General features: G+C 42.4%; 1 protein-coding gene across 1 annotated transcript; it reads right to left on the bottom strand.

Annotated features, from left to right (window-relative positions):
• Window positions 1-29,682: 29,682 nt before the first annotated feature.
• PARM1 (prostate androgen-regulated mucin-like protein 1) lies at window positions 29,683-132,864 on the bottom strand. Its single transcript, XM_057729427.1, has 4 exons — window positions 132,546-132,864; window positions 66,703-67,404; window positions 42,503-42,581; window positions 29,683-31,625 (listed from the first exon to the last, which is right to left on the bottom strand). Exons 1-4 carry the CDS (start codon window positions 132,586-132,588, stop codon window positions 31,541-31,543), a joined length of 909 nt encoding a protein of 302 aa, XP_057585410.1. The 5' UTR covers window positions 132,589-132,864; the 3' UTR covers window positions 29,683-31,540.
• Between the last annotated feature and the right edge of the window lie 11,315 nt (window positions 132,865-144,179).

Genomic DNA, 144,179 nt, shown 5'->3' with positions numbered 1-144,179 from the left:
GAACCAGAAGAAAGAAACTGCTTAGAGGTCACATGGCCAAGGAGACCCACTTGTAGCTGGGAGAAAAGGGACTCACCAATCTCTGCCTTGCTCTAGCCATTGTGTGATCCAATATTACTGCTATTTTAAAGAAGAAATATTGGTCTCCATAAAGCTTATCACTGGACTTCTTAGGATTAAAGAACTTTGCTTATTTCTATTAGTTTTTTAGTGAGGTTCATTGGGAAATGTCTGATTCAGGGAAAGGGGGAAAGGAGACAAAGGATTTGTTGCAAAGGGCCCTAATAACAAGCATGCCAGATACTTCTCATTGAGAAGGACAGGAGGAGAAGGAGAGAAGCAGAAGGAGAAGGGCCGGATGAAATCAAACCATGTTTTCTCCAGGAAGCCTGACCTCAGTGAAAGTCCAAAAGCAGAGGCTCCTGAGGAGTCCTTCTGCTCCTAGGAGACAGTGCAGATTAGATTGGTCTTATGCTTAGCAGACAGGCCTTGATGTTAATTTCTCTTGACCTTCTCATGTGATTCTTGTCAGCCTGGCCCTCATTTGTTAAGCTGGCTTTAATTATGTGCATAATGGCTCATTATTTTTTATAAAGGAAACAGCAAAGGAAACGATTATGCAAATGAATGAGGTTTGTTGTTTACTGTAGAGTTGTGAGCTAATTGGGCACTGGTACAAAAACACCAGCGCCAAACTCAGTGCCAGAAAGAATCCCACTAATCTCTACCTCTGAGATCTCTTTCAGCACATCAGCACCTACGAGACAAACTTATTGTCCAAGAACAAAGGTAAGATACCAGAAGAACTCATCTAGTGTAGGCAGATAGGTTAAGGGGTCCCCAGAAAAAGAGAACAAGGCATGGCTTTCTTGACGTAAGAGAAGCCATTTGGCCTAGGCCATTTGGGGATCTAAGCCTGGCTAAAGTGCCTACCCTTGAATAGGTCTCAGTAATTAATGATCTTGGGGAACAAAGGATTGCAGGAACAGAGAAAAGGCAGTCAAACAAAAGTGCAGGGATAAAGCAGAGTCCTAGTTCCTCCTCAAGGGATATAGATGATAATGAAATGATGCTGTTGACCCTTCTGACTTCAATCAACTAAAGCTTGGACTCTATTGACCTTTGTCCTAATTCTATGCTGAATTATCCTCTGCTCAAGCCCCTTCATGAATATGCATGTTCCCTTAGCCTAGACTTCCTCAATTTTGCTGTTCGGGGAGACACTGCTTTGAGAAAGATCCCTGGTGTTCTTCTTACTTGCTGCAAATGATATAAATCCTTTCTTCTCCTGATGTTTGGCTTCGTTGTGTCTATTGGCCTGACACTCACCAAGAGGCAAACCCAATTTTAGGGTAACACTAGGGCAGGGGCTTTGATCAGAACAGCTACTGTTCCTTGCTAAGGTTGAAGGCTTACCAAGGTGTCCAAGATCATGCCTCTTCAGGTAGTACCTCTTCTTTGGTTTGGTCTTCAATTGTTGTCAGACGGAAAAGATTTCTGTGTTTGGACCTAGTGTTCTTTCTTCTGGTCTCTGCTTTGGAATGTCTTATTTACTTGTTCATTCATTTGTTCATTTGTTTTGCCTGCTTTAGTTCCATCTGGTTAAATCTTTGCCTAAAGCCCCATGAAATTGGCTCCTTCTTGTCTTAACCAATGTCACCTCTTCTTGACACAGCTCACTCATCACAAGTGGCCTTCTTTTGGCCTTAAATATTCCAACCTTCCTTGATCTTTTGTCTTTTACCTACAATGGATTAATTTCCCTCCATCCTCATGTATCTAATCCTTCAGAATCTAACTGATTTATTAGATTAGACCAGGGACAGACGTCATATGCTTCCAAGCTACCCTATATTTCTCCCCTAGGGCATTTATAACATTTGAAATTAAATGCTGTTGTAAAATGACCTAAGCTAACTTGATCATTTATAATTACTACATTTTCTCTAGAACTCACAACCAGCAGGGATATTACACTGAAGGCAAATCTCCAAATGGATTCTGCACAACAAACATCATCAAGCAGGCACAAAATGCATCACATGGCCTGTTCTGTAAGCTCAGTGAAATCCTAGCACTCTGTCTTTTCATGCACCCAGACAAGCTCTTAAAGGGTTCATTTGAGGTGAATGTGAAAATATTCTAGCAGCAGGACTCAGCTAAAGTTCTAATCAGTATCAAATACTGCCTAAATGGTAGGATATGGAACCAGAAGAAATACCGATGCCTAGGGCATCATTTCAAAAGATATAAGGCTACTAGATTTGCTAGGTTCCTAGATTTTTTAATGTAATGGTGGCAGAGGCTATATGATATTCTTAGTCATTTCTTAAAACTGGAAGATCATTTATCTCACCAAAGAAAAATTATCTCCAATATCCATTATACCAAGTTACATATTTTCTGCTGTTGATCAAATATTAAGGCAACTGTAGCTTTATGGTAGCTGTCCCCGGAGGGTGGGTTTTTATTAGAGTCTTTCAAATACCACCCTGGACTGTGTATTTCTGATTCGAGTTGTTTAGGTATTAACCAACCACCTCCAGGATATAAATTAGAATGTCCATCTATATATCACACAGTATAAGTAATTTAAAATCAATTGCAGACAATATAGCAATTGTTAAATTTGCAGGTTCATGTCTGGTTTGCTTACTGGAGTATAAGTTCCATGGCGGTGGTGGGAGGGACTTAACTCGTATCATATACCCAGAGACTGTGCAGTTCCAGACGCAGAGCAGGTGACCAAGAATTGTGGTTGGGCTAAATGGAGCTCATTTGCCAAATTCTCCCCATTTCCTCCCAATTCAGCCTTTTTACTTTTCATTTTCTTCTATCATTCTCCTTCCCTCCCTTCCTCCCTCCCTCCCTTCCTCCCTCCTTTCCTTCCTTCCTTCCACCCTCCCTTTCTCATTTCCTTATCTCTTTCCCATTCTTTCTTCTTCTCTGTTTTTTTTTTCTCCCTTTGTGTCTCTCTCTTGTCATCTTCCTCTCTCACTTTCTCTTTTTATTTGTGTGGGAAAGTCATGTGGCTTCTTCAGAATTCTGACTAAATATCCTCCCATTGAAGAACTAGAGTGTTTGAAGACTTGCATTAGCTTGATTTAGTTGCTTTGAAGCTTTGTACTTTCTTTGTCTCCTAATCTGTAAAAGAATAGCAGTGATATCTCCCTCAGGAGGTTTTTGTGAGAATTTGTGGAGTATTGCCAGCACTCTTGATTCTCCCCCATTCCCCACCTTTAATTTAGCCTTAGCTCCAGTTTCATTAGTGATTATATTACTTTAATTTCCTTAGCCATGATGTCATTCATTTATTTCCCCAACTGGTCTTGAGAAGGTGAAAGTGTACCATCTTCTCTGCCACTTGTATTTGTGTGCGTGAGGCGTGTGGGGCGGGGGCTGGCAGTCGAGGAGAAATGCTTTGCTCCACTCTTCTCTCTTTCCAAGCTGAGTTCTCTTAGATGAGCCGGTTAACCCCTCTCAGTTTCTGTTTTCCTGCCTGTGAGAGGGAGTCACGGTGCCGATCTCACATAGATGTCATGAGGATAGAGTGAGATTAGTATATGTGAAGGCAGCTGGCCCAGACGGATGCTTGACAAAGGTGAATGGAATTGAAACAATCCTTTCTAACTGATTGTAACATCAGAGTTCAACCAGGAAGCTGACCTCTCTGAGCTGTGGATGAGGAACAACTACATGAAGCGGACACCATGCAATTGTGGGAGGCTGGGGAAGTGAAGGTGTGCAGGGTGAGTTGGAGGATCACGGAAGATATCAGTCAGTCGACCTGAAAGCCAGGCATGTACACCTGCCAAAGTGGGACTGAAAGGGGAGATGATGGCAGGGCTGTGGGCAACTGTTGCCTGTCTGGGTCCACAAGCACACACCTGTTGAGGAACCTGGGGTCTCTGTTAAACGGTAGGGTGAGCAGCCAGGTGGAAGCGCTTGACCTTGAGTGGAGGAGAGTGACAACAATGTGGAGCCTGCTGGCACCTGCATCAGTCTGTCACTCATGTCTAAACCAGATGCACTTAGAGATAATGGCTGATGCTCTATTTCCATCTTCCAAATTTCATGCAAATTCCAATTTTGACCAACTCTAACTCTGTATAATACCCAGAATTCTGGGAAATGCAATTTCAGTTTTACCAAGTTGACCTGGAAAAAACACCATACCAATGTTTTCCATTTTACAGCTAACTCCTTTTGACTTTGATGTAAATTACTTTTTTTTTTCCAAGAAATGCTAAAAGTACTCCTTAATCATGCTCTTAAGTTTGTGGAGTTACATAAAGTAGTATTATAATTGGGTCAGGCCCTCTCCTTTGCACTTGAAATGCAATGTCACATAGGAGAAGCATTTTTAATGTAACCTTACAAATGGGAAAGGGAGATTTTTATTGAATGTAATTTGGGTTTAAATTTCAAATATACACTAGCAATGACCATATCTAGGCTCTGTGTAGTTTATTTATTTGTTTGTTATTTGTTTCCACCTCTAGATCTGAAGTTTCATTGTCTGTCTTGCTGGCTCTTCTCTGAGCCTCTTGGGACTATGACATGAGAAACCTAGGCTCTTTCAAACCTGTTCTTTTATATCTCCAGTGGGCTCAGAACACTTGCATGTAATGACTAAAATAATAAGTACCATCTCCAATTTGTTGAAGAGAAATAATTGTTAAGCTTCTTAAGTACTTAAGGTTAGGTCCTTAAAATTTTCTTAATATAATTTTCTTCCCTTTCTTGAGGCTAATAGCACACCTGTGAGGCTGCTTACTTCAGGAGTTCAATGTAGTTTAAAGCATGAATCATCTTCCTTGTTAAGCAATGGAGAATGGAAAGATGAATAAGATGCTGGCACTGTCTCAAGGGATTTAAAATCTAGTGTATTTGGGGGAAGGGGAGCAAAAATAGTAAGGTGACTTTACAAGTGAGGTACCCTGGAGGAAAACATGGCCCTTCTTAGCGAGGAGAGGGCAGAAATCAGGGACAACAAACAAGTTGTCACCCCTCTAAGATTTCATTAAGCATTAGGCACATTAAAGAAAGTAGGCAGGGTGTTTATTCCCAGTAGAGGAAACTCAAGGAGAGCTGAACATTTAATTAATCTTTTAACAGTCCTGATTGAGTGAACTCAGAAGTTTCATTCTTATTTTAACAAATTAAAGTCTGACAAGAATGGATATGGTAAAAGAGAGAGAGTAAGCAAAATAGAATGAGTTTGTGATTGCAAAGGTCAATGGTTAAGGGGATGAAGTTTATTTTTAGCATCACCATTTATCCTCTGGGGCCCCCCAACCCCCTTTGCACTGGGGTCTTGGTGACCTTCTACTGTATCTGGTCACTCCCCCTGCCTTGATGACATTCCTTGACTCACCAGGATTCTTTGTGCCAGTAAACCTTGCCTTTCCTTACCTTAATTGTCTTTGCCTTATTCTTTTGAGGCTGTGTTTATTAGAGTACCTCTTTACCAGGCTCTCACCATCATCATCCAAATACCTTATGTTTGTAGAGGTCCTTAAAGTTTGCTAAGTGTTTTTAAGTATACTGCCTCATTTAATCAACTTATTTCAATGGATTAATATATTAATGAATTCATCTCTCTAGGTAACATATTGATATGTTAACGGGGGCTACTGGAAAGAGTATCATACTTCCCCAAGTCCCTTAGATTTGCATAGTTTTTTATACTTTGTAGAGTCTTTTTACATCTGTTTTTTTTAAGCTCTTTATTGGAATTTAATTGCTTTACACTGTTGTGCCAGTTTTTGCTATACAACAAAGTGAATCAGCTTTATTTATACATATATCTCCATACCCCCTTCTTCCTGTGATTCCTTCCCACTCTCCCTATCCCAATCCTTTAAGTCATCACCCATCATCGAGTTCATCTGCCTGTGTTATGAAGCAGCTTCCCACTAGCTAGCTATTTTACATTTGGTAGTGTATATATGTTAATGTTACTCTTTTTTTTCTTTAAGAACTTTTATTGAGATACAGTTAACAGACAATAAACAGCATATATTTAGAGTGTACAATTTGGTATCCCAATCTCCCAATTCATTCCCCCAACCTTCCCCGCTTTCCCCACTTGGTGTCCATGTGTTTGTTCTCTACATCTGTGTCTCTATTTCTGCCTTGCATTTCCTCTTTCACAGTTGTTAGCATTTGCCTTGTGTATTTAGGTGCGCCTATATTGGGTGCATATATATTTATAATTGTTATCTCCTCTTCTTGAATGGATCCCTTGGTCTTTATGTAATGTCCTTTCTTGTCTCTTGTAACATTTTTTATTTTAAAGTCTATTTTATCTGATGTGACTATTGCTACTCCAGCTTTCTTTTGATTTTCATTTGCATGGAATATCTTTTTCCATCCCCTCACTTTCAGTCTGTATGTGTCCCTAGGTCTGAAGTGGGTCTCTTGTAGACAGCATATATATGGGTCTTGTTTTTGTGTCCATTCAGCCAGTCTGTGTCTTTTGGTTGGTGCATTTAGTCCATTTACATTCAAGGTAATTATCGATATGTATGTTCCTATTACCATTTTCTTAATTGTTTTGTTTTTGTTTTTGTAGATCATTTTCTTCTCTTATGTTTCCCACTTAGAGAAGTTCCTTTAGCATTTGTTGTAGGGCTGGTTTGGTGGTGCTGAATTCTCTTAGCTGTTGCTTGTCTGTAAAGCTTTTGATTTCTCTTTCGAATCTGAATGAGATCCTTGCTGGGTAGAGTATTCTTGGTTGTAGGTTCTTCCCTTTCATCACTTGAAATATATCATGCCACTCCCTTCTGGCTTGCAGAGTTTCTGCTGAGAAATCAGCTGTTACCCTTATGGGAGTTCCCTTGTATGTTATTTGTCATGTTTCCCTTGTTGCTTTTAATAACGTTTCTCTGTCTTTAATTTTTGTCAATTTGACTACTATATGTCTTGGCGTGTTTCTCCTTGGGTTTATCCTGCCTGGGACTCTCTGCGCTTCCTGCACTTGGGTAGCTATTTCCTTTCCCATGTTAGGGAAGTTTTCAACTATAATCTCTTCCAGTATTTTCTCAGGTCCTTTCTCTCTTCTCCTTCTGGGACCCCTATAATGCGAATGTTGGCACGTTTAACATTGTCCCAGAGGTCTCTTAGGCTGTCTTCAGTTCTTTTCATTCTTTTTTCCTTATTCTTTTCTGCATCAGTGATTATTACCATTCTGTCTTCCAGGTCACTTATTCGCCCTTCTGCCTCAGTTAATCTGCTATTGGTTCCTTCTAGTGTATTTTTCATTTCTGTTATTGTGTTGCATATCTCTGTTTGTTTGCTCTTTAATTCTTCTAGGTCTTTGGTAAACTTTTTGATCTTTGCATCCAGTCTTTTTTCAAAGTCCTGGATCATCTTCACCATCATTATTCTGAATTCTTTTTCTGGAAGGGTGCCTATCTCCTCTTCATTTAGTTGTTTGTCTGGGGTTTTATCCTGTCCCTTCTTCTGGTACAAAGTTCTCTCCTTTTTCATTTTCTCTATCTTTCTCTGACTGTAGTTTTCAGTTCCACAAAACGAAATACTGCTGATACTGCTTGATATTGCTGTCTGCCCTCTTGTGGAGGAAGCTATCTAGGAGGCTTGTGCGTGCTTCCTGATGGGAGGGACTCAATGTTAGTCTTTCATGCCATCCCCGCTTCCTCTTCCCACCCCCATGCCCATGTCCTCAAGTCCGTTCTCTACATCTGTATCTTCATTCTTGCCCTGTCAGTGGGTTCATCAGTACCTTTTTTAAGATTCCATATATATGAATTAGCATACGGTATTTGTTTTTCTCTTTCTGGCTTACTTCACTCTGTATAACAGACTCTAGGTCCATCCAGCTCACTCCAGATAACTCAATTTCATTCCTTTTTATGGCTGAGTAATATTCCATTGTATATATGTGCCACATCTTCTTTATCCATTCATCTGTTGATGGGCATTTAGGTTGCTTCCATGTCCTGGCTATTGTAAATAGTGCTGCAATGAACATTGTGGTACACATATCTTTTTGGATTATGGTACACATATCTTTTTGGATTATGGTATTCTCAGTGTACATGCCCAGTAGTAGTGGGATTGCTGTGTCATATGGTAGTTCCATTTTTAGTTTTTTAAGGAACCTCCAAACTGTTTTCCATAGCAGCTGTACCAATTTACATTCCTACCAACAGTGCAGGAGGTTCCCTTTTCTCCACATCCTCTCCAACATTTATTGTTTTTAGATTTTTTGGTGATGGCCATTCTGACCGGTGTGAGGTGATACCTCATTGTGACTTTGATCTGAATTTCTCTAATGATTAGTGACGTTGAGCATCTTTTCATGTGTTCATTAGCCATCTGCATGTCTTCTTTGAAGAAATGTCTGTTTAGGTCTTCTGCCCATTTGTGGATTGGGTTATTTGTTTTTTTTTGATACTGAGCTGTATGAGCTGCTTATATATTTTGGAGATTAATCCTTTGTCAGTTGCTTCATTAGCAAATATTTTCTCCCATTCTGAGGGTTGTCTTCTTGTCTTGTTTTTGGTTTCTTTTGCTGTGCAAAAGCTTTTAAGTTTCATCAGGTCCCCTTTGTATATTTTTGTTTTTATTTCCATTATTTTAGGAGGTGGGTCAAAAAGGATCTTGCTTTGATGTATGTCATAGAGTATTCTGCCTATGTTTTCCTCTAAAAGTTTTATAGTGTCTGGCCTTACATTTAGCCCTGTAATCCATTTTGAGTTTATTTTTATGTATGGTGTTAGGAAGTGTTCTAATTTCATTCTTTTACATGTAGCTGTCCAGTTTTCCCAGCACCACTTATTGAAGAGGCCGTCTTTCTCCATTGTATATTCTTGCCTCCTTTGTCAAAGATAAGGTGCCCATATGTGCGTGGGTTTATCTCTGGGCTCTCTATTCTGTTCCATTGATCTTCCTTTCTATTTTTGTGCCAGTACCATACTGTGTTGATCACTGTGGCCTTGTAGTATAGTTTGAAGTCAGGGAGTCTGATTCCTCTAGCTCCATCTTTCCTTCTCAAGATTGCTTTGGCTATTCGGGGTCTTTTGTATTTCCATACAAGTCGTAAAATTTCTTATTCTAGTTCTGTGAAAAATGCCATTGGTAATTTGATAGGGATTGCCTGAATCTGTAAATTGCTTTGGGTAGTGTAGTCATTGTCACAGTGTTGATTCTTCCAATCCAAGAACATGGTATGTCCCTCCATCTGTTTGTATGGTCTTTGATTTCTTTCATCGGTGTCTTATAGTTTTCTGCATACAGGTCTTTTGCCTCCTTAGGTAGGCTTATTCCTAGGTATTTTACTCTTTTTGTTGCAATGGTAAATGGGAGTGTTTCCTTAATTTCTAAGAGAAGGTATCTTAAGGCAGAAGGTCCTTTGGGGCCAGACCCACTGCACTGCACAGCCCCAAGGGGTGCCGTTGACACTATTGACCCTGGGATGGCACCTCTGCAGCTGTATATGGGACTGCCTGTGAGTAGTGACACCTCTGTTTGTGGTCTTCAATTCACTCTCCTGGTGCCTCTGCCCATGCCGAAGATGATGGCTTATACTGGTAATGACTAGGAAGGGGATGGATGGAGGGACTCCTAACCCTACACTTCCTAGAGTGGAATAACTAAAACCCCTACAGCACGCCATTCATCCTCAAGTCCAGGGGCAGTCATAAAACTATGCTTGACAGAGACATTTTTCTCTCAATGCTCATAGTAAACCTTCCTGGAGTTATGATCAGAGCAGAGGCCAGAGATATAAATCCATATATAGCACAACAGGATTTTTTCCTCTTAAAGTATAATTCCTTCTCCTAGGTGGCTGTTGTTTACAACCCAGTTGCTATACTCATGTTGCCAAGGACCTGCACACAGGCTGCTGCAATTTTCAGTTTTCCCAGTGAATTCAGATGTTGCCCTAGTTTTTGAACTAGTTTGTTTGAGTGCTGTGCACTGGCTGTCAGAGCCCCTTCTTATCAATGTTTTACACCAAAGTTTTATTTCCAGAGTTTCTTGTAATTCTTCCACTGTAAACTTACTCTCTCACTGTGATATTTCTGCTTCATAGGGTCGGGGGATCTGAATGGGCTTCCCAGACCACTGGTTGGCCCAGCAGTTTACCAAGAAGCCTTTAGAAAGTGTGACACATTTACAGGAAAAAGCAATGAACCTTTTTTTCCATATCTATTTCACATATTTGCAATGTAAGATTAATTATATGCTTCAGAGAAATCCTGTTATATTCCCAGCAAACCAAAATATTCTAAAAGTGTTGCCTGTGTCAAAAGGTCATGTGAGTCAGCTGTACCTGCTAACATTTGGTTCATCTTCATTACTGTGTTTGTGCTGGGTGTAAATTTCAAAAAGTGTGCAATCACTACTTCATACACAGACAGATCTTGCTCCAGACTACATAAGGACCAAAAATGAATGGCATAAGCAAGAGTTCTTTTTATACATTTAGGCATCCCCTCCTTCTCACACCTCTCTTTACCCAGGTAGGGGATGCAGAGGCGTGTGACCTTTTCTTAATCTAGGCTGGAAGCATGGAGACTCATAGAGATAATGTTCTACAGTTATGAGGGGCTGGATGCACCAGATGCTCTTCACAAATACTTAAGTGGAAAGTGTCCATAATGTCGCTTGATTTGAGGATGGTTTTGACACTTTGAAGGGAGAAGGGTCTGGGGGTTGTAGGAGCCTGACCTGTAGTCCCAGCTGCCATAGCCTTGCCAGAATGGAGATTCCATCCTCCTCTATCTGTTCACAACTGTTTTCTTCGGGCTGTACTCTAATACGATTCAATTCCTGCCAACACTTAAATGGATTTTACTTAATATTACAGATTGAAAAGTATATAGATGTTATCTTATCGATCAATTTCTGATCAATGTTCTAATTAATGTCATTCTTTGTCATCATCTTAGGTAGTTTATGGAGGTGAGCTTATATTACACACACGCATACCTTTGTGCCCTCATACCAAGAACGTCTTACTTTACGCTTGTCAAACAAGCTCTCTACCCACCTCACACCTAAATTGGACGGAAGACCATTACAAACTATTGTGCATAGAAAACCTGGCAAGTTGAATGTTTTTCCCCAACCCCTCTTTACAGTTGCATTTTATTTGGTGTTATTGTTCATGTTTGTTATTTTCGATTTTGGCTGTTGCATGATATTTTGGTTTGACCAAAATAATTCAAAGGCTTAAAAGGATTTATCAAAGTATAAATATAATGATAACAGTGGCCACATCGATGCTGTAACTCAGAGTATATGAACAGATCTTCTCAATAGAAAATGTGAATATTATGAACATACACTGTGAACTTCTATCAACCAGGACAAGAAAATCCATGGGAACGATGAATTTTCACATGCACAAAAAGATATTGTTTGAAAGCATAACAATAATTATCTGAAATTTGAGTGTTACTGGACTGACAACTTAATTTCCCCTAGTACGTAGTGTATTATATATCAAAAAACATCAAATAGAGGCACGAAGACATAGTACCCTTTGCATCTTTTTAAAACAAAGTATAATAATATATCCACTACAAATGATTCCAGCTGGATTTAAGAAATTAACCCCCAAATAACAGTGGCTCGAACAAAGAGAGATTAATTTCTTTTTCTCAAAGAAGTCTGGGGGCAAGCAGTCTGGGGTTGCTATAGCAAGCACATTGGATCATCAGAGTCCCAGGCTCTTTTCTCTTTATTCTACCGTCTGAGTCCTAGCTTCTGTTCTTATAGTTACTTAATGGTCAAAGATGGCTGTTGGAATTCCAGACATCACAATCCTACTCTAGCCAGCAAAAAGAAGTAAGGATAGGCACACCCATTCCTTTTCAAGGAGACTTCCCAAAAGTCCTACACAAACACATCTATTTATATTTCACTGACTGGAACTTAGTCACATGACCATCCTAGCTGCAAGGAAGGTGGGTGGGTAGTCCTCCATCTAAGCAGCATAGCGTCTATCTAGAATGTGAGGTTCTGATTCTAAGGAGGAAGGGGAAAATTGGCATTGTATAGCAGTTTCTTCCACAAATGACCTCCAAAGCCAACGAATACATTTTCCAAGGATAAGCACACAATGATGCTCTCTAGTATAATATCAATAAATTTTGCTGCTAAAGGCAAAGAAGAGACCAAAAAAGAAGAATAATTAAAGTAGTACTACTCACGATAAAAATGAGCATCTCTTGTATAAATCACAGGAATTTGTAAAACTAGTCACAAAGTTAATGATAAATGTTATGTTTGAGGGTGATTGGTAAAATTTCTTTATGACATGCTTCTGTTGTGTATTACTCATTATCAATGAAGTGTAATGTGAAGGGGCAATTACTATCACCAGTGCATAATAATAGTAAATATTTTGCTTTGCTGCTTTATAAAACCACTGATTTTAGAGTTTTAAAAAGCTCCTGACATGTGTCACATTAAGGGACAAATGAGAGAGAATTGCTTGACAAGCTTTTGTTCTCTTTATTCCTGAAAACCCATGATGTAGGAGGATTTTGTTCCTTTAGTTAATAATAACTTTGTGAGTCATGATGTAGATAGGAAAATATACATTGAGATTCGTTCTGAAGGAGGACCAGTTATGTTTATAGCTAGTAAAAGAGGTGCCTTTGAAAAGTGAAATCACTTTCTGTTTTATTCACATGGAATAGTTGGCCGTGAAGTAGGCCACAGGTTTTAATTTTAGAGAGTAAAGTTGTAAACACAAATAGTGTCCACTTAGTGCATTAAGTTCAATGTATTACTCAAAACATTGGGCAGCAAGTAAAACCTACTGATAGTAGTCAGAACACAGAGAGCCTGTTGCACGTGGTGGCAGTGGAATTGTTTTATGAGTTAACAGTGGTGACCTGGGATGCTCCGTAGCTGACACCATGATTTTGGCCTTGTGAGACCCCAAGCAGAGAATCCAGTTGGGTCTGCCTAGTCTTCCAACCTATAGAACTGGATGTTGTTTTAAGCTGTTAAATTTATGGTAATTTTTTGCAACAATAGAAAACAAATACAAATGAATACAATTTGTTGCAGAGGGTGGGAAATAAACCCTAAGGAGATTCAGGAGGCAACAGCATTAACGTAATTTTGTAATTCTAATGATCTGAAGCAAGGGTCTCCGACCCCAGGCCACAGACCAGTACGGGTCCGGAGGCCTGTTTGGAACCAGGCTGCACTGCAGGAGGTGAGTGGCAGGCAAGTGAGGGAAGCCTCATCTGCTGTTCCCCATTGCTCCGCATCGCCCACATTACTGCCTTAACCATGTACCCCTCCCCACCATCTGTGGGAAAATCGTCTTCCACGAAACTGGTCCCTGGTGTCAGAAAGGTTGGGGACCGCTGGTCTGAAGCACTGTGGAACATTCTCTCTAGTTGTGGGTAGATTATTGCATCTTGCACTTCCCATGACCAGGAAAGAAGACAATGCCTGTTAGGTGTCTCTGATATCTGGGGGCAGCACCCTGGGAATGCTGATTCAATCCATTTACAGGGTGATGTGGAAGATCACCAGCCCTGTGTGGGTCTCAGAGCAGAAAAGGGATCTGCAGTAGGTCCAGGTGGATGGACGCTTCCACACTGGGTTTGGCAGCTATTCCAAATACAGGTTTGCCTTTTCTGCTTGTAGGGCCTCGGCCAGTACCACTGACCGAGGCTTAGAAAGCGCTTGATCCGTAAACACGAGATCCCACATAAAATTGCATTGGATTAAGAGACCAACATCTAGCAAAGGAAATAAGCGATGGGTACATGACCATGGTGTCTGTAGTCCCAACACATACCCCACCCCCCACAGGCTGCTGGACTGACAGAGCTCGGGCAGTGTCTGTTGCAGGTCCTGCTGAGGTGCCATCTTGGAGTGAACACTGGGCAGATGGAACGCTATCCTCTAAGATGGAGCAGACACCTCGAGTTATTACGTATTACATGATGCTGTGTTTACAACATGTGGAAGGTACGGATCCTGGAAGCAAAAGGTGAAAGTAGTAGTGACTCTGCTAACATCAGCCCCAGTGGCCCCTTTGCGGGGTTTGTGCTTCTCTTCTCTGCAACTTTGGATTCTAACATTTCATAGTGTTGGTTTTTAAAGGGGTAGTGGATCTACCAAGGAACACAGTAGGATCCTATTAAGGTAATTAATAGGATTAAGCTCCTGCTCAGTTACTTTAAAGACCTTTCTCCGAGAGACCAGAGGGCAAAGAGAGTAGTCACCATACTGGCAGGAGTAATTGACCCTGACCATCCGGCAGAGGTAGGGCAGCTAGGGGCAGGAAGAATGTATCTGACACTCAGAAGATAAACTTGGGATGCTCTTGTAACCATTTTCCCAGTTTTGATGATAAATGTGGCAGCAAACACAGCCTGGGAAGGTCATGGTGACCCGTGGCCCATGGCCACTCTCTTTTTAAAAAATGTATCTTATTGAAGTATAGTTGAATTGCAATGTTGTGTTAATTTCTGCTGTACAGCAAAGTGATTAAGTTATACGTATATATCATTCTTTTTCATAGTCTTTTCCATTATGGTTTATCACAGGATATTGAATATAGCTCCCTGTGCTATACAGTAGGACCTTGTTGTTCATCCATCGTATATATAATAGTTTGTATCTGCTAATTCCAAAATCTCAATTCATCCCTTCCTGCCCCCAGCCCCAGGCAACCACAAGTCTGTTCTCTATATCTGTGAGTCTGTTTCTGTTTTGTACATAAGTTCATTTGTGTCGTATTTTAGATTCCATATGTAAGTGATATCATATGGTATTTCTTTCTCCTTCTGACTTACTTTACTTAGTATGATAATCTCTAAATCCATCCATATTGCTGCAAATGGCATTATTTCATTCTTTTTTAATGGCTGAGTAGTACTCCACTGTATGTATGTACAAAACATCTTCTTTATCCATTCCTTTGTCGATGGACATTTAGGTTGTTCCCATGTCTTGGCTATTGTGAATAGTGCTGCTATGAACATAGGGGAGCGTGTACATTTTTGAATTACAGTTTTGTATGGATATATGCCAAAGATCTGTATTGCTGGATCATATGGCAACTCTATTTTTAGTTTTTTGAGGAACCTCCATACTGTTCTCATAGTACTGTAGCTGCACCAATTTACATTCCCACCAACAGTGTAGGAGGACTCCGTTTTCTCCATACCCTCTCCAGCATTTGCTATTTGTAGATTTTTTAATGGTGGCTATTCTGACTGGTGTGAGGAGGTACATCATTGTAGTTTTGATTTGCATTTCTCTAATAATCAGTGATATTGAGCATATTTTCATGTGCCTCTTGGCCATGGCCACTGTTATTCAGAGATAAGTGTCTGCATCATCTCAGTAACCTAGCCACCTAGACCAGCATAAGTGCTAGTTGAGGGCAGAGAGATTCTAGAACAGATGGTGGAGGACAGGCAGAACAAGTGTCTGTTACTGCCTATTCAATGGCAGGGATGGTAGTTTTTCTTACTAACCTTCCCCTTGTAAGATTCTCCCAGGAAAAGAAACCAAACAGAATCCTGGGAGATCTTCTCCCACAATTTATTACATGAAGCAAGTGGATCCAAAGGCACCAAGGAGTTGTCTACGCAGGGTCCACAGTGTGCCCCCCAGATCCCCCTCTGGCTTGTTTCATTCATTCCCCCAGCTGGTGAGAGTGTTGGTGGCAGGTAGCTCTCAGATGAGTTCCCTTTCTGGGACTTTCTATAGGATGGAGAGAGCTGCCTTGCCCAAAGTTATGAAAAGGAGAGCCTGTAATTAATACCCCCGTTTGAGACAACTTTGGAGGATGGCCTCAGCCGCAGAACTTCCTGAGGGATATACCGAGCCCTTTGCTGCAATGGTATTGCAATTTCAATTTATCTTCTCCCCATCCCCAGATCACTCCCCAACAAGCCTCCCACACACAAATCTCTGTCCTGGAGTATGATTCTTGGACATCTGACCTTGGATTTCTGAAGGTTTGTGTCAATTTACATCCCACTAGAAATACATGAAATGATAGTTCATCACAGAATTTCTGGTATTGGATACCTTGGGTTTTTAAAGTTGAGAATTTTTTATTGTGGTTATCTAAATTTGCACTAGTTTTATTTAGAATTTTAAAAAATACTAGCGATGTTGAAAATATTCTTACATGTTCATTTGTAAAACATCTGTAGGCATGACTGCTGTTGGACCTGGTCTTTATATGTCATCTGGGTCAAAGGCCATTTCTTTGTCACTTTCCTCCTTTCACGTGGTGCACAGCAGATGATTTTGGAGTGTGCTGGTCTTGTTTATCATCAAATAAGACACTACTCTTTCCTTCAATTTCCCAAATTCCTAGAAGGGCCAATTCATGAAATTGGGTTGGAAATAGGCTCAATATAAATAGGCTCTTTATTAAAGGACTGTAAACATACCACATGGCTTCTCTTTGTATGTTTAAGCTTCTCAAGCTTGTGACTTCAACTTTTCCGAGGTGAGGCTATTTTCTCTGGATGCAGGGCTACATATTTTAGGACTAAGTGTGCAGCCATTTCACTCAGCACTCATGGCTCTGTATCAGGATCCCCTTCAGATTGACAAAAACTTCAGCTTTTATCTAACTTCATTAGGAAAGATTAAACAATCTTAGGATATTTAGAAGCCTTTTCAAAAGTCAGAAATACTTTAATAACCTTCCAAACCGCTCCTGACATTTAAAAACTTGATTATGCAAAGAATTTCATCTATGGGACATGGGATTACTGACTGCCAAAAATAATTCAGTTGAGACCTGGAATCTTTTTTCTAGCTCCAAGAGAAGTACTATTAGTAGGATTAGTTAACAGACCTGTATCCCCATTTTGAGAAAAGACATCATATGTGATTAATGAAATATTTGGAAACAGACACCATATGACTTAGGATGGCTTAACTTGAGAAGTTCAAATCTTTATAGGCTTATCATAAATAGCACTTTAACCATAATGAACTAACTTTGTATTTATGAATATTTCATAGCTGAAGCTGATGTGCTTTTCAAATAGACTTAAGTCAATGCAAATAATCAGTGACGAGACGGTGTGTTGATTTGAAATGTGAAAAAACTTTTGATTATATGAATTCAGGTTGTCTAGAGAGCATGCATGCTCAGAACTAAGCTATAAATCCTTAGCTTATCAATAAGGCACTGATTGTCACTTTTAAAAACTCCTATGAGCAGAGCTTGGGAAACCATCAGAAAAAGGTGATAAGTGGAGTAAAGGCTGGGTTAGTCGTTCAGAAAGATATCTGGCTGGCAAATTTCAGATTTCAGGGGAAGCTGAATGGGTTGATATAAAGACAGGGAAGGCTTCACTGGAGAAGGGAGCTGATATCATCAAAGATGAAGGCTACTGTTAAGATAGGTGCTTCATGCTTTTGAGAAGGGAGCAGGATGAATGAGAAATCACGTTTGAAACTCCTCCCTTAGAACTGACCATTCACACATATTCACTCATCAATTGGGAAAATTTTTCCCCACGTGAACCAAATATTGAACATTTCCAGGGTCCTTAGAGCAATGAAAACTGCTGATTCTGATTACTAAGAAAATTACCAGGAAAAGACAACATCTTCAGTCCAATTTTCAGGAACCAAACAGCCTCTGCCCACCACCACCCTTTAGATATTTTATTTAATTTATTTTTTTAAAGCTCTTTATTGGAATATAATTGCTTTATACTCCTGTGCCAGTTTTTGTAGTACACCAAAGTGAATCAGCTGTATTTATACATATATCCCCATAGCCCCTCCCTCCCGCGACTCCCTCCCACCCTCCCTGTCCTGGCCCTCTAAGGCATCACCCATCATCGAGTTTATCTCCCTGTGTTATGCAGCAACTTCCCACTAGCTATCTATTTTACATTTGGTAGTGTATATATGTCAAAGCTACTCTCTCACTTCATCCCAGCTTCCCCATTGCCACCCCCCCCACCAGCCCTGTGTCCTCAAGTCTGTTCTCTGCATCTGCATCCTTATTCTTGTCCTGTCACTGGGTTCATCAGTACCATTTTGTTTTTTTTAGATACCATATATATGAGTTAGCATATGGTATTTGTTTTTCTCTTTCTGGCATACTTTGCTCTTTATGACAGGCTCTAGGTCTATTCACCTCATTAGAAATAACCCGATTTCATTCTTTTTTATGGCTGAGTAATATTCTGTTGTATATATGTGCCATGTTTTCTTTATCCATTCGTCTGTTGATGGGCATTTAGGTTGCTTCCATGTCCTGGCTATTGTAAATAATGCTGCAATGAACACTATGGTACATGTATCTTTTTGATTTATGGTTTTCTCCAGGTATATGCCCAGTAGTGGGATAGCTGAATCATATGGTAGTTCCATTTTTAGTTTTTTAAGGAACCTCCAAACTGTTTTCCATAGTGGCTGTACCAGCTTACATTCCCACCAACAGTGCAGGAGGGTTCCCTTTTCTCTGCACCCTCTCTAGCATTTATTGTTTTTAGATTTTTTGATGGTGGCCATTCTGACCGATGTGAGGTGATACCTCATTGTGGCTTTGATTTGAATTTCTCTAATGATTAGTGATGTTGAGCATCTTTTCATGTGTTTGTTGGCCATCTGCATGTCTTTGGAGAAGTGTCTATGTAGGTCTTCTGCCCATTTGTGGATTGGGTTATTTGCTTTTTTGGTATTAAGCTGCATGAGCTGCTTCTATATTTTGGAGATTAATCCTTTGTCTGTTGCTTCATTGGCAAGTATTTTCTCCCATTCTGAGGGTTGTCTTCTTGTCTTGTTTATGGTTTCTTTTGCTGTGTAAAAGCTTTTAAGTTTCATTAGGTCCCATTTGTTTATTTGTGATTTTATTTCCATTATTCTAGGAGGTGGGTCAAAAAGGATCTTGCTTTGGTTTGTGAGATTTTTTAAAATATAGACTTGTTATGTGTTTGTTTTTACATATGAAATATATTTGTCAAAGTGTGTATCCAAAGCGAGGGTTTTTTCATGATTATTTGATATTTTAATTATATGAAATGGATGTTATGGAGTGAAACTCCCATTCAGGAGTCAACTCTGGTACTCATTTAGCTGTCATCCAGAAACTTTATTGTAAACCATGTGTCAATAATATCTACATTTCTAATTCCAGTTTGTCATTTCTTCTGAGGCACAGAGAAAGGAAAAGAAGAAATAAGGGTTAGCAGCCATTGAGCAGTGCTCAGTATGCAGACAGTAGGCATAAAGGATCTTATTTAGTCTTTATAAACTCCATTGCCAAGTAAGTATTAGCATCGTCTACATTTTTTTTAGGTGAGGAATCTGAGGCTCAGAGAGATTAAGTAGTGTGCCCAGGGTACTGCAGGTTTATTTTTGGATTCTGCTTTTACCAATAATCTACTCTATAAGAAGATAAACATATGGCATTACATTATTAATTTGAAAGTGACCTTTGTGACTTTTACTTCTTTTTATCCAAAATATGCCTAGCTCAGTGCCAGGCACACAGTAGAAGACCAAGAGGGGTAGGTGAGGAAATGGATGAAACATGACATTTGGAACTGTAGTTCTCATGCTCCAAAGCCAACCCCCGGGCTCAATTCCTGGATTCACCACTAAACAAATACGTACCCTCTGGCAAGTCAGTTTATTCATATGGCAAAATGGGGGTAATAATACTTATCTTTTAGGGTGGTTATAAGGAATAATTGAGTCGATGCTACTAAATTACTTAAAATATATCTGGTACATAATCAATTCTCAGTGAATATTAGTTTTTATTATGATTGATCATATAGATTCTGCCAGATTGTAGGTGTGTGAACTTGGGTAAGACTCAGTTTCCTCATCCTTAAAATATGGAAAAATAATTTATCTTACATGGCTATTTTATTTAGCAAGCATAGCTTTTGTCTGTGTTCTGCAGGTATTAATTCATTTAACTTTTATAGCAGCCTAAAGAGGCAAGTACCCTTCTGATCCCCATTTCACAGACAAAGAAACTGAGGCACTGAGAGGGTAAATATTTTTTTCAAGGTAATATAACTGGTAATTAGTTGAGTTGAGATTCAAACCCAGACACTCCAGCTCAGAGTTTCAGTCTGTGAGGACAACTCCACCCTACATATGCAATGAAGTAATATTTGTAAAGCATCTGCCCAGTTCCTGGCATGTAGCAGAAGCTTCGTAGATATCAGCTCCTCTCCCATCTTCTCAATAAGTATCTTCTGAAATTCTCGTGGAATGCAAAATGATGTGAGTTTATCAGGGGGCCTACTTGCCTTCCTAACACGTCCAAGTCTGTGTGATAGCAGCATTCCTGTGCTCTTCGGGGGTGCCCAGAAACATGCGAACATACCTCTCTCTGATTAGGCCCATCTTGGATCATCTTTTCTGTTGACGTGTTGGAGTACCAGGAAGCAAGATATCAACATGCACTCACGCATGTGCGGTGATATCCTGGAGAGCAGCTGCTAGTGATGACAGTTTGCAGCAGAACAGCTGGAGGGCAAAGCTGATGTTTCTAATGACTGATAACAAGTAACGGAGATAAGGCAGCCAAAGAGATGGTGTCTGACAGCAGGGTCCCCCCCCACCACCGCTTCCCCCGCCCCACCCCCCCACCCCGCGCGCTGGGGTTTGGAGTCCCCTGATGAAGAAGCGCTTGTAAGAATTTCAGGTGGGGTAACTCTGTGCTGTGCAGGACTGTCCTTAGAAAATCAACCTGGATTATTTCATACGTTGCCGGATTTGTAGCATCCTTGAAGCTCAGATACGAAATGCCAGTAACTCCATTGTCATAGCAACAACTAAAAATCAGAACTAATCTATGCTTCCACACATTGCTTCCCTGGGGTTAAGTGGTGGTGGGTCACCTCTGTTGAAAACTGCTTCTGGTCAGGCCCATGGGGCTTACCTGGGATTATGAGCAGAAGGCTTCATTTTGTACTACCTTGCTGCTTACAATCAAGGGGCAGCCTGGAACCCTTAGCAGCAGCACCACCTGGGAGCTTATTACAGATGCAGACGTTAGGCCTCACCCTCTATGGGGTGACTCAACCTATGACTCAAAATCTGCATTTTAGCAAGATCCTCTGTGATTTGCATGCACATTCACATCTGAGAAGTATTATCATACTAAATAGAAGATGGGCTTTGGAGTAGGAAGGACCGAGTTGAAATCGAGACTGCTTCTTATAGCTTTGTGATCGTGGGAGGGTCACTTAACCTTTCTGAGCCTCAGCTTCCTGGTCTCTAAACAGGTCTTAATACCTTCGTCATGGTGCAGGCACATAACCCGTACGCAACCCTGTCGTTCCCCTTCTCCTGTCTCCCTTCCTTCAGAGAGCACAGTCAGGAAAAGCGGTTTGGCTCTTTGGCAATCATAATAAAATTGTGGCAAGATGAAGGAAGGATGAATTTCTCTCTCTCCCTCCCTCCCTCTCTCCTCATTCTCCTGCTTTCTTTCCGCAGTTAGAGACACAATACTAATCAGGTTCCAGCTGGGGCATTGCTGGGACATGATGAAGGATAGAAGAGGGAGCCGACCTGGGTGTGACCAGGATCTGAGAGGCCAGGACTCCTGGTTCAAATGGATCAGTCAGGAGGAACAAAGCAAATTTCCAAGATAAAATCTGGGACTGATGGCAAAGGGTGGATCTGCACAGAAAGTTGCCCAGGGGCAAGTTCATGTTCAGGGAATTGATTAGGCAGACAGGGGGGAATGAAGGTCAGAGAGCCGTCTGGGTAGAAGAAAGGTGAAAATAAACCTGTCAGGACATTTTCCATCCCTTCACTATGCCCTCTTCTGTGCTCCCACCGTCCCCTGCCCACTACTCTACCAAGGCACCCCCTGCTCTGAATGGAATCACAGATGTGACACTGTGATTAGATGGAAGGCATTCTGAGGATGAATATTATCCTAGGGATTATGTCTTGTTTCACTGGTTTCTGGAATGTAGAAGTGATTACTGTTTGCTGAATGGTGAATAAATGAATGAAATTGTTGCTTCCAATGCTATAGTTCCATCACAGTCTGTTCCTTAGGGGAATCACGGGGCCTTTCACAAGGCAAGCGCGAGGCTCTCCCTGAGCCAGTGCATCACGGTTGGTCTCCAATCCCGCATGCCTCCATCAGGCAGCAGCCAGGGTTTCCCACTGCCCCTCTCGTTTTACAGCTGATGTCTGAAGCTGATGTGGAGAAGGACCAACGCGGGAAGGGTGGGAAGCTGGCAGAATCTCTACGCTTCCAGTTTTCCCTTTGCTCATGGTTTTGACGATGGTTGGTTTGACATTCTGTTACTTTCCAGGGAATGAGCTACCAAGCACAAAGAGGCTTTGAGAGGATGACGGTGCCTTTCCTTACTGAAGAGCTACCTGTTAGCCCCCTGTGATGACTCGGGAGGTCAGTCCCTCAGGCACCAGCTCAGGAATGTAGCCGAACTCTGATGGGGGTGTTGAACCTGGCCTACGGGAGACAGGCAGAGAGTCCAGCCTCTCCATTGTGGAGGAGAAGAGGCCAACAGCCAGGTGATGCTGGGAGCCCTTGAAAGGCAACAGAAGTCTCAAAACTGTGCCCCCATGAGGAGGGCTGCTCAGGGCGCTTGCCTGCTTTCCAGACATGGATGTTCAGGAGGAGACAGCACAACCGCTCAAATAGCCCCCGGGCCTCAGGACCTGAGATTTAATCACCACTGGGGGTTACTTATCCTGTATTTCACTTTATCACGTACCAGCTCCAGAGCCTGTGTTTTCGTCTCAGCAAACCCATCTTCAGCCTGGAGTTTCCTCACCAGAAGGAGGGCGGTTTGGTGGGATGCGGAGGGCGATATGGCTGTTGGAACGTCCATGTTGAAAGTGAATAAATGAAAGGAAACTCTGCTCTTACTCTCCCCTGCTCATCCCAGCAGGTCTTTTTATCATGCTGCAGCTTCCTGAAGCCTGCATCCTTCTCCTCAGAAGATGCCAAACAGAGGTGGGGAGCTGGGAGGCACTGGAGGGTGGATGGGGCGGGATGACCATGGCTCTGCCTGCAGCAAGCAAAGTGCTGAGACAGACTTTGAACACTTTCTCTGTCTTCTCCCCTAAACTTTTTTTTTTTTTTTTTCTATTTTCTGGGAGTGGATGAGGTGGACTGGAGGGCTAGTGGGAGGAGAGAGGGAAGGGCAATGGAAGTGGGGGGGGAGAGTATTTGGCACATTATATGCAATGTGAGCTGTTTCTCTCTCTCTCTCTCTCTCTCTCGTGTTCATTTAAAATTTAGGTCAAAATAAAAATATATGCATTTTGTGGTTTCATACAACTTCATTTGCCATGACTTTAAAGGAAACAGAAGTAAAAACAGTAATATATAAAAGGAATGATTTAATGACTATAAGCAAGACAAAGCAATAGCATTATAAAAAGCGTCCAGTTCAGTAGCTCCCTTTCTTTTTTCCAGTCCCCAAGTTGTACTCGCATTTCGACAGAACATTTGCATCATCCTGCACGTAAAGAACCAAAACCAGAGGAGATGTTGGCTGAGGACCAAAGGAGCCTGCGATGGCGGGTGGGAGAAGAAAGCGATGGAGAGCAACGTGTCACATGACTAGCTGCAGAAAGGAAGTTTTTCATAACTATGTAGTCTCCTTCTTGCTTTGCTAGGTATATAGGTACACATATTAATCAGTTCCTTTCTCTCTTCCTCATCCCCCCTCTATCCAATATAAAGCAGTTAACCCTATAATTGGGCATTTAAGTCACAGAAAAGTCAAAGGAATATTGCGTCTGAACTAGGAGTGAATATTCTGGGCGATAAAGTGACATGTGGGAGGCAGTGTCTTTCTCTTTCAGGGGCAGGTGAGCGCATCCTCAGTTGTGTATGGGACAGTTGCATCACAGTAGAGATAACATGATGTTATGTCTTCTGGGGGAAGTTCTAATCTGGGGTAAGGCAAATGCACTGTACACTCTATGTTCAGCCCAGCATCGTGACTAGCTTGTGCTCTGCAACACAGAGAAGGCGAGAACCATGTTTCTTGCAACCCCTCTTCCCGTAAGGTTCTGACTACAGCTCATCCACAACTCAGGCACAGTATGGAAAAGGCAAAGCCATCCTCCAGAAACCATTGCTCTCAGGTATGTAGGCAGCTGTGGCTTCCCCGTGAGCTCTCGAGAGCCACCTGCCTCACTGCTGCAGCCTGAGACGTCGCAGCCTCCCAGAGACCTAAGAGTGTCAGCAGCTACCTGGCACAGCTTCCCTAACCTTTTCTCTTCCTGCTCTCACCAAGCTTGTGTAAGACTCACTTCTATCTGAAATCCGTAATGTCATATTAAGATTTTAAAATACATCCCAGAAATTCAAGGAAAAGTGGTTTTTGTTTTTGTTTTTCCCTGATTGCACCCCCATTACGGGGCTGAATGTCCTGGCACCGGGGCAGAGCTGTGGGCGTTTGTCTCTCACACCATCTGACAACACCTGGCTTCTGACCGACTGGAACTTCTCAACGCTCTGCCCAGCAGTGTTTGTTGCAGTGACTTCTGTTCAAGTGCCAAGGGAGACACAGTCAGTGGGAGAACAAGGGGGAGGTCTGGACCGTCTCACCGTAGCTGCTGCGTGGTCTGGTGACAGGGAAGGCTCAGCCTGGAGTGCCCTGCTGTTGATCAGAGTGCTTGTCAGCTGGGTGACCTTGGCTGGCAGTGCCAGAATCTACATAGAGGCAGGCCAGAGTCTGGTCAGCCGGGTGCCCTAAGCACGGACCCCTCCACCTACTCTAGAAACCTTCCTACAGGTAAGGGTCTTGCCTCTGCAGTGGGAGCCCAGCCTTGGCCTCAGGCTGCCCCACTGGGTCCACTGGGATGGCTGGCCCAGTGCATGTGCACAGAGTGAGGGCTCTGTGGAAGTGGCCGAGAGCATGGACTCTGGAGGTCTACGGGTGACCTTTGGATTCTGTCCCACACTTACCTGCTGCACGACCTGGGGCAAATTTCTAGACCTTTTGGCCCTTAGTTTTCTCATCTGTACAAAGGAGAACATTAACAATATCTACCTCACAGGGATGTTAATCCATGTAAAATGCTTAGAACAGTAGCTTCCTCACAGTAAGGCTATGTGAGGATAGCATCATTATGACGACACCAAGGAAGGACAAGTTAGTGCAATGATGGAGCCTGGGACAAGAGCAGGCAGTGACTCCAAGGGCAGCATCCCTAGTCCAGGCTGCTGTGGACTCACACTCGACTCTTGCGGAGAGCTGGGAGGCCGCAAGTGGACAATAAGAGAGAGGTTTTCACTAAAACTCTGGGTGACAGTGGGGACCTATGCCCTTGCAGAATGAGGGGAAGGGGAGGCAGTTTCCCCCTTGGCAGAGCACGTAGCCCAGCAGGGCAGCAGGAGTCAGCAGAAAGGTGACGGTGCCTGGCAGGGGGACATGTGCTCAGGAGCTGACTGCGCTTGCTCTGGGCTGCATGCCAGGCACCCTCGAGATTGTCCAAAATAGCTGAGGGGGCCTTTGCAAGGGGTGCGAGAGTCTTAAGACCTGGGCTGTATTTATATCAGATACCAGTCCCTTGGGTGGAAAGGGCTCTGGTGACAGACAGACCTGGGTTGAATTCCACCTCTGCCACTTACTCAATTGTGAATACTTGGAGAGTGGGGGCATCTTATTCATTATGGAGCACACCGAAGGATTCAGTCCATGCATGAATGAATTTAATATCCCGGAACCTCAGCTTCCCCATCTGCAAGATGGTGAGAGTGCAATGACCGCTAAAGCTGATGCAAGAATTACATTAGACAACCACCCACAGGCACCTAAAATTCCTATGAATATAGGTTACTTCTTTCTTTTTTTTATAGTAAATATTCAGCATCTTGCTTAAATAGAAACACATTTGTTGACTAGAACCAATTAATGCTATTTTAGTGCAGAAAATGCAGTCCATTCTACACTTGCCAAAGACTACATCCTTTAAGAGATCATACCTCTTATAGGTGTTTTCCCAATTTGATCAGTGTTTTTTTAAATTAATTAATTAATTAATTTTTATTGGCTGAGTCTTCGTTGGGTCTTTGTTGCTGTACACGAGCTTTCTCTAGCTGCAATGGGCATGGGCTACTCTTCATTGCAGTGCGTGGGCTCCTTATTGTGGTGGCTTCTCTTGTTGTGGAGCAAGGGCTCTAGGCATGCAGACTCAGTAGTTGCAGCATATGGGCTCAGTAGTTGTGGCTCACAGGCTCTTGAGTGCAGGCTCATTAGTTGTGCCGCATGGGCTTAGTTGTTCTGTGGCATGTGGGATGTTCCCGGACCAGGGATTAAACCCGTGTCCCCTGCATTGGCGGGCAGATTCTTAACCACTAGGAAGTCCCTGATCAGTGTTTTTAAGTGTCATTCATGACTCAATCCTTTCTGACAAAAATCAAAATATAGCTGCTAGCTATTGGTGCATAGTATTGAATATTAGGAGAGTAAAAGGTTGAAGATAGGTTACTCAGTAATTGAAAGAGATTATGACCTGACTTGGAAAAGCTATGATACAGAGAAAAAAATTGATCTGGACCCAATAATTCATAATATGTACACACTATGCATTATTATTAGGCTTCTTCTTTTTTCTTTTTTAAAAAATTGTATTTGTTTATTTTATTTTTTAAAAATTTATTGGCTGTGTTGGGTCTTCGTTACTGCGTGTGGGCTTTCTCTAGTTGCGGCAAGCAGGGGCTACTCTTCGTTGTGGTGCGCAGGCTTCTCATTGCGGTGGCTTCTCTTGTTGCAGAGCATGGGCTCTAGAGTGCAGGCTTCAGTGGTGCATGGGCTTTGTTGTTCCGTGGCATGTGGGATCTTCCCCAACTGGGGATTGAACCTTTGTCCCCTGCATCGGCAGGCGAATTCTTAACCACTGTGCTACCAGGGAAGCCCTAGGCTTTTTCTTTCTATGTACACTTAGTGTGCTTTCTGACCAATCCTGTTAGGCAAGCTTGGAATAATGGAGTTGTTACTTGCTGTCGTGCCCATGGCATGTCCTCGAGAAATGACCAAATGATCAATGGGGAAGGGCCTGTTTCATGTCTGGTTCTCTTTGTCCAACTTGAGTCCTCCCCATCAGTCCTCCGTGTTGTGCCACTAGAAGCCAGGTACCTAAACATATTAAATCTGACCTCAATTTTAAATCCATCATCAAATCAACTTGCTCTAGTTTGCAGGTGGATCCACTGCTCTCCTATGTTGCAAGATGCATGGGCTTTGCTATTGCTTTCTTCTTCAGAATCAGAATAGTCTTTGGTTGGCTTCTGGGGGTGAAAATGATATTCTGGATGATTGAAATTGCTTGCTATTTAACTGTCAGATGGGTGGGTATGCCAAATTTTTGGAAGGGGAACAGAGCAAGTATCAAATGTACCGCTACTGCCTTAATATGACTTATTATGTATCACTACCTATTTATTGAATCAAAGTGTTTATTTATTTATAACTATTTTATAAGGCATGGTATATAGTTAAGAGTAAAATCATTGCTTGGAAAGTTTCTTCATTTCTGACATCCTTCAATTCTGTTTCAAGATCAGAGAGAACTTCCCACTCCGCAGAAAGTATCGTTTATTGATGTGGGATAAATTTTCTCTAAGAACAAGCCAGGACTACTTAATACAAGCAGTACTGAACATAGCAACTGAATGGCTTGAATAACAAAACATATCAAAATGTGAATCACCACTGTCAGATGCAAGCTTTTAAGAACTTTAATTGAAATAATTATCATTAGTATGCAATGTCTTACAACAAGTGTAGATACAATGAGATCAAATATCAAAGAAGTTGCACATTTTTCCATCTTTAAATGATGTCAGCTAACTCACCCCAAGAAAGCAATCTGGCATTGGTCTCTTGGTTAGCACTATTACCAATATCAACCAGCACTTTAAAATCAAAGTTGAAATGGTACATTCATTTGCCAAAAAGAGGTAAAAGGCAAAAAAGGTGAATCAACGTGCAAATTAGCATCTGGCCCAGTTGCAAAATTCATTTCCCAGACGCAAGGGATTGAACCATGCACGCTTGCAAACAAGATAAAGGGCAAACAGGTGAGTAAACCAAAATCAACTCCACAAAGAAGAACTCAGAAGACTTTGGGATGGTAAAGGTCAGGTCTACTGCTATTAGTGCTCAGGTATCCATATGTGTTACCCTAACTCAACAGTCTGTGAGACCTATGTCCTGGGCCATCCTTTCATTCAGGGATGGAAACCACCCTTCATGGTCCCAGGAAGTCAGGCAGTGGCATTGGGGGTTAGCTCAGAGCTGTAACAGCTGTCTGTATGTAGCTACTATACAGTTGTCGTTTTATAGATTTAAGTAAAAACAACACACCAGTTAAACGAGAAACTGAGATCACTTACACATCTATGTAATACTTAAAATGTCTATAAATATTTTTCTCCAGAAACTGAAAACACTGTAGACATGATTTCATTAATCCTCACAACACATTTGTGAGGTAGCATGGGGTAAGGTCCATCAGACAGCATCACGCCTGCCTAAGAAATGAAGACACAGATGTCCAGGGTGGGCAGGAGACTTCATCAGGGTCACGGGGAAAGAAAACAAAGTTGAACCTCATTCTGTCATCATTTGCAATCTGTGATCTAGAAGAGGCTGCTGGCCTCCCTCCTGCTCTGACATTCTCTCTAACGCTTTATGACTAGTCTGGTCCCTGGATGGTACGTGGTTGTTTCAGATCCACTGGAGCCACTTCCCTTGAGTAGACCTAAACAGACTTGCTCCCTGAGGTAAAGGACATCAGTTATTGGCATATATGTCAGGGGTGTGTGTGTGTGTATGTGTTAAGCAGTATTTGTTGAATGCAGTTGTTAACATTTTTGGCCAACTCAAAAACAGAAAAATGCACTTGGCAAAAGAAGGTTCAACCCATAGGTATTTTACACTAACATAACAAGGAGTGTTAGAGTGTTTGTGGGAAGCTGTTGCCTTGCTGAATGCATCTGTTGTAGGTCCACATTCCTCTCTTTACCAGAAGGATCTGGAAGTTAATACGAGCAACCAACCCATCAGGTGCTCTTGTGCAACAGCAGCCTTGGTAAGGAAAGATGCTTGCTGAGGCAGGATTCCCTGGGAAGAGGTTGGTCCCCCTTACCCAGTATTTATGACTGAAGCAATATCCAGAAGCCCACCTCTCCAAAGGCGCTTCCTGGACGTTCTGTCAACACATTTGTGGCTGAGGGAGGAAAAAAAAATGTGGAATGTCTTGTCTTTATTGAATTGTCCTTTGCCAAACCGAAAGCCTATAAAGGGGGTGAGGGTAGGAAAGAGGGATAATTATTCAGGCCAAGCACAGTCAGAATGGGCTCCCTTGGTCATTCCTGCCCATTTTTCTAAGAACGTCTACTTTAGTTTTGCTTTTTAATAATCAGAGATATGAGAATTCCTGGAAGTCTGCTTCTCACTCCCCACTCCTGTTGTAAAATACCTCTGGGGGCTGCTTGTTCTCCTTTGGTACCTAAGGAGTTTAGGAATAGTTTCTTTCAGAGCGGGGGATTGGCAGGTTGTGGAAAGTGTCACCGGTCCTAATGTCTCTGCCATCAGAGAAGTTTAGAACAGCATGGCAACGGCTGTTTTCATGTCAGTACTTTGTTGGGCCACAGCGAGTGACAGGAGGAGTTGAAGGTCAAGTTTCTGGAAACTAAACAGTCATGGCAGCAGGTCCAAGTTTAGAAATAAAAAATGATGCAGTTTCAAGTTCTTTATGGTAGCATAGGACAATATAACACATTCTGAAACAGAACCCAATGTATATTTTGTATTCTATGAGATCAGGACATAAGATGCCAGTTGCTAATACCAGGTGTTTCAGGAGCACAGGTTTAGAGCCATGAAATAAAGCTATCTAGAAAACACACAGAAATAAAAAGGCAACCATGCATAGCAAAAACAACCCACCAGCCAACAAACTAAATACTTTTAAGATAAAAATTTAGCAAATCATTTCATTTAGTTAAAAGTAAAAACTATCACAAACCTGGTGTGTCTTGTTTTGTCACAACGGGCATCACAATAAATTAGGGTTTCTCACACTCAGCACTATTGACCTTTGAGGCCAGGTAACTCTTCGTTGGGGTGGGCTGTCCTGTACATTGTGGGATGTTTAGTGCATCTGTGGCCTCTACCCAGTGGTAGTGCCCCTAACTTGTGACACCAGTGGTGTCACAATATCGCCAGGCATTTTCAAATGTTCCCTGGGTGGGGGAGGGGGAGCAAAATTATCCCCTGTTGAGAACCGCTGCTGGAAATGGGTGCCCGCAAAGATGATTCGTTCTTTCTCAAAAATCATGATGCAGGATTTTAAAACTGTGTAGCCAGGGGTGTTCATTTATTAAACAGCAGAATTAGTAAGGGAAAAGTGAAAAATAAATGGATTAATCACGGAGTCTGTATGGAAAAGCTTCACTGAGCAATTGCAGGCAAACGAGTGCCTTTAAAAAATTAAAGAAAAAAAGAAAAACACAATTAAAAAAAACCCCAGTTTGCAGCCATTATCCAGCAGACAGTAAGGCAGTGAACCTGTTGCTTTGTGGGTAGAAAGCAAGGATTCTACAGGCTCCTCCACGCAGTGGATGTCTCTGACAGTTATTGAGGGCTGATCCTACCTTCCCTAATGAGGTATGTCATGCACGTTACCCCCTCTTCCCTGCCACCCTCCTCCACGGCCCCCACTGTACACTCACTCCATATGCCTCTCCCTTTCTCCTCTACAACTAAACTCATCTGACAGCTTTCTCCTATGGAACCGCAACTCTGCTGAGAGCTTGTGGGCTGGGGGTCCCAGCTGCGGTTGACTAGCACAGGCGTCCTTAGCAGAGACAGGTGGCCTGGAGGGGAGAACAGGTAGCAGGCAGGCTGAGATCTGACAGCAGCCTGCTACTCTGCCCCTCGGCCTACTGGCCTCCCCCAGGGCACCTTCTAGGTTCCTCTTTCCTTAATTAGGCAGCTAAGGAGCTGGCATCCAGCTCGCAGAGCCGAGCAGGCATCCTGTCAGACACAACCAGATAAATCGAGATTAAAAAGGAATCTGAGAAACCCCTGCTTCCTTACCTGCAGGGCGAACTCCTCCCAGCACTCATTGCCTTTCCCCTCATGGAGATTTAATGTAATTTCCTAAAGAAAAGTTTAAGAAATACCACACACAGAAAGTTCCCCTAAAAGTAACCCTTGACGACACAACTTCATCCCTCTTCCTGGTTCTTCTCTCGGTGGGACCTGTTCTGGGTACAGACACCTCCACCGTGGCGTCCCGCCTGGACGGCTCAGGATTGGCCCATGTCAGCTGCATATCAGACTCCACTCACTTTTAAATAATTTTCTTTTCTTTCTTTTTCTTTTTTTGGTACCAGAAAGGGGAAGTTGTAGCAGCCAGAGGAGAGGGAGGAAAACAAAACAACCAAACCAACAAAACAGGGCTTAGGATTGTCGCTCAATGTGCATCAGGTACTTGTTATTAATTCTACTGGATAAGCGCTGATAAATAGAGACAGTCATTCCTCATCCCAGGCCACCTTCCTTTGTTAGGAGTCGTCGTAGAGAGGGTTGTTGTAGTTTCCCCAGGACCCGTAATCGTGGTCATCCAAGAGCCGTCCGTAAGAGGAATGCCTGGGGGGAAGGAGAAGAGGGTCGTGGTTATTGGGAGAAGTTGCCCATCTGTGGACAGCCCCGTGCCCTGGGGCCTGACCGGGGAGCGAAGACACAGTTCTTCACTAGGAAAACCCCTCGGCAGCAGACCCACCAAGTGAGGAAGCCCCCGTCCACAGACACCCTGTAAATGATGACCGATCCCCTGGGAGCCCGACTGGCGCCTTCCGCTGAGATCAGCTGGGTCCTTGTCTCTCTCCTTGACCTCCAGTGCTGGAGAAGGAAGAGGCCCCCTTTCCATGGCTATTTAATAGGAAGTAATGGGAAAGGGAAGGTTGCAATCCTGGCATTTTGGCTTAGGTCCTGGACTTCATTTCCCCTGAAATGATGAGGACACAACCAGAGCCACTGTTGCTTTCACCACCCCTCCTGACCTTTATACGATGTTGTATAACCTACAAAATTCTTCTATGTTCTGTGTTCACTTGATCCTCAAGATAAAGCTGTGGGCCAGGTACTGTTTATCTTTACTTCTCTGATGAGGAAAGTGGGGCTCGGAGATGTTAACTGACACACCCAGAGTCACCCAACTGAGCTATGAGTCGGGCCCCCACCTCCGGGCTCTGAACCCAGTGCTCCGAGCTCAGCCTCCTGGAGTCTGATGAGCACCTTCGCTCAATGGCAACAGGGGTTTTATCGGCTTTGCTGGGTCATTCTGGCAACCGGTTCCACAATTAATATTATTTGGAAAAGAAACTGAAATCAGATTGTTATCACTCTTCCGTTTAAAACCTTTGAGTGGCCCCTCATCTCACACAGAGTAAAAGCCAATGTCACCACAATGGTGTGCAAAGCCCTACAGGGTCCGGCTCCTGTTACTCTCCTGAGCTCATCCAGCAGCTGCTATGCCAGGGCCTCTTGCTCCCTCGACTCCAACAGCACTGACCTCCTTGCTCTCCCCTCTCGTGGCTGACACGCGCTTGCCTCCAGGTCTTTGCACTTACTGTTCCCTCAGCTTAGAGCAGTTGTCTTCCAGATCTCCACACAGCTCATTCCTTCATTCCCTTCAAGTCTGCACAAATGTCAGCTTCTCAGGGAGGCCTTTCTTAGGAACTCTATTTAAACTTGCAACTCTCACCCCAAAGCACCCCCTGCTTAAGTTTTCTCATAGCACTCATCACCTTCTAACATACTATCCGATTTACTATTTATTTTGTTACTGCCTCTCTCCTTGAATTAGACTGTACGTATGGTTTATCTCTCTGTCTTGTTGGCTCTTAACTCTGTCTCTGGCACCTATAAGAGTAAGTCCTCAATAAATGTTTGTGGAAGAAACAGTGATTGGAAAAATACATCCTGAAACTCCAATCTGTTCATAAGATGGGAGCTTCCTGGAAAGGATCATGGCATTTTAAGAATAAAACTAATGACAGGATTTGGAGAACACCGCAAAATGAGCATCTGGTTTCTCTGAGGTTCAGGCTAGCTCGTGAATTTTTCCACCTTGCCACTGGAAATCAGGTATGCTATATACAGTACAGATAAACATACTCACTCCCCCTAACTTTTTTCTCACCTAGATATGGAAATTAAACAAAATGAAAATATAGCTCGAGAGGCACAGAAAGCATTTGCTGTATACTTCTATCTGCTGCTAAAATAAGTGCTGTCACTCTTCTAAGCTTATTTACATCTGTCAGGTAGTTGAAAAGAGATGATCTGCTGACAATAACCAGATGCTTGATATGCTGGCTTTAGACTCGTAGCTTTCGAAATTCTGATTTCTGTCCTGAAGGCTGGCTCAGTTGATCTGGTCTATACCCCTGGAAGATTCCAAATATATTTTGTTTTCCCTAAAGGTCCACATTTATTTCTGTGGGTGTGAGAAGGAAAGAGGTCACAAATAACACACCACTGATCTCCTGATCAGCAGGAAGAGGGGAAGTCAGTGTTGGTAAATGAGGTTACTGCCCATCCTTTGCCAATACCTCCCCACACTTAAAACTGCCAGTTCCAATCAAATTCTTTAACAGGATGGTTGAGAAATGGAAGCTATAGAATGAAAAAGTAAAAACCTAGGGATTACAAGACTGGAGCTGGGCCTAAATTTCAGCATGACTTACTGCGGCAAGTCTGACCAGCAGGGACCCAATAAACATGTTCTTTTATTGATAGGATACTCTGCCTCATCTTTGTATGGTAAGTTAACTTCTCATAGCATTTTTATATCTATCATACATTTTTATTCTCATAAAATGTCAGTTGGGCCTATAGATGGATGACCTCGAATCTATTTTTAACTCCCTGTTTCTTCACTTATAAACAGAGAATCTTAAAAAAATTGCCTTAGGATTGTTGGGTGGATTAAATTAGGTAATGCAGAGAAAACACCTGGCTCATAGTAAATGCACAATAAATGTTGGCCAATATTGCCTTTTAATTTTTATTATAAGGAAACTTATACAAGCTCATGGCACATCTGCAAATAATAAAAAAGGATACTGAGTGAAAATAAGCCTCCCTCACCTTCACCAGGAACTCCTGACACTATGCCCCAGGCATATTTATAAAACCAGCTTCTCATACTATAACTTAAAAAATTATTATCATGCTAGAGTGGGGTCAGAGGATTAAAACTCTTCTGGGCTTCAGGTCTTACTGTTTGTGGTTATTGTAGGCAAGACTATTTGATCAGAGCTATACCTAATCTGCTGTATTATAAAAGATATCTACTACACATACTCTAGTAAAATACAGGAAAAAGATGGAGCTTTCATTTTTCTTTGTCTTCTCATTTGAATGAACTGTGAGTTGAACAAAATACTGATAAAAGAGGAAAGCAAAGCAAGAGGTAGAGAAACCATATTTGGGCATGCACCAGACCCATAGGTCATGTTTTAATACATTAATGAGCCTAAACAAGAAGGATTGGGTGTGCTGGGATTCAAGCCAGGTTTAGCTAAATCCCGTAACATTGTGGAAAGAGGAAGACAAACACATTGTGTGTGTGTGTCTGATAAGGACAGAATCATTAATGATCGCTTTAAACTATCTCTCTAGGTCAGAACTTCTTAAAGCAGGGCATGTTTTAGATGGAAATGGAGTTTTTCAGACTGGCCTTTGTGGAGTCTAAAGTGGTGAAAAAACACCCTCAAGATTAGGAAGGTGGGGCTTGGCTCAAGGGATCTGGAAGACTGTCATTGTGATGTAATGGGAGAGCTGGTACTAAAACTGAGGCCTGTTGGCTCTGTACTGCAAGGCTGCTGCATCTAATTGCAACCTGAAGAGCACTCTGTATGAATGACATCATCGTCAGGTCAAGGCAGTTTTGTTTACTCCATTTCTTCATACAGACTGGCACCCAGCCAGCATAGCTAAGTTTTCCATTTGCTGTGCGTTGGTTCCCTTAGATGGTAAACCTCCCGGGGGCAGACTATGTCTTACTTTGCTTCTGATTTTCTGAATGTCTGATATGTTGCTCTTAATGCAGTAGTACTTTTATAAATACTTGATAATAACTGTCTACATGCAGTAGCATATAAACAGTACACGGAGTAAACATACAGAGTTTACTTGGTCAATACCAGCAGGGATTAGTATGTTCTGTGGCAATTCACTGTGCAGTATAACCATGGCAAAGTGAAAATGCCTTATTAAAGAACGCAAAAGGCCAGAGCCACCATCTTAACCTTAAAGATGGGAAGAAGGAAGAGAATTACAACTAAATTTCTCCCGTGTGATGGCATGGCTATAAAGCACTCAGCATAGGCTCATAGTCCCTGTAAATCAATGACACTGTGCTTATTGTCACAGTTGTTCTATATCAAACGGTTTAGTTAGCCAAAAGCAGAACCCAAGGGGACAAAATAGGAAATGATTTATGTGAAGCCCTTGCCTCATTGCTTCCTTCTCAAGTGGTTTTGCTCTAACAAAGCAACACTCCCCACTCCCTCTGTCCCAGTTGGTAATGTCTTGTTGGTGATTAACTGGTAAATGTAGTGGTGACATTTGTGGTTTGAGGCCTTCTCCACAACTGTGAAAAGGTACCTGTTTTAAGCTAGCTATAGCATCAATACTTAATGGAACCCAATGCTCTTTGAAAATGAATGAGGTGTGTAACTTTTTCCTATGTCGAGACAAACACGTTTTAGAAAACACCTTCTCCCCTGTAAGGGTCAACCCCAGTTCTCCATCAAGTCTCCAACTTTGTTTATTGTTACTCCTCCCAAAGTCCTCTTGTCCCTAGTGAAGCGAGTCTTGCTATTCAATCACTGATGCTGCTTATGTGCTAAGAAGGAGATTATAAAGATGGATAAGAAATGGCTTTCGGCTGGGAAAACACAACTGAACTTGCAGCTCATCAGTCATTAGCCATTAAGCCTTAGACTCTTATCATCCATTAGCAAAGCTAGTTTGGTGCAGCTGTCACTCTCGCCTTTGTTTTCACTGGTGGCTTTCTTTTGCTGATTGTCATTTCCCTGCCTGGCTTCCTTCATTTATTCATTGAAAAGTTACCATCGATCAGGCCTTATTTTGGGGTTTGGGGAATACTTCAGTGAATAAAAGACAGAAATACCTGTCCTAAGGGAGCTTACATTCTAATGGGGGAAAATGCAATAAATAAGACATGAAAAATAATATGGCAGATGGTAATAAATACAATGGAGGAAAATAAAGCAAGGAAGGGGAATGAGGAGTTCCATATGGGAGGTGGGGATTGTAATTTTGAATATGGCGATCAGGAAAGTCTCACTAAGATGTCATTTGAGCAGACACATAAAGGAGATGTGGATGAGGCAGACCCTACAGACAGAGAGAACAGCATATGCAAAGGCACTGGGGCAGAAGCAAACAACACATCTGTGTGGTAGCTACTGAACTGTAATTAAAAATCTTTCTCTATTGGGATGGTTTTAGATTTATAGAAAAATTGCAAAGATGGTACAAAGAATTCCCATAAGCCCTTCACCCAACTTCCCTTGATGTTAACATCTTACATAACCATGGGACATTAGTCAAAACTAAGAAATTAACATTGTGAACTACCAGTTTGAAGCTAAGAAATCTGTGACCATTAGTGGTGAATTTATTTGCCCACAGTTAACCACTGCAAGTTAGTGGCAATAATTAGAGTATCATAATTCAGTATCTTTAAATAATCACCTTTACTTTGAAGAGGCAGATAAAATTTATTTTATATTTTAAAACCATCTGCCAGTATCATGCTAGCAGACCCTCATCACAGAAAAAGCCTGCACTTTGGAATGCCTGCCTATTTGTCAACAAGTTCAGAGTCATGAGATAACTAGGGGAAGTCTATGGTTTAACAGATTCCCATGGCTTCTCCTTCTCTAAACCTAGTTTCTCCTGATTTGGAATAAACCAGCACTGCTGCTGCATCCCAAACTTTCCAACCCAGAATCATTCACTCAGCCAGCAAGTATCTATAAAGCAACTATTACATATCAGGTATTGCCAGGGGCTTTCTGTCCTTCTAGTGGAGGAGACTGGCAGAGGACACAGTGATTCCAGTACAGGGAAGTGAATGGTACGCAGGAGGCACAGGCAGCATGAAACTCACCGTGGAGAGGGTGAGGGTGGGGGCTTCCGAGAGAAGATCTCTTTTGAGCTAGACAGCTTGGAATTAGCCAGATACAAAAGAGGTGAACCAAACACCTCTGGCCAGGAATCAGCATGTTCAAAAAACCAAAGGCATGGAAGAGCAAAGCATTATACCTGGGCAACTTTAGAGCCAAGTGCGTTTGCAGTGTTGGGAGGAGAGGGTAGAATGGGGTTATTCAAAGTCTGGTCCTTGGACCAGCAGCATTGGTATCACCTGTGAGTTGGTGAGAGCTGCCAGTGCACGGGGCCCCACCCCAACACATTGAGTCAGAACCTATGGGGCTGAGACCCAGGAAACTGTTTTTAAGAAGTTCACCCATTGGTTCTTCTGCATGTTGAAGTTTGAGAACCACTGAGGTAGAGAATTAAGTCAATTAGACCTACAGAGCGCCAAAAGCTGACCTGGAAAGGTCAACCTGTAGCTAATAAACTCTAGAAGATCTTAGACTTCATGGCTGTCTCTTTATGGGCCTACTTTTCAACCTAACAACAACCAGGAAGAATCCAGTTGTAGAAAATGTCATCACTAGAAGACTTAAAGCAAAAGAGGTGACATACCAAGATGTCTTAAGAGCCAGGCCCAGTTGTGTGTAAAATCAAGATCAAATTTATTTTCGCGCAGGGAACAGCCTGTGTTGTCTGTCTAGCTTACCAGCACACCTAATTATAGCAGCATCCACATTGCTGGCAATAGCAGATATGGTCTCCTGCCCAGGAGATTTTCTCGTGGCTGAACAGCTTTGAGCCAATTTAAACAAAACAAAACTGACTTACCTCATTTTTCAATCATCACTAATTAAAGACACTATTCTGCTGGAGGTAGGCAGGGCTTTTGCTTTCTTTTAAAGTTGCAAACAAGCCCTGGAATAAAGACTTCTCAGAGATAGCTTCTATTAATGAATGTATGACGTGGATGCCACTTCACAGGTGTTTAGAAAAAACACAACTGGGATCGCCAAGATGGAACATGAAAGTCTGCACATCAACACATAATTAGAAAACTGAGCTTCTGTGCCATCTTCCTCCTCTTCCTCATCTCTTCTCTCCTTTGAATCCCTGATGCCTACAGAATGAGGCTATTGGTGGCTACCATTTTGCTGAGCACCTAAGTAGGAAGCACTGTTTTAAGAACAATTACAATGATGACAGCAGTTGGCCCTTCCATGGCCCTCGCTTAACCCCGGAACTGCGTGTTTATCTGTATCGCAATTTAATCCTCATAACAAACCTGAGTTAGGTATTAGCATTTTAGTCCTATCTTACAAACAAAGAAACTGAGCACAGGGTGATTAATAAACGTGCCCTAGAGTCCATATTCTTAACCACCATGTTATCCGGTCTTTCCAGGTCATCTACATTCATTATTTCATTTCATCTTCAAGACAACCTTGAAAGATGGGTGTTATCAGCTCTATTTTTGCAGGCGAAGAAATGAAGGATCAGGGAGATTACAATTTGCCCAAGGCCACCTAAATAGTAAGGAGAAGGGTCAGTATAGAAACTGATTGCAAAGTCCACATTCCTCCCTCCACACCACAACTGCTGCCGGCCACAGTGCTGGGGTGGATAGTGATTTAAAAGCCTTGCGAGGTTCTGGGCAGTTCGTTTTTAGATGTTGCATCCAGAAGTGGCTTAGGTTACAAGAGATGAGGTCCTCCAGGCAGGAGATACTGTGACAAAACTAGAGGTCACGGATCCCTGAAGAGTAGGAGTGTGAAAATGGATGGATGGTCTGTTTACTGATGCCTTCAGAGGGCGCTAGAATTTGGGAAAGAGGTGAAACTCCTGAGCCACTGTTTAGCAGAGCTCACAAGGAATGCCCTTTTTCTGGCAGTGAGGCTGCGCCTTGAAAGGGCGGATCTGCTTTTGCATTTGCCGGGACATTGGCTGGGCCTGGGCAATAGCCCGTGGTTGCAGGCCAGAAGCTAGTGGTTCCCTCATGGGCTGTGATTTCGGTCACTTGCTGCTCCAGCCAAGTGAGCTAAAAAACCACAGACAACATACCTCTTGTCATGTTATTATTCTCAGAAATCTGGGACAATAGGAATGGAAGAAATTTGCAGCTAAGACAAAACTCAACCTTAGGTGTACACACATACACACACACACACACACACACACACACACACAGAGGCACGCACATTTGTCAATTGAGCCAAATGTATTTTTGACGAATGATTAGTGGGGCTTTCCAAGAATCTGGCAAAATAACACTTGAAGGTGTTTTAGCACAGCCTTAAGATTCATAAGCGTTATTAACCTCCTTATGTTATTTTTTCTTCTGAAATAACCAACACAGCAGCAGAAAAGGGTTTTCTTTAGGGAGTTTCTAAACAGGGGGTCTGATCACTTCGTCCATCCTTAAGTTTGTAGGGCCAAAGATAAATAACAATCTTATACCACGGGGGGCCTTTCTACATTAAGAGGGAGGACCTACATCACAGGGGAGAGAAACAACGACTAGTTCAATTTAATCATTCACTGAATTTATCTAGTGTTGAGAACGCTTGGAGAAAAAAATATACTTTAAAATTTTTAAGTAAAATGTTATACAATTTTAATCAGCGCTCATTAGAACCAATTTTAATGGCGTGCTAACAAAATTCTCCAAACCCAGTAAGTTCTGAGATGGCAGAACTGTGTCTCATCACTGATGTTTGGTCCCAGTGCTTAGAAGAGTGCCTGGCACAGGGCTAATGCTCAGGAACTATCTATCGAGCAGCCATCCTACTGGCGTTACGTCCAGCTGACCACTTTGATGACGGCGATGATGGCAGTGCTATGTAGTTGGCAAGCAGCATCCATTAACCCTCCCAATGATGCTACCAAGTAGTGAAAATTACAGCCCTCATCTTACAAGGGGAGGGGAGTGAGGCGTAGTGAAGCTCCGTTACATGCCCATGTGATGGTAGAAGCTGCTAGAAAGTGGTAGGGCTGGGATTGGAACTGAGGTCTCCCTGATCCTGGAGTCTGAATTCTTAGTCACTGTGTTAGTCTGCCTATCTGTCATCAGTGGTAGGCTTCAGGTGGTGAACTTGAATTCTTGCCTGGAGTCAAGAAGAAGAGTCCTGAGGTTATTTCAACATCATGTAGGTGAGAGGAAGTGTTTCTATTTTGTTTCACACTCCATGGAGGTTGTATTTTTGGTGACACAGCCCTTCAGAACACACACTGTGATTCCAGACTGTCTCTAAGGTTTCTCTGTAAGTTCCCTTTTTTGAGCCCCACCCCGAATCTCTCAAACACAAAGAGAAACTCTGTTACAAAGTAGGAATGAGGTACCCAGACTAGTTCATAAAAGCAATTTAACTCATAATTAAAATATAGTGTATCTATGGTGACAAACTAGTAATTAAACCAGATGGAAAAAGGTAGCATTCAGTAAGATATAATTCATAAAACTGTTTGATGCTCAAGGAAATAGAGACTTAATGAAGAGAAAGATTGTCTTCTTAATTGGAAGACCTCTGGATCCTTTCATGAAGGCTTTTAGACACAGGTATGTTGGCACTTTAATTCTAATTTCTCTTTGAAACTTGGCTTTCCTGTTCTTGGTACCTTAGATAGGGGTGATATTACAAGGCACTCTCATCCTTGACACCATCATTAGATTGATTTGGTTCATATGCAGAACAAAAGATGGAGGGAGATAAAAGGAAAGGGGGAGAGGAGGTTCCCCAGTGGGTGCTGGTCTGGGCTGGGGTGACTGCAGGAGATGAGACAGGGCAGCAGAGGGGGTGTGTGCATAGAGATGAGAAACCACATACGTGAGCTCCATGTGGGGAACCAGGGCATGCCTCTTGAGGAAGAAGCACAGCTGTGATGAGAAAAAGTTAAGAGCGTGCACGTGTATGCAACTGTGCCTGTGTGACTATGTGTTCTTACGTTTAGTTGGGCATTTATTCAATCTATTCAGCATCTTCTTTGTGCCAGCACTGTGCTCACAGATGAAGTCTGGGTCCTCATGCAGCTTACATTTTTTGTGGGGGAAAAGAGGCAATAGACAAGCAAACAAATATATAAAAAAACAAGTAAAGTCACAGACAGTGATACCAGCCAGCATGAAACTAATTGAGACACTAGGGGAAAAAATAACAAGGGCACCAAACGGGAAGGGAAGTCTCCCGAAGGACATGACGTGAAAGCCATGTATGAGGAAGAACTAGGAGAAAAACATTTCAGGGAGAGGGACCAACAAGAACCAAGGGCCTGGAGGGACAAAGAACCTGCTGTGTTCCAAGAACTGGACGGAAAGCCAGTGTGACTGCAGCTCAGAGGTTAACGGGGAGAGAAATGTGTGATGAGCAAGAAGGTGTGGGCAGGGCAGGTCCAGGAGGGAACTCAGGCCAAGCTGAAGGGTCAACTGAATTCTAAGGGCAGAGGGAAACGCCACTGGGGCTGTTAGAAGGAGGGAGTGACAGGTTGAAGGAGCTTCCACGAAGATGGGCCATTGGGAGGAGGATGTGTTGGGGGTCAGGGACTGGCTTTGCTCATCAAGGTGGCATGCGTCCTCCTGTCCCTGTTCCAGGCACTGCACAGACTGGCTTGCCTTCTGGCATTTTACAGCTGGGAGGACACAGTGTGAATAATGTGGTTTTTGAGAGTTGGGGATTTTACAGAGCGGTAGACAACAGAAGTGGGGGACTCACAGAGTACTGCAACTTTGGCTAAGGAAAGGAAAAACTCAGCTACCATCTGTAATCACCTTCTTTTCATAAGAGAAAGGATATTTAAAAACCCAAACTATAAGGCTAAAACCTCAGGGGGAAAAATCTATACTGTAGAAAATACTACACCTTCTTTGCATTTTTAACAGTTTGCTTCAGAAGCAGTGAGAACCTCCTTCCAAGCTGAGTATACACCCCCACATCAGTGTTCAGAACACCAGTGTTTAGGAAACATGGAGCCTGCCTGTCTTGCCCATTTCACGAGGGAGACAAGGTAAGGCTCAAGAGGCATGTGGCTTTCTCAGGGTGACGACGTGAGTTAAGGACAGAGGGCCAAGGCCCCAGTGCCCCGACCCCAGGTTCATTCTCCCTCCATTACATCATCACGCTGTATATCCCAGCTGATTTCTTCTGCTTTGCCAACTTTCAGATACCGCCCCATCTATTCCTGTCCAGGGTGCAGTATGCCGGCCATTTTCATTTCCTTGCCAAGATTTCCGAGAGCTAAGATACTTATCAAGAAACAAGTACTCAGCAAAACAGCTCTCAGCCCAGAGCCTGACAAAATGAATTCCATTCTTTATAAAGAAGGGGAAGGTGCTATCTTACCTGATCTTTAGATATGCTGCAACTCCAAACACCAGCAACACCACAGCAATGACTGTTACCGTAATGGCGGCGATGCTGCCTGGGAAGAGGAAAAGGCACAGAAAGAAGATGAAGGAAGGGTGTTCATTTCAGATCATTCTGTGACGCAAAACCCAGGAGCTTAATTCTATTATCAAAATGTTTCCCAGGCTAGGCTGAGTTCGGCAAATGGCCAATATTTATGAAGACCTATTGGCTGGCCTGGAGTTCAGAAAACAGTCCACAGTCATATTGGATTATCTTTTTGAGAATGCCACCAGTCTGTTGCTGCTGCTACTGCTGCTGTTTGCAGGGGTAGTGGGTTTAAACTCTCCGGAAGTACTATTTTCTTCTTTTATATGCTTTAGCTCGTCTTTCTAGCATTTGCAAAATATTGGAAGGCCTAGGATGCTTAATCAAGGGTCGTGACAAAATAATGCGGTTGGTTTTTCAATAAAGCAGAACCACACAGCTAGGTCAGTAGTGTCCACCTCAAAAGGGTCATCTTGATAGGAGATGCACTAATTTTAATGATGCTCTCAAATCAAAGCGTTTTAAAAAAAACCTTCTCTTTGAGACATGTGTGCAGTTTTCATCCATGAAAGACGAATTTGATTTTGCAGAGGCTGAAGTCAAGTTTCGTTTATAAAATAAGGTCAAGTATGGTAGGTAACACTATGTTTTGTTTGTAGCAATAACCAGGTACAATTACAAAGTAACGTGAATGTTTTATTGTGAAGTTTAAAACCTGTTTCCAAAGGCAACTAGTAATGGGCAGTTTGGAAAAAACCCTTTGAGCACGTAGCCTTGTAAGAATAACCATACTGCTTCCAGAGATTACTACTTTGGGGCACAACACTCTTTTTGTGTTAGCTGGTGACTAATAATGTATATATTTCAGTTTGATTTCACCTCAGAAACGCCAAGAATCAATTGGGCTCTTGTCTCCTCACAGTTACAGTGACTTTGGGGCACTGAAGTTGGTATCGGGGACCCCATTTACTCTTTCAGGCCACTGAGAAATTATTTTCTACTTCAACAAATGAATGGGGCTTTTAAACACATTGGAAAGAGCATCAAAGTCTGAATATGTGGATTCAAGTGTGGTCCTATCATTATTAGCTTCTGACTGCGGGCTATTTACTTAACCGTGTCGACTCATACACCGCTCACCTGCTGTGACAGAGAAAGAAGAGCTGTTCTACCTGCCCACATAATTTTAAGAAAATTAAATGAGATGCCTTGTGTACCAAGCTAAAGTCCTATCCAGAAATACCTTCCTGGACCACTGCCCGTCTTTCATGGACTATATCTCAAAGGTGATGAATCTGCCCCACATTTTTGGAGATTTACTGTTTGTAGATTATTTTGCCACTTCTCCTCCTATTTCCCCCCCTCTCTTATGAATGGCTTTTGTATATTGTTCTTCTTGTTAGCCTGTCCACCAAAAGAATTAGAGCAGAGCTAAGACACAAATCAGTCTACTCATTAACTCTTCAGTAACTCCCCCAAGGGCCTGGGCGGAAGAAGGCCACAGCAGACATCCACGGTCCCCCTGGTTATAGTTTCTAAAAGGCCAAGGAGGTATTGCTAAGATCAAGACGAAGACCAGAGCTTAATGAGTCTACACAGGCTGACCATAACACACCATTTCAGAGCTTCCGCACTACTGGGCACTCACACGCCCATCTCTTTGCTCCTAGAATCCTTTAGAGCCAGACTGCCGTAATCATCAGTACCTTTCTTTTTCCCTTTTTACTGTTGTCAAGGTAGAATTATGGCACCAAACACTTAAATATGCAGACTGATCAAGTAGAGAAAGTTTGAGGTGAGATCCCCTTATGGATAACCTCTACTCATTCTTTGAAAGGCTGCACTTAGCTTGTCAGCCTCCAAACTGCACTGAAATTAGAACAATTCAAAGTTCACTGAAGCCTCTTAACAGCTCTTAAGAGCTTGTGAAATGAGGATTATCACTGCAAGGTAAGGTGACAGGGGTATTTCAAGATTCAGAAAGATACGCTGATTGCAATTAGGAGTTTTGAAAACTGACCTTTTTAATTTCCTCTTTTTAAAAAAATGGGAGAAGAGAAAGAATATAGCTGATTTCTCTATAAGATCCTTCTTTTTTGCCCCAAGATACATTTAATATAGGAAATCAAAGGTTTGACCCTTTTCCAAGTTTCTTCCCTAACTCTAGGCAGTTGGATCTCTTCCGACTCTGCGATTTACTGGATATATTTATATATCACCTCTTACTGAAGATAAACAGGCAGTTCCCCAACTCAAGTGCTGTTTTTGTGTTTTTTTTTTTCAAACAGCAAGTAGACTTGCTTCCTCTCTATGTGACCAGTGGCTGTCTGGCTCTCGGTGTAGACCAGTCTTCAAACCGGGCTCTTCAAGGCCACCCTTCTTGCTCTCAAAGGACAGCCGTGCCACAAGAGCTGGAATTCACAGGTGATTTCTCTTCATGGGCCCTTGAGGGCAGCTGAACAAAGGGCCATTTCTGAGGGTTCTCATTGCCCCAAAGGCAGCCAGAACGTGTGAGGTAAAATAAATGGTTTAAGTATTCGGGCCACCTCATTAACTATTCTGCCACCCACCAGCTCTTCTCAGAGGTCGCCACCATGGGGGCAAGGGTCTTCTGGAACTAGAAGGCTTTCATCAGGCCTCCAGCCTGGGAGGTCTTGTGTCCTGAGCTCACCCTCACCTCCACGGCAGCTGCCACCTTCAGAAGCAGCCGGGAAGCTCAGGCTGGGAAGCTCCACACCCCCGGGCAACGCGGTTTGAGCATCTGGGGCGGTTGCTGAGCCGACATTAGCTCAACTTCATGCAGTCACTGAAAAGGCTTGATTTCCTCCTTGTGAAAACAAATGCCGTTTCCCCTTGAGTTTTGTTTAAAGTAAGCTGGAATTCCCCTTCTCCTCCTCCTCTTTCTTCTTTCGCGGCAGGGCAGGGAGGGAAAACACGAGGAAGGTGTGGCTGGGGCAGGGGAAGCTCTGTGCTGTGAGGAAGGTGTGCACACTTGGTGGGCAGTGCCCTGGGGTTGGGGAGGGGAGGTGGCTGGCATTTCTGTCTTCTGAATCTTCCCTGTTGGGATATGTGAGTTTCAGACTGGGTGTGACTCACACTGTAAAGCCCTGGAACCAGAAGAAATTAAGAGAGGACCAGAGGAAACGTCTCTGTGTATTTTCTAAGCCGAGATGCCAGAATATTCCACTGTGCCCACATATGCTGCCTGACCAGAGGGCCATTGAAGAGCCACGAGCCAAAGCCTCCTTGAAGTTTGGGCCTCTCTGAAGGCTACGGTTTCCCAGGGGGCCATTTCCCCACTTTCGTAACAACTCAGAACAAAAAGCAGAACAGGCTAAAGCATAACGTATTCTACACTCGCAGGTGGTTGCCTGGGTCTGGCACTGGGCCTAGAACTTTACAGCTCCCTGCTCACTGAATGCTCCCTATGAGATGAGGAGGAGGATTCCCATCTGATGGATGAAGGGTTAAGGCTCAGAGATTTAAGAACGCGACTCAGGTTTTACAAGCTGGTAAATGATTAAGCTAAATTTGAACCCAGGACTATTTCCTGGGTTTTGCATGTTTAATCAGTAACGTACTGGTTACATCCTTGGCCCCTTTCCTCAGCTTGGCCAACGCGTATGCTTTCTTCATGACAACTAGACATCAGCGCTTCTGGAAGGTTTTCCTGACACCCCCCAAGCAAGTTGTAGTGTTGTTGTGTGTTCTCAGCTCTTTGTGTCTGCTTCTCTTAAACACCCTGTGTTGTATTTATGAGCTTCCCCAGACAGATTCTAATCAGATTCATTTTGCATCTTTTCCCCCTTCTCCCTGAACTCTCAGCACTGGGCACAGTCTCTGGCCCATAGTGGGTATTTAAATTATTTTTTTTGGATGTTGAATGATTAAATGTAGCATTTGCAAAGAAAATGAAAATAAAACTGGCAGTTTTTGAGATCAGTCACTGTGCTAACAAAGTTCCCAAGCAGCAGCCTCCCCACCTGTCCATCCTGGAACGCCCTGCTCCAGGTCTCTCCTGAGTATCTACTCCTATGACTCTACAGCGATGGTCCAAGCACCCCAGTGTGTGCTTGCGAGTCCCCGTGGACGACTGAGCTGGAGGAGAGTTATTTTAAGAGTATCTATCTGAACAGAGTCAGATAATAACCTTGAAGTAGTCAGAACAAAATCCCAGAAGGCCACACTTCTGTTTGGACCTGGTCAGACTAACCGAGGGAGAGGGCTTCCCTGGAGGGCATCGCTTACCCTGTTTTGACTCTAGTCTGTGCCCGTGCAGTCCTGTAACAAACTGTGGCATCATTTTACGGGCTCTCTCTCCCCCATGCCTGCTTCTCTTTATTACATTCCTGCTAATCCTTCGCAGACATAGGAAGTCCACCACACTCAGAAGGGCCTCTGCTCCTGTCCAAACTACCCCCCCAACCCCCGTCACTTGTCTTAAAGGTGCCCTCTTGTCTTCTTGGGCTTAGCAATGTTCCCAAACCTCAAATGTTCCCCTGGGGACTCTTCTCATTAGGATTTTCCCCCCATTTTATTTATTTATTTATTTTAAATTTATTTTTCCCTCCATTTTAAACATGAAAGAAACATTAGTCTGACTTCTTTGGCAGGATACTTGCCAATCGTATACAAAAATGAGAATATTATCGTGATAGGGATGAACCTGAACGACCTCTGAAAAGAAAGAGCTTTCCTAGGCTCTTTAAAAAAGTTGTTATTGTTCTGAGAGAGTCGGGGGGCAGGAGGTGATGGTGGGATGTTCCCAGGATGACAAAAGGTGAGCATCTCACTGCTATCTGTGGATGACTCCTGAACTACATCCTCCTTGCAAATTCGTCAGTCAGCTTGTTTAGAATGCATGTGTAAGTGCTTCGACCAAGTTCCTGGGTATGTGTGTGTGTGTCTGATCTATATTGAGATGTCTTTAACAAACTTCTTGACTGTTTTTCAGCGTTCTTGCTCTTTTCTTTTATCTTCCCCATCTAGAGGATAGGTAAGAAATGCACAAGAGAAGCAAGTGGCCGCTTCAGAGTGTGCAGTGGCTCCTTCAGTCAAGGTCACCGAAAGGAAAGGAACAGTCTGTCTCAGAGGAATTCTTCCTCTTTGAAAGCACGTGTCTGCGTGTGTGCTGGAGGATGGAAGCAGGTGACCCGTGAGGAAAGGGGCTAGAGGGTTGATCCCTGCGTGTGCCCAAATCTCTGTTTATTACACTAGGGAAAGGCTCTTCCCTCTTTACAGCAATAGTCTCACATCACAACTGCTTCCTCCAAACGACAGTGGTAATAGTAATCAACAATAAGAATAAAAATTACAGCAAACTACACTTTTACTTACTCTGTGCCAGGGATTATTCTATGAGCTTCACTTATTTGAATTCAAGGAATCCTCACAAGAACTCTATAAGGTAGGTCCTTTTATTATTTCCATTTTATGGATGAGGAAGCTGAGGCACAGAGGAACTAAGGGCTCAGAGCCCGTGGCTGGTAATCAGAAGGACTGGGACACAAGGGCTGGCTCCAGAGTCCGTGCTGTTACCTGCTGGGCTCTCCTGCCGCCTGGACCCTAGTGTCAGATCCCAGTCCACTTGCGCATAAAACCAGCCTCTCTGGCACGTCCTGTTTGCTTTCTGCTGACTGTCCAGGAGTCAGGGCCCAACTCGGGGCCACGTGGGGGTTTGGGTCCTCATATGGGTGGGTCAAAGCTCCATGATTCTGGTTAACTGGGAGGGGGACTAGTCAGGAGCAGACGACAGTTGGAACAGCAGCCTAAGAAGGGCCATGTCATGGGTTTCTAGCGTGTGTTGAGGTCCAGAACACTGCTGGGAGTGTTGCCTACAGCATACATTGTAGCCTGTGGTTGCGATCTGCTTTGGGACGCGTGTCTGTGGGCGTGTGGGTGCATGCGTGCATGTGCACGCAGGCTGTGATATGGGGGAGGAAGAGTGGAAGAGAAAACCTCCGTTTTTGAATACTATCACCTAGGTGGACCCTAATTTTACCATTATTGAAGATGGCTTTGACTTCTGGCCTTGAGCGCTGCTTGGCTTCTTCTCCTGTTTTTCCTCCCACTCTATCCCACACCAGCAGAAACTAAGCTTCTCTCCCGCTGACCTCAGATCAATCCCACAGCCTCTCCTGACAGCTCCCCAGGCTCCTCTTGAGCTAAGACAGTGCGGGTTGAGGGAAGCAATGGGCAGGGCATGAGGTTTCACTACCCAGTGGCGGAGACAAGAGTCAGGCCCAGGGACCACATAGGGGAGAGTCGCATTGGATGGACACACAGGTGGGTACTTAAGGGGAAAGGGGGGTGGCACCAAACGCTGTATTTCTGCCTCTAACTTGGGGGAGGATGTGTGCCCATAAAAGCCAGAGGAGGGAAGAGGTGGGGATGAAGCTGTTCTGTAAAGGACGGGCTGGAGCTGGACAGACAGCAAAGACGTTTTGAGGCAAGAACTAGCTAGATGGAGGAACATATATACACTGGAATGTTACTCAGCCATAAAAAGAAACAAAATTGGGTCATTTGTAGAGACGTGGATGGGCACAGAGACCGTCATACAAAGTGAAGTAAGTCAGGAAGAGAAAAACAAATGTATATTAACGCATACATGTGGAATCTAGAAAAATGGTATAGATGAACCTGTTTGCAGGGCAGAAACAGAGACACAGACGTAGAGAACAACGTATGGACACCAAGGGGGGAAAGGGGGGAGTGGGATGAACTGGGAGATTGGGATTGACATATATACCCAAATACATATAAAATAGATAACTAATGAGAACCTACTGTATAGCACAGGGACATCTACTCAGTGCTCTGTGGTGACCTAAATGGGAAGGAAATCCAAAAAAGAGGGGATATATGTATACATAAAGCTGATTCACTTTGCTGTACAGCAGAAACTGACACAACATTGAAAAGCGACTATACTCTAATTAAAAAAAAAAGAACCAGCTAGGTGGAGAAAACCACCTAACATTTCCAGGCTTGAAAGATTAGCACTGAATTTGGAGACAGAAGCACCTCAGCTGGTGGTGTCATCTGAAAAACAGGATAATTCCTGTCCTCTCCACTTTATGGGGCTGCTGGGAGGGTCAGATGAGGGGAAGTGCTTTGCGCATGATCACCAATGAAGGGCACTGTGGAGGTCGTTGCACAGCCCAGTCCCTTCACACTGTGAATCAGGAGACTGCGATGCTGACGAACTGAAGGAGGGATTTGCCTTATCCAAGGTCACACAATTTACAGAGGGGACAAAACTAAGGCCACAGTCGGCATAAGAGGGCGTAATGGAAGTGAAAAGGGACCATGAAATGGCTGGGTACTTGGGATCAGGTCATGGAGAATTCTGAAAGCCAGATGTGGTGTCTGCGCTTGACAGTGGGGAAGGGGGGACCACAGGAGTGCTTTGGGCAGAGGCATGATTGGCAAGAAACTTTTCAAGTCCACCTTCTCTTGGAAATCGTCCCCAATGACATCTGCTTAACTTTTTTGTTTTTAATTGGGGCATTATTGTTTTACATGTCTGCTCATCTTGAACCCCCTTTTTTCTAGATGTTTGCCCTTTTACTTTGGCATAATTCTGTGAATTTATTCTAGCATAGAACTAATGGTGACATATGTAGCTGTGGGTAGGTAGGCTTACACATCTAAGATAAAGACGTATGAAATACACTGTTAGACTAATGGTTTTATGTGAATATGTTCTGCAAGCTCTCTTGACCGAAAGTCCCTTAAAAGCCAAGGATACCAAGTATACTTCTTTATTTGTCTAGACCCAAAGCAAGTAACTCATAAAATAACTGATTCTTCTGAAAGTGTAGCTATTTGTTAAATTGAACTTTATGAGTAGTTATGATGCGAAATTAAAACTCCTTTATAAGGCATACAGCTTGCAGGCAGATATGCTACAGAATTGTTTTTAATTAGCACAATCTAAGTTTGTCTCCATGTTAATCCTTCTCTCTGCTGCCCCATCCCCTCAAATCTTTAAATCATTAAATTAACTGCTTAGTCATTTCTTCACGCAGTGGCACAGGTAAACTTTATCAAAATTGGTCAAATATTATCACAATTGGAATCTTTCACTTCATGTAAAAGCTAGTTAGTTTGCAGAATTGGTCAGTGGGCAGATTCGGGACTCATACTTCCGGAAGGATCCTTAATATCTGTACTTTCCACCTCCTGTAATCAGAAGCCCAGGCTTGGAGACTGGCTTTACTTTTATCTAAAAGCATTTTACCTACTTGGGTAGCAGATAGTTAAAAATGTATATTAGAAACATGAATCTCTGTTGAGATGATAAGAGATCTGCATTCGCCCAAGCAAGTGTGTGTTTCTTTTTTCTTCATTTCTCTCTCCTGCAGGCGTATCAGCTGCACGTTAAGGATGCAGGGAGCACAGGTTTGTAATTAATGCCAACTGGGGCACACAGGTCGGCACTGTTCTTGGTTACCATGGTTTTAAAGTTTCTTTACTTCACTTACAATTACAATCCTTTCCAACACAAATGCAGCCTCTTTCCCAGCTGGAGTTTGTTGTAACTACCTGTTTAGGTCACCCCACCCCAGCTCTCCTTTGACACCTGTAATGCAAACTAGGCTGGGTTTCTAAGAACAGCAAACAGTGCTCCTCATCCCCTTTCCCTATACCATCCCAACAAGCTCATCGCCACACAGCAGCTTCCCATCAGCAACATGTCAGGGAGCGTTCCTCTCATTCAGCGCTCCCCAGAGCAAAAGGAGCCCACAGGGAGTAAGAATTCTTCCCCAAACAGGGGTGACCCCTACATCTGAATGCTATTAACAGAGTCTCCTTAAAGACTGAATTCAGTCTTGGTCTAACAACAGTTCTTGGGGGATAGCTCTAGTATTGTGCCAAGAACAGTAATAAAAGCATTAAGAAAAACAATCATGGTCATAAAAGTCACGGCAGCCTCCTTTACTGCCGCTACCCTGTGCCAGGCACAGCGGGGTATGTATCTCCACTTAGGAGTTTAGCAAAAGCAGTTAACAAAAATCTATTCGATTGGTTAGTGTGTAAAAAGGGGAGTCAACCTTTGAGGCTGGACTCCCCAAACTTATGCTTCTCTACTTTTTGTGATCAGAAGACCTGGCGTGGAGACTGGCTGTACACATGCACTAGCTGAACGGTCTTGGGCAAGTCGCTTTACGCCTCCCCACCTCCATGGCCACGTTTGTGTCCTTATTTCTACCTGTGAAGTGGGAATTTGTTCAATCATTCACACAGCTTATGTTTATTGTTTATTATGTGCCCACTTTGATGAATCGCTCGCTTCCTCTCAGAGTGCTTTTACAAATAGTGTATTTAAAATGCTTTGTCCATTAGGAAATGCAGTACAAAGGTCTCAGTCCCTGGGTGTCTCTTATCCATAAAAACTCTGAAGCCAGGAAGAAACTTGAATCCAGAAGAGATTTGAGCCAACCTGAGTATTCTAAACGACTGCGGATCTCAAGCACAAGTGTTGCTTCCATCCTGATCGTGACCAATGGAATAATGTAATTTTCTTGTTGAAAGGAAATTAAGAAGGTTCATTGACTATAACCCCTTCATTTTACAGATGATAAAATAGAAATTCAGAGATTTGGTTGAGATCAGACTCCACCGGTAGCAGAGCTGGGACTAGATGAATCTGAATTCTTGGTTTGCTTCCTTTTAAATTTTCTACCTGTTGTTCTCATCAGAAGTAAAAGCCTTAAGGCACTGATAGCTGAGGCAATAAACAAAGATGAGACCCCAACCTGTACGTCAGGACAATGTTTTCAAAATTCAAACATCTCCACACCACTCTCATGTTTTTTGCCATGTCCACATCACTAACACTATTGTTTTCTTAATATCTGTCTTTAAATTAAGTCATTTTCTTTAGATGGTTACTGCATATAGCCACACCCTGAGCAAGAATAGCTATGAAATCGTGAGTTCAATGTACTATTTTGGTTTTTTTTTTTTTAAATTCGTATTGAAACAAAAGCATAGTCTGTCATACACAGTGAAGTAAGCCAAAAAGAGAAAAACAAATACCGTATGCTAACACATATTTACAGAATCTAGAAAAATGGTACTGATGAACCTAGTGGCAGGGTAGGAATAGAGATGCAGATGTAGAGAATGGACTTAGAGGACACCGGGGGCAGGGGAAGCTGGGACATAGTGAGAGAGTAGCATCGACATATACACACTACCAAACGTAAAATAGATGGCTAGCGGGAAGCTACTACAGAGCACTGGGAGACCAGCTTGATGCTTTGTGAAGACTTAAAGGGGTGGGATAGGGAGGTTGGGAGGGAGGCTCAAGAGGGATGGGATGTGGGGATATATGTATACATGTGGCTCTTTCACTTTGTTGTACAGCAGAAACTGACATGACACTGTAAAGCAATTATACTCCAATAAAGATTAAAAGAAAAAAAAAGGTTCGTCCTCTTGCATACTACCTGTGTAGGGACTTAAATCATACTTTTGGGAACACTGCTCCCAGGAAGCCCATTTTCACAAAGAAACTGGGGATGAGATGCTGGAATTGAGGGTGAGTCCCAGCCCTCAGAGCCCCTGGGGGAGGCCACGAAGAATGGAAGGCAGATAGTCGGGGGCGGCAGGGCCAGTGTCAACAGCTGCCCCTGCCTTAGGGGCTGTGGCGGCTTCATGAGCACTGCTTGCTGGTAGAGGCCAACGTGGAGGAAATGTGGTACAGGAGGGACAGCTGTCCTGACTTCGCCACCCCCTGGGTAGCAGTGCAGACGTGAACAGGGGCTGTATTTCTAAGGCCCTGACACTAACTAAGCCCTGATGATTGTCCCTAAACATGCTCCGTGGCAGTTTCTGCTTCTCATTCTCTCCTGCAGGACAGATTCGTGGTGCCTGGCCTTCTAAGCCTATCATAACTCTTTAAAAATTACTTTATACTCAGCTTGGGCTGAATTATAGCTTCTACTTGGCTGAGAGAACCACACATTGACATGAGTGGGGATCTCAACTCTGAGTCAGCCCTACCCTGGATCCCTTGACGGATAGGGGGACAGTGTTGGAGAGATTTCTGGTGAACAATTTCAAAAGAGATCAGAGAATCCCCTCTACTGTTTGTTCTGGATGAGGAGAAGTCTCCTCCTCTTGTGAAAATTCTGCTCTTCAGTGTAAGTGGGTGAGTGGTGTCATGTTAGGTCATCAAATCCCTTTGATGGACAAAGATATTTCTGTTCAGGAGTCAAGTCAGAAAGAGGGAAATAACTCCCAACATCTCTCTGCTATCTGAGTATCTTTAATGCAATTAGCCTTGAAAGTATCAAAAAAGATACTGGAAACCCTGCACACTTGGGGGTTTTTCAGCTGGGGACAACTAGCTGCATGGGAGTGGGCAGGAGGAGGTACGTGTAGGCTGAGAAGTCAGCCTTTTGTAGCCTCTGACTTTCAACTTGAGGGGCCAAGTTGGGGATCTCAACTCTGAAGTCATCCCTTTGCGAATGCCCCACATAGAGGGGAGAATAATGTATCACAGGTACCATTTATCTCCATGAAGACTGAAAAAGAAGGTTTTTGGGTTGTTTTTATCTCTTTAGTATTTTCTCTGTCTCCTCAGTATTCCAGTGATGGAAATGAGACATGACCACAGATAAAACAATACTGGAGGGAAAAAACCAGAAGAGTTGGTATATGCCCTTTTTGAGACTCATCTAGTCTGCAGGTGAAGGCTCAGATCCCTTTGGGGTTCACCAGCCTTGTGAGGAGGGCCTTCTGTGCTGGCATTTTCTTGGTTCCAAAGACACAGCAAGAAGGAAGGGAGGAACCTCTCAGGGCCTGAGACAGAGTCCTAACCCTGTCTGCCAAGCAGTGTGCAAGTTCATCATTTTTGTCACGGAAAAATGACTCTTGGCTGGGGAGCAGAAAGTCAGTGTCTCAACACTTTGACCAAGGGCAGTGACGCCAGTATAATTACTGCAGCCTAAGGACTTGGGGATCTCTGTGGAACGATCAGTTAATTTAGCTTTGCCTCCATGTAATTAATCACCAAGGCCGGGTAGGAACCTGCTTTTGTAGACTGTATTTTACCAGGCTTTAATTTCTCCCAGACTCAGGTTCCCAAGGTTTTCAAGTTAAAAACCTTGAAAAGAAAATAATTTCCAAGCTTTGATGTCAGTTAAGGGAAGAAGGCAACCTCTAGCTCTTAATCCTCTACCCTCGGGTACAAGTGGAGCCTGGGCAAAATCCTATAAACTCAGCTTTTGTATCCTTCCTCCTCCATAATTTATTTTCTCCCAGCTAGAAATCTCTAGTTGTTTGCACTCTTTAACCCTTTTCTTTGGATTTTCCAAGTTTCATGAAAGCGTTACTGTTTCCAATGTGAACATAGTTACTTTTCTCTTTCACACTGTTGGATTATCCTTTTCTGTATTGTGTTACAGGCAGGTGCTAAGATGGATCTTGATTACCTAATATTTACAGTAATAATCCTTTCGGGAGTCTTGAAGTGTTGTCACAAACACTTTATTTTTCTAGTTAAAAAAAAAATCAAAGTCTAGAAGAGTCAAACTCTTGCTGGTATCTACACTGAGAATTAGGGACCCAACTGTAATAATAACAGCCAACGTTTATTTAGTGCTAACTATGTAAGGGACTCTTTATATACTTGTCTCATTTAATTCTAAAAAGAATCCTATAAGGCAATTACACTACTATTATTACTGTCATTTTATAGATGAGGAAAATGTGACATTCAGTGATGAATAAACTTGTCAGGTCTTCCATCTAGTAAATGGCATTGGTGAGATCTGAACCAGGCAGTCTGATGCCAAAGTTTGTACTATGAGTAGTAACATTCTTACCCTCCTAGAGCTGGCTTTGAAATGACCCCATAATTTCACCAAACAGAAATATGGCAGTGTTTTTGATGGCCCACTTCCATGGACTTACTGAGATTTTATGACTTTAACCTAAGTTCACCTTAAATTTTGAGCCCATGTTCTATCCCTGAAAGCCTGCAGGTTTGATGATAAAAGCAAGATACTGTTAAATAAAATGCTGTCTCTTACTGGCCAATATTTTTTCTTTCCCAAGATCTGAGAAACAAGGCATACTGAGGACAATATCAACTTAGTATCCATTATGTGTTCCTAATGCAATACTCCTGACTCAACCCACTCAGGTGGGAGTTCTAAAACATTTTCTGATGAAGACAATGGGTTAGTGCTGATCTAGTCTCACTTTCCTGTTATTATTTTGTGACTAAAAAGACATGCTCTTTTGAGTCAGAAGATTACAGTAAGAAATTCAGTATGGATATGGAATGGGGTACATTCCAACCAGTTTTCCCAGTGAGCCAGCAAGCCATAGATTCATTTATGACATCAGCTGTGCTTACAAGCTAAATTCCACTTTCTCAGTGAAGCACTTCCAAAATCACTTTAGTCATATGTGACTAGTGAAAATATTTGAAGCAGAAAAAAAGGAAAGCATTCCACGGAGACAAACTCTGTAAATGTAATGAAAGGTGAGACAAAGTACGTGATGAAGTCGCGCTGCTACTAGATAGCAACACCAAGGGTAGCTAGCCGATTTTACTACCTTGCCATATATTTTTCAAAAGGTACTTTGGAAATATTTTAAAACCAGACTAAGATTTAGGCAGTAAAAGTAAACCAAAGAAGAAATAAAACAGTAGAGACAAGAATTCAGAATATTACCTAAAATATTATCTGACAGTTGGAGCTCCTTATGGGAGTTTACTTGGTGTTAGCAAGCCTAAAGGTTTAGCTTAAGTTTCAAGAATTGGGCACAAAAGAGAAAAATGTGAGTGAGGGTTTACAACAATCCATTTCCTTGGCAGTCTTGCAGTCCATGGGGACCAAAGATAGGAGCCAGCATGATGGGAAAAGAGAGGTGCGATGGGAATGGGGGTGGACAGAAGCCCATAGTGGCAGCAGAGAGCCCTTTAGGCAGCCTATAATGATGGTGGTGTATTAGAGGGGTGTCTTTGTGTGCACAGGTCTTCAGGACTGAATGTGTCCCTGCAAATTTTTATGTTAACATCCTAACCTCCACTGTGATAGTATTAGGAGGTGGGGCGTTTGGGAAATGTTTATGTCATGAGGGTGGAGCCCTCATGAGTGGGATTAGTGCCCTTATTAAACAGACCCCACAGAGCACCCTCACCCCTTTTGCCATGTGAGGACATAGCAGGAAGCCACTGGCTATGAACCAGGAATGCTGATGCCTTGATCTTGAACTTCCCAGCTTCCAGAACTGTGAGAAATAAATTGTTGTTAAACCAACCAGTCTATGGTATTTTTGTCATAGCAGCCTGAATAGATTATGATAACAGGTTGAAGATGTTTATTTTTTCTTCATTTTCAATTCAAAGGCTAGGATTTATGAGGCTAAGAAAATATGTGTCTTTATGGTCTAAAGCTTGATATTTAGTCATGTCATTCATTTCTCATTCATCAAACATTTATTGGGCATCTACACTGAGCCAGACACTGTTAGGTGCTGGGAACATATTTGTGAATCCAAATAGACAAGGACTGTCCCATCGTGTACCTGGAAATGCATTGTAAGCAATGAACAAAGCCACACAAGTAAGTGTATAACATACACTGTGAAGAAGAGATACAACTGAATTGTGACAGTTTGTAACTGAGAAACCAGAGCTGGACTGAGGGGTCCAGCAGACACTTCCTGAACAAGTGATGTTTGAGCCTAGACCTGAAGGATGAATTGGAATTAACTGGATGAAGTGATGTGTTCTATCACTTGCGGGAAGGTTCCAAGAAGAAGCATCCAGGTGAGGAAAGGCCCTGTGACAAGAGGGAGATCCACAGGTACTTGGAACCAGGAGAGAGCAGGCACTGGAGGCGCAGAGAGGGAGGGGTAGGAGCTGAGATGAGGCAGGCATGGTGGACAGAGGCCTGACCCTGAGGGATGCTGTGCGCTTGTGGATTTCATCCCAAGAGCAGTGGACATTCCAGAGTGGCTGGGATGTTGGCGGTAATGAGGTTATGTGTATACTGATCAGATTTGTGTTTAATCATCATTCTGGCTACTGTGTGGAGAACCAGCAAGATGGGGAGACTGGTGCAGGGGAGGACCTGAACAGACCAGGTAGGAGGCTATCACAGTGGGATTATGGAGGCTTTGACATGAGAATGGGAGTGAAGAGAAGTGGATAAATTTGGGAGCTACTAAGAGTTCAAACCAACAGTACTCGGTGATGGAAAGAACACAGAGAGGGAAGGTGGACTGGACTAAAAGGTGTTGGCACTATTCACTGTTTAGAGGCCAGGCCTGGGCATGTACCATGATTTAATATTTGTAAAACTGAGTCTAAGACAGATACAATATTTTTTAGGATTATTGCTTTCCGATATATTTTGGGCAGTCTGAAAATCTGATCAATAAATGTTCAATATTCCCTTAAGTGTTTTTGTTAAATCATCATTTTCCCCTTTAATACATTTTGAATATATCATCTAAATATAATGGTCATTAACTTAATACAATACATATTTTCTTTCTTACTTTTAAAATCTTTTTTTTCCTTTTATGCTCTTCATTGGAATATAATTGCTTTACACTCTTGTACCAGCTTTTGAGGTACACCAAAGTGAATCAGCTGTATTTATACATATATCCCCATATCCCCTCCCTCCCGCAACTCCCTCCAGCGACTCCCTCCCATTCTCCCTGTCCTGGCCCTCTAAGGCATCACCCATCATCAAATTGATCTCCCTTTGTTATACAGCAACTTCCCACTAGCTATCTATTTTACAGTTCGTAGTGTATCTATGTCTATGCTACTCTCTCACTTCTTCCCAGCTTCCCCTTCACCCCCTGCCCCCCCAACCCCATGTCCTCCAGTCCATTCTCTGCATCTGCATCCTTATGCTTGACCTGTCACTGGGTTCATCAGTACCATTTTTTTTTAGGTTCCATATATATGAGTTAGCATACAGTATTTGTTTTTCTCTTTCTGACTTACTTCACTCTGTATGACAGACTCTAAGTCTATCCACCTCATTACATGTAGCTCCATTTCATTCCTTTTTATGGCTGAGTAATATTCCTTTGTATATATGTGCCATATCTTCTTTATCCATTCATCTGTTGATGGGCATTTAGGTTGCTTCCAAGTCTTGGCTATTGTAAATAGTGCTGCAATGAGCACTGTGGTACATGTTTCTTTTGGGATTATGGTTTTCTCTGGGTATATGCCCAGGAGTGGGATTACTGGATCATATGGTAGTTCTATTTTTAGTTTTTTAAGGAACCTCCAAACTGTTTTCCATAGTGGCTATACCAACTTACATTCCCACCAACAGTGCTGGAGAGTTCCCTTTTCTCCATATCCTCTCCAACATTTCTTGTTTCTAGATTTTTTGATGATGGCCATACTGATCGGTGTGAGGTGATACCTCACTGTGGCTTTAACTTGCATTTCTCTGATGATTAGTGATGTTGAGCATTTTTTCATGTGTTTGTTGGTGATCTGTATGTCTTCTTTGGAGAAATGTCTATTTAGGTCTTCCGCCCATTTGTGGATTGGGTTATTTGCTTTTTTGGTATTAAGCTGCATGAGCTGCTTCTATATTTTGGAAATTAATCCTTTGTCTGTTGCTTCGTTGGCAAGTATTTTCTCCTATTCTGAGGGATGCCTTCTGGTCTTGTTTATGGTTTCTTTTGCTGAGTAAAAGCTTTTAAGTTTCATGAGGTCCTATTTGTTTATTCTTGATTTTATTTCCATTGTTCTAGGAGGTGGGTCAAAAAGGATCTTCCTTTGATGGATGTCATAGAGTGTTCTGCCTATGTTTTCCTCTCAGAGTTTTATAGTGCCTGGCCTCACATTTAGGTCTTTAATCCATTTTGAGTTTTTGTGTATGGTGTTAGGAAGTGTTCTAATTTCATTCTTTAATATGTTGCTGTCTAATTTTCCCAGCACCACTTATTGAAGAGGCTGTCTTTTTTCCATTGTACATTCTTGCCTCCTTTGTCAAAGATAAGATGCCCACATGTGCTTGGGTTTACCTCTGAGTTCTCTATTCTGTTCCATTGACCTACCTTTCTATTTTTGTGCCAGTACCATACTGTCTTGATCACTGTGGCCTTGTAGTATAGTTTGAAGTCAGGAAGCCTAATTCCACCAACTCCATCTTTCCTTCTCAAGATTGCTTTGGCTATTCGGGGTCTTTTGCGTTTCCATACAAATCGTAAGATCTAAAATCTTTTTTTTAAAATAAACTTATTTATTTATTTATTGGCTGTGTTGGGTCTTCCTTGTCATGCGTGGGCTTTCTCTAGTTGTTGAGAGCAGGGGCTACTCTTCATTGCGATGCATGGGCTGCTCACTGCAGTGGCTTCTCTTGTTGTGGAGCATGGGCTCTAGGTGTGCAGGCTTCAGTAGCTGTGGCATGCTGGCTCAACAGTTGTGGCTCGCAGGCTCTAGAGCACAGGCTCAGTAGCTGTGATGCAGGCGCTTAGTAGCTCTGCAGCATATAGGATCTTCCCAGACCAGGGCTTGAACCCGTGTTCCCTGCATTGGCAGGCGAATTCTCAATCACTGCACCACCAGGGAAGCCCCTAAAATCTTTCTATGAATACTTTAAAAATGATTCTTCCTCCTTTTCTAGGAGTTACCTCATTTTTCAAACCTGTATTCATCCTAAGAGTTAGTCTGGAATAAGGAGGTGTTTTGACATCTGCAAGCCCCTTACAGGTTTGGATGCCGGGGGAACTATATGTATGTGTCTGGCTGCTGTCCTTTCTTTCAGGGTATTTATTAGCACAGTTCGTACTGAATATATCTGGAGCCAGACTAGCAATTTACAGTTCAAAGGCCTTCACCCATTTTCATAATTATGAATCCTTCTCTTTGCAATGGAAAGCGTAGGACAGTATAAGACCAGTGGCCACTTGGATTTTACAGACAAAAAAAAAAAATACCCCGTCTGCAACAAGCAGAGTAACTATAATTTTAAAGTTTGCATGTGCAGGAATTGGGGATGATTTGAGTATAATTTGGCATGCAATATCAGTTCATCCCTTAAGCATTTGCATGGTACCATTCAATTCAGTTCAGGGCATCACAAACATACTGTAGTCACAGCTTCCATCTTTGAAAAGCTCTGATTTAATAACATAAGATGACCCATATTTAACATATCACGTATCTCTCTCTTTTCCTTTAAAAGCAAAACAAAAACTGAGAAACGAAAATGAAAACTTGTTTCTTCTGCACAGCTGCTTTTGGAGGGCCCGTGGCTACCACCTGCTTCTCCTCCCATAGGGCAGCCCCACCCCTCAGGCCCAGCTGGCAGCACTGGGCGTTTTACAACATCCCATGCGGCTCATTTCCACAGCAGGTCTGGAGGCCGTAGGTCCTTCCCAACTTTTCATTTCTATGCATTCATCCAGAATGTGTACAGTGGAAGGAAGACCTGACTTAGGGTCACTCAGGAGAACTGAATTTGAAACCTGGCCCAGTCACTCAAGTGAGAACTTAAGTCACTAAACCTCTCTGGGCCTATTTTGTCACCTATAGAAGAGATACCATTCAGCTCACCTCACTGGAATGTTCTGAAGATCAGATGAAGGGCTACCTGTGTGAGTCAGTAGCCCAATGCTTAGAACTTGTATATTCTCAGTAAGCTTCATATGAATGTGAACCTCATTTATTCTGCCTCGGATAATTCTAACAAACAATTTTCATGGTATGATAAACCAAAAAAAAAAAAAAAAACCCCAAACACAACAAAACCCTGAAGGATTGTCTCTACTGTGTTCAGTTTATAGTGAAGAGCCCTTAAAGTCAGAGTAGCTAAGTGACATGGTCTGTCAGTGACAATGGCCAACTGGAAACCAGGTGTAAACCAGTCTACATGTTACCAGTCCTGAACTCCCTGCAATCTACATACATGTATTCCTGCCAGTTGAATGCTCTTTTTTTTTAAGCTGTATTTATACACATATCCCCATATCCCCTCCCTCCCGTGACTCCCCGCCACCCTCCCCGTCGTTAAATATTCTTAAGTATAACTCTCAACATCTTCTTCCCCTGAACAAAAGCCTTTGGTGACTATCAGTGGCTTGTCAAGTAAAATAAGTTGTTTCATCCTGCTACTCAGGGTCCTCTCACACTTGTCCTGAAATCTTCCTTCCTGCTTCCTCCACACAGCCTGGGGTCCACCAGACTAGGCTACTTGCCATGCTGTGTACATGCGACACTGTAAACTCCACGAGGGAGACGACTGTCTTGTTCATGGCCAAATCCCCACTGCCTAGCCAGAAGCCTGACTCACAGTGAAAGCTCAGGAAGACTTAGTTGAAGATGGTGGACATTCTTCACTATGATACACAGAAACAATGATAACAGTAATCACAATAGCAAAATAATAACAATAAGGGTGATGCTGACGGCAGCGGGAAGTAACAGTAAAATAACACGCCATGGCTCGACAGCCACTATGCTGTACATTTCTTACTTCAATTAAACTTTTTAATAACCTCATCATTTGGAGAGTACCCTTATCCCCTTTTATTGATGAGAAGATCAAGGCTCAGAGAGATTAAATGGTTTCCTTGGTTTGGCTGCTTGACTCTTTTATTCATTTCTTCAACAAATGTTATGTCAAGTCTACCATGTGTCAAGCTCTGTTTCAGGGGTTGGGCATATAACCTACATCTTCCTCTTTGTGGATAACGTCTTTGCTTTCATGGAGTTGACAGTCTAGGGGCAGAAAATAGACACCCACTCACGAAATAAAAGACAATGTCAGAAAGTGGTAAGTGATCAAAAGGAGAGTAAAGCAGGGTAAAAGGATCCGTGGTGATGGGATTACTATTTCAGACAGGGGTATGAGGACAGGCACCTGAGGAGATGACAGCTAAACAAAGTCCTTCTTGATGAAAAGGAGTGAGCCATTAAAGATCTGGCAGGAAAACGTTTCAGGCAGAGGAAATAGTAAGTGCAAAGGCCCTGGGGCAACAGTGTCTGCGGCAGGAAGTGGTAAGACTGCCAGTGTGTATGCTGGTGAAACTGGAAGCAGGTGAGAGCAGAGAGGCAGGGTGGTTTCAGAGTGTGCTGAGCACCACAGGCATGCCACAGACTCCGGCTTTTATTCTGATTAAGAAGGGAAAGCAAATGCAATACTAGAGCCGAGGAGGGACAGGATCTGTCCTGGGTTTTGAAAATGCTCTGTCGAGTGAAGGTGTGGTGAGTTACAGGGGTATTTAAGTCCCACATGTGAGAGAGGACAGAGGGGTAAGAGGAAATTGGGTTCTGAGGGACCGGATGCAGCGTATGTTAGAGAGAAAGGAGTTTAGGATCAGCCCATGGTTTCTGAGGGAGGAACGGATGGAGGGGTGAGAAAATCAGTAATTCATCTGATCTATATGACATCGGAGATGCCTAAGAGCCACTCAGTTGGAGACCACGAGTTAGTCGACAGCTGGGTGTTGACATGTCTTTAGTTCAATGAAACAAAACAGGGATAGAATTTTACATCTCTGGGTTATCAGCATGTGGATGGTATTTTAAGTCATGAGATGGGATGAGGTCATCTCAGGAGTGAGTGTGGAGAGAAGAGGAGAGTGTGCGTGTGGAGAGCTGGGGGAGAGGAAGACAGTGTTGGTCCTGGGGTGCTCCAAAGTAGGAAGGTGAGGGGGTGAAGTAAAGCAACAGACACTGAGAAGGTGCAACTGGCCAGGAAAGTGACAAATCAGGAGAGAAGTGTCCTGGAGGTCAAGTGGAGATAGTGCTTCAAAATGAGGGCAGTGACCATCTGGGTGAAATGGGGCTGCTAGGTGGGGTTATGCCAGGACTGAAAATTAACCCTCAGAGTCGGCAATGTGGCAGGCACCGGATACCCCGACCAGAGCAGTTTCCATGCTTACAGCTGCTGGCTGGACTCTGAACCTCGGTATGTGAGCACACAGGTGTCCGAATCTCCCCTCCCCTGCCCTGTCTTTTTCTCGGGCCCCAATTCCCTTCATCTCCTACAACTCAGGTCATGTGCTCCCTCCATGATGGAACCTTCCCTAATTCCGCTAGTCAAATTTAACTCGCATCACATTTACCTTGTTTTTGAATTAATTATTGGTGACTATGTCTGGATATTTGTTGAATGGATAAATCCTTGGATTATAGAAATCTACTATGTGAACACATACAGAATAAGACAAAATGCCCAATAAAAGTGTAGTATGATTACTGTCACTCTTAAAGCAGCACAAGAGTCTCTAGACAAAAACATCCCCAGATAATTATCTGTGAGCCCAGTGTCACAGGGTGCTGCCTGGTCTGCTGGGCTGATGAAGGAGCAGTGCGGCAATGCTGGTGCTCAGAGAAGACCCGTTGGTGGTTTCAAGGATTTGGGCTCTGGGCCTGCCTCTGCCACTGGGTGCTGTAACCTTGGGTGAGGCACTCCGAACTTCTGGGATGCACTTTCTTCACCTTTGGAATGAGCAGATTGTATCACATCTGCTCAAAGATCCTCCCACCCACACTGGCTCATTCTCAGATCAGAAACTAAGGAGTGGTGTTAAGAGTTACTTGTGCCTAAGGGAGGGAATACAGGGATATGTGTATAAAAACAGATGACTGAACTTGGTGTACCCCCAAAAAAATAATAAATAAATAAATTAAATTAAAAAAAAAGAGTTACTTGTGCCCTTTCTTTTTACTTAAACTATAAAATCTCAGAGGACAGGTCTTACTCTTTATTAATACTGCTTTGTATCAAGCATAGGGTCCTGGTGGATGCACAAAAAATAGTCTTCAATTTCATAGATCACAAGGGATAAATCCCCATGGGTCCATGAAATGTACACTGGCCGTGCTCAGTGATCTCCCTCCTACCTGCCATACCTTCTTCTCAAGTCATTCAATCACTCCTTCATTCCTTCACTCTGGAGTTCCTACTGAGGGCCACGTTCCCTAGAACTATAAAGTTCTGGCTCATGACCCAGCTTTGTCACTAATTTTGTGTCTCATAGCCCTGCGGGCTTTGAGTTGAGGACATCAAGACACATGGTCTAAAACACAAGCCAGAATAATGGAACAGCACTGTCTTGGATAATGTGGCCCAAGGAACTGAGGGATTTGGAAAAAGCAGCAGGTCATGCCAGACTAGGGATTTGTGCTAAGGACACTGATCCACCCTGTCTACGATATTCCAGAGGGATGAGAGCGTGGAGGAAGGGAAACCAGTTAGAAAACTGAAGAAGCACTGCAGGTGGTGATGAGATCTGAACTAGGAAAGAGAAGAGACAGGGCTGCTGCCTGCAAGCCCGTTCTTGGATGGCACCTTTGTTAGGGGTAGATCTTAGGATACGGGTCAGCACCCACTCTGCTCCAGGTACCGAGTCCATGCTTGAGATGTTCCCTGCAGGCTGGGAGCATGGAGATATCAGACAGAAACCGGGGATGTGGCAGAAAGCAAAGACAGAAAGTACACATCTAAACAAAGCGTGCTAAGTGCTGTCGGGAGGGAGGTACAAACAGGGCACTCATGGGGATGGGGCTGCACAGAGGAAGCAATTTTTGAACTGTGAGTGCCAGGTTCTCTCCTTTCACTGCTCCAGATCCACTCTCCATCTTTTTCCACTTTGCTCTCTGACCTGCCCCCCAGGAGGCTGAACTGTATGGACCACAATGGGCTTCCTTGTCCCTGGCTTCTGGCTGCATATCAGAGGGGAGAGGGGGAGGGAGGGCAGAGTACAGATTCCCTTCACTCCCAGAGGTTAACCTTGACTTAGCTGTGTCCCTGCCTGAGAGTCCCTGCTCCTCCCAAGGTGGTCTATTCCACAAGACTCTCCTTCTGGGTTCTGATGACTATTCTCTCTTCCTAGGCCTGACTCATGACAGCTCTGCAATTATGATCCCCTGTGGTTTTCTTATACCCCAGCTGTACCTTTGTAATTCATTGCTTTATCCTGGTGTGATTGTATCTCTCTCTCTTGTTGGGACTCTCACTGATATATACTGGGCCTTTGAAATAAGAATTTGCAATTCTTTGGGACCTTATCCCCTAGTAATCTGTGAGCTCCTCCACGAGGAGTTATGTTTTGTTAATCGGAGCTCTGTTTCTCCCCACCTCCACTGTTTACAAGAGTTTCCAGCCATAATGGTTGTTTATCAATTGTTTGTTAAAAGACGCTAATTTCTCCTCGGTCACAGCCATTTCTTTGACCCCAGCTGGTCCTGTGTGGCTCAGTCCCAAATACTCCACTCTGGTCCATGCTCCTGGCAGGAGGACCCAGGCAAGGGGCGAAAGCTCCATTTCCCCCTTCCCCTTCTGGCTGTTCTCACCTCGCTGTTTCTTAATCAAGAAGCCAAATGTTCCCACAAAGGCCTTTTCCTGCCCAATGCCCTAGAGCCTTCACCTCAATGTCAGATGCATGTGACCTCAGAAAAGAACCTAAATCTCTCTCCATCATGATTTCCAAGATTGCAAAATCAAGATAAAAATAATACTAACTTTAAAGGGCTGCTGGGAGAATAAAAACAAATGTGATGTTCCATAAAATTTATTGTCTTTCCCATGAAATATATCAGTGACTCTAAAGAATAAGCACATTCTCTCCACCCCTGCCCCCTACTTTCATTGACTGTTTGCATGAGGTAAACACTGCATTAATACATCCAGCAAAATCATAGTAACAACTGACATTTCCTGAGTACTTACTCCCTGCCAGGAACTAAGCACTTTATATGTCATTTCATTTAACCTCCACAAGAACCGTGTATGATAGAGCTTTCTTTATCCCCATTTCACCGATGAGGAAAAAAAGGGCACCGTGATGAAATCATTTGCACAACGTCAGGAGCCAGAATTGAAACCTAGGAAGCTCAACCCAAAGCCATGCTGTTAACCCTTTGCTTATCCAGTCTCATGGGTTTACATACGTGAAGACATACATGAAGAAAAATTATGAAGATTGGCCACAATTAATGAATTATCATGGGGAAACTATTACGAGACTAAAAGTGAAGTTTGCACTGGTGGAATTTCTTGTGAATTATATTTCAGTTCAGGTGTTGCACTCCAAAATTCAAACTTAGTCCACTGTGTTTGGTTAACTGAATGGCATTCTTAGCATCTCAGTGTCCTCCAGCACACATGTTCTAGCCAGAGACTCACCTGAACTTAGCGCGTGCTCCACTTCCTGCATGATCACCCCGGGGGAGGTGGTGGTGGTCTCCATATCTATCAGCACACAGGTCACTTTGGGGGGCACAGTTGCTTGGGGTGTGGTCTCCGTGGGCACTGGCTGGGCTGAAGCATGTGAAGTGGGTGTGTGGCTAGAGCTGTGCTCTTCCGCTGGGGACTCTGATGTGGTTGGGGCTCCTGTGGGCTCAGTGCTGGTCTCAGAGGAGTTGTGACTGGTGCTGATGGAGGCAGAAGGAACCTCTGGCGGTGAGGTGGATGGGCCTGTGGGTGATGAGGCTGGCGCTTGAGGGGAGGTGAGTGTGAGAGACTCAGTGGGGAGCTGCGACCCTGTAGCCGGCACGCTGGCCTCAGGAGTTTCTGAAGTGTGTTCCTCAGGGGTGGGTGTTAAGTGGACCCCACCGCTTGTTGGTGAGGCGTTTGTGTCTGTGCCCTCCCAGTTGGAGGCTGGGCTGGTGGGTTCCTCTTCTCTGGGCTCCGCGGAGACGTTCTTGGGGGATGGAGATGTGTGGGCCGATGCTGTATCTGGGAGGACCGAGTTGCTGGGTGTGCTACTGGTAGGGGAGGCAGGAGGGCTTTGTGGAGAGCTGGTCCAGACAATCGCTGGTGGGGTGCTCTTTGCCGGAAGAGAAACAGGCAAGAGGGCTGATGTAGGCGCGCTCTGGACCCTCAGTCCTGTAAGAACCAGTACAAAGGTGGTTAACGTGTGAAAACCTGCTCGGCAAAGGCTGTTTTACAGTATTTTCACGTCTTTCTCATTTTGCACTGTGCCCCCGTAATTGTGAGGGTGACTTTAAAAATATTTTCTTCCCACTAATTGCTCTCTCCTTCCTTTGTGACTATCAGTAGGAACCAGCCCGAAGGCTCAGCAGGAGCAATTAGTGGGTCAGTCAACACAAGTCCGGCCAACACACGGCATGAACTAACCTTGTCTTCTGCTTGCTTAAAGCCATGCCCTTAAAAACGGAGACACTCTGCGGCGCTGACTTTATGAGAATTTGTCTGGACTGCTGAGCGAGCAGCTGCGCAACGCCTGCGGGGATGCCCAGCCTGTGGGGTGGGTGTGGGGAAGGCACGGTTGGTGAGTGCAAAGCTGGAGGAGCTCACTGATTGGCTCTTCCCTGTCAGAGGAGCTCATTGATTGGCTGTCCTCTGCCGTAGGGGCTCACTGATAGGTTGCTCCCTGTTTCGGGGTTGTGCGCTCTGCAACCTCAACCTCGCACAAGGGTGCAAGGGTTATGGGCTTGCCCACTGGGGTGAATAAAGGTGTGAGCACATTTCCTGTGGAGGAGGAAAGGGGGAGGTCCCGGATTAAAAGCTGAGGGGAAGACGGAATCCGAAGTTTGGAAATATTTTCTTAGACTAGAACCTAGTTGTCCCAAATTCCATCCTGGGGTCTTTACCATCATATCATTTCTCCAAATATTCTCTTTCATATTTTGTAAAATTTAGAACTAGTTTCCTTTCTTCCTTCCCCCCACCTCCCCTTACCCATTCAGTTTAATTCATTCACTCATTCATTTATTCATCCATTTATTCATTCATTCATTCCAGTATTTAATGAATGGCTTCTATGTACTTGCATTCCGCTAGACACTGAGTTTATGATTTCACTTTTTATGTAACACATCTCTTGATTGCCTCTCCACACCCCTTACCATTTTGCCACTACCTTTTCCTCTAGTCACTTCCACCTCAGTGGATGGCAAGCCCTATCAATCAGTTACTCAGTTAAAAACCCAGACATCATCCTTTAGCATCTCTTTCCCTCGCTGCCCCTCTGCCATCCAATCCATCAGCGAATCATGATGACTCTACCTTGAAAATATATCCCAATCCAATCACTCCTCACCACCTCCCTTATTATTTCAACATCACCTGAGCCACCAGTCACTTGTCTAGACAACTGCCACAGTCTCTTAATTGGTCTTCTAGCGTCCAGATTTCCTCTTTTCAGTCTACTTTTTACATAGCAGCCAGTATAATATTTTAAAGTGGTAAATCAGATTAACTGATCAAAACCCTCCCAAGGTTGTGCTTAGAACAAAATCCAAAACTACTCCCCTATGTCACCATCCCATGTTCTCCTCATGATTCTAGCTGATGTCTACTCAAATGTCAGCTCTTCCTTAGAGGACCCTTCCCAGACAGTCCTAACCGAAGTCATTCCTACTTCTTCCCCAGGCTTATTTTTTAAAAGATTTTTTGATTTTTTACTCTTAAAATATACATAGCATTTTAACCATTTTTAAGTGGCCCTAAGTACATTTTCATTATTGTTCAGCCATCACCACCATCCACCTCCAGAACGTTTTCATCTTCCCCAATTGAAATCCTGTACCCATTAAACACTAACTTTCCATTTTCCCTTTCCCCAGCCCCTGGAAACTATTCTACTTTCTATCTCTACGAGTTTGACAGGTTTAGGTACCTCATATAAATAGAATCATACAGTATTTGTCCTTTTGTTTCTGACTTATTTCACTCACTAGCAAAATATTGTCAACGTTCATCCATGTTATACCACATGCCAGAATTTCCTTCCTTTTGAAGCCTATTAATATTCCATTGCATGTATACACCACATTTTGTTTATCCATTCATCTACTGATGCCCACTTGGGTTGCTTCCACCTTCTGGCTATTGTGAATAGTGCTGCTCTGAGTATCAGTGTACAAATATCTGTCTGAGACCATGCTTTCAATTGTTTAGGGTCTATACTCGAAAGTGGAATTGGTAGCTTGTATGGTAATTCTGTGGTTAATTTTTTGAGGAACCATCACACCCTTTGCTCAATTTTATTTGTCATAAAATAATAAAGTAGTTTCTTCTTGAAACTACATATTATTTATTTGTCTATTATACTTCTCTGCTACCAGAATGTAAGCTCCATGAGGGTGTAGGGACCTTGTCTTATTCATTGCTGTTTCCTCCAAGCCTAGAAGTCTGCCTAGGTCATTGTAATTGCTCAATAAGTACTTGTGGAAAGGAGGAAGGAAGGAGGGAAGGAAGGGAGGGAGGAAGAGAGGAAGGGAGGAAGGGAGGGGAGAGGAAAAGACAGAGTGAGGGAGATAAGGAGGGAGGTAAAGAGGGAGGGTGGAAAATGAATTAACTTAAGAACTTTATTTAAAAAAATACACCAGCATTTCTCTACTCTCTTCTACATATCACTTAGTACGGCCACATCCATCATAGCTGCCTGGGGGCTGGCTGCCTACCTGATGTTATTTGAAGGCAGAAACCTTACTTAAAATCTCAACCTCTGTCCTTCCACCATGACATACACTGATGCCTGATGTTTTGTTAGGTCTTTAACTATTTAACCCTCCAAACTCTGAGGAGATTTCTTGGGGGTAGCAGATAGGTAACAACCAAACATGACCAAGATTCATAAGGAAAAAAACGTGGGCTAGATTTTAGCATAGAGGAAGTGAGAGAACAAGAATGCAGAGGGATGTAGGCATTTGGGATAAGATCTGCTCACTTCTTCACTCAGCTGCACGAGAAACTCAGTAGCTGATGGAAAGTTGTGCTACAGAACTTAATCTGAAAACACAGTTTTCTCAATATTTAACTGAATTTAACACTTGGATTGTTATCAAAATGATTGGTTTTATTTTATTCAAAAGGTGTTGATCAAGGCCATAAACTTACAGGAGAGTTATTCTCCTAGTAAACTGGGGGGCAGACCTCCCAAATTAGGCCGCGTAATAGTTCATGTTACTATGGTGGACTTTTGGCAGCTGTGACATGTCAACAATTTCAGGATGAATACAGGTCAAGAAGTCTTTGAAATATGGACAAAACAATGGTTGGGATGAATATTATGAAAACATTGAATCTTCATATGTGACCTTACAGCTTACGGACTCTGCATCCTGGTAGCTCCCATGACTCATTAAAGATTCTGAGGCCAAAAAAAAAATGACAGTGTTCAACTACTGTTTACAGTATCATAGAATAGATGGGCAGATGGAGGCAGAGAGAGCCTTAGTCTGGCAGCTGAGTCAGAGTCTTTGGAATTCTGGGATGAGTGAGGAATGAGTCATGTGCAAAGGAGCATGACTTTATTCATTCATCCATTCACTCATTCGAGCTTTTCTTGAGTAGCTTCTATGTCCATGGCCTTGCTGTCAGAGTTCACTATCTAGCAGGACAGCAAGGACACACAACTTTCTGTAATATGATGTGATAAGCGCCTTATGGAAGTATAAGCAAGTTGCAGTGGGAGTCCCAAGGAAAGGGAATAAATTCTGTATGGGGACCACGGAATGCAAAAATATACAGAGTCATTTTCAAATGACATTTAGAAAAGTCACAGAAGAGATGACATCTGAGTTGGTTCTGAAAGGATGAGAACACACACGATGCCATTAAAGTGTATGATACTCAGGCTGACACCTGCATTGTCATTTCCAGTGGAGCTAAAAGCTGTACTACGGAAATCATTAGAGTGCTGAAAATGACATGCTCCAGGAATTAGTTTTGTGGCTGGAGACATCCATTTTCTTATTTAACTCTGACGATTATACTTTCCTAACTCCTGCCCTTTCTGCTTCCAAAGAGGATTGAGGTGGTCATTCATTTCCCATTGGCTACCTACTTAGTACTTAAAGTACTTTGCAGTCTCATTCAGATAATTCCTGCTCCTAACAAACAACAATGCATAGAAATTGTGGGACAACACTGGTCATCTTCACTTGAACAAGCTATTAAAAGCCTCTGCTTTGCCTATTTGATGGTATGTTCCACATTGCTCTGAGTATGTGAGGGTAGGTCTTCTTTCAGCATTAAGACAACCAAGGCTCAGGCGTCATGATTATCCTAGAGAACACTTGCTGTCCTCGTTGGCTCAGGCTGCCACAACAAAATACCACAGGCTGGGTCGCTTTCACAATAGAAATTTAATTCTCACAGTTTGGAGGCTGAGAAGTCCAATCAAGGTGTGGGCCAATTCAGGTTCTGGTGAGCACTTTCTGTTCCTGGCTTGTAAGTGGCAACCTTCTAGTTGTGCCCTCATATGGCCTTTCCTTGAAGGGGGTGGTGGAGAAAGCTCTCTGGTAACTCCTCTAATATGAACACCAATCCCGTGATGTGGGCCCCATTCTCATCTAACCCTAATTACTTCCCCGAAGCTCCATCTCCAAATGCCATTCCATTGGCTTCAACATTGAGAATCACTGAAATAGTCTGAGGAAATATGATTCCTGCTTTATCATATGTAGGACTTGTGTTTCCACAGGAATATCCATTCATTAAGTCAAACAGCTAAGGATGTATTCAAGGATTTCAGAAAATTTTTTAGAGCTAGAGAGGATCTAAGTGATACACAATTACAGCCTCTCATTTGATAAATGAGGGAACAGAAACAGGCAGGACAATGATGTAATTGACCTTACATGTCTAAAAGGAGAAGCTGGGCAGTGTTGCCTGGAAAAAATCATGTAGAAATAAGATCAGAATTAGAATTCCCCACCACCACACTGTGCCCAACCTTGAAAAGGCTGGTAGAACATACTTTAGCAACCACCATATAAAGTAAACAAGAAGGAGCCCATGTGAGACTGGGCAGCTGAAGAAGTTAAAATAATGTACCAACAAGGACCTACTGTGTAGCACAGGGAACTATACTCAACATTTTGTAATAACCTAAAAGGGAAATGAATCTGAAAAAGAATAGATATATGCATAACTGAATCACTTAGCTGTACACCTGAAACTAACACAATATTGTAAATTAACTATGCTCCCAAAAAAGTCACTAAAAGTAAAAATAAACAAGCCCCCCTCCAAATAACATAGTGCCCCATAAACCTTCCCACCCAAAGTAGAGCCACTTTTGAAGAAAAGAATTAGTTCTAATATTTCCTTGAGAAAAAAGAGTAAATAAAATGAAGAAATTGAACCCATTAACCTCTAAATTAGAGATGACTTTGCCAGACATGGTGTCGCTGCCCAGGCAGTGACAGGCTCACATGCCTGAAACGGAGTGACTCAAGGAAGGAAATCTCTTAGACTTGGCCCAAATGAGAGATCTAGGAGTATAATGGCCAACTGAAGCTGAAATTTTTCCCTGTAAATTTACAAATGGAAGTCTTTCCTGAACTTTGGTTGGGTTGAAACTCTCATGTTGCAAGAATAGCTGACAGATTGTTGATTAGAGGAAAAGCAGATTCTTAGTTGGATAGAAAACTGTTTCCATGTATATTGTCCTTTGATACATGAAAAGAACCAGGTCTGGCTCGAGCCTGGGTTTCTGGCCTTGCTAGAAGGAGAGATTTGGGGGCTGATGTCTGGGACAGGTAGGCAAGTTCTCCCGGTGCTGAGAGGAGTTACAGGCTACTCCAGGGTGGAGAGGCTGCATTCTGTGCATGTGCTATTGCCTCCTGCCCAACTGGGTGTCAGGAAGACGGTCTGCAACGTTGGCAGCTGGTGGACAATGAGTGCCCTGAACTGTCACCACTTCCTGGGTTTTGTGAGCAGCAAACCAGTGCCAGAGTCCCAGGTGGCCTGATTACCTGTGTCACTCACCTGCTCTCTCCCCCCACCCCCCACAACATGTCCTCTCCTGCCCTTGGCTTGTCAAGTATCTGAGAAAACATGTGACAAAGCTTTGGCAAATTCGGTGAAACTCGATCAAAACACACTCAAGTCCCCTCCTGTGCTGCCAAGTCAGCCCAAGTGGTGCCTTTGCCTGCGGTCTAGGGGAATCATGCCAGGCCTGCCTGGCAGAGGCCCCATGGCTGCTGAAGGTCAGCACGCTAAGGAATTGCTAACCGTCAAGTCCAACTGGACCATGTCACTCCCCATAGAGGGCTGAGGGGAGGAAAGGAAGCCTGCGCAGAGGATAAAACTTCAAATCCCAGGACTTCCTTGGTGGTCCAGTGGTTAAGAATTCAATGCAGGGGATGCGGGTTCGATCCCTGGTTGGGCAACTAAGATCCCACATGCTGTGGGGCAACTAAGCCCGCATGGGCGCCACAACTACTGAGCCTGCGCACCACAACGAGAGAAGCCTGCACGCTGTAACGCAGGTCCTGCATGCTGCAACTAAGACCAGACACAGACAGATAAATAAAGAAACAAATAAACAAATAAAAAAATTAAAACAAACAAACCAAACCCTTCAAATCCCCACTGAGGCCTAGGAGTCTCTTTGTGATCCAAGCCCAGGCCGCCTCTTCAGCCTTGCTCCCCACCAGATCCCAGAACACAGCAGCTTCTTACTGTACTCCATTCCTCTGCCTAAACACTCTCCCTCTATGCCTTCCTGAGTTACTCCTTTCCATCCTTTCAGTGTGAGCTTAAAGGCCTTTGCTGATTCTCCTGCTAAATCTTCCCCCCACCCCCTCACCTCCAGCCTCAACCCATTATGTGCTCAGGGCACCTTGTATCTTCTTAACTTCACAGCACTGACATTGCCACGTAAGTGCGTAATCTCTTATGGGAAGCCTTGTTTAATGCATGCCTCCCCCTCTTCAGAATGTATGATTCACGTGGAGCAGAGACTGTAGTGGCTTTGCTCACCATGTATCCTCATTGTCTGATCCATAGCAGGAATTCAAATATACACCTATATGTGAGTGAGGGAATGAGTGAGGGACTCTATGAAGGGCACGTGCTGACCACTCTACATGTATCACCTCGTTCAACCGTAATATCCATTTGTTATTTTTGGTTTCACAGATGGCAAAACAGAGGATCAGAGAAGTTAAGTAACTTCCCTTAGGTCACACAGCTAGTATATGGCACAGCTGAAGCTTGAACCTGAAACTGTCTGCCTCAAGGCTAACCTTATAACCATTCTACTGCATTGTACTGGGAAATGCAAGGGTGTTTTTGAAGTCTGGGCCCCATATTTGTATGGCAATTAAGCACCAATTTTCCTCTATCTCCCCTAATACATTCCCTAGTGTGGGCCACTAGAGTGTGCTTTAAAAAAATTACCTGACCACAGGAACCCTTTTCTTCCCCTTTTATTCTGCTGCAGGCTCCATAATGGTCTCAGGATAAATTCTGCATTCCTGGGACTTCCCTGGTGATGCAGTGGTTAAGAATCCACCTGCCAAGTAGCATGGACATATATATACACTACCAAATATAAAATAGATGGCTGGGGGAAGCTGCTGCATAGTACAGGGAGATCAACTCAATGGTTGGCGATGACCTAGAGGGGTGGGATAGGGAGGGTGGGAGGGAGGCTCAAGAGGGAGGGGATATGGAGATATATATGTAAGTGCAGCGGATTCACTTTGTACAGCAGAAATTGGCACAACAGTATAAAGTATACTCCAATAAAGAGCTGAAAAAAAAAAAAGGAAAAAATACCTAAAATAAAAGGTTTGGCAACCTAAAAAAAAAAAAAAAAAATCTGCCTGCCAATGCAGGGGCACGGGTTCAATCCCTGGTCCTGGAAGATCCCACATAACTACTGATCCCATGTGCTGCAACTACTGAAGCCTGCGTGCCTGGAGCCGGTGCTCTGCAACAAGAGAAGCTATCACAATGAGAAGCCTGCGCACCGCGACAAAGAGTAGCCCCTGCTCACCACAATTAGAGAAAGCCCGCACGCAGCAACGGAAGACTTAATACAGCCAATAAATAAATTAATTAAAAAAATTCTGCATTCTTGAACTATCCACTGTCTTCCTCCCTGTCTTTGCATCTGCTGTTCTTCCCACCCTGGCTCCCCTCATCCCACCCCAGTTCTGACAACTCTGGAGCCTTACCTCCTCTGTGAAGACCCTCCACTTGAAAGAGCCCACATTATACTGAGCCATTCATTTCTCCCCATGCTTGTCTCCCATAAGGCTGGGAACCCTAATAACAGGGAACGCAGCTTGCTGTTCATGTCTTAGTGCCTGGCACAGAGAAAGTGCTCCATAAATATTCATTCACTAAAAACATGGATTTTCTGCTCTTTGAAAAACAGAAATATTCTCTGGCTTATATGCTGGGCCTGGATGGCAGAAATGCATCTTCTCTTTGATTTGTCTGTAAGTTCCATAAAAACTATCAGTTAATAGGAAATTTTGAATGGGTCTTTAAACACACTTTTGCTATTTTTGCTTGCTTGTTTCCACTTTGGAAACTGCAGGGATTTCTTCTCTCTGTGCATAATATAGACTGGAGTCACTAGCTTTTGAAATGCTGACCATCAACCAATTGGCCCAAACACAAGTGGGCCTTCCCATCCCTGCAAAATGGACTAAACTTCAGCAAGTATTTAAGAGTGAGAGAGAGTACAAAATAATCTTAACATGATATGCACACTTTAACATAAAAGCCAGGTCTAATGTTGTTTAGGTTGAGTGAAGCCATTGTTTGGGACCCTCACACTTACAAAAACTCCCCATGTTGTGTTTGGTTGGGCTGCTGAGGGCACCCAACACTCCAGAAGGTTCATCTAACATCTGCAAAACCATTACTAATAAGAGTCTGGTCCAACCATATGGCACTTGAAAGCCCTCATATGTCTAGACAGAATGTGCCTGCCCCAAAGCATCAAAGTGTGTTTAAGAAGACACTTGTTTGAAGTAGAAGAACCATATCCTCCTGAGTGTTTTGTTGATGGAAATGAGATCCAAGTCTAGTCCAAACAGAGGAAAAGACTTTCTGTTTTCCAGCCATCGAATCAGAACCTGCAGACCTGGAGTATGACTCAATTTCTCTATCCGTGAGATCAGGACTCATGATATCATCAGGCTCCCTGTGGGGGTTGTGGATGCTAATGAGAGAATCACATTTGTGAAGAATGTTGTTCTTCCCGGGGAAAAAAAATACACCATTTTTTTTTTTTCTTTTCACCAGAAGCAGCATCTGTCTTTGTCAGTCAAATGCTCCCCCAAACTCATTACCTTTAAGTTAGAGGCAGACTGTGGTGGTCAGCCCAGGAGGAGGCTTTGCTGAGCAAGGATGCCAGCAGGTACCTGAAATTCAGGAGGAACCATATTGGGGTTTCTCAGGGTAGGCCAGTGAAGAGGAAAAGCACATAGAGAGGGCGAGTATCTTCTCTTTGGTGTCTTTGAGATAAAGGTGGATGTGGGCACGGGCCGTGAGTAGTGAGATGGGAGAAGAAGATGACCTAATGCCTCCTTCAGGTCGCAGATCTTCTGAACAACAGTGTTAGATTCTGCAGTGGGCCCAGTCCCAACATGTGTGTGCAAGAGTGCACACAAAGGCCCACACAGAGGATGTGTAAGTAACTGTTACAGATTAACATATATGTCTGTGGCCTCCATCCAGGGCCCTGCAACTTTCTGCAGGGGATCCCTCTGGTGACTGGAGACCAAGGGGATCAGGGAAGTGCTGGGGCAGCACAGGCCAAAGCTGGGCCTGGACCCACCCGAACCCAGGATGGGGACTGATCCGGACTGGTTTCCCAGGCAGCCTTGGTGGGCAGGCTCCCCTCCCCCAGGCCTCAGTTTTCTGGCAGGATTTTCAGGCATTCCTAAGCAGAGGGGAGGGAGGGAGTGCAGGGAGCACCTGGGGTGATCTGCAGTGACTTTAAACAAAGGCAGCCCCTCCTCTGGCGACCCCAAGCTGAGGCTGTGATCCTCTCCTCCCCACACTCACTGTGCGCTCAAGGGCCACAGGCCCGACTCAGCTCACTCCTCTCCTGTTTGCTCAATTGATTACTGAAAATTTAAAAAATTTTCTCATGCGATTGAAAAGGAAAAAAATGTCTTTGTGTTCAGGTGTCATAAAATGCAGTGGTCTCCTGCCTGGTCAACGGTCACACCCCTTCCTTTCACCCTGCATCCCACAGACCCAAATCACAATCAAGTCATTTCTCATACCCTACAGCCCCTGGAAAGTACCAGAGTTTTAAAAAGACCATAATGTCGGCCTGTTTTGACTCTGAACCATTTCCTTCAGTGGATTTTTTTGAGGCTTAGAATTGCCCAAAGGGCTGAGGCGCCTCTTTGCCTTCTCAGCCTACATGCCCCTGTCCACTTCCTCCCCCACTTTGTCTCCAGCTCAGTGGGTACACCATCCATGCCTTCTTGTTCCACAAAGAGCTGGAGCTCTTTAGGTGGTCAGCTCCATGGAAATCTGCCTTTGACAGGACAGTTCTCAGGGGCATCCCAGGCTGGTGCATCCTGGCATTCTGACTGGCGAACGTGCAGGCCGTTTGACTACTCACAGGATAATGCACGTGAAATGCAACCAGATGTTGTATTCCTGTTTGCCTCAACACCAAAGTCCACTGCTGATCACCTAGGGGTGTGGCAAGAGGGTGGAGATAGCTCCAGTGCAAACACATCTCCAAGACAGGAATATGACTCACAGGAAGTTTCCTGTGCTGTGGGAGAGGGCGGCGGGGGCTTCTGAGAGAAGATGATGGCCTGTGATATTGATGGGCCTCCTTTCTCTTCCTGCCAACATTTTCTTCCAAGAGTGTTCTGCAAAGATGTCAGTCAGCGCGAATGGTTCTGCTTCCTACTTTCTTTTAAAATTTTTTATGTCCTTTTAAAATAGAAATATAACTTACATACAATAAAATGCATACATCTTAAGCGCACAAATCAATGAATTTTTACAGCCGTATATACCTGCATAACCATCACTCAGATCAAGATAAAGAACCTTTCTATATCTTTCAAAACCCTGGAAAGTTTCCTCCTACCTTCTCACAGACATAATCCTCTGAAGGAAACTCATTCTGACTTTCATCACTGCAGATTAGTTTTGCCTGTTTTTGAACTTCACATCAATGGAGTCATACGGTGTGTACTCTTCCGTGTCTGGATTATTTCACTCACGTAAGACTCTCTTGTGTTGTTGTGTGTTTTAATAACTCATCCTTTCTCATTGCTGGATAGCATTCATTTGCATGAATATACCACAATTTATTAATCCATTTTACCAATGGTGCACAGGTGGGCTATTTCCAGTTTAGGGTTATTATAAATGAAGCTGCTTGCTTCATAGCTTCTTAGTTAACACGTTTCTAATGCTTATGAAAAGCCAAATCCTGTAATACTTGTCAAGTATTTAGTCACTTAATCTTCACAATAAACCTAGGATAATTATTATTATTATCCCCATTTGACAAGTGAGCAAACTGAGATAGAACGAGGTTAAATAACTTCCCAGGATATATAACTAGAAAGTAGTACAACTTTGATTCGAACTCTAGAAGGTAGTCTATCTCAATAACCTGTCTTCTTAACCATCTTGCTAGATAGCTGTCTGTTATAGTTAAAGCTATTAGCCAGACCACTTATTTGCTGCATGACCTTGGGCAAATCTTTTAATTACTACCTCCTCATTTGCCAACTTGGGATAACAATAGTACTTCCATTCAGAGTTATCATGAGGATTAAATAAATAATTCATATAAGGCAGACACTGTTGCTTGACTAACCCAATAGCCATTCCCAATGCCCTCCTGCCAGTCTCCCTACAGAAGCTGTAAAAGCTAAATGTTCCCTTCCTGGCCTCCTTTGCACCTAGAGGTGTCTATGTGTTCCAGTATTGCAAAATGAGGTTGATAGGATATAGGCTAAGGGATTTCTGGAATAATTTTGCTTCCATATAAAAAGAATATATAAGGAAGAGAAATTCTCTCGGTGCCTACTTGTCCCTCCTCCTTCCTACCTTTAATGTAGATGTGATGTCTGGCACAGGGGCAGCCACCTCGTGACACCAAGGATGAAAGTCAACCCGCTAGGGATGACGGAAGTGAAAAAGAGAAAGAACCTTTCTCCTTGATGATACTGTTGATCTTGCCAAGGCAGGACTAGAAATCCCTGACTTCAGACTTCCTTTTAAATAAACAACAAATGCCTTTGGGGATTAAGGTATTGGTCAGGTTTTCCATTATTTGCAGTATAGATGACAGACCATGTAAAATACTTATCACAATGCCTGGCACAAAGTAAGATCTCAATAAATGCTAGTCTATTATATGGATCTCTGTCTGATTGGAACCTGGGCCCAAATGCCTTCGCCTTTCTAATCTGCTAATGATTTTCAAAAGGCACTTTTTAGGCACCACTAAAGAGGAACTATTCCTCCTCCTGGCATCAGCTGTGAGCCTCAGGGATGGAGCACGCCCCATATCCTTCAACAAAGCAATAGGCAGCTGGACCTGTCAGTGCTCCCAGAGGTATTCTCTAGGCTAATGCCTATGAAAGCTGAGCTCTCTCACACACCCACAGAACACATCAAAAAGGAAAGGAAAAAAAAAAAAAAAAAACCACAATGTGATATGTGTTTTGCATGTTTCTATGTGATTTGTATTTTTCCACCTTAAAAGTTCAGAAACCTTGTGGGGCAGTTTTCACCACTTGATGAGAACGTGCGCGAGGCCAGGTGGCTGCAGCAGGCCGAGGAAGGAGCGCAAAGAGCCCTCAACAGCAACCGGGAACTAGGGCCTTGTTACTGTTGGAAGAGCTGGCCTGCCTTGGTCAGAGCCGTGAGGTATAAGCCAGACACACTCACTAGAATAGCACCCTATGGTCATTTTTAAACTTTAAGCATCACTTAGCAGTTTACTTTTTTTTTTTTTTTGGCCGCCCCAGGCATGCGGGGTCTTAGTTCCCTGACGAGGGATTGAACCTGTGCCCCTGCATTGGGAACACAGAGTCTTGACTACTGGACCGGCAGGGAACTCCCTACCTAGCAGCTTACTTTTAAAATATTTGATTAGACTTTTGTTTGTCTATATCCAAGGGAACAAATACGTATTGAGTGCCTGCTCTGCCCAAGGCACCCAGGTATCTAAGTGAGGTGGAGGAAAGCATACTGGAAGACAGAGAAATTTGTTTTATATTTCATATAGCCTTTTGGTTGACAGCTGCAATTTGACTCTGTTTTCCTCTTATGTATGTTGATGCTCAGGGCCTTTTGCACCTGACCTTTCCAAATAAAGACTTCTGATACTGACACAGTCATGTTTCCTCCTCTACCACTTTTTCTCTATGCAGATTGTCTGTTTCATCAAATGTGCTGAAAGGCGGGTGCTGTGGTCTGAATATTTATGTCCCCTGCTAAATTCATATGTTGAAATCCTAATGCCCAGTGTGATGGTATCAGGAGGTGAGGCCTTTGGGAGGTGCTTAGATCATGAGTGTGGAGCCCCCAAGAATGGGATTAGTGCCCTTATGAAAGAGACCCCACAGAACTCCTAGCCTCTTCTACCACGTGAGGACATAGAGAGAGGTTGTCGGCTATGAGCCAGGAAGACGGCCTTCACTGGAACGCGACTGTGCTGGTGCCTTGGTTTTGGACTTCCAGCCTCCAGAACTGAGAAAAATAAATTTCTGTTGTTTACAAGCCACTGAGTTCGTGGAATTTTGTTACAGCAGCCCTAATTGGACTAAGACAGAAGGGAATAAACAATTAAGTGAAAGGGATTAGTAGGCTACTAAGTAACACACAAAAGTAAGATATTCATTAATTGTCATTTCTGTCCTTTAACTCCCTTTCTGCTTTTTAAGATATCTTCTAAACAACATAACTACACTTAAACTGTAAGTTTACTCACGTGTGACGGCAAAGTTCCTAGAACCTGAAGATCTTTGTGCCTTACAGACATGGAAATGTGAATGAAGTTGTTACCCACTTGAGTCAGGTTCTAGGCTAGGAGTGCAGAGGTAGAATCTGCAGCCCTGAATTCTACCTGGGTTTGTAGGTGTCAAGGTCATTGCTCCTTGAACAAGCTGCTTCTCCCCTTTGAGACCCACTTTCCCTGATTATTAACCCATTTCCCCATAAGGAACCCTCAGTGCTGTGCTTGGCCTCTCTGCTGAGAGGGGTCATTTTCAGAACCAGGACTGGGTAGAAGATGACAGCTATGGATGGAACCATGCACAGCAAGACCCAACCCATCACCAGAGACTCCAGGAGAGAATCTTGTGTTTTACTGTCTCCCAGGATGTGGTCCAAGTCCTGACATGGGATCAAAGATAGATGGACCATGCCTGGAGACTGGGAACCAGGTACCCATTTGTTCCCGAATAAGAGAAGGGGCCAGGAGAACAGCAATCAGTCATTAGGAAATTCCAGGCACACGTGCAAGCTAAGAGCTCACACGGAGATATGAAGAGCACAAACTAAGGGCGGACAAATCTTGTTTTCAGTTTACATATGATGAGAGTAACCTATTAACTTTGTAGGAGTGCATCTTCTCTGCAGAAACGTTCCTCATAATGAACAGAATCCAGTGAAATTAATATGAGGAATCATGCTTTATGTAAGAGATGTTGTGGGTAATAAATTTTAATCAAGTATGTTACGTGATGAGGGGAACTGGCTGTTTGAAGGAATTCCATGGTGAGTCCTCATTTAATGTGATTAATTACCACCTAATTTGTCACCTGTGTAAAGCATTCTGACTTTAATTTGTGTAAAAATCCAGACCCTCTTATGCTCTTGTTCCCTAAGACATTCACGACTCCAGAAGGCAGCAGCTCGCTCTTCTTACTCACAGAATTTGCATCTCAGCTTAAAATAACATAAATCACTACTCTACACACAGCCACATAAACATCATCTTCAGGGTTTCATTTGTTACCCAACCTCCAACTGCTGTGACCCTCAGTATCTCTTAAACGCCTGCAGGGCAGCCTCCTCTGCTAAGAAAGGTGTCAGCAATGCCAACTGGGGAGGCGCCACTGGCACTGTTACTGGAGTACAGCATCTTCTGATGAAAATCTTTGGGATCCATTAAAATGCTACTCCACAGCCACTGCTGACAGATGCTATTAAGCACATCAATCTGAAAGGACAGACTCTGGCGACGTGCGCTAACTTGGGTGAATTGTGGAAGCTAGATAAAAATTGGCTCTGCTGGTAGCTCAACTTGAAGAATGATTTTGCTTTGGGTCTTCTTTTTTAGAATAAATTTATAAGTGTTGCCGCTTAGAAAAGAATTATTCAAAAACTAACACTGCCCATCCTATACCTCATGAACCACTTCTTTCATCTATTTCTAGGTTCCCTCTGGCGCTGTTGCAATAAGACAGGGACCCTCTAAATGCACACATGTTGAGTTTGAGGCAGAGGCAGCTCTACCTCATGGCTTTATTTTAAAAGTAATTCCCAGGTCTAAATACCCAGTTTGGTGTTCTCTCCTGTGTTCCAGCCCTCTAACTCCAGCTGTCTTTTGGATTTTGCTCTCAAAGTCAGTAAGTCTATCCACTGGTTTTTCTTTCCCCATCCAACCAGCTCCTCCGGGTTTATTTCTGTCATCACTCTTCCCCTTATTCAAGTTCTTTTTGTTTATTTTTAAAATAAAAATTGCATATATTTAAGGTGTACACCATGATGATTTGAGAGACATATACACAATGACATGATTACTACAGTCAAGCTAATTAACAGATCATCTCCTCACACAGTTACCATATTTTGTGTGTGATGAGAACACGTGAAATCTACTCTCTTAGCAAATTTCCAAGATTCAGTACAGTATGATTAACTATAGTCATCCTGCTGTACATGAGATCTCTTGATTTATTCATCCTATAGAATGTATCCTATAGAACTTTGTACCCATTGATTAGTATCTTCCATTTTCCCCACCTCCCCACCCCGTTCTACTCTCTTCTACTTTTTTAGATTCTTCCACATGTAAGTGAGATCATGTAATTTTTTTTCTTTTTACATCTGGCTTATTTCACTTAGCATAATGTCCTCGAGGTTCATCCATGTAGTTGCAAATGGCAACATTTTCTTTACCATTCATCCAAAGTCGCACAGCTCTCACGAAGAAAACCTGGCGTTTGGGCCCAGATATATCTTCCCAGGTATCCTTCGGGTCTTTTTCTAAGGAGGATCTTATTCTTGTAGATATGCAGGCTACTAAGGGAAGCACTTTGTTTGCATTGTGGTGAAACATTAACACACACACACACACACAGACCCTGCCCCCCCGCCCCCCAACACCCATCTAAGCGATCCATCAGAAAGGAAGAATTTTTTCTGCCTAGCCAAACATGCAAATTCCTCATATATATAGCCAGAAGAAAATGGGTGGGCCATTCCTTAGTCCATAGGGCAGATGCCCTCCTGTCCTTCAGCAGGGGCTCTCTGCCAGCCAGACCACGGGGACACATCTCTCTAGCTCAGAGGCTGCTTAGCAGACAGATTCACATCTCACCCTAAAAGCACTTATCAACTGTTAGGTCTCTGAAGGCTGAAGCAGATGCACTTTGCCTTGGTAAGACTATGGGGCTGTAATTGCATTCACAAGTCTTCATCCAGAAAATCTACTTTTTACTAAGTCCTTATCAAATAATAATATATAGAAAAGCCAAAATTACTTTTCACAGAATCAGGAATAGCATTTCTATTTGCTGTGTAATTGAATCCAGAGCATTTCAGCTTTGGCTTCTCTCTCTGAAACCCACATATTCACTCACAACCTAAGCAAGCAACAGCAGAATAAAAAAGATACAAGCAAACTTTCTGAACCCTACAGAGAACAGTAATCCTCCTTTCTATGTATGATCATATACACAACCTAGAGAGGAATATGCCAGGTATTAACTTTGATTTCTGTTTCACCAGAATAAAGCCACAATCAGTCTAGGTAAATGCTACTGAGCAAAGGGAGGAAAGCAAAATCTTCTTTAAAAAAGTGGTAAAATTAGCAAGTCTGAATCTTCTAGCCTCACAAATGAGCCTCGATTCATCATTCCAGTACACACAGGTCATTTCTTCTTGGATGACATTTTATCATCAAATTCAACAGGTCCCAATCTAAAGTGAGCAATTTCAACATAATTCTCTTAAATGCTCCCTTGATGCTTCCAATGGCACTAGTTATGTTTAATGCATTAAAAGAAAGTTTGACATAGATACAGTAGGTACAGAGTACGGAGTAGTGGTTACCAGAGGCAAGGGGTGGGGGCGAGGGGCTGGGTGAAATGGGTAAAAGGGATCAACTGTGTGGTGAGAGATGGAAACCAAGTTTTTGGTGGTGAGCATGTTGTAGGGTATGCAGAAGTAGCAATATAATGTACACATGAAACATATAATGTTATAAATCAATGTTACTGCAATAAAAAATAATTGTCCTTTTCCAAAAAACAGTTTGATTTTTTTTCTCACTTTTATTTTCTACATCCTGTCAAACTCATTCCTTGTTTACCCTTCAGTTAAAAAAATGACCTAGAGTCCACTGTGTACCTGATACCATGCTAAGTGTTGGGGAGAAAAGAATGAACAAGGTCATCGACCTCACAGAACTTAATATTCAATGGGGTGAGCCAATTATTAAGCCTGAGGTGAGAATGCTGTCTAATGAGTGATGGTACAGGGCACTGTCCAAACATGTCAGAAGGGGCTTAAGGCACACGTGGGTCAGGGTGTTAGAGCACTTCTGAGCGAGGTGACCTCTCAGATTGGATATGAGGGATGAGTAGAAGTTAGCCCATGAAGAACACGGAGGAAGGTGGAAAGGATAGAGAACAACATTTTAAAGGGAAAGAGCATCATCTACAAAAGCCCAGAATGAGGGAGTATGAAGTCTTACGTATGGAACCCAGAATGCAGAATGATCTGGGACCAGATCACACAGTGCCTCATAAGGCATGTAGTAACTCTGGACTTTATCCCAATGATTTTGAAGAGAAGGGTGATGTGATCAGCTTTAGGCTTTTGGTAGATCACCCAGGTGAGGGTAGAGAGTTGATTGGAGGCCGGCAAGTGTGGAGCCGGGAAAGCGGCCAGAGGCTGTTTCAGAGGAGAGGAGTCACTGTCCTGGACTCGGGTAGTGGCCACGGAGATGGAGAGAAGGGAGGGACTCGGAATGTGTCTTGGACTGGGCTCCTTTCATGTCACTCTCAGGACCTTCATGGGGCCTGTGCAGAGTCAATGCTTGAGGATCTGCAGAACATACCCAGAAATCTGGAGCCAGACTGCTCTGTTCAGACCCTGACTCTGTTCCTCATTAGCTTTGTGACCATGGGTAAGTTATTTAACTTCTTGGGGCCTCACATATACAATAGGGATAATAATAGTCCGCATTCCGTAGTGCACAGTTAATGCATATGAGCATTTAGAACAGTGGCAGGAATATAGGAAGCACTCAAAAATATTAATTATTATTATTATTAATGTGTTTGGTATTGTATTGTCATTTCCTTTATTCACAATCTCATCAGACTTTACCCAATCTATTCCAAAATGGCATCTAAAATAGCATTCCCATCTTATTTTTCCCTTACCTAATTCTACTCTGTACACAACTTCTAGATTAATTTTCAGGACATCTTTCACCATGTCATTCCCCTTTTCCAGATTTTATGTCTCCCATTTAAGTCCCAAATCCTTAATCTAATGATTAAAACTCTTCCCTATCCTGGTCATATTTACTCTTTTCTGAGCTTCTTTCCCGTTATAGTGATATGCCAGGCATGCCACTTTGTTTTACGAGAATCTAAATTTGCAAAAGATTTCATGTAATATCTGCTTTGGCTTATGATGATGCTTTTATTCACATTTATGAGAACTGCTTTGGATGGTGTGCACCTCCCAAGTAGCTGAGCGCCAGGAAACAAGGGCCTCTATGAGGTCACCTTCCCAGTGGTGAAGTATGCTCTCTTTTGGTTTCCAAGTCTATAGTAGTGACAATCTCATGCACCATTTGCATTGCTTTTATTGATTTATTTTGTCTTTTGTGGGCTAAAAAAGGACAGTAAAAGTTGTGTTTGGTATAGATTAGTCATAAATGAACTGAATAAAGCATACGGTCTTATCATAGAGTAATTAATGAAGAGCAATTGCCTTGCAAGGCCATGCCATGACAATTAATGTCATCTATTGAAGTGAGAATTTCACCTTAAGGGGATTTGGTGTTGTTTTAATATAAGTGGCTTAATTTCAGGGCACAGGAAGTATCAACATCTCTTGAAATTAACAGTAATTATGTTTTACACTTCATAGGAATTTGCTTCCTTATGGAGGTTTTCCAGAAGAAATTACCCTGGAAAGCTAGAGGAAGACTGTTTTCTTCAAAAGGCATACTCTGTTTAATGTTGGACATTGACTTCTTCTCCACACACTTTACCAGTTCCTGCTTCCTGGTCCTGCTGGTACTCTGCCCTCTGCCTCACCTCTTACCCATCTTTCTTCTACCATTTTACCAAAGCCTGACTATTGCTAGGTCCTCTGTCCTCTGTGAAGTCTCTTATAATAATTACAACTCACATTGATGTTTCTCTTCTCTAAGCTTCTATTGGCTGTTCTTCATACTTTATTTATACCTTTTTTGAGTATATAAATAATGTATAATCAATGTACATTAAACAGCTTATATTTAGAGTGTACAAAACTGATAAGATTTGACATACATATACTCCTATGAAACCATCACTGCAAATTAAGATAATGAACATATCCATCACCTCCCAAAGTTTCCTCATACCCTTCTGTAAGAGCATTCTTCTTCACATACTGTCTTTTTCCCAGTCCACTAAAAATGTAAAATTTCCATACATTTCATTTTTTATCTGTTATAAAATCAAAATCCATTTCTGATATTCTTGTCTTAAACACTCAATTATCTTGTAAAGATATGTAAAAAAAATAAGGGGCAATGTATTTTATATTTATCCTCATATATGTTCCATTTCTTCTCTCCTGATGTATCAGCTACACATTGCTGCATAACAAACTACTCCCAAACTGAGTAGCTTACAACAACATGTATTATTTCACTGTTTCTGTGGGTCAGAAATTAAGGTGCTTCTCTGTGTCAGGATCTCTCACAAAGCTACAAGCAAGGTGTCAGAGCTTCAGTCAAAACAAGGCTCAACTGGGGAAGGCTCTGCTTCTGCATTCATGCATTTGGTTGGCATGATTCTGGTGAACTTTTGGACTGAAGACCTAAATTTCTTCATGGCTCTTGGCCAGAGGCCACCCTCAGTTCTCTATCACATGGGCTTCTCTATAGTGTAGCACACAAGATGGTAGACTGCATCACCTGAGTGAGCAAGAAGAAAGAGAGGAAGAGAGTGAGCAAGATGGAAGTCACAGTCTTTTACTATCTGCTTGGAAGTGATGTCACAGCACTCTTGCTGCATTGCATTCTTTATAAGCAAGTCTCTGGGTCCACCTCAGACATGGGGAAGGACGATTATACCAGAAAGTGGGGATCATTGGGAACTACTATAGAAGCTGACTACTGCTATATTGGTGGGGTTATATATTATAAAGTGCACAACATACTGTTATCATTTTTGTTTCAAAAAGACAATTCTTAGAGCTCTTCATTCCTTTGTTTAGATCCAGTTTCCATCTGGCATTATTTTCCTCTGCCTGAAGGAATTCCTTTAACATTTCTTACATTGCTTGTCTCTTGACAGCACATTCTTTAAGCTTTTGTGTCTGAAGATATCTTTACTTTGCCTTTGTTTCTGAAAGTTATTTTTGCTAGGTACAGAATTCTAGAGTGACAGTTTTTTTCTTTCAGTACTTTAAAGCTGTTGCTTCACTTTTTCCTCACTTATGTTGTTTCCAATGAGAAGTCTGCTGTAATTTGTATCTGTTTTTAATTAATTGTGTCTTTTCTTCTGGCTGCTTTAAATTCACTCTCTTTTTCATTGATCTTAAACATTTGATTAAGATGTGCCTTGGGCTTCCTAGGTGGCGCAGTGGTTGGGAGTCTGCCTGCCAATGCGGAGGACATGAGTTCGATCCCTGCCCCGGGAAGATCCCACATGCCGCGGAGCAACTAAGCCCGTGTGCCAATAAAAAAATAAATAAAATAAAATTAAAGATGTGCCTTGATATACTTTTCTTCATGTTTCTTTTGTGTGGGGTTTGTTAAACCTCTTGGATTTCTAAGTGTATAGTTTTAATCAAATTTGGCAGAATTTCAGCCTTTAGGTTTTCAAGTATTTTTTCTGTACCCCTCATTTCCTTCAAAGACATGCTTATTAGGCCACCTGAACTTGTCTCACAACTCATTACTGCTTTGTTCATTTATTTTTAAAGTCTTCTTTTCCCCACTGTGTCATTTTGGAAAATTTCTATTGCTTTGTCTTCAAATGTACTAATTTTTCTTATGCTGTGTATAGGTTCTGTTAGTCACATTCAGTGTATTTTTCATACTAGACATTGTAATCTTTTTGTATAGGTTTGATTTGGCTCTTTTAAAAAATCTTCCACATCTCTCCTTAAAATGCTCATTTTTCCTCTCTCTTCTTGAACATAGAGAGTATATTTATCATAATTATTTTAATGTTATTTTCCACTAATTCTATCATCTGTATCATTTCTAGGTCTAGATCTATTGATCAAATTTTCTCTTCATTATGAGTTGTATTTTATTGACTCTTTATATGCCTGATAATTTTTGATTAGATGACAGACATTGTGTCTTTTTATTGGGTTGGCCAAAAAGTTCCTTTGCTTTTTAAGTAAAAATAAAAGACACATTTTTCATGTTCACCAAGAACTTTATTGAACAACGTATACCATTTTGTTCACTACCTTCTGCCATTTTTCAGGCAACTTCATAATTCCATCTTCCCAAAACTTTTTATCTTTTTGAGCAAAGAACCATTCCAGGTGCCTTTTACAGTCTTCCAGGGAATTGAAATTTTTTCATTAAGAGAATTTTGTAAAGACTGAAATAAATGGAAATCCGAAGGTGCAATGTCTGGTGAACATGTCGGATGAATCAGAACTTCCTAGTCAAGCCGTAACAGTTTTTGCCTGGTCATCAAAGAAACATGCGGTCTTGAGTTATCCTGATGGAAGATTATGCATTTTCTGTTGACTGATTCTGGGCACTTTTCATTGAGTTCTGCTTTCAGTTGGTCTAACTGGGAGCAGTACTTGTTGGAATTAAACATTTGGTTTTCCCGAAGGAGCTCATAATAGACAACTCCCTCCCAATCCCACCATATACACATCACCTTCTTTGGATGAAGACCAGCCTTTGGTGTGGTCGGTGGTGGTTCATTTTGCTTGCCCCACAATCTCTTCCATTCCACACTATTATACAGTATTCATCTCCTGTCAAAATTTGTTTTAAAAACAGAATGTTTTTGTTACGTTTAAGTAGACAGTCGCGTGCGAAATACGGTTAAGGTTTTTTTTTCACTTAACTTATGGGGAACCCAAACATCAAAGCAATTAACATAACCAAGCTGGTGCAAATGATTTTCAGTGCTTGATTTGGATATTTTGAGTGTGTTGGCAATCTCCCAGATGGTATAACATTCATTGTTCTCAATTCAAAAGTCTCGATTTGATTGCTATCAACTTCAGCTGGTCTACCCAACTGTGGGGCATCGTCCAATGAGAAATCTCCAGCCCGAGACTTTGCAAACCACTTTTGATACATTTGATCAGTCACAGCACCTTCTCCATACACTGCACAAGTCTTTTTTGTGTGTTTCAGTTGTATTTTACCTTTCTTGAAATAATAAAACAAATATGCTGAAGATGTTGCTTTTTTTTTCCACCTTCAATATTAAAATGGCTACACAAAAATTCACCAAATTTGATGTTTTTTTGAAATGCACGCTGATGTGACAGCTGTCACAATACAATTTAATGAGATTGTTTCAAATGAAGTTAAAGACAACCAAACGCTATTAGAGCCAGTGTACGGGAAAAAAAAATGACCTTTTTGGTCAACCCAAAAAACCTGGCTTCTGCTCCTCCATCATGTCAGAAGTAGAAATCTGTTTCATATCCTTCAGTAACCTACAACACAGTTTACCCTCCCCCTCCCCAATTTTCATATATCCCTTATGCTCACGAAAAAAGTGCTCCTGGAGGGCAGAACGCATATCACCCAACTTCTTTTGCATCATGCACAGTGCTGTACACATATTGAAAATATATATTTCTCTTTACATAGTCTCTTGAAGGATTGGCTGTGAAGTACCTTTCCTTTGCTTCTATGATAGTGCATCCTTGTGGTCCTTCTCTTATTTCTGTCTTCTCCATATTTAGTCCTCTTTCCACTCTGTAAATATAGGAGCTCCCCTTCACACATCACCCAATCTGATGGCTTCAGTTTTTATCTTTGTCAAATACTTAGGGGCAACTTTACAACACCACAGGGTCTTAAACTGGAATTTATGAGCCAAACATTTTAAAGGTGAACAGAGGTGGAAAACTGCCATCTGGCAAAATTATTCTGATTATTCTAATTACCATGCTTTGTTGACCTCATTATTTAGGCCAACTCCCCACCTTCTGATCCTAAGCTCCCACTCTCTGCTGTGATTTTCAGTGTCTACCCAACTCAGCTGGTAGTAACCTGTGACTTTCGAAGACTTTCCCTGGATGGTCCTAAGTCCCTGCCTCTTGCATCACAGACAGAGCCTGAGGTCCATTTGCTGTTTCTGGTACTGCTCCTGCATAGCTAAGTTTTATCTCTGGCTAGATCTGTGTTGTGCTGAGGCCAACAGTATTCCGGAGGCACTCACTAATCCCTATTTATACTGCAGTTGCAAAATTCTTCCTCCTTCCAGCTGGAAAAACTGGTTTTGTAGATGACGATATCAATGAAATGACTCTCTTATAGGTGAAAGTCACTCCCTTAAGGACCTATTGCAGTGACTTCCAGACTCTACATACTTGAATTAAAAACCCTACCAGTGGATGTGCTACACATCTCCACGTGGATTTTCTGCTCTAACCCCAAGCTGAGGATATCCACCTTCCCTGCTAATCTGATCCTTCCTCTGTGGTTCCCGTTGTCATTAATGGTGCCTCCAATCTGCTAAGCTCAGGAGTTGTCTTTGACACCTTGGTCTCCTGCTATTTTTACCTGATCAGTTCCAACAGTTTTACATTTATGATGTCTCCTGTATGTTATGGATTCTAACCCTCCAGTGTTTCTCTTATTCATTTCTTTTCTATACCTCCCCATTTTCACCCCTGCTGCAAGGCCTCATCCCTGCTGCCGCCACCTCCAGCATCACGAGTCTATCCAACACAGCATTTCCAGGTAAATCTCCTTCAAGGACCGCTTGCTTATGTGAATTTCCTTTCCAAGTTTCAACAGCTCTTCACCGTCTACAAAACTGAGCCCAAACCAATCCTCCAGCACTGAAGGCCCTTTCCTCAGTGATGTTGGCTTATATTACCTTTATAATCTCGGCCATTGTGCCTCCCCCCACCCCCATGCTGTCATCTCCAGTTTAACTGGACTTGTAGCTTCTCCTGGAATTCTCTCAGGTCCATTGATGCCTGTTGAAACCCATGAATGTGAACTTCAAGGTTCAGCACACATGCCAACACCTTCATGTCATTTTCTCAAAGTTTAGAGCCAGAAGTAAGAGCAATGTGCTTATGCTCAGAACAGGGCCTGGCATACAGTAGGCACACAAGAAGTATTTACTTGATGAGTGAACCACCCTTTCTCTTTTACACTTTCAGAACATTTTCTACTCATTCAATAGCACTTTTAACATCCTGCCTTGATACACTGACTAGTTCATTCATTCAAAAAGAAGTGACTCACTGACATATATACACTACCAAATGTAAGATAGCTAGTGGGAAGCTGCTGCATAACACAGGGAGATCAACTCGATGATGGGTGATGCCTCAGAGGGATGGGATAGGGAGGGTGGGAAGGAGTTGTGGGAGGGCGGAGATATGGGGATATGTCTATAAATACAGCTGATTCACTTTGTTGTACAGCAGAAACTGGCACAACAGTGTAAAGCAATTATACTCCAGTAAAGAGCTAAAAAAAAGGGATTAAGCAATAATACACATAATATGCTAACAAAATGAAAAAAAAGTACAGTTGATACAAACAAGCAATACTCACTCCTGGTTTCTGTATATAGAGTTAATTAAAGTACATGTATGTAAAATGTATTTAATAACAACTGTGTTCTTAATTTTAAATTTTCACTTTATGGCTTTCCAAAACCTTTAACATAGTCAGCTTTATGAACATTAAAAAGCTTACATAAAAAAAAAAGTGACTGAGCGTCCAGGATATGCAAGGTTCTACACTACAGAGCTAACTGAATAATGGGCATCTCTAGCACAGCAGTGTGACCATGCCCACTGTATACATGAGCATTGCTCTCAAGGCGGTGTGTGTCCACTGTATACACAGCCGTCTCTCCCACAGTGAGGTCCCCAAGGTAACAGACCACATCCTACTGCTCTCGGCTTCGTGCATGCATCCTAGCCCTGGGCCTGGTATGACACACAGTAAATGCTGAGTTGAAAAGAAATGAGTTCTCTTTCTGAATTAATAAAATAAACACAGCTCAAACAAAAGTCAGGATGCTGACATTCTGTTTATGTCTCAAATAATTGAAAGGAGGACAAAGATCATTTAATATCCCAGGAGGAAGTAGGTGCTGACTTGCTTCTTTGTATTTGCCTTTAATTCCTTTCAACACAGAACAGTCTGTCCCTATTGATCAGTCATAAGAGAAAACCACAACAACACAGAATCTGTCAAGTTCAGTTTCTTCAAAAGGTGATCAAGCTAACTGACTGGCGAACTTTAAAACTTCATTTCCTGACCTTGACATATCCTGGTTAGATAACACCTCAAATATTTTAATTTTTAGTATACAAAATGAATATGTAGTGTAACTATTATTTCAAATTTAAAAAAAGGCTTTACAAATAATTTTAGTCCGTGATCCTCTTGTGTACTATTTAAGGCAAGATTTGATTTACACACCTTTCCTTAATACAATTACTGTTTTTAGATAGGACGACTAGAACATTCACTGTCCCTCGCAGATAACTATCAGTATTTATAGTGGATGTGAAAGTGTTATGAAAATGCTAAGTCTCTTCCCTTCTAAAAATGAATGCCCCCACCTAACAAAGGAATGGCTCCTGCAGTCTCACCCAAACACTGTGGTCCTGTTTATCTAATCACAGCTGACCCAATGGGGGTTGAAACCTGACTCAAGTCAGACCAATCAGATTCCTTCCTCCAGGAAATTGTATTTGAAACTGATACATTAGGTAGTCTGCCAGAACTACTGTTTAAATTGCAAGAGCATCTTCCCCTGTGTATAAAGAAGGGGAAGCCAATTTGCAGATGAAAAATAATGTAGCAAACGTGAAAGAGAAACACAAATGACACTGAGCATTTAGTATGTCAGGTACTATCTTATTTAATTCTCAGAGAACTTAACTAAACTCAAGTGTTTACAGGGGAGGAAACTGAGGCAAAGAGAGATGAATGGAAGTGGCAAATCCGGGATGTGAATCCAGGAATCTGATTTCAGAGCACAGCTGGTTAGCGTGACATTCTCCCGCTCTGGAGCTGCAGAGCAGGATGAGGGACTTTGAGACTCTGGAGAGCAGAGCCAGCTGGTTTCCTTATCGAGAGATTTACTGGTCTTGCCTGAGACTTGTCTGAACCATCTGCCTTTAGGTATAAGGAAGACCGATTTCTTTCATTAAGTTGTCCCCTTTTCCTTCAACAATTTCAGAGATTTCAGTTACCTACAATCCCAAATTTGCATACTGGAGCTCTGCCCCCTTTACGGACACTCAGTGTCAGACCCAGTGTTGTCACTGAAGTTCACGTGCATACGCTCACACTCCCATTTCCAGCAACCTCCTCTGCTGTTTGTGTTCCTTTTCCACACACAGGCACACATGCACAGCATGTCTCTGCACCTGCTTCTATGTTGTACATGCAAAACAGTTACTTGCGTGTGGAAATGTAGGGAGGATAATGCAAAGGGTTTGGAAGATATCTGGCACTTCATTTAATTGATGGGGCTGGTGAAAGTATGAGGGAATATTCATAATATCTGCAATTAATGCTTTCAGTGTAATTAGGCAGCTCGAACATTAGCAAGAGAGGGGTAATTAAATCTGTGTTTTGTCTTTTATCTGCAAAGGAAACCTTTCAAAACAACTGGGAAAGGTAAATCCTAGCCAAATCCATTTTTTACCAGGAAAGTTCCTGGCAAACTTTTGCTGGCATCTAAACATAAGTAAGTCTTCAAATGGGCTGTGCATTGCAAGCCCCATGCATTGTAAAAATGCCTACTTGCAGCATTACTGTTATTAAAGGAAGAAGGCAAAACAATGAATTATAGTATCGCATATGTAATTTCAGTCTACTCCTGTGGTTCTTGGCTTCCTGCTGAATAAAATGAGGCCATTTTATGTTGTTTAGGCTCTTCATTCAGACAGATCAGGGTTAAATTAGGGTTAAGTCATTGCTCAGCACCTGTGAGCTATGCAACCTTGGACAAGTTAATTTCTTACTTCCCTTCCTCTGAGCCTCAGTTTCTTCATCTGTAAAATGGAATAAGAGTTGTGTTTCCTTCACAGAATTGTGGGGAGGATGAAGGGACAAGCCATTGTTGGGAAAGCAGCCTGCCAACGGCCCAAACACCTGTACACTTCTGTGCTGAGTGTGCCAAACTATGAGCCCTCACGGCCCTCTGACCCTGAGCCGTTTCTGTAGCCAGTCACGCGGCCAATTAAGTAGGATAAAGTGACACAGTGACTATCACCTGACTACTGGCTCCTTGACTTGTTCACTACTTGCTGTCAAAGGTGAGCCCTGGGTCCTGGATTCCTCGCCTGCAGCACCGCGGCCTGCACTGGCGCAGCCTGGGCCCATCGTGCCGCGTGGGATGTAGTGGCAGAGGAATGGGTCCAGCCACGAAGCTCCTGCTGTTTGCTGTGCTGGAAATAAAAACTGTCTTGCTCTCATCCGCCGAGTCTCGCTGTTGACTTTCAGCCCCCGGGGAGTCCAGCGAGCCAGCCTTCTTGCCTGCTGACTCGCCTCCTCTGGGTCTTTTCAGGCGGCTTGTTACCCCTTGCCATCCTCTCTGACAGAAGTTGGCAAACTTTCTGTAAGGACCAGATAGTAAATATTTTAGACTTTGGGGCCACAGATCATCTCTATTGTGTATTTTCCTTTGTGTACTTCTTTCTTTAACAACCTTTTAAAAACGTAAAAACCCATTTGTAATTCACAGGTTGAACAGAAATAGGTTGAGGGCAGGATGTAATCCCACTCTCATGAGGCTGGGCTTCTTCCCTGATATCCATACAAAGCACTTAAAACAGCATGTTCTAGATTAGTGAAAAGTCAAGAAATGTTAGCTATTCTTACACTAATACTTTCTGTTTGTTAATCTCTAAACCTCAGGCAATCCTGTTAGCGCTCAAAATAATGTCCCCAGATAGCAGAGGAATTTGTTACACATACAACACACAATTACTAGTTCTTTCTATTCCTACAAGTGAGTTCTGCTTCTTTGGTAACAGGACAATTCTTTATATCAGGCTTTCTAATGTGATGCCAAGAACAGGTTACAGGTGTGTATGTGGACAGTGAACCCCTCAACCTTCAGAGCATCTGGGCAACCGGCCCAGGGCACCTCCTCTTATTTACCCTAATGTGCTCTGCAAATACCATCATTTCCTATGTGTGTCAAGGCCTGCCAAGGGTTGTTAAGTCCAGCTACAAGTCATTAAGTTATTGTTTCACAAAGTACAGCTTTCGTTTATAATATAAGGAGGTTTTACATTTTCTGAGCACTCTTTCAACCAGAGTGCAAGAGGCATGGTGCTCAGAGAGGCTTACAGGAGTCCCTTTACAGATCCCAGATGACTGCAGAATGGTCTCTCCAAGAGGACAGGTGACAAAAATGAGTCACACTAACTGGATAATTCTTAATGGTCCAGACAGCCTCTGAGGAGAAAGCTGAACAAAAACCAGCCAGGAAGATATCATGAATAAAGACAATGAGATAGGTCTTGAAGACTTGCTGGACTGAAAGGACAAGGATTAAGGGAAAAGGGTAGCCGAAGGGAACTAATAGTTCACTGTGTCCACAAATTTCCAGGCACTGGCTATGGTTAAAAAGGCAAACTCTCCAGATGCCAAACCTAAGAAAAAAGTAAGAGAGGAAAAGTAGTGGAAGGAAGAAGTAATAGAGGGGAGGAAGGCAGGAAGCTCAAGGTAAGGGGCTGTGGGCTGCTGAAGCTGCACAGGGCAGGGGGTAGATACACTGACAGGGTGACACAGATCAGAGCCAATCGTGGCACCCAGAAGAGCCAAGGCTTCAGGAACGGGAGGATAAATACCTACTGGTGTATAACGGCTGGACCACACCAGCATCCTATGGCATCATTGCATCACTGAAGTTCTGTAAGAATGACCTTGAGTCACTCAGAGATGCAAGGATAATGCACAGTCTGCTTTGTTTTCTGAGTCAGAAAGGTACACATTTCAGGAAGATTTTCCTCAAAAAAGAGTCATGAGTTAAGATTTCAAAAACTCCCTCCATAAAAGGATAGAGATATTAGTTTTCTGAAAAACCTCACTCCCAGACCATATTCAGTAAGGAAAGCCACAGTCTACTATAAATCTCATAGTGTGTGAGGGGTGGTGCAGGTCAATGTTCTTAATGAACCTTTCCTGGTCCTGAACTGTAGTCAGTTCCTCTAGTTTTCTCTCTGAGTGTAAGATTCTGAGTTATCCTTGTACATACATGACAGTAGCCGATCCCTGGAACAATTTTTTTTACGATGCTCTGGAGTAAGGTAGGACAGTGAGAATCCGATATTTCTTTCTGTTAAAGTGTTAATGGAAAAGTAGGGAAAGATGCATGAGGCTAACAAGCATGTTCTATGGGTCAGCGACCAGAATCCTCTGAATAGTGAGCTGAAGGGCTCAAGGGGTGATAATGATTTCCTGTATAAAAAGAATTAGAATGAAGAGCTATACATGTCTTAGAATAATGGCAACTTAATTCAGGCATATCATTGGGGAAATGGCTTTAGAATTTTTTTCTTTTAAAGCTTGACTGAACTTTGCAGAAAATGTTTCTGAAGGAAGTGTTTCTGAAAGTAGTCCAGGAAATGGAGGGCCATTGCCTCTGGAGTAGGTCCACGTTCACCAATGGTGGCCATGTATCAAGCCTTATTCCCAGGCATCAGTAACTTCACTTGAAAAATACACTCATGCACTAAGGTTGAACAGTGGTGATCTTTGGATGGTTGGAAGAGGAAGTTGAGTTTTTTAAGTTTGCTTGCCAGAATTTTCTAATTTTCTATAGTACATATATATTGCAACTGTAATAATGCAAATCTCATTAAAAAAAAAAAAAAGAACTATACCCAAGCCATTGTGGGAGGGTTCATTACACAGAGATTGGTGTACAATTTGCTGGCTTTTCTTAACCATGTTAATCTAATTAATCAAAGGTGACACAATACCAGTTCTTTACAGACTTCTTTGGTATGTAGATGCCTGTAAAATATCTGGGAAACATCAAAACCTTGTAAGGAATATCCCTTCCCTTGTATTCACAGACACACTTCTGTCTTTCAACTATCCCAAAGTTCATAGGTGGATCAAGGAAATGAGATCACTAAACTACAGCTGGTTGGAGCTTTATGTCCTGTGTTTTTGGTTTTTTTTGTTTTGCTTTCCAGAAACAAAACCAAAATCACAACCTAACATGACTGGGAAATCCAAAACTCTCATTAACTACATTGTCTGGTTATGTCTAATTAGAGCTCATTTATAGCTAAAGCTAGGCTAAAGATACTTTTTAAAACAACAATACATCAGAATTTAACCATCTAATAGAAGCTGCAATCTTTCAAAAATTGGATGTCATGATCTACCTGTCTTAGTTTTCAGAGACTGCATAGACATTTAAAGCCCGGGGCGGGGTAGGGAGGGAGGAGAAATGTGCAAATTGTCTCTTGAGGGACATGCAATGGTAGCTTCGGCTTTCAGAGCGGAGCAGGGCTGGGCATAGTCTGATTGACACAGTAGAGTCAGGTGGCAGGGCGATTGCCGTGTCCAGTGCTGCCCCTGAAAGTCATCTCTTCACATTGAAAGCGGTCACAGTAATGCTTGTCTCCACATTCACCTTTCTCTACTGTGGTTGCAACCACTTCCACATTCTATGCTCATAAACCAGAATGAGGAACGCAAATATTCTGGCAGGCTAGTATGGCCAATAAAAGACACGCAGGTCTCCATGGCTCCTGACCCTGAATGAGCAGAGCTGGACTGAAATAACTCCTCTGGAAACCAGTTCATCCTGTGTGATTGCGCTCTGCTGTCCCCTGTCCTAGGGGCAGCTACTGCAGAGAGCTTAGTTATGGTCAACCTAGGAAAAGTTAAAGCAGGAGCCAGATGCTTTTCCTGTGATCTCTTTCATGCTTCGACGTAACTACATTTCTCTTATGACGTTATCTCTTCTATAGGCTCCTAGAGCATCAAAGATGAATCACAAATCTGTATATGGGAGAGCTGCTAATTAAAATATACTTATTAAAATTAGCCTTTTGTAAGAATGTTGCTGTTGCTAAAATAAATACCATTTAAAAATGCAAAAAAAAAAACTACCAGGGATATTTGTAAAATATGGGTATCAAGTCACTTTTGACTCCATTCATTGTACTACTTAGATGAATCTGGTTAATTGTACACCAACCTCTGTGTAATGAACCCTCCCACAATGACTTGGGTATAGTTGGGTATAACCCAACTATACCCAAGTAACCCAGCTATATATAGCTTGGGTGTATATATATATATACATTAGAAAATTCAGACAAGCAAACAGAAAAAAATAACAGCTTCCTCTTAAATAAATGTGGAAGTCTAAAAACCTGGACGCGCCCTCTTGGTGTGACTCAACAGTTGCCAGCAGCCCGCCCTCCCAGCATATCTTTGCTGTGTTAGGAAGGAGCTGGGGGTCCTGGTGTCCTGAAATCTGAGGGATGGGGCCTGGGTTCCCTTGGCCCACACCTCAGGAACGTGTGTCAGGAAGGGAGAGAGAGCCAGAATCTACAGGGTGTGGACAGTACAGGTTTTTCACACCTGAAAAATGTATATTTAACTTAATGGCCAGCTAGAGGCTTGTGCCACTGTAAGAAGGTCTAGGGGAGAATCTGAGGTTACCTAGACCTTCAGGGAAGGATCTGGTCTTCCGTTTGTACTCCTTCCTAGGACTCAGATGCCGATGAGTAGACCTGACCCTCCAGTGGTCCAGAAGAGATCACGTCCCCACTCTACCCTGGGGTGATGATTTAACACTGGGGAGGTGCCTTGGTTGTTTTCAAGATGCTGAGCTCTTTAGGCGGAAATGGAAGTATTTTACATGCTGAGGTCATTTACTTTTAAACTCTTTAAAATTCTGCTCACAGTTATTGGAAAAAAATACTACACTCTATTCTACATACATTTTTCCAGCAACATCTAAGTGACAGGTTTTGCAATTTTTCCCTTTCAAGTTTACGTGGCATAAGTGTACCACTGTGAAAACGCCCAGATTTTACACTTTGCTGACTGAAAAATAAAAACAGAAATCAAAATTCAAGCTAACAAAATCATAAACAAGGCTTCTAAAGGCAAGCAGGAAGTGGGAAGAAGGGCTAAGTTTAAATACTACTGCATGATGGAGATTGCAGTAGGTACATTCGTATAATATTTTGTTTAATCTTCAGAATAACACTGTAAGGTATCATTGTCTCCTCATTTACAAATGAGGAAAACGAGACTCAGAGAAATAAAGCTCACATAGCAGACAAGGGACAGAGTCGCTGTTTTCAACGGCCACGTGGTCTGAAATCAAAGCCTATGCCTTCTCCTCTGTACTGGACAAGCTTCCAGATGCCCTCAATCCTCCTATACCAAAACTATAAATTTCATTTCATCTCACTGCCTGGAAACATGGTGCATCATCAAGATGACATCATTAGGGACTTCCTACTGGGAACAAAATAATCCAGAGAACATAGTTAGCTGTTAATAGGCTCAGACTGATCTGCTACTTTCTCAGGGTCTCTGCCGATCAGAATATGAAATCATGGAGTACTACTTTGTGTATTTACCAGAAGAGTTTTCACAAGGGTGTGAAAGTAAAAGACGAGTCCCCTACATAGAATTCTTGAATCAAGAAGCTATTTACACCAGAATGTCAGAGCTCGCATGAAGGGACTGGAAAGCTGCGCTAAAAACATGCTGAGAACATTCAGATTCAGCTGCAGATATTTACAAAGGCAGAGATTTCAGAAAGGTGTTAACTTAGATTTGTGCTTCTTTCTGAAGTTACCTTGTTGTGAAACAGACACACACACAACTCAATACTAAATGGACTAAATAGAGCGTTCTGAAAGAAACACACGAGACAGGTTTCAAAACCAAGTTAGCAAATGTGGTTGAAAGGGAAGTGTTGTCATGCGCTTTAAAAACATATATGTTTTTACATTGTAAAAAACAAAACAAAACAAATCCAATGTTTAGGGAGAAAAAGCAGGGATCCCTAACGGAGGGACGAGGTCTTGCAGATGATGGAGAGTTACGGGCCATGCAGCCCTGCCTCCAGCTCATCTTCCCTCCGTCTCTGGAGGTGCACAGGGAGGTGGTGCAGACAAGCGCTGCTCCTCCGGGTGTGATCCGGGATCTTCAGTGTTATCCCCCCGTGTCCTGCTCAGGGCCAGGGACACACGCGTTACCAGTGCCCTGGCTCACCCGTGCACAGCCCCAGCCAGGCCCCCACTGCCAGTCACCACGAGGAGCTGTATGTAGATAAAGAAGCATCCCTGATATCAAACACTTGCGCTCGTGGCGGTCCCCTGGTCGTGGTGGGAACTGGCACCATCCTGCTAATTGGTGCTGCAGAAAGAATGTGTCCCTACACCTTGGACGTCTCAGAAACCTTCAGAACTTTCTCCTGGAAAGAATAGACTAGACCAGGCTGGGAGAAGGTGAGATAAGGTCATTAAATGGTAAAGCCAGGTCCTCATTAACTCCACCAGTGGAGAAGGGCCCCAGAGTGGACAGTTCAGGAAAGCAGCACTTGGAGCCTCAGAGCTCCCCTGGTCCAACTGCCGCATTTTTCAGAGAAACAAACTCAGCCCAGAAACAGGACCTCAAAGGTAGTAATTCTCAGCCGCACTGTTATTTCATGCACCACTAAGAGAGGCACAATGCTGCTGATAAACTAAGATAGGCCGTTGATTGTGAGATGCATCCCAGTTTCAGAGGTGGTAAATGAAAAGAAAAAAAAAAAGTGGGTGACTTAGAATGGATGCGTTGTATTAAGTCACTTTCCCCCAGATGCTCAGAGATCGGTCCTTGGGCTCATCTTTTACCCTCCGCTACATTCTATAGCTGCATTCATGGACAAAAGCCCCAACGCTCAGAGCCTAAGCAACTCACACAAAGTCACTGAGCTAATCAGGAGAGAGGCAGGACTTGAACTAGACCCGGGACTCCTTCAAGATGGCTCCCATGACTCTATGTGGCCTCTTGCTCCAAGCTATTGATCTCTGGCTCTGGAAAACTAAGCTGAATTCCTGGGCAGAACATTTGTCTCCTGATTAGGTTTTGCGTATGATAACATCAATATTAATAAACTGCTGTCTTGAACACATGCAGAGATGCTGAGAGCAACCGCGGTAAGCATTTGCCAGTGGGGAGGGCATCGCCTCTGAATTTACAGTGTGCTCAGGAAAATCTATAAAGTAGGTGCTCCACAGGCCTGACAATTAAAAAGCACTTCTGGCAGTGAGAGCTGCTGTTTTCCTAGGTCTAACTGGAATACGGGAGAGCGGTGAGAACAATTTTTTTTTCCATAGGCCTAACCCTTCCCTCTACCCCAAAGCTAGTGTGCTAAGATTCCTCCACAACTCCTGTGCCAATAGGTAAATGATGAAAGCTTACCCTGTTGTCACTACATGCTCCAGGGACCGACGTGTGAACTCTCCAGCCGCAGGTGGCCCAGAACCCCCTCAGACTTGAGAAGAGGGACAAGGCCACACAGGAGGACAGCTCCCTCTGCAGTGTCGTCTCTGCCCAGGCTGGTGTCAAGGCACACATTGGACTTAGAAGAGAAAGATCTGGAATGTCTCATCTGGCTAGCACCCCAGGAACCCCGAATATTGTGTACCTCCTCTTGACATACCGTCACTTCGAAGTTTAGCTTAGGGAGGCATGGCCTCTAATTCCTCATATGGGGGCAAGCTTCCTTTAGCTCAAGAGTGTTGCAACATCTGGATTACAGGTGACCCTAGTCCCTGGGCTGGTGTGTACTGCCTTGATTTTGATTCTTACTGAGACTGGATTCTGAGTATGCCAATGAGTTGGACAGTGAAAAAAGCTGCATCCAGACTCACGTGGCCCCTGCAAGGCGCCCTGGGAGCTCGGCCCACAGGTTGTTTCAGGATGAGGGTGTGGTGCACTGTGATCTCAAAAACGTGGGAAACCGAACCCCGCGGCTCCCTGGCTGCTCTTGCTGCCGGCGGCCTGATAGTGAGGTGTTGGGGAGCACCCCAAAGAGAAGGAGCCGGGGGAGGAACAAGGCATGGCCTTCTCAGGAGGTATTTGGTTCCATCACGCCACCGCCTGGTCTTTTGGCCTTTATTTTCTTTGCTTTCCCTGCCTCGTGAAGAAAGGCAACACTTTCAGGACTGTCTTCCAACAAGTTGCTTGAGAAAATGCATCACGGCTCTTGAGACACTGTTTTTACCAGCAAAATGGGTACTTTAGCTCTTGTGGTGAAATGGGAGCCCGTCTGCCCTCTCTGTTCCCTTCTGGCTCTGGAGGACCACTGGGTCTGGAAGGCGAGGCACAGCTGCTGGTGCTGGATAAGATGTGGGGGCCACTGCACGCAGATGTGGTGTCTGCTTGCCAGCAACCTGGACGATACAGCCTTCTGGGTGCCGGGCTGTACCCCCGCCTCTGAGTCCCTTCTTGCATGTATGTTAAACAAGAATTATGATTTGTGCTTTCCCTCTGAATGCCTGCAAACCCTCTTTAAGTGACCTAACATAGCCAGGAGGGCACCCTGGAGGCCCCCAACATGACCACCAGGGCCTGTGGGCTTGGCTTCTCTGGGCACTCCTGAAAGTGAGATGGAGCAGCCGGGGGGTGTCAGCTGCTCCTCCTCGCCCTCTCCCTCGTAGTCAGGAGAAGCCCTATGTACACACTCGGTGGCGACCTTGACAACATTCACCTGCAAGAAGAGACCGGCAGCCGAAACACAGTTTACTGCATGTGCTCACACAGTCGAGTCTCGGGCTCTGTCTGGAAGGTTATTTCTATTTTTGAACACGAACAGCTTTGCAAAGTAGCTCAGCTCATCCTAGTCTATTATTGTCTTTCACAGCATTTCTCTTCCTTCCTTCCCTCCCTCCTTCCTTCCTTCCTTCCTTCCTTCCTTCCTTCCTTCCTTCCTTCCTTTCTTTCTTTCTTTCTTTTTCTTTCTTTCTTTCTTTCTCTCTCTCTCTTTCTTTCTTTCTTTCTTTGTCTTTCTTTCTTCCCTTCCTTCCTTCCTTTCTCTCTCTCTCTCCCTCTCTCCCCTTTCCTCCCTTCCTCCCTCCTTCCCTCCCTCCCTCCTTCCTCTTTCCTTCCTTTTTTTCTTTCTCTCTCTTTCTTTCCTTTTACAAAGAAATATTTTTACAACTGTGGTTTTCACTCCTGAGCTGTACATTAGAATCATGCAGTGATGTTACAAAATTACCAATGTTCAAGCTCACCCCGTTTCAGGTTAAACGCTCTGGTGTGGGGCGGCCACACTGGAACGACACAGTGTCAAACCTTAAGACACTAATCATACAATTGGAGACATTCTCAATTCCTCACAGCTTTTCCTAAATATAGGAAAGCACCACGACTCTCGGAATGAGCAGAAACCAAAAACACTACAGATTTGCCTGTATTTCGAGGATACAATTTTGACACCTTCCCAAACGTAAGCTTGGTTTAATTCTGTCCAATGAAATTACACCATGTACTTTGCTACCTTTGAGTAATGAGGAAACAGAAGTACCTAATCAAAAGGAAAAGTTCTTTCTTTTATTCTGGAAAAAAAATTGGAGGCAATATTGGCGAAAGAAAACACAACAGACAACTGATCCTAAAGTGCCTTTTCTCTCTATAGTCAGCAGGACCTGGCGGGGGTGGAGGCTGGTCCCACAGTCAGTTACCTTTTCGTTTAATTTGAGTGCCAGTATTATTTTCCCCTTCTTTTCTTCTTCCATGTACACTGGCAAATAATCGGGGTATGACACACCAAAATTTCAAAACTCATTTGAAGCTGAGGTGGTATAGAATTCAGGAAGCACAAAAGTCTTATTACAGAATACAGTACCCACACAAAGGATGAGGCAGAAAGCAGAATAAATCGACTTCCTTATTTCCTGACCTGTACAAACTAAATTATCCAGGCCTGATATTTTAGTAATCTGATTTCCAAATGATGCAATGTTCTTTTCTTTAATTTTTCTTGAGACAAATGCTCTAATTTTATATGTAGTATTTGGGGGAAAGTAAAGTTCAATGTCTAATTTTTTTCTGATCTATTTAGAGCTATTTTCCTCTGCTTTCTAGGAGACAAAATAAGGAAACAGAAATGGGATCAAATTCTATAAATAAATTATGGTTGGCTTGTCCTTAAATATTATAAACTGCTGAAAAGAAATGAAGTCATAGACATATATTAATTTTATTTTGAAAGCTGGCTAAGAGACAGCATTAAAATTAAAGAGCTTTGCAAGAAGGAAAATGAAAGGAGGGTGAAAAAAACCCTGCGAAGGCTTCAGAAATAATGAAACACTTATATTTCCTTACCAGCCTCTTCCAAAACATCAGAATCCTATGTTTGCTGCTTCATCCACTGTGCTGGTGGGATACTTAAGTAACCACTAAAGTTCCAGTAAAACCTGACAACCTGTCAGTCTGTTGCTTAATAATGGTTACATTTTGCCCAATATTTTAGCCACTGTTTCACCTTCTCCATATATTAAAACATCCCGTAAGGAAAAAAACCACAAGTTCAATAACAGCAAAACAAGAGGACCTTACAGGTAAACAGGGATTTGCTTGGATTTTATTACCTTCTTTCATGTCCTTTCAGAATTTAAGAGTTGGGAGAGTCTGAATGCATTGGCTTATGAAATTTTGGGGGGGAACTGAGACCAAAAAAAAAAAAAAAGAACAACTTTGAACTTCAGTTTTCACCAGCTCAGCCTATGTGCCAATGTCAACCTCCATCAGCCCTCCCTGCAAGCTCTCCCCATGACACAGTCTATCTCTCTGCAGACCGAGCTCTAAGCTGCCCCACAGCCAAAGCCAGGTGGAGAAATGGGGCTATTGTGAAGATAATTTTAGGTCAGAAGACAGGCCAAAAACCAAAACTGGTTCTGCTTGATATTGTCTGCCTGTCCTCATTTCATCACTTGGCTTTACATGGAAACACAGTGCTCCAAAACTTACCCAAATGACAAACAACCACAACATTATACCCCAAGAGTAATGCAAAGGGGGACTGAGCTTATCGATTTTTGCAAAACCCTGCAGACCTGGATATGTTAATGTGAATGAATGTGGTGGACCAGCCCAGAGGGAAATAAAGCCCTCCTGTAGTTCATCCCTTGACCTCAAGTGGCAGATGTGTGGGATGTTTGCACTATAAGTAAAGTTCTTACATCTGCATAAGGATCTTTTGACTGGAAAAATGACTTCTGCTCTGAGGAAGAACTGCGTAGTGGATTCTAGGTACCAAACCATCTGTAAAATTAGATGCCAAATCCTCAAAGCTTGCTGTCTCCAGATCCACAAGCCAATCAATTTGGGAGGAAACTGGCTCATATGACATCAACCTGGTAACGCCAGTGGCCAAGATCCAGATGCTGAATGTGAAATCACAGGTGGAATCTGCTCCCAGGCTACACCATGCCAAGACTATGGATGCAACCAAATCATCTGGATAGGAGTCAAGCAGGGTGAATGCTGGTGGTATAGGCGCCACGCAAATGGGAATCAGATGGTATTGGCGTGACTGATGATGACAAAGCCTCTCTCCATCTCAGTCAGGTTCCTCTGAGCCCACTTCTTGTCTAGACCTCAACCTTGGGGCCCCCTCCCACCCCTCCCCATCCTGTCTTTGGCTCACCTAGTCCAGACTGAGCAAGAATCCTGCTAAGTCAGTTTAGTGAGAAGCCCTCCACCTTTGATTTCTGATCACCTTTGATACCTGACCAAGTTCCTCATCCCTCACCTTTGATGTAAAAGTCCTTGGCCTGCTTTGAGCAAGATTCCTGCTAAGGTGGCTTAGCCAGAATCCCTCTCCCCTTAATATCTCCTCTTAGTGATTTTTCATCCACAGACCCTCTCACCCTGCTCCTTGGGGGAATCCCCAAATGAAATTATTGTATTCAGAGGTAAGCGTCAACTCTCTCCTCTACAGCGATAGCCTTGACTCCTATTTCAATAGTCTCAAATAAAGTCTTCCTCACCATTTTAACAAGAGTCAGAATTTTTTATTTTTTCTCTCACGGTGATGACTGTTCTGCATTGGGGCCAAAACCTTGACCTTTGGCAACAGTGACAGTGACAACAAATGTCACTGTCTGCTTAGCAGGGAGTTTCCCTTTTTGTGATTACTTTGTTTAAATAAACTTTAGTCATTTACTTTACTTCCTCCCTCTACTAGTTTAACAAAGACCAACACTATTTTGGTTTTGAGGCTTTATCTTTAAATAAACTGCTCATTTTGGAATAATTTTAGATTTACAGAAAACAGTGGCTTTTTTAGTTATGAGGCTTTACCTTTAAATAAACTGTTTGTTTTGGGGTAATTTTAGATTTACAGAAAAGTGGCAGAAATGTTACAGAGAATTACCATTTACCCGTTACCCAATTTCCCCACTATTAATATCCTACTTTTGCCAAAACTAAGAAATTTCCATTGATACATTACTATTCATTAAACTTTTAAATTTAATTAAAACCAATGTTAACTAGACTTCATTTGGATTTTATCCATTTTTCCATTCATGTCCTCTTTCTGTTCCAGGATTCAATCCAGATACCCCACTGCATTCATTCAGTGTTCCTGTCTCCCTAGTGTCATCTGGTCTGTGACAGTTTCTCAGTCTTTCCTTGTTTTCATCACCTTGACAGTACTGAGGAATATTGGTCAGATGTCCGGGAGAATATTTCCCAATTTGTGTTGGTCTGATGCTTTTCTCGTTAGACTGGGGCTACGGGTTTTTGGAAAGAATATCATAGAAGCGTCCTTTTCATCACATGGTCAGGTTCTGTGATTATGTTTTCTTGTTCAGAGTATTACGAATGTGGCCGCTTTTGCTGGTTAAACTTAAAGCGAGACTCTTCTCATTCCACAGCTATCCAAAGGGAAATCCACTACCCAAGGTATCAGTGAAGAATTTTACTGAAGATTTTTCATGGCAGAAGGTGGGGAATGGTAAGGAGAAAGTGACATGGCATAAAACAGAGCACAAGTTAATGAAAATCCTCACTGATATCAACGTTATCCCTTTATGCTCAAGAAGTTCAGCCCGTGTGGCCTCAACTTGCCTAGACCCTCCCCCCAACTCCAACCCACTCACAGCCCAGATCCCACCAACTCTCGTCTCGTGCATCTTTACACCCATCATCTTGTTCAGCAAAAGGCCCTTCTGAAGACCCATCTGCACAGAAGGCACCTGGAGACAGTAAATAAGAAATCACTTTTTTTTTTTCAATCACAAATAGCTTTTCTTCTTTTACACAAAAGAAAGTTTTTTTAAAAAGCTTTTCTACCTACAGTCTATCAGACAAGAAATGACTTCAACACAATGTCCACGTATGCAAGATGAACTGCGGAATCGAGCACATTGTCCTGGCCCTGGTATCTGCGGGAGGGCAGGAGAGAGGAGGAGCTGATTTGGCCTAGATGTTCATTACTGGCTTTCTTCACAGTCACGTTTACAAGGCAACCACAAATTCACTCATTGCTTTGCTTTTGCTGTTTGTCACTCACTCTTGGCTATGTCCCAGCTAGTTTTTAGGCAAGACTACCCCTACACCTTCCAGAGAAGGAGAAACTAACGTAGACAATTATTCTTTATGTTTAGTTGCTAAATCAGCTATTCCCTACCCATGATGCAATGTTTCTTTCATTTATGTATGTTTTAATTCAACAGATATTTTCTAAGCTCCTACATAATAGCTGGGATTGGACTACGAGTGTGTAGAAAGTAAAACAGGCACAATCACTACCCTCATGGAATCTACAGTCTGAGAAGATATACATTAAATAAAAAGTCGTAAACATGATGTGTCATTTCAGGCTATGACAAGGACCATACAGAAAACATCAAGGAAGGATGCAAGGAGACCTACTTTGTGTGCATATGTATGCGCACACGTGTGTGTGTGTGTGTGGGTGTGATTTGCAGGGTGTCGGGGGGAGCGGATTTGTTTTTTGAGAGTGGGGGTCAGGTAACGCTCATTGAGGAATAGCTTTTGTAGGAGACCTACGGGATGAGTAAGAATGAGCTAAGCTGACCAAAAAGCACAGTTCAGGCTGAAAGGAGAGCCTGCAGAAATGTCCTAGTAATCGCAGACGACAGTGTGTCTGGAGCAGAGACACGTATGACCTTAGCAACCATGCAAGGCCAGGTGAAGACCATGTTCAAGATTGTGAATGCCGCCCTCCACACAGGGTGCGACGGCAAGTGCTCAGGAAGGCAAGAGTTAAGTACCTCCTTCACTTCAGAGACGTGAACCCTGAGAACTGAGTATAAATTAATGCTAGCTGACCTGCCTGCCTCCTGACGCCGCCCCTCCCACGCCCCACCCACTGCCCAGGAAGGAGGAGAAGGAGGGGCAGCAGACACTCAGGCCAGCTCCCCGACACCACGTGCCATTCCTAACCAGGGTCTGCTGCAGAGAAGGGCTAAAGCTTCCCTCTGCAGAGGAAGGAAAGAGCTATGTTTGTAGACCAGGTACCACAGCAGTCCCCCAGCAGATCTGCCTCTGAGTTCAAGGATAACTAACTACACTGGCTATTGCAAAGCCCTGCGTCTGCACCTGATCATCCCTCCTTAACCAATGATTCAGCTGAGTCATTCAATCACCTTCATAGTCCAAGGATAAAGAATCCGGGCTCATATTTTGTAAATAGTAAAAGAACGTCTGTATTTTTGTTGACACTTTGGTTTAACCACCAGGCAAGTAACAACAACAACAACAAAAATACGTCAGTATAACAACAACAAAAAAGTACTGGTTATGAAAATAGTGTTCTGGGCATTTTGTACTAAATGAGCTGTTGCCAGTACATAGTGTTTCCCATTAGCATTTGTCAAAATCAGGGACTAAAATATCTGTCAGTGAGTTATGGATTATTGGGGATCTACTGGGTGCAGCATTTATATTACAAAAAAAGGACCAGAAATGTACATGGCAGGGAAAAGTGAGGTGGCTGACAGTGACATCAGAAACCAGGAAGCTTAGGCAGCAGATACTTTCTAAAGTGGAGAGGATAATCCAACCAAACCTCAAGATAATAAGAGCCCAGGCCAGACGCCAAATAAACCCGCTCGGTTCTAGTGCTAAGCCTATCACATCTGTGTGACTCTGGCAAAGTCATTTTCCCTCTCTGAGCCTCCATTTCCACAACTGTAAGATGGTACTGTGTGGGGGAAGCGGAGAATGAGGAGTTTCTATCAATCTCTGAAGTCCCCTGTACGCTAAACCTTTTGTGATTCCATGATTCTAGACGCATGTAGTCATTTAAATTTAATAAAATTAAATAAAATAAAAGTGCAGTTTCTCAGTTGCACTGGTCACACGTTAAATGCTCAATAGCCAGGTGTAGCTAACGGCTAGTGAACTGGCTGGCGTGCAAAGAGAACATTTCCTCTATCACAGAAAGTTTTACTGGACAGCCCTGTTTTTCTTTATAAAAGACACTTGAGAAGTCTAACAGGAACACTATTCGTGTTTTAAATTACTGATTTTATTGTGAAATTAATGATTGCTACGACGAATACAACTACTAAGAGTTGACATTTATTGAGCACTACTAATGCTGGAAGTGTAGCAATTAGGCTATTTGGATTTAATCCTCACAACAACCCTCTGATAGGTACCATTATTTTCTGCATTTTATAAATGAAGAAAACAAGATTCGGAGTGACAATGTGCGTTGTTCAGAGCCACATCTGAGAAGTGGCAGAGGTAGGCCTTGAGCCCTTTGACTGTTGTAATCCAGAGCCCCAGTGCTTCACCCTGGCCCCATGTTTGGTCTTTGGTTTTGTTGTCTCATGGCCAAGCCTCGGGGATTCCTCATACTCTCCCTACTGTGGACACGGGGTCTTTGTACATGCTTTGTCTAGGATGCCCTCCCTCTCTTCCTTTCCTTTGTTTGGGAAGTTCCTATTTATCTTTTTAAAATATCTAAATATTACTTCTCCATCGGGCCAAATAGTTATCCTCCCTGATTTGGGTTTCCATTATATTCCATTCACACCTCAAACACAAGAGACCACCAGGCTGCATTATAGTATCTGTTTGCAAATCTGGTCTCCCACCAGACTTAGTGCATTCAAGATGAAGTGTGTGCCCAGTACTTAAGAGTTTAAAAATGGTGCTGAGTCAATGTTTGCTAAATGAAAATGTCAAAACGTCTTTCTAAGATTAAGAGTCACCACTTTTCCAACCACTCCAGCTTATCTAGATGTTTTCCACTTTCCCTGGAACTTGCCAGTTTAGATGCATTCATTATCTGCAAGCAGAGGGCTCCAGGGCCTTCAGGCAGGGAGTAAAGTTAAACACATACATACATACATACGTAATCGTTTTGCAGACATGTAATTCTTCCCAAGTTTCTCTGCAAGTAGGCTGTTATCTACAAGCAAGGAAATACTGATACTTCCTACCAATTCCAGTGCAAGTTTTGCCCACATTTTTTACCATGCATCAGGCCTGGGCAGTGCACTGCGCTACCGCGTATGGTGGCAAAGGCCATTCAGAAACACTACAGGAGCAGGGTGCAGCTTGGCTACTGTCTTGCTTCAACCCCTCCCCAAAGCAACAGGACGGCAGCAGCTTTATAAAGTGATGTCCAGGTTATTCACAAGGGTCTTGATGCACAGTTTAAAAGACACCTGGTCACCCCACACGTTTTCTCTTGGACCAGAATGCCCCCCCCCCCACCGCCCTGTAGCTATTCACCCCAGACAAAAATAGAAGAAAAAAAAGTAATTTCTGCCTTTCCCATCTTCTAAAATCATATAAGCACCTCTACTTAGAGTCACATTTTTGCTTCTGCATTTTAAAAAGAGCTGAGGTAGGTCAAAATCTAAAGTAAAAAAAAAAAAAAGGAAAAAAAGAAAAGAAAAAAAAAACTCCTAATTAATTGACTGAAGTCAGAATTATTACCAGAAAAATGTGTGGGAAGAGAAATACTATTTCTCGAAGACCTCCTGTATAACAGGATTGTTCTGGGCAAATTAATATCTTAAAATCCAACAATCCTAAAAGATATCTTTAATGATCATATTTTACAGACGGAGACATGGAAGTCCAGCAAAGATGTGCTGAATAATTGAGAGAGCATGGGTTTAATGGCCGAGAGATCTGGGTTCAAATTTGGAATCCATTAGCTCTGTGGCTTTACAGGAATTATTGGACCTCCTCAAGCCTCTGTTTTCTCATTCAGAAGTAGAAACCAATAGCACCAACCTTCTAGGGCTGTTGTACAGTCAGATAAGAAAATGCCTATAACATGCCTAAACATGATGGTGAGCATCTTACTAGGTTTCCTGTTAGTTTCCCTTCCCCTCTGCTTACCGGCTACATGGCAGAGCCGGAATTCAAAAGCAGGATCATGTCAATGCTACTGATGTGGGGATGTATGTATAAATACAGCTGATTCACTTTGTTGTACAGCAGAAACTGGCACAACAGTGTAAAGCAAGTACATTCCAATAAAGAGCTTAAAAAAAAAAAAAGCAGGATCATGGGCCCCAAACCAAGTTCTCTGCAGATCTGTAATGGGAACTTGTTTGAGCTGCTCCTCTACCACTGTGGTGACAGAATCAAACTAGCTGAAGCTGAGCCATTCTTACCTTTGTACTGGCACAACACTCTCTATTGTTTTATATACCAATGCCCAGATGTAAATCTGTCAGAAGTCAAAATCAAAACAAATAAATCATGTATCTCCCAGGGCACTGTAATGTCCTTCCAGCTCAGCCTGATCACAAAAATATCTCTTCCAGCGACTTAATGTCATATAACTGCTCAGGATAAAGGTTTAACGTTGGCAAAAGATAATAGAATAATTATTGGGTTTCAGTTCCTATGGAATTTGCAAAAAGCCAGTAAGACATAGGGAGAAATAATAGTCTTTTTTGTCCTAAATCTTTCTCGTAGTCCCCCTGCTTTGAAGTAGGCTATGTATGCTTCTGGAAGAAAAAAAAAAAGTAAATCCACAAAAAAAGTTCATGTAAAAAGGTATAGGCTGCATTTAGAACTGGGGAGGAGTTCAGTCTTGGTATTTTCTTGCTGGTCAGAGATACAGTTGTCCTTTGCTTGGTATGGAGAAAGAGTCTGAACTTCTAGAAAAATTCTTCAGATCTACACTCCAGGGAATGCACTGTTTATCTTAACACAGAATTTATTTTGCAGACAGCTTTCTCTTCAATGCACAAGTCTGTGACAATGTTCTGACCTGAGAGCATGTTTCTAAGCCTGTGCACCCCTTGCCTACCCCCAGTGCCCTGAGAACATTGTAGAGACAGCTGTGTGACCATGAACAGGTGCAAAGTTGGAGTTGTGAGATCAGCACTGAGTTCTGACTCTGCCCCTTTCTCTGTAGCTTTGGGACGCGTTGCCTCGCTTCTATGAGTCTCGGTTTTTCTCCTCTGTGTAATGGGAGTACTGGCTGGCTGCCAAAAGCTTGTGGGGACTGAGTGTCATTTTGCACCTGAAAACTGTGGAAACCACAAGATGCTATGTGAATGCTTTTATTAGAATGTAAGGAGCCGGAGCCAAAATTCATACTGGCCACGAGTCCAATTAATTTTGGATCCTTTGGCGGGTGGCCTAGAGTTTGGAGACCTTGAGTAACACAAGTGGCTTCCAAAATACTGAGCTGTGTGCATGAAAATGTAGTTTTTATGACATTCTACATAACACACTGTAATGGAAAGAAAACCAGCCCGGGAAGTCAAAACACCCATGGCTGACTCGCTGATTGCCTCCGTGACACATCTCTGAGCCATTTTGCTTTTCCCCATCCCATTTCTTTAGCCTTAATTTGAAAGGACCATCTCCACCTTTTTTATGCGTGACCCAAGGTGAGGTGAATGCACGCAATAATAATCTGTACTTTGAAAGCCACAGCCCAAATAAACATAAGCCAGCACTCCTGCAGTGTAAGGACACCCTCAAGCACCAGACCGTTCCTGGGAGCCTTATGAATTGTCAAAGAACGAGTAAATCCTTTAAGGGTTAAATGAATCACAGAATAAATATTAGATGCTCTTAAATTTATTGGAGAGCCAGAGTTCAAGTATTGAACACCATCTCTGGATATCTCCCAAGAAAAAAAGGCACATGAATTCTTTCATGCCATGTTGGATACAATGTTCCATGAATTTCCTGGAGCTCATGTATGGATCATCTAAATTTGGTAGATCTCAGGGTAAGAATCTGTTTTATAGCATAAAGAGTAGACACTAAAGCTCATCTCATTTAATCCTCTTATTTAACAGATGGCAAATGGAGGCATGGAACTTATCAGTGACCTTACCATAAATATTAGACATGGTTTTAAATATGTTGTCTTTTTCCCCCAATTTTAAAAATCAACAACCCACATTAGAGTACAGAGAAAGCTCAGTTATTCGGACTATTTCATTTACCAGAATATTTAATTTGTCATCCCTGTTAAATCAAGACCAGTTTATGCATATCTTATCCATTTTCCATACCATAAATTGAATTTATACCTTGAAATGATGCCGTGTAGCAAGGAAGCACAGATTGAATTAATCCGATGTCCCATCGAAAGCCAAACTGCTAATGCTTTTAGAAGGATACTTTATGCACTGGGGCTTAAACCTAAATTATTGGATGAATTTTGATCTAACTGCTAATCAGGTTTCCTGAATTTACACAGCTCCTAGCTAATTACCTGTGTTCCTCCAGATTCCTCATCAAAAATAAAAATCAAGTGTTGCTTAAGTCTGATGCTAAGAAAAGTACATTTTTATAAAAATAAAATCAAGAAAACATGTGAACAATATAATTCACATGTTTAGGAGTCTGGGTAATGAGGGCCAACATTCCTGTTGCAGATGGGGATTTGGTGCCTATTTTTTATTCCCTGTCAGCACAACCCGTGGAAATGGCTCTTTTGCAGCTGCAGCGGGGTTGGCTGTATTTTCTGAACATGATGCTGGGACAGGCCACCAGCGTCACAAGTGAAGAGAAAATGGGCAGGTAGAGCTCTTGCCTTTACAGCGAGGTCTGATCGACACATCGTAATTTCAACATAGCAGCGTTTTTTCTGGTTGGACATTATGAGTCAGACAAGGTCAAATTTGGGTTGTTAAAAACCTGGCAGTAAGTGCTCAACAGAGTACATAGGTGCCCAATGGTAAAGTTTGACCAGTACGGTTTGACACAGCTGTACAGAAGATAAATGAGGTCACTTTGCCTAGCGAAGATGAGGAAGTACAACCGGCACATGCCAATGAGCCTGTCTCTCTAATTCAAGTTTTATGTGCCTGCCTAGAAAGCCAATCCCGATTAAGTCAAAGAGAAACTGAGTCTTTTCCCTAGAATTCCTGTCCCTTCACACATCATCTTAGAAGGCTTTGGGGTTTTCCTGAGTAGTTCTTTTGTTGTTGTTGTTGGTTTTTTTAAATTGAAGGACAGTTTATTTACAATGTTGTATTAATTACTGCTGTACAGCAAAGTGATTCAGTTACATATACATTATTTTTTATATATTCTTTTCCATTATGGTTTATCATAGAGATGTTGACTATAGTTCCCTGTGCTGTACAGTAGGACCTTGTTGTTCATCCATTCTACATATAAAAGCTAATAAAAGGTTACATCTGTAACCCTAAGCTCCCACTCCATCCCTCCTTCAAGCCCCTCCCCCTTGGCAACCACCAGTCTGTTTTCTGCATCTGTGACTGTGTTTCTGTTTCATAGATAGGTTCTTTTGTGCCATGGTTTAGATTCCACATATGAGTGATATCACATGGTATCTGTCTTTCTCTTTCTGACTTACTTCACTTAGTATGATAATCTCCAGTTGCATCCATGTTGCCGAAAATGGCATTATTTCATTGTTTTTTTATGGCTGAGTAGTATGCCTGGGTATTCTTGCTTAAATAGTGAATGAGCTCTTCCCACTGATTTCGAGAAGAATTTACTGTGGGTATCGAGCCTTAGCGCTTCACAAGATATATGCCAGATCTACTCCTAGTTTCTGCCTCACAGGCCATGTATTCTCAAGCAGCAGCCAAGCCACCTTGAGAGAGGAGGTTTCGAGGTAGCCAGGCCAGCTATCGCACAGTTGGTGGCCTCCAAACTGGCCAGCTTGACTTGCCAAGGGAGACAAGCTGTTTCACCAGACATGACCCACTTTCCTTCCTCCTCCTGTCAGGGCCCTTTGGGGTTTGAGCCCCAGCTGGCTCATCTGCTTTCCTCAGTCAGATGTCTCTGGAGAGTCCAGGATGCTCTCAGATGTCAGTGGCGGTGGGGATCATTTTTCAAACTTTCATGTTTCTTGTCACTTCTTTCATACTGGAAGAATTATCTTAAAGTCCAATCTTCCATGGAAAAGTTTGGTCATTTCAAGCATGTGCCCCAAACCAGATATATGAGCTGGTTGACCTGCTCACCCCTTATATAACCTCAGATTTCCTGATTAACTCCTTTAATCTTAATTGTTTTAGAAAAAAATTCAAAGCTTCTAAAGCTCTTTACTCCTAGTCTCTTGGGCAGTGACATTGGGTCCCAGGCTGTCTTACCACATTGCTTTGGCGAAACAGTGGCTCTCCTTGGGATTTTAAAAATATAATAAGGCTGTTCTCTTGCTTTGTAACTTTTTATCTCAGCGTGAGCCCAGCTCTTATCAAGGAGCTTTGTTTATAGTGTCAGAGCTTTAAAAATTTTTTTTATTCCTTTAAGAATAACACAAATCAATAAAGGCTTTAGACACTAGACATCTCACTTTTCTTAGAATATTTCTCTTGCCTATACAAGCAAAACTATCTAAGTAATTAAATCTCCTATAAATGAAATTATATATTTTTTTCAGGGGCATTTCCAATGTTGATTTTCACTCTGATTTATAAGGAAAGTTATGATTCCAAAAAAAAAACATTGAATAGGCAGCTACAGAACCAAATAAATGTCCATGTTCTACCTAATTAATATCCTAGTTACTAATCAGAAGACATGGATGTGCCTGATTATGGCTGTTGAATGTGTAGGATAACCTGCTATTTTATGGGGAGGAAGTGTTGTATTTCACATATTACAGAAAAAGTATGAATCCATTGAATATTAATTTTTCCTGAAAAAGACATTCTTTCTATACTACTTGGTCTCCTCCTTTTAAAATTCTTCTAAATATTTTAGTAAGGAAGGAGGCAGGTAAGAAAGGAAGGAAACACACATCCTACCCACAAATACATACACACGCACACACACTTTTCATGTTGGTGGGCAGAAATCCACTGTTCCACAATGTCACAATTGCTACATTTTTCCATGAAAGATTCCTGTGACCTCCTGTGTCCCACATCCAATAATACATTACTTAGAACTGAGGAAAAGAGATTTTTTAGGGAGTGGATCTCACCCTCTCTGCACAGAGGGAAGGTGTGGTATCTACAAGTCATGAGCTCCACCACCAAAGAGCAGATGCTATTTTCATCTCCTGCCACTTTTTGCTCTTTCTATTCTCTTCCTGACTCTACCTCAGCCACAAGGTTGCAAACAATATAGTATTAACCATGGCCGAGAGGAAGTGAAACTGTGCCCTCAAAACTTGCCATGTGCCCCCCAAATAGTACACACGCTACCAGCCATGTCCAAATCAGAACGCTCCTGAGGTATTCAGAGGCCTCTCAGTCAGCAGACTGGCTGAGTAGGATCTGAGCAAGGAGAACGGCTATTGCATAGTACAACCCGTTCCGTGTGAGGCTCCGAGCAGGGCCATTAAAACTCTCATTAATGTAATGAAACCTCTGGTTTTCAACGAGCCTGATAAGTTTAGAAATATGTGAAGGCATTTCCTCCTTCCTTGTTTTCTTCCCTTTTTTTCCCTCTGTTTTTCTCTTATTTTGCTTGTCACAATTCCTGTAAGGTACTACTGTCATATAATATTCAGGGCCAAGGGATGCTATCTGCATGTTATATCCCCTCCAAATGCCCAGAGCACTCTGCGTGAGAAATACCTGATTTAAACCGTCTCAACCAACCTTCTACCATCAAGAGCAATAAATAAGGAAATAAGTAAACAAATAAAATACGAGGTGACAGCAGCTGCTATCTTGAATGAAAGTCGCTTATAATTGATTAAGTTATTAACTGCTTCTTTTTCAGTGGAGAAAGGTCTTTCATGAACATGGCTTAGATGTGAAAATAATATAGCTGGTATGGGTTGAATTGTGCCCCTGGAAAAAGATATGTTGAACCCCTAACTAGGGGTTACCTAGTACCTGTGAAGGTGACCTCAGTTGGAAATCTGGTCTTGGCAAATGTAATCAAATTAAGATGAGGGCATACCGAATTAGGGTGGGCCCTAATCCACCCTAATTGACAGAAGGGTGACTAAAGTCCTTATGGGAAGGGAATCTGAACACAGACTCAGAGGGAAGAAGGCAACGTGAAAAGGCAGAGATCAGAGTTAATACTTTCACAAGCCAACGAACACCTGGAGCTACCAGAAACTGGTAGAAGCAAGGAAGGATCCTCCCCTTGAGGTTTTGCAGGGAGCATTGCCCTGCTGAAACCTTGATTTCAAACTTCTAGTTTCCAAAACGGTGAGAGAATCAATTTCTGTTGTAAGCCATCCAAGGTCATGGTGATCTGTTATGGCAACCCTAAGACAATAACAGCCCATCTACATTTGTCCCAAGCTTGGCAGCTTGGTATAGTTCAAGGAAGCAAGGAGTTCACAGCAACTTGGGGGGAGTAGTGTTTGGGCACAGACACTTACCAATGGGCAAACTCTGCTTGGGTAACTGAGAAGGCAGAAGAAGGTTTCCCTTTCTATCCAGGAAGGCACACTATTGTTTCAATTCCTCTACCCGTGAATTCTTTAAAGACAGTCTTCACTGAATTCACTTAGCCAGACTGAAATTTTATTTCATAAAGATGTGCAGGTAAGGGTGGGCACCCAAAGGTAGCAAGCTCGTCTGGAAGTTGATTCTGATTCCTTTCCAGGTTTCCCGTGCTGATGTGTGATGGTGTGAAGCAGGCGACCTGGGTCTCCTCTCCTTTCTGTGCCTTTCAGTGCTCAGTGCAGTCACGATGCCTCTCACTGTGCGACTCCTCATCCAGGTGGTGTCCCAGCTTCCAGGCCACTTTCCACTACCACAAGGTGTCTATCCTCTAGGCCACTCCCTCAGGCTCTGTGCTCACCTGCACGCCAGTGCATGGCAATATGGTGATCTTCTATTTCCACCATGCCGTCTTCATTTGTTAGCTGGAGTACTTGTATGGAGATAGTCAGTTATCCCATCATCTAGTATGTGGTCACCCAGTGCACACCTCATAAAATAAATGCATAAGAACAATTGATCAATTGAAATGATTCTTTTATCTATTATTTTTCAAAATAACGTGTTGGTTTATTAGCATCTTCCAATGGAGATCAGTGACATTTTGTGCAATCACTGTTTTGTTTTTGGTACCGTTATGAACTCATGAGTTTAAACAATGTGACTCAGTCCATTGCAGTTATCCTTACTGATGCTCAGACTGTTCTATCTTTGGCCAGTGGGAGCCTCATTAAGTTGTTCTGAGTCCTTTTGACAGGAGGCTTGTGGTCTTTGATACTATCCTTTCTGTCTGGTGTAACAAGATCCTCCAGGCTCATCCTATACATTTCCTAACCCAGACCTGGAATTAGCCACTTCACCAGAAGCCTTCATTCCTTGTATTGGAAATGGGATGTAGCAACCTCAGTCTGAGGACCTCGATGACTCTTAGCAGATCTGAGTCTGCTTCTCCTCCTTCGGAAGGGAGCAGGCAATTTTGCCTGGCTTGAATGAGTCCCACAAGAGTGGCAAGAGACTGTGAGAAGAGAAAGGGTGACCAGTGACCATTCAGGAGTTACTGTAACAGTCTAGGATGAGATGACAAGGTTCTCACTCAAGCTGTGGGGATGGTGAAGAAGATCAGAGTTGGGAGAGATTCTAGAGACTAAATTTACACATGAGGATTTATCAATTGATTTGGCATTTCAAGGCAGGAGGAGCCAAGGTGGGTAAAAAATAGCAGACCTGGGTTCAAAGCCTAGCTCTGTGCCTTCACTTATTGACTGTGAGATCTGCATCTCATTACTCAACTTCTGAGACTCAATAACCTGAACTACGAAATGGGCATAGATGGCTTCTCTCTCGGCGTGATTAGAGGAAGTTGCAGATGAAGTGAACATAGTATATAAAGTGTGATACCTACTACAGCTAAACATGAAGCATGCGAATTTCCCCTCTTCCCAACAGGTCTGGATTTTTCCATAAAATGAAGGGGTTGACCCAGATCACACTAAAGCCTCTTCCAGCACTGTCTACTCCAGCCTCCTCTCTAGTCGTGTTCTCTGATAACACCATGAAATATTAATAATGGATCCTCCAGCATTTACGAAACCACATTTTATTGATTATTTTATTGAAAAGATGATATAACAAATTTAATGTTGCCAAAAGAAAAATAAACTGTATATTCTTCTGAGGGCTGCTTTTCTTATTTGATATCAAATTGACAAATTTAATTTTAGAAAAACTTAGAGTGATGTTTTAATTTAAAATTGCTTCCATAAGTGACCAACACTGAAGATATTAAAAACTAACAAAGTACCTTAAACACTGATCAGTTAGCTCAGAGCCTCTTAAAATACTTTCTGAGATGGCTGTCCTGATCAATGATTTATGCAGCACTCTGGCTTTAGAAAATATAATATTACTTTAAGTCAGTTCCTTCCCAGAACCTTCCTTGCCCATTATGTCAGTGATATCCTGTAAACGTTTCTGAAATTATTTGTTTTTCTAAGATCTTATTTTTGAGGACTCCATTGGAAGGATTTTTGAATCAAGATTTTGAAGACAGAAGTAGTCATCATCTAGCATTTACTATGCCCACATTGACTGCTGATAAAGAGGGATTAAAATATTGATTATTCTTAACTTTTTAAATTGTGAAAACAATACAAACATTAAGATAAATTTCAGGCAAGACGAACATAAAAAGCGAAACTGACCCAAAACTCACTTGACAGAAATAACCAGTGTATCTTTCTAAACTCTTTTCTCCATAGGCACACACATGACATTTTAAATATTTTATCACAAGGTACATTTTACTCCTTAGCTTGCTTTTTCAATATGTTGTGAAATATAAAGTTGCAATATATTAGTTCAATATATTGTCACCATTTCTACCTGTCAGTACGTAAATGGGCCACCTTATTCTTTTAAGCAATTGTTGAATATTGGCCAGTTGAATAAACATGGAACCATTTATTATGATCTGACTAGTATTTTATAATTACACATTTACATTGGTCCCAATTTATTAATATTTTAAAAAGTTCTTAACCAAGACAAACAAATAAGACTTAATCAGGTCTGGATAGGGGATGAATACATTCTCGTCAATTTCTGTGTCTGTTCACAGGTTCCACAATAAAAAATAAAAGATAAATCAGTGCTTGAGTGCAATTTTGAAAAACTGTTATGAGGCAACTGTCACTTACTGACATTCAATTTTTTTTAAACAAAAACTTGGCTGTAAATTTCTGAATCTCAAAAACTACATCTCCCCTCTTTTTGATAACTCCCAAAACTGAAACCCTATTCTCAGTGATACAGTAATTTTTGCTTCTTCAGAAGCCACACTGGGCTTTGAGAGTTTGGGCGTCACACGCCTTCTCTTGTCAATGTCTGTTCCTTTTCCTTACGGTGAGAACTTAGGCCCTGTTTTTCATTTCGGTCTGGGAATGTGGTACCTCCCATGGAGGAGAGGTGGGGCATGGTCCCCTGTCCTCCCGTGTCACACTCACAACCCCAGACACAGTTCCTGGTCGGTCCTGCAGCACAAGGGTTGGGCTCCCCTCCTTGCCCCTCCTCTGTTCACAGTCCCTCCTGCTCTTGAAGATGGTGGAGCATCTTCCCATCTCAAGAATGGACAAGTGACCTCACTGCACAAGCAACGAGCATGTTTTTCATATCAAGAATCATTTTGTCCCTTCTTTGGTTTGTTTACAGGTTGCTCTTCAAATTGATATCATCTTAGATTTTACTAATATCCCTTAGGCTTCAAGACCAGTATGTTGTGCTCTTTGAAGATCATGTTCTTTTTGGCAGCTGCTAAATGAGTAGATGTTTTTGTTTAAGCCGGAAAGTACCACGAGTCTTTGTTGGGTGATGAAGCTGGGGGATGTGCCAGCCTGGGTGACTTTAACACCAGCCACGTCAAGGGATGTCAGCCCTGCAGGTTGGGGAACAAGTGATCACAGGATACAGGTCTGATTTTAGTCAGGACTTCATATCACTTCTATCTGTCTATCTATCTATCTTTTTTTTTTTTTTTTTTGGCTCTGTTGGGTCTTTGTTACTGCATGCAGGCATTCTCCAGTTGCGGTGAAGCGGGGGCTACTCTTCCTTGTGGTGTGAGGGCTTCTCATTGATGTGGCTTCTCTTGTTGCAGAGCATGGGCTCTAGGACTGTGGACTTCAGTAGTTGTGGCATGTGGACTCAGCAGTTGTGGCACGCAGGCTCTAGAGCGCAGGCTCAGTAGTTGTGGTGCATGGGCTTAGTTGCTCCTTGATATGTGGGATCTTCCCAGAACAGGGATGGAACCCGTGTCCCCTGCATTGGCAGGTGGATTCTTAACCACTGTACCACCAGGGACATCCACTTCTATCTATTGCTTGAACAAAAACACAATTCTTATTTCAGAATCACCAATGAAGGGAGAACGCAGAGTCTGTAAGGCCAGGAAAACTCCCATTCTGTTCTTCAGCTTACTTGTGGCTAACTTGCACCCTCAACACTCAGCCTTTGAAGTGCCCTAACTTCTTCACACATTACTGGGGAATTGCAAGTCATGCCTCCTGTAGACCCAAATCACTTTCATCATCGGGCTCTTTTTAGCTATTCAGAAAATTCTCAAAGATGTTCAAATAGTAGAAGTATTTTTATCTTCTGTAGCTGAGCTCAAAGGTGACATTTTCTTAATTGGTCAGAGAGTTTAAGACGTTTCAGCTATTTTCAAGTGATATCCATGGTAAAAAAAAAATAAAATAAAAGGCTTACATTTTTAAAAGAAGTGTTTTGTATGTGTGTAGCTTTAAAAAAGCTGATTTTCAAGTTTAGCTTTTGTAACCCTCAAAGAAAACGAAAAGCCTGACTCATTTCTTTTTTAAGCTATTTGGAAACACTAGACACAAGCACTTGATAGTAAGCAAGTTTGCCAATGTCTCCAATTGGGGGGATCTAAGGCGAAATTTAAATCAAGTCTTCCCGTTGCCAGCCCTCAAAAATGTATTTTAATCCTTCAGTTCAACAAGTATTTTGAGTACCCCCTTCATGCCACACAGCACTGGGGATACCACAACAAACAAGAGAGACAAAAATCCCAGGATGGGATTAGGAATGAAGGGAGAGAGACATGAAAGGAAAAAGTAGAGGCGAGAGGCAGATGTGGGGCACTAGGAATACGGTGTCAGTGTCGGCAGGCAGAACAGACTGTAATTTAAAAATGTTGGTCAAGGTAAGTCTCACTGAGAAGGTGACATGTGAGCAAAGGTTTTAGGAAGGTGAGGAAATTAACCACATGTATATTTGGAGAAAGTACGTTCCAGGGAGAGGAACTGGCCATGGCACGCGATAAGGAAACCAGTGTGGCTGGTGCCAGGGGAGCAAAGGAGAGGTAGAAGCCCCGGCCCAAGGATGAAGGGGAAGCAGCTCAGGCGGGTCTGAGCGGCCTCTTTAAGGACTTGGGCTGGGATTTTACTCTGAGCACAGCAGGAAGCCATTGAGGAACTGTGAACAGAGCCCTGGCATCATCTGATGCATTTCCACTGGATGGATGGCTGCTCTGTAGACACCAGACCTTGGGAGGGGAAGGGTAAAAGCTGAGAAGCCTGAGAGGAGGCCCCTGCAGGATTCCAGGAGAGAGAGGATGAGGGCTCACAGCACAGACAGCAATGGAGGTGGCAGAAAGTGTCCGACTTTTGTATGTATTTTAAAGGTAGGGCGAGCAGATTTTCTTGCAGCATGAGGGGTGTTAGAAAAAGAGGCTCAAAGATGACTCATAATTTTCAGCCTCAGCAACTGGAAAGTTGGAGTTGCCATTAATTGGGATGGGGAAGGCTTCTGCTGGGGCCCGTTCCGGGAGAAAAGTCCTAGAATTCATATCTGTATGTGTTGAGTTTTAGATGACTTGAGATGCTCAACTACTGATTTTCTTCTGACCAAGACAAAATTGATCATCCTCAAAGAACATGAGTTCTCTGAGGGTAGACTTCTGCTTTGTTCATTGTTGTATCTCCAGAGCCTTAGCACCTGTAGATTCTCCATTAAAAATTAATTTAACAAATATCTGCTAGGCACTCATTACATGTCTTGCTCTGTTCTCCATGCTGGGGACACAGCAGGGACAAAACAGCTAAAATTCTCATGCACCTTATACTCTAGGAGTGGGAGGCAGATGTGCAAATGAAGTCAAATAAAACAAATCTTCCATCCATTGTTTGATAAACTTTTGTTGACTGTTTACCCACATGGCCCTTGATGTGTATTATCATAACTCTGCAAGGAGCAGACCAAGACCCCGGCGCTGGCATCCTACCAGCCTGTCTTGCTCCAAAGCCCCTTCCACCATCCCATGTAGCCTCTCAGAGGAGGTAACACAAATCCCATCCTCACCGGGTAAATACCAGGGCTGTGTTTCTTTTCAAATAAGCATTGAATAGAGAATCTGCTCAAAAGAGGACTCTTTGTGAAGTGCAGTCTAGGAGGCTGACCTGGAAGCAGGAAACCCCAGGTCACTCAGCCCACCTTCATGGAACCAAACCATGCAACTAAGTTCCTCTTGATATTTCAGGGCCATTTTCTCATTCTTCTGCCCCTTTCACAATGCTGAGGGTACCTTAATTACCTGCCATTAGGGGCTGGGCTGTCATATTGTTTCCTCTGAAAGGCTCAATTTGCAACGGTTCATAAACCTAGGAGCATGTACTAAAAGAGGATTGATGTGCATATAAATTTGAGGAGGAATCTCTTATACCCCTTGCCTAAAAATGAAACGATGAATTTTCCATTCCCAGCAGCAACAGCATCAAAGAGGTGGTTTGGTCTTTAATAGCCCCCCATAATTTCAATGATCACACCTCCCCCCCCATTCAGCCACCTGACATTCTCTCCGGCTCATGCAACAGACCAGCCCCCAGCTTCTTCCACATATCCTAGGCAGAAATTCTGAAACAGCCATGGGCCCTGCCCTCTGTCCATTTCTTACCCAGTTTCCACATGGAATTTGATATCACAATTCCTTCCCCCCCTACTTGCCTATAAGGCAAATGACGAATGATCATTTATCCTCAAAAATTGGTAATTCTTCTCCTGCTCAGACCTGTCTGAACAGTTCTTCAAAAAGGACAGTTCCAGGGCTATCTCCTCTGGAATGCCCTCTCTTGACAACATTATAATTTTTAAGACAAAACATGCTGAGTTCCCTTTGGTTGGGTGATGGCTGTATTCAGCTTGATGCTACCTCTTATGCAGCTGAGCCATCAGCAGCAAGAATTTCCATGACCAGCAAAGCGTGTGAGCCAGCAATAAGTTGCCTCTTTTCCCAAACCAAGAAAGGGGTGTTCTGTGCACCAGATTTCTTTAGGACCTTCTGATGGGCAAATAGGCTTTGAGACTCCCTCATGCAATTCTGAGATGTACTGAGTCCTTTCCTAATGTGACACATTTACCTTAACTCAATAGAATGACTGAAGTCTTAAACATTTCCCTAAACACATATAGCTTTTGCATGGTGAATAAAGAGGGCATCCTTTTATCCTTACAATAATTGTTACAGTTATTCTTAAAGAATCCAAATTACAGTACAAAGCTAGAATCATATAGTGTGGCGGGTTTAATGATGAAATAACTGTTCAATGCCAGTTTAATGGTATCTGTCTGCAGTCTATCTGTGGATCACAAAAGCTTTTCCAACAGAAAATGAAAAGATTTTATAACGGGCAGACAGCACCAGTAACAACCCATCATGGATACCACAGTGGGTGAAAAAACTTTCTCAGTAACGAGGTTATGCTTCTGGACTACACAAAGCTGGCAAGAATATCATAATTTTAAAGGTCACGTATATCTTAATAACCCCAGATAGGGAAATACAATGTGTCCTAACCAGTGGGAAGCTTAAATAATAGCTTTAAGTTTACACCACAGCCAAAAAAAATGAAAAATCAAATAAATAAAAACTTCTCTCCTCCAATTCTTTTCATGTGCAACACCTACCCAAAAGTTTCTGTGCCCTTATTTTTGATGGAAAAGAAAATCAGGTGTCAGAATTTGGACTGTAAGTGGAAGATATTATCTTCAAAGGTGTGTTCTATCATTCATCTTAGTTTGTATTGAATAGGCATGTTTTCTAAATATTACACCTGGTAACTTTCCACAAATTTTTTTTCCACTTAACAGTTACCTATTCACAGATTTGGCCTTAGGTATTGGGTTGGCCAAAATGTTCGTTCGGTTTTTCTGTACGATGTTGTGGAAAAACCCGAACGAACCTTTTGGCCAACCCAATACAAAGGGCAAATTTCCACCACAGTCTAATTGCTTAAAGGATTTTTTTTCCCCAATCTGCCTTGAAATTCTGTCTAATATGTTCCTTCAGGCTCCATATAGCCACAGCTTTCAAGTGATACCTATAGACCTATCCTGTAGGAATTATGTAAACCTTATATAATATTTGCGAGATGTGTTAAGATCCTGGCACAGAAGAGAACATTGAAATCCAAAGCTGTTCTATAACTTTCTTTTTTAATCAGCTGCCAGCTGGATACTGGAAGGCTCCTAGTTCCAACTCCTATGCAAGAACATTGCTACCATTTCAAATAGTATACTGTTTTTTATTTTTTTTAAGTGAAGGTCACAAGGAGGTAAAGTAATGTAGCCTCAGGGAGGCTACAGAAATCCCACCCATTGCTCAGAAACACACAACAGTGCACAGTGAATGGATATGCAGTCTGATTCAAAATGTTCCATTGGAGAGCTGCCTCTGAATCCTAATGTTGTAAGTTGCTTTCAGAGAGAGAGAGCTGCATTGAGATCTCCATGTCATCTTCCCATGAACAGATTGTGACGAATGAATGAGATGGAGCGGGCGGCTAAAGCCGGGTGAGGTAGTGTTCAAAATAAAGCCAGTCCTGTGTCAAACCCATTGCATTGAGGAACCACACATGAAAGGCCAAAGGTAGGGTGGCTAGATGAAATACAGGATGATCAGGTACATTTGAATTCAAGATAAACAACAAAGAATTATTTAGCTGAAGTGTGTCCCGAGTACTCTATGTAATATACATAGAATTCACTGTTTGTTTGAAATTCAAATTGGACTGGGCAATCCATATTTTTAATTGCTAAATCTGGCAACACTAGCCAAAGGAAAATTAAAACAGCTTATTTTCAGGTGACATTATACCACGTTGCACCAATGAAAAACACAGATGAAAACAATTATATGATCATATATTTTGTTGTAATGGTTTCTTTTACTTATAGAATGGCAAAAGTCTCAAGGTTTATAAATGAGACTAAAACAGGTAAAAGAAATGGGCTATGCTGCTGGAAAGCATCAGGAAGACTATTTAAAGACCCACACATCAGAAAATCTGATGTTACATTAATCCCTGTCATTTAAATAATTTAAGCTGTGGCTGTGAAATGTAACGCCATGAACTACATACACAAATCAATTTTATTTTGTGGTATCTCTACTTGCACATAAACCTATTAGCTCTGCATTTCCAACTAAAAAGTAATCATTGCATAAGGCAGGTACCCACTATTTGCCTACCTCTTTTTATAACCACTGCTGTCTTCTAAATGAAACATTAATTTTTCCTAGGCAACTGTTTTATTCAATATCTTGTTAGCAAAGTGAATACAGTCATCTCTCCATATCCGTGGGGTCTGCATCTGTGGATTCAATCAACCTCGGACCGAAAATATTGGGAAAAAAAATTCCAGAATGTTCCAGAAAGCAACACTTGGAATTTGCCGCATGCTGGCAACTATTTACACATCATTTACATTGTGTTAGGTATTATAAGCAACCTAGAGATGGTGTAAAGTATACAGGAGGATGTGCGTAGTTTATATGCAGACACAGTGCCATTTTACATTAGAAACTTGAGCATCTGAGGATTTTGGAATGGGCGGGAGCAGGTTCTGGATACTTAAGGATGACCATATTTGATTCCTTAACTAATGTATTCAATTTCAGTAACGGATACTTCCAAAAGGGAGAAAACTATTGTAAATGCTACGGCAGGATTCCTTTCATCTCGGTGTTAAAACAGCCAATCCATTTTGAAAATACTTTTAAAGTGTCTCTCTTTCTTGTTTCCAATGGACGCTGTATCCGCCCCCCCACCCCTGCCCCCTGAAAAATTATCATTTAAGAAATCCGCTCAAACAGTGTAAATGTTTGGCTAACATTTTTCTTATAAAAACACAAGCACAGTGAACACACCACTAAACCAGGCCCAAATGACCAAGTTAAATTAGAGATCTGGCCATTATTGATAGATAATTCTGGATTCTGGAGAGAGCCATTCAGGATCATTCATACACTGAGAAATGCCTTTTCCCAAGTTGTTTGATCTGAATTATCCAAAATTTGTGGCTCTGGGAACCTGACCTTAAGGTTTAGCTGAGTTGGGCTTTTGAAACACACCAGTTTGCAAAAGATTTTGTGGAAGAAATAAGGTTTTCGGTGAGACTTTACTTCTGTGTATTACTGAGTGGTTTTTGGACTGCTGTGCTAAATTTGAGCTGGCATTATTAACCTTTTCAAATTAGGCATTTAGTAGGCTCAGCTGAATCTTTTCTTAATTTGCACTTGAGGGTTTGCCAGAACAGCTGGTACTATGCTGGAATATTAGTTGAGATCTTCAATTCACATAGTCCAAGCACAAACACATAAACTTTGGAGAGGATGCCCTAATTGCTGCTGATTACAGTCAACTTTATTAATATGAATAATAGCAACAACAATCGCTAATACTTATTGAGCGCTTACTATGCCCTAGGCATTATAGGTATATTCAGTTATTTACCACTTTCAGCAACCTGATGAGGTTTTGTTCCCCCAATTTTGTAGATAAGAAAACTCAAGAGCGGTTAGATTATGTGCCCTAAATTATACAATTAATATGTAGTAAAATTTCACTTTGCACTGAGGCACTCTAACTGCAGAAGCTGCCTGCTCACCACTTTGCAACACTGTCTCAGTAAATGTATCCCATAATAATAGAGAACTTCCACCTTCTTAGGTAGATTTCACGGCGAAGGAGGTGTCACTTTGTGACACAGACTTCAGGGCAATAGGAGGTGACCAGGCTAAAGGGATGCAAGCAACCCTTCACCTCCACTCCCAACCCACCATAGGCAACCTTGCTGTTCCCATAAATGTGTATGCATGTTTTGGTTTATTTTTAATATATTTATGATGAGATTTATGATACGGCTTTAATATGCTTATGATAAGGCCCTGCCATATATCAGGACCTATAAATGTGTAGGGTGGGGTCTTCCTTCAAGGATAAGGACATTTGAGATGTTAGTCACCTGGAGAAGAGCTAGCTGATGGGCCCCGGACACAAATAGACTCTCTAGCTGGTGGCAGATGAGTCAGCTTGGGTGATGGGGCAGAATGCAGTACTCTCCCTGGGGTGGGGTTGGGGGTGGGGGTTGGGAGGTGGGGCAGACTGAGGCAGATAGGGCAGAACCCAAGGCAGGAAAAACTGGGTCAAAGGATTTTTGCCTCTCTTACCTATGTTTGTTTCCTCTTTGTACTCCTTGAATGTTTGGAAAAGGACTTTGGGAACTTCTAGTATATCTCAGATGTCTCAGTGAGGGAATTTTTAAATATATTGTGTCAACAGAGCACTGGAGGGTAGCAACAGTGGTGGTGTGAAAGAAAAAATTGAACCTAGAGAGAAGAGGGAGAGGAGATGGAAGCTTCCTGTGGCCTGACATCCTCCCTCCCTTTTTGGTTCTGCTGCCAAACCCTGGCGGTTCTGGCTTGTAATTTAGAGGCAGTACTCCTGCACACCTAGAGTACTGGCCTTAGAGGTGTTTGGGAACAGTTTGTATAATAGCCATGCTAGTTTTCTACCACAACTCTGAGAGAACTGAAGTCAGCCCAAGTGTCCTCTCTTCCTTCTTAAAATACAAGTGAATAAGTGTAGAGATCTACTTCTGCTGCGTTGTTCACAATGTGCAGGTATTTACAAGTGTCCATTATACAGGCTGGAGGAAATGCTCTGTATATGTACCAAGTAGATTTATTCAGCTAAAAAAAAAAAAGTCCCCTGCTAAGCCCCATTCCTGGCTCAAGAAAGTATCACCTTAAGAGTTTTACAGAAAATTTGCTGAAGCCTCTAAAGCTAGAGGGGGGAAAAAAAGCAACTGCCTGATGAAACTAACTAGAGCTTTGACAAGGGAGCTCCAGGATGATCTACTGAAATACACACCACTTTCATTTCGAGAACACTTGTCCCTCTCTCCTTTACAACCTTTGCTAGAAAAGTTGTATTTTAGTTTCTCAAAACACCCTACTTTGGGTTGTAAACAACCTTGTAAGGTATTTATGCCTATTTTTATATTATTTTCCTGATAACTTACTGCAAGTAGCTCTAACAACACACTGACCCCCAAAGAGATTCCTTCAGAGGCACAAACTCAGAGGAAAGGATGAAGCTTCATTGCTGTGTTTGGGAGATGTACTCAGAAATAACTACGTCTTCTGGGGTCAGGGAAGCCCCAGAACCGGGAGGCTGTGATCTTCCTGGCTCTGACCTCGACACACGTGTGCAGGGATGAGAGTGAGGCTTCTCAGCAGGTCCCCAGCTACCAACCACCTCACTCTGGGCCGTGAACAAGGTCAAGATTCCTGGCGCAGGAATAGGGGGGCTTGAAACTGGCCAAGGGAAAAAAAAATCTTGAGCTCCTTAGGGGAAAAAAAAGCCACAATACACTGTCTTAGTAGGGTTAATCCTGGTGTTGCCAGCTGCCAGAGTTGTTAAAAAATAAAAAGACAAGCCGCTAAATAAAATTAGCCAACAAACCAGCTCTACTGGCTCACTGAAGGTTTTCTGAGCCTCAAGCTTCAAGCAAAGATTTCCGGCGAGGAGGAAGGAAGGCACCTTTCCTATCATTTGTAAACGTCTCTTGACAATCCCGGGGCTAGGGAGTCGGCTGGGCTGTCACACTTGCCGGGGTAGAGAGGCGCTCCCAGCCTGGCCGGAGGCCGCGCAACCAAAGCCGCCGGAGACCGTTCGCCACCGTCTGCGGACGCGCCTCCACACCGTGCAGACACCAGTGAGACAAGGGAGCTCTCGCAGGCAGTCAGCAAGTAGAGGAAAAAGACTCGCTCTAGCCTCAAGCTGGGAAACTTTTCCTCAAAACTGCGTTATCCTTTGTGAGCTGCCTGGAAACCCCTAGCTTCTTTTCAAGGGATTGTAACGACTTGTGTCCACAATTACAGGAACCCCAGCAATTCAGGGCGAAAAAGCTACATACACGGACTACAAGAATGGGTCAGATGGCTTGTGCATGTGGCTTTGGAACATTCTTATCTAAACGAGCCGGCCTCCGCGCACTCGGGCTCCTTTTTCCACAGTGCCTCATCCGTAGTCAGTTGTCCCTTGTCTGCCTACATTTTCTGGAAAAACTGGATACCCCAAACCTCTGACTTAAAGCTCTCTTCTGAATCTCTGCTCGGCGCCCACCAAGCCGAGCTCAGCCCTCTGGCTCCTCTCTTCCCAGGCCCTGCTTGGAGGCCGCTACCATCCGAGGTCCGGAGACCAGCGATGCGCGCGTGGGGAAGCCGTTCCGAGGGTGAGTGGGTGTAGGGAGAGTGGGTGGAGTGGGGGGGAAGATGCTAGTTTTAGCCAAGTTAACAGTTTCTGCCAGGGCACACATTTTGGGGAGTTTCCGGGCCATATTGTAGAATTGCAAAACCCCAGGGGTGGTCGCGAGCTGGAGCCGGGTCGGAGCAGCTGCCCTCGGACTGTGAATGCCGTATCATCCCCAAGCATAACTAGGAAGGGACGCTGGAGACCAGAGACCACCAAATCTCTAGGAACGCAAAACAGCCCCGCCGGGTGCGGAGCCACGGCTTAAAGCTTTCCCGAATGCGACTCCCCCCTGCTTCTCCTTCTTATCCCTCCCTGAGTCGAACCGCATCAAGAAGTCTGCTGCCCAACTCTGTGCTCAGAGACCCGAGAAGCCTCTAGTCACAGTGTCGCCAACCCGGGTTTCCAACGCATCGCGCAGCCACCTGTTTCACAAAGCCCGGAGTTTGTGCGGGCACGGGTTGCGGCTGGAGGAACCCTGTCGTCCCCTCGGTCCGGCTCGGCCCAGGACCTCCAAAAAACGCACAGTGCCCTAAATCTAAGTGCGCACACACCTTTGCGCAACGCGGGAGGCTCGCACCACTCCGGCCACCAGCGCGCGGCGACTTATTTCCCGGTCTCTCCGGTTCAGCCCCCGCCCCGGCGCTGGCCGTGGGGCCAGCCCTCCGCCAGATCGGCGCCCCACAATACCTGCCGTGAAGACGCAGAGAGCGAAGAGAGTCTTGTAGATCATGGTACCCTAGTGCTTGGTGCCGAACCCGGCGCGGGCGGCAGGAGAGTTTGCCGGGACTGACCGAGCGCACCGGGCGCGAGCAGCTCCTCCTCTGGCACGCTGGCTGCGGTGGGAGCCCGGCGACCCGGGCGGCTCGGGCGGCGGTAGGGGAAGCGAGGCGAGCGCCGCGCGGCTCCGTCAGCTGCCTGTCCTCCGGCGCCCGGCGCGCTTCTGCTCCATCCCAGCAGCCCGAGCTCGGGGCCGCCTCCGCCGCCGCGACTGCCGCCGCCAAACCCCTCCCACCCAGGCCCCGCGGCGATGACAAGGCCACCCCTGGCCTTTCCTCTCCCAGCGCTCGTGTCCCGGGAGTCCCGGCCCAGGGCGGCCTCTGCTGGACAGTCAGGGCGCGAGACCCGAGTTTTGACCCGGTTCAGCAAATGCTGCGGGTGGCTAGCAGTGTGCCGGAAGCTAAGGGGATGCAAAGAAGTGGGAGCAGATCTCTGCCCTCAGGAATTTATCTCAGCTCTTTTTTACATGAGTGACAACCTTTACACAAGTGACCGTGTGCCATCTTAGGTGTCACCTCGAAGAGCCGAGACCCCACCATTGTAAGAGAACATACACTTCTTTCCAAGTAAGAGAACCTTTCCCTTTCCCTTCATGTCTCCAAATGTTCCTGCGTGTACATTAAACCCCACGGCATTTCTTGGTGCCTGAGCCAGGATATCTGCGATCCCACGCAGCTTCTTACGAGAGGAAATAGTCCTAATGGCAGGTAACAGGGATCATGGCATGATGAGGAGCCAGGCCCCCTACTAGGTGTCGTATCATGATGCTTCTAACAACCCGATGACATAAGAATTATTATTTCATTTAAAGGTGAGAAAACTAAGGCTCACAGAAGTTACGTAATGTGCTCAAAGTCACATAGCTGGTAAGGGCTGGATCCTGTAATTGAAGAGTTTGTGTACCAGGGCATCGTAAGAAAAGCTGACATTTCCTGAGAATTGCTGTGTGCTAGACAACTGTGCTGTGCAGGTATTGACGACGTCAAGTTCTCAGAACAATTCTTTGAAGTGGGCACTATTATAACTTCATTTTCAGGGGAGAAAATGAAAGCACCGAGAAGTGTAAGGACTTGCCCAGGGTCACACAACTAGCTAATGGTACAGATAAGATGCCTGCCTAGGGACCCCGGGTCATCCCTGTACTATACTCTCTCTTCAAAGCCCAAAGCTTCTGTGTGTTCACAGAGACTGAAGCTGATCTTTCACTTAATCCTCCTCACCACCTTAGACTTGCTTATTTTCTGCACCTCTATCAGACCAGGTGCTAGATCATCTCCCAATATCTATGTGATTATGAGCCTGATGGTCCCCTAGTCACTTGAGCTGGGATTAAGGAGCCTTCCTAAAGAACTGATTTGCTCAGGACCATAAGTAGTGGACCATAACCAGCTTTCTGGTTTTTTTTTGTTTGTTCTTAATTAACTTTATTGAAGTATAGTTGATTTACGTGTTAATTTCTGCTGTACAGCAAAATGATTCAGTTATATATATATGTATATATATGACTATATATGTATCTATATTTTTTCATATTCTTTTCCATTATGGTTTATTATGTGATATTAAATATTGTTCCCTGTGCTATGCAGTAGCACCTTGTTGTTTATCCATTTTATGGAACAGCTTTCTTGTTCTGCGACTTCTTTCTCATATACCAGACAGAGCCTCAGGTGGTTTTTTCTCACTCCCTTGGGCCTCTTGACTTTATCTGTGATGGCGTCAGTTCCTTTGCCTGACCCCACCATCACCACTTGTAGAGCTTGTCACGCTTCCACAACCAGATTAAACTGAGCTCATTGTTTTTCTTTTGTCTTAGTAACTTTATTGATTCGTGTTGAAATGAGAAGTAAAAGATATTATAACCAAATGCCCATCCCCCTTTCCTCTTCCCTGGCCAGAGAAGCTGCAAATTTATTTTATTAAACAAAGTCTCTTAATGCTTTTGACCTGCAGGTCCTTCTGGTTTCTAGTGTAATCTATGTGATTATGAAGAATTTCTGCATCTGTGTGGTGACTGTCACGGAGGCAGGGACCACACACAGATGGAATTTTGCATGCACGTTCTGTAAGGCACTGGTGCCTTTAGGTAGGGCCATTTAAAGGCCCTATGATAGAAATATTTCTGACCCTATAACAGAAGTAAAGATTTTTCAAAAACACTTCACAGAAAAAAATTGTTCAATTGAAATTCAACAAAGTTTAATGGCGTCCCTTAGTAGTGTAAAATATGTGACTGGCTTTGATATCCAAGATGTTGGTTTGGTACCCAAAGGATGGTTAACTCCACCTATAAATCAGTTAAAATTTACAAAGCTTTTCATTGTACACAGAACGGAGTTGAAAATAACTTTCTTAACTAAAATAATTCATTTTTATTAACAATTAAAACTTTTATTAATTTAGTGAAAAACATATTTGATCACTTACTAGGTGCCAGACCTTATACTAGGCTGTGGGAGTGAGACAGGTTGTAATAGTCAAGGTAGGTAGGTTATGCTGCTGTAATAAACCACCCCAAAGTCTCAGATGCTTAAGCAATGAAGGTTTACTTCTGGCTTATCATCATCTGCTGTGGATCCAGGCTACTTCCCAGAGTAGATATCTTCTACATCAGGATTCAGTGTTGTTCTCTATATCAAAAACTGCTTCTACACTCAGGAAAGAGAGAGGAGGAGAGTTAAGTGCAGCCTTTTTAAGTCTTCCACTGGAAGTGACGATTCTGCTCTTATTTTATTGGTTAAAGCAAGTCAATGGCCATGCTTAACTTCAAGAAAGCAAGGAAGCACATTCTTCATGGTTGTGAAGTGTGCCACAGTGGTTAATTGTCCCTGCCATCAGAAAGCTTATATTCTAGTAATGAGGTTTCAAACATTGGATGACCCCAAAAATATATGCATTAATTTCATATGTTAAAGTGGTGGGAGATGGGAGAAATGGGTGAACGGTTTTATAGTTTGTTGAAATAAATTGAATAAAAGAGTTCAAAATATATGCACTACTTTATCATTATGTGAAATGCTATAAATAATAATACCCACTAACATTTATTGAGCTTCTGCTCTACATTATGTTAGGAATTGTTTCATGCATTCTGTGTAATCTGTTTAAACTTTACACTCTCTATAAGGTTATCTCAATCTTACAAACAGAAGAGACTAAGAGATACTTAACAAAAGTTTTAGTATGAAGGAAACCAAAAGGTGCTAAGATATTACAGCAGGGGGACTTGCACTCCTCATTGGGGTCAGGGTGGAATTTGCATGTAACCTTTTAGTCATGCCTTATAGCAAAAGCCAGTTTCTTCACAGATTTCCTGATCCTTTCATAATACTCCACAGGGATGAAATCTAAGATAAACCTGCCTTTTACTGTTTTCCACTCTTTTTTGATCATTGTTAAAATGAATTTCTAGGGTTGTAGACTTTCAATATTTTTTAAAAAATGCCCTTGGTTGACTTAGTTGTGGACATCCTGAATTTATCATAATTTATAGATAAATTCAGATAATACATGTTAGGTAATATGAAAGTGTTAGCTCTGGACTGTTGGATTCATCATGGCCTAGGAGAGACAGAATAACTGGGCTGAGAGAGCTGGGTGAGACAGTATGTGCAGTGGCTAGAGGCTGAGCTCTGATGTCCATCCCATGATCCCCATAGGCTGGATTCGAGTACCCCCTCTTCCATCTACTAACTGACTTATTACTTGGTCCCTCTATGCCTCAGTTTCTTCCTGGCATCATTGGGAAGATGAAATCGATTACACATGTGAAAGGCTTGGCATGTTCTAGGTGCCAATAATGTTAGCTATTATTAGAGGAGAAACTTTGAGGTACATTTAAAAATCATTTTGGGATCTAATATACAAAGAAAACACATTAACGCCTGCTGTAGCTATTTCTTCATAGACACAGTTATGAAACTTCAACTCTGCCCTGGGCAATTCCACTCCTGCTCCATCTGAGCTGTAGGAGAAAGCTCTAAACTGTCTCTAACAGCTCCTCCCCCACCCCCCTCTTCCTCAAAGGAAGGAATGCAGCAGCCTCGAGACCCTAATATATTTTATCTTGGTTTCATTTCTCTTCCCAAGTTGCACTGCAAAAATATCTCTGTGGGCTTTGCTATATACTTAATTACATAACTTTGCTTCTCTCTTCTTAACTCCAATTTCCTTTTTAAAATATTAATAGTTGAAAAGATTAAAGACAGTGATGCAATGCGGGAAAAAGAGTAAATTTGGAACTTTGCCAAGAAATATTTCCTCAAATAAAGGCACTTTTAAAAGGGCATGATGAAACATGATTGTTTCCCTGATTTAAATAAACTTGTTTGAAGCTGTGTGAGCTCTGTGAAGACATTAAACCATGTCAGTAATTTTTAATTAAGGAGGAAACCCTTAAAATAGTTCAGGAAGGAAGAAACTGGCCTCTTGGAGGTGATGCACATAATGAAACCTCTTTCTAAACAAGTCTAAAACTTGAGTTGATACTGTTGATTTGCATTGTCCAATAGAAGTAAAATACAAATCACATATGTAATTTTTAAATTTCACATTAGAAATTTGACTAGAAGTCATATTTTGAAAAAGGAGAAAGAAAAGTGAATTTAATTTTAATGCTATGCTTTATTTAACTTGATATATCTAAAATATTTATCATTTCAACATGTAATGAATAGCAAAATATTAATAAGATATTTTACATTCTTTTTCTCATGGTAAGTCTTCAAAACCCAATGTTTATTCTACACTTATACAATATCTCAATTCAGACTAGGCACACTTTGAGTACTCAATAACCAAGCACGGCCAGCGGCTATCGTGATGGGCAGTGTAGCTGTAGAACACTGGGCCCCGTCTCTTGCCTCGCCTCACGGATATATCCTGTAAAAGCACAGAGCAGTGCTGGTGGGACTTGCTTAACTGACAGTGGAGTAGTTGGAAGCCAAAGACTTGCTGATTGCACGCCCTCTAACCCGCATTAGCTTTTCTAAATCTCAGTTTTCCCTTCTATGACGTGAAGGTGATGAGTATCACGACACCTTACTTCAAAGGGTTATTGTAAGGGTTTATAATCCTTACATTATTAATTAATTGATTGATTAATTAATTCATGGAAAACATTTAGAACAGACCCTAGACAGAGCAGAGCCTTAATAAATGTTTACGTGTTAGATTTGGTAGAAATGGTTATGATGATGATTAAAAAATAAATATTAATAGTAAAATCTTCCCAATTGTCAGTGTAGCATTAGCGATCCCTTACCACCTGAGGCACTGACAACATTGCTGGTCCGTAGAAGTCTACTTATACATAGTTTAGAGCAGCATTTATCAAAAATTTTGGTCTCAGGACCCCTTTGCACTCCTAAAATTAAGACCGCTGAAATATTTAAGGGCCCTTTCAGGTAATTGTGGTTTTTGTTCTCTTATATTGCACCAAAACTCAATAAACAGTAGTTTCTTAAAAGTTAGCATCAAGGTGGAATCTGAAAGCATTTCAATAAAATTTTCATACTTTGTTACATGAAAATCCATTGGTCTGTTTTGCACTTTGAATGCATCTTTCACCCATGTGTGATTTCTGTAACATCACGCATTGGTCATATAGAAAATATTGGTTCACTGAGTTACACAGATCTTCCAAATTTTAATGCATTTCATTATACAACATCAAAAACTACGTTTGTTAATATCTCCATTTATATCATCAAAAAATCTTTAAATATTGGGAAGCTGTCAAGTTAGTGGTGGAAGATACAAGTTTGGCAAAATTCTAATTTTCACTTGAAAGCTTGAAACTTATCACTGGCACCAAATACTGTTGTTTTCCTTGAAGTGACAGTCTAACGTCATAGAAAAAAAATGCCTTACAAATATCCAAGTCTAAATAACCACAGTTTGTCTGTTAGTTGTTCTTTTAAGTAAAAATTGTGTTCCATGAAAAAAGTGGTTAGTTAAGCTTGTGACTCAAGTAATCATATGAGTGCATTTCTTTGAGCCAATCACCTCTCTTTGGCATACAGCAAACATGCTTTATGCATACTTCCTGTTTATTTACATAAAATATGAAAAATATACATATTCAAAATCAAGACAAAATTAATAACTTTTTTCTTCTTTAAGGGAATTCTTAAGTGAAACTTGCTTTTTTTCCCTTTAAACTAGATATGCATGAGGAATACAACGACTACTAATATAGTTTGGTGCCACTGCTTCATTTATGCTGAGGCACCAGACATTTTCCCACAATTACTTTTGCATGATCATGCAAATTTTTTTAAAAAAAGGACCAAAAATAAAAAATAAAAAAGGTAAATAGCATCTTAGTATTATTATGAAAATAGTCTTGACTTTGCAGACCTGAAAGGATCCTGGGAACCCCTAGGAGTCTGTGGACCACACTTTGAGAACTGCTGGTTTAGGAAAAACATCTTAAAAGCTTGCTGAGAACATCAACTGTTTTGTCTGTTCAGAGCAGCCCTTTCTTCAAAGAAATTCTCTTTTCCCTTCTCTAAGCAAGTGGTTCCAATGGTGGTTGCATCTTCCTGTGGAGCCTGCATTTTTTTCCACAGTGATCGATATAGCGTGGAGATAAGGCTCTGTTTGTCCTACTCAGTGCACTTTCCCAGGATTTTCAAACTTGGGACCAGAAGACACAACTAATAGTTGCTCTCTGAGATGAAGTTATGGGGTTCTGGTACCCTGGTGGACCACTCCAACATGTGGAAAGAACTAGTCTGAATTAGGATACAGAAACCTGATTCTTGGAGAGAAGTAGAAATGGGAGAAAAGATGCCTGGGGGCATTCTAGTCCCTAGTCACACTTGTCTCTAAGGTTCAACCGCATCCTTGCCCTTCCCCCCACTCTGTGAGTATTTTCATGAATTTCCCCTTCTGGTCCAGCTAGTTCAAATTGAGTTTCTGCCCCTTGCAACTTAAAGCAATTGGCTAATGCAGACAACAGCAAAAGCTACTTTCCAAAGTCACTCAGTATCCAATAATAGTGATTGAGGATAGGTCTTCCCATTCAGAAAAATTTAATTATCAGCTGTGGGCTAAAAATAATCATAATAAAACCATACCACTGCTAAGTTATTGAATTGATGTGTGGTAGAGCAAGTCAGGATACTCAGCTTCTATTTCTGAAAAAATTCATGTGAAAGAAAACGGTTAAGTCCATGAAAGCAAGTGAAGTTCACCATTGATACTAAAGGTTTGATAATACATGATAAATTTGAATAATTTCCTCAAATAGTTGTAATGAAAAAAATACAATGGATAACTTGGGCTTTAAATACTTTACTTTTTTACAATATTTGTGAATTTGTCCAATAAGGCCTTTTTTTCTCTTCTACACATATTTTTCCACCATCAATTGTAACAAATCTTAGTAGATTCCATTTCAGGTTGTACTGAATTCATGTTTTTTTAAGTTCTTGAAAATATTCTTGACTCTAGTTTTACTCAGAATATTCATAGGGTGAATTTTTCAGTTATTTCAAGCTTGGTATTGAATCCTCAAATAACTACAACCGAACAATATTGGTAACATCTATTGATTCATTAAGAGGCAAGGAAAATTATTAGAAATCATTTTTTGTTGTTGTTTTTAAGTTGACTGTTGATGCAGCTTCTAATGTTCTCAACTCTTTGAACCACTGTTCTCATAGAAAGCCTAATAGTGCAAACAAGTTAATCTTCTCTGGAAACTTTTTTTTTTTTTGGCTGCTGCAAACAAATACAATTTAATTAACTCACAATGGTAAACCATTTTCCTTGCTTGGTTAACTAATGAGCCACTTGGAAAGTTACTCTGGTTGTAGCTTCATTTTGATTTTTAATTTTCGTGGAAAAATTCTGATCTAATAGATGTTTGTCTTAAATTTTCCAATTTTTCTAACTGTTTTGGGAATACTGTGCATTGGCAAGAGAGTGACAATTATTTAGTTTGGTAATATTGACCTATATTGTATTCTTTTAGCATAGCAGTGGCATAGTGCTTTGCAGTTTAGATAACAAAATGTCCACGTTCCATTGTGCCTTAAAAGTGTGATACTTGGAATCTACATTTCTTTTCATTTTCTTGTTTGTTTCTTTTGGCATGATGGGTATGCAATAAAAAAATGTGGTGGTATGGTGATATGTGTGACACTCAAAATGCTTTCAAGCTATGAGTGCATCACTGTGATTTGTAGTGCACTGAGCAGCAGTGTGAGGCCATGAGACTGCCATGTGCAGCCCCTGTCACAACTAGTCAATACCACACTGCTGCTGTAGTGTGAAAGTAGCTGTAGGCAATAGGAAAAACAAGAGTAGCATGTAGCTGTGTTTCAATAAAACCTTAGTTATAGACACTGAAATTTGAATTCCATGTAATTTTTGTGTCATGAAATACTCTTCTTTTGATTCTTATCAAATATTCTGCCACAGTACAAAAACAGATTTGGCCTCCTCACCATAGTTTGCCAACCCCTGCTCTAGAGAAGATTTGCATTTGATTCTGCTAGATATCCTGGATTGATTCAAGCATATCAATTTCATCTTATTAGCCTGTGTTTGCCTGAACTGAATAACGTATATTCAAACTTCTTCTTCTTCTTCTCCTTCTTCTTCTCCTCCTCATTCTCCTTCTTCCTCTTCCTCTTCCTCCCCTTCTCCTTCCCCTCCCCCTCCCCCTTCTTCTTCTTCTTCTCCTCCTTCTCCTTCTCCTTTTCCTTCTTCTTCCATCTTCTCCTTCTTCTATTTCCTTTCCTTTTTCTTCTGGAGGTGAGTTGAGGCCCTGATAGACAAATCACCTTTTGTGTCTCCTTTTACCATCAGACATATATATCTTTTCTAGCCTACCTTTTTATTTAGGTTCTAACCTACCTTTTATTTAGACCCTTCTTTTTTTTTTCTTTTAGATTTTTTTGATGTGGACCATTTAAGAAGTCTTTATTGAATTTGTTACAATATTGCCTCTGTTTTATGTTTTGTTTTTTTGGCCATGATGCATGTGGGATCTTAGCTCCCCAATCAGGGATGGAACCTGCACCCCCTGCATTGGAAGGCAAAGTCTTAAGCACTGGACTGGCAGAGAGGGCCCTCAAGGACCCTTGCTTTATGCAAAAAAACATAATCCCATTACTCCAATTTATGCAAGTCAAGCCCTTATCTCTTGTTCCCTGTGTGGTCATTGAACCTAGGGCATCTACACCTTTAGAACTGCTGACCACTCTAATTACAGCTTCTTTGTGGGGAAGAGGGACAGGGGATTTCCTTTGCTTTGTTGTGAGTCCAGTTATACATTTATAAATTTTATAGTAGTTTATCCAGCATTTTAAAGATATTTTGGCATCAGGAGGTGCTTTTTAAAAATAACTAGACCTGCATATTTACTGATGTGAAAGTTCCCTGTATTTTCTTAGTCTTTTAACCCTCTTTTTCTTTTCTTTACTTTCTATAACTCAATTTCTATTTTAAACCTCCCATCTCATTAGGCTGATGAAAAATTTTAACCCAAGTCATTTTGACTTAACCCCAACTCTCTGGATTCTTTTTTTTTTTTTTTTTTTTTTTTTTTTTTTTTGCCCTAGTTCCAGAATCTTACGCAATGGTAAAGTCTGGAGTGGGATTAAAGCATCTGATTCTTGAATTGTCCATCTAATTTCAATCCCAGGTTACTACTGAGAATCAGTCATTCTCTTCAACATGGCTCTTCAAATCCAGGGGTTCTCTGCCAGGGTGGGGTGTAGGAATTTTTTCAAGACTGCCCACATTCCCCAAAAGTCATTGCATTACTGAAGTCTTTCCACTTCTCCGGTGGCTTTGCCTAGGAAGTCCCCTCTGTATTTAGACCCTCAGACCTCTCTGTTCTCATTATTTGACCTATCCCCTAAAGTCCTGGGAATTCCATTCTTGTTTTAAGGAAATCATTTTCTTTTCGTGTTCTGGCCTGGCTGCTTTGTGTATACCCTAATCTTCACCCAGCTTTAGGGATTAGGCCTTTGGAAACTAAGGTTTGCAAGATTACAAAGCTGCCACAGTCCTTTCCTCCCTGTCTCCTTCCTACCAAGCTGACAGTGAAAACTGGATTGACTGTTTGTTTGACAGGAGAAGAAAGAAAGATAGTAGTAGTGATGATAATAATAATAATAATAATAATAATAATAATAATAATAAAAGAATAATAGTTTAAAATATTTTCCTGCCACACGTTTCAAAGGTGATGGTAGTAGTTATGATAAAAGCTGATGGTGGTTGGAATAGAGTAGTGACAATCAAGATGGAGAGGCAAAAACAGAGTTAAGATACCTTTTGGAGGTAAAAGTAACAGGACTACTAACTAGTATCGTAATGTGGGGTTAAGGAAGAGGCTAGAATCAAGTGCAACTTCCAGATTTCTGCTGGACCAACCTGGGGTCCCATTTACTGGGCTGTGGAAATCTGAAGAAATAAAGAATTTTGAGAACTTTCTCATATCCATTTTTCTACATGAATATAGAATCCATCCTTATGGATTCTGTCAGTGTGATTTGTTTGGGCAGATTGTTTTGAGTATGAAAATATTATTCTATTTATTGAAGTTACAAATTGTCTAAGACAATGAATAAAGATGTAAAGAACTAACCCTTACAGCTATCTTCTACCATTTCTAATTCTCCACAAAGTCGTCTTGACAACTCAGTTTATGTTTGAGCTGAGGAATATTTTGCAATGGACAAAAGAGATTGCTGCATAAACTTTAATTGGAGGAGCCCCAGGATGTACAATTTTGTTTGTCATGACTATCTTACAACTTTGTAGAATTTTAAAAACCTGTAGGAAACTCAAATAATATAAATAATTTTAGTCCATAGAAATGCAACCTTTGTCCAGTGGAGTGAAATTAACTATCACTTTGTGGATATTGACCAGTTTTGCCAATTTTGCATCTATTTATAAATTCATCTCATCATTTTTTATCTGCTTAAAATGTATGATATTTTGAATTCTTTGACTCAGTTGTAACATCTTACTGGTTCCCTCATTTATTAAGGAGTTAAATAAAATCTTTGATATGTATTCATTGTATGAGTCATGATTTTTCCTTTTAAAATTATTTTTGAAAAGATTAATCATAATTTATATTTCATATCTTTAGTCTAAATTCTTTTTGAATAATAGAATAGTTATAATAATTATCAATATAATTAATATAATTAATAATTATATTGAGATTGGGCAAAAACCTTGGAGGTAGTATTGTCTATTCTTTTCATTTCACAGGTGTGGAAACTGTAGTGCAGAGAAGTTAAGTGATACATCCCAAACTGTAGTTACTTCAGTTCAGAGAGAAACTTAGGCCCAGTTCAAACAACCTCTATTTTGCCACTCTTTCCATTCTACCCTTTAATTGAATGCAATTTCTCCTGTCTTCATGCACATAGGCAATTCATGATGAAGTCATAGACAGTTGTCTTAGGAGAATAAATTTAAGCTCTAGCTGCTTTATATGATGACAGGAAAAATAATGTATTTGGAAAGCATAGGAGAAGTTTAAAGCTGAGAAAAAAGACTTGATCA

This window comes from Hippopotamus amphibius, chromosome 3 (assembly GCF_030028045.1).
Source record: "Hippopotamus amphibius kiboko isolate mHipAmp2 chromosome 3, mHipAmp2.hap2, whole genome shotgun sequence".
Classification (NCBI taxonomy): Eukaryota; Metazoa; Chordata; class Mammalia; order Artiodactyla; family Hippopotamidae; genus Hippopotamus; species Hippopotamus amphibius.
Note: the sequence above shows the minus strand (reverse complement) of the source record. Positions and strands in the feature narration are given on the sequence as shown.

Excerpts from the sequence above, each read along its gene's own strand:
- PARM1 (XM_057729427.1), bottom strand. The coding sequence starts at position 132,588 with ATGATCTACAAGACTCTCTTCGCTCTCTGCGTCTTCACGGCAG. Across the intron at positions 67,405-132,545 it reads TCTCTGCGTCTTCACGGCAG|GACTGAGGGTCCAGAGCGCG; the intron begins GTATTGTGGGGC and ends TGGTTCTTACAG. Across the intron at positions 31,626-42,502 it reads GCAGCATATCTAAAGATCAG|GCATTCCTCTTACGGACGGC; the intron begins GTAAGATAGCAC and ends CCTTCCCCCCAG.